Consider the following 109,645-nt stretch of genomic DNA (forward strand, 5'->3'; position numbering starts at 1 on the left):
GAAGTTTCATAAATTCTTTGTGCGCTATTGTCTTTTTCTAGGATAGTGATTGAATAGGAACGGGTCCCAGGACTGAATCCTAGGGTACCCCACATGTGACTTCTCACTGCTGATGAGAAGTTACAGTACATATTGACACAAAAAGAATCCATGTTCTTTGGGTAAGATGTACCGGCTCACAGCTCTCTAGTTGCTTCAGTTATATTCAGTTCAGTTAAGTTTATTTATATAGCACCAATTCGCAACAAATGTCATCCTAGGACACTTTACAAAAATGTATTTCAATTCAGTCACACTTGCATTCCAACTGATGCTAGTTATCAAACAGTAGTTCAGTTCACCTGTTCTCCTCTGAGATTTCGTCCTACCTGGCATGACCTTCTTTTTAATGGAAGCAATGGAATAAATTACGTGTGAAACTTTAGAATGGAAAGTATCTACCTGCTCATCTACAGAGTAGAAGAGAGGTGGAAGAGTAAATTTGCTTAAAAGTTTCAGCTGTGCTGCCTGTAAAAGGTCATTATGTAAAAGCATCTAGCTGATGGAGATTGCACTTTCAAAGATAACAGAAAAATTACCAGATAGGGCAACGTCAATTACAGACCTTGGAAATATCCACACCCTAACTGATAATCAAATCCAGAGTGTGTCCTCGATTAGGTGTTGCCTGTTTAACATTTTGAGTGAGACTAAAGTTTTCAAGTATTACTGTTTGGTACTTCTGTCTTTGGGTTTGTCAACATGGATGTTAAAGACCTAGATTTACTATTATTTTTCTGGCAATTCATGCAGCCTTTTGTAAGCCTTAACATATTCAAAAACTCAACAAGCTTCACCAAAACTTGTCCCCCACGTAAAAATGTTTTAATTGCAATGGAATCGAAAGTGGGCTTAACCAAACTGCTCGACAGCGCCCTCTAACTTAAGACAGGACAAAGCTGCATATCATAGAGATCTGAAATTTGTGACATAGGTAGTTCCCAATAATTCAAGAAAAAAAAGTCTCTTGGTGGTATGCCATAAAATGTACAGGGAGGCGGTCATTTTGGGTCAAAAGGCACATTTTGGTCATTTTTCAAGTTTACACATCTCAAATTTTAACACACTTCTCCTAAGGATTTTTAGCTTTCAGCTTTATTTTTGGCCAGTATGAAGTTAAGGGATTGGGATTAAAAGTTATCAAAATCGTGGGTTTTCGAGCATGTTTAGGGGGCATTGCCAAGTGACGGACTTGGCGGACTCATAAAAGCAAACAAAGCTCTATAACTTTCACACACGAAGGCCAAGTAGCACCAAACGCATGAATGATCCAAGTTAGATGCCTGACAAGCCTATGTTGTCATATTCTGTCGTCATGTAAGCCCTGCCCCCTACGAACAGGAAGTGACTGTTTTTGCTTGGAAAGCTCCATCTATGACCCATCTATACATCCATCCATTTTCTTACACCCTTGTCCCTAGTGGGGTCGGGAGGTGCTGGTGCCTATCTCCAGCTAACGTTCCATCTATGACCCCCTTAAGATAATCAAGGTGATTTGTGTCCAAAGACACATAACAGTTTGTTCTCATTTTAAAGCCCAAAGAGTTTTTTCTGGAGGGCATGGGCGTGGCGGCATGGTGAATTCAGAGGTCACATAGTTGACATCCGTTTGGCCCTAAGTTCCATATATTTCAGCCCAGCTGCACCAAACTCACTATGATTGATTCTTGTCTACCCCTCAACATGGATTCCAGTCCAATATTTGGTGGGTGGGACCTAATTCCTCCAACGCACTCTCAGGATTTGAAAACAAAAATCAGCCCCAAGCCAAGCTTTGGCCTACAATCATGTATCTTAACAGGACTAACAAAAAAGTCTCTTGGAGCCATAGTCCAAATCCTACAGGAAATCGTCCATTTTGGATCAAAGCCACTATTCTGTTTCACATGTTGAATCTGAACAAACTCCTATAGCTTTTAAGATGCAGGCTTCATAATCAGTCAGCACACTCCTTAGACATTGCAGATCAAACGTTATCAAATTCCTTTGGCTAGATCAAAGTACATGGGCATGGCAAAGTCTCAAATCTTACCATTTGCCATAAAACATCTAGGGGGAATAACTTTCACACATGGGCTCCCAACTGCCTCAGACTTTGTCTGTCATAACCAACCAGCACTGATCAAATTCACATGGTCAGTTGGTGACATCACCATTGCCCTGTCCCCTTTGAAGAGGAAGTCACCTGTTTTCTTGCTGGTTCACGTCTGTTGACTCTATGATTCATACAGATTTGAACCTGTGTTCAAATGACATAGAACAACATGATGTTGAATCATGTCAACACTAGCTGGTGGCTGGACCATGTGTGCATGGGAGAATATGGCCAATTCTAATCCCTTGCCGTTTGCATATGGTTGGCTCTAAATCACACATGTATCATCCGATTTGCACCAAACTGGATGTAAATGACTGTAGTTAACCTCTGAAGATGCCAATAGCATAATATGGGAATTTGACTCCAGTGCTCAGGTTATTGGAACAGTTGGATGATACATCATCCAATCTACACCAGAGTTTTGGTGCGTCATTGGGGAGCACTGCTAAACATATTGGTGTGCACCGCCTAGCGGACAGGTGCAGGAACTGCATGAGAGCGTTGACAATGATGAGTGGGTGATGTTGCTGAAGCTCCCACAGTCGTCACGAGGCCGGAGCGGCGCTGAGCTGCGAGGGCCTCCAACGCTGCTTGTAGCCTTTATTTCATGTTGTCTTTCTATAGATACATTGTAACCTGTCTGTGTTAAACCCGGTCTCTCTTCTAGAAAAGGCAAGTGAATGAGCTGCTGCTTTTAGAGATTTCTGCAAAGTCAACAACACAGAGCAACTGTCCACTGTCAATTGTATATGTAATATGTAATTACAGCCATTACACCATAAGTTCCAAACAGACTTACAGGAAGACCACAAGAAATAACGTGTGTATTTGTGTTATTTAAAGTCTCCCAAGTTTGCTGTCCTTTTCTTCTTTCATGTTATGCATAGAACCTGATCAAGAGTCATTTTGGGTCAGAAGGTTTGTTTTGCTTTTTGATTGCATTGGGGGGGGGGGGGGGGGGGTGTACAGCTATGGGAACAGATAGAGAGAACAAACAGATAGAGAGAATAATGTTCCAATAGGAATAGTAACTGTGTTGTCATAGTCTCTTTTTTGTGACTATGACAACACAGAAGCAGTGTTGACAAGTGGATTATCACTACGAAAATTAGGTTTCAATGAAACTCAGTGATAGTGGTTTTTCTTTTATTTTTTTATTATTATTAGATTTTTTCTTTTTGGTTTTGGATGCATTAGAGAACACAGGAAAGACAACAGTTGAAAATATCTTTAGTGTGACATTACTTTTATTTCCCTCCCAATTAAAAAAAACTAAAATAGTTTTTTTTTTTTAACTACTAGATATTGTGCAACCAAAATGTCATATACATTTCTCTTTCCTATCACGTTCTTAGCAAGTGCTCGCAAATCAAATCAAATATTGGAAAAATAAAACAACTACTCTGTAATATTCATGGTAACCTACGAAAATGTCAGTCAACCTAAAATTTAATTTTGATATACAACTCAAGTAAACACAGTTGATCTATATTTACTTTGAACAATACAAACATTAAGCATCCACACATAAATATTCTAAAGACAAAATATGGCGTTTTAAATTATAATTATTATTGATTATTGAATTCAAAGGTTTCATGTTTAAACAAGTCGGTTGAAATGTTTTTTGACATAATTGCATATTATACATCTTTAAAACTAATTTCTAGGCAAACATTTGCTGTTCCAGGTTCACAGTTTAAACATGTTGGCCTTGAATGGGCAGCAGAACAGCCAGTGTTTCAGCGCAAGTAGAAACGCTTCATCTCTCAGGCCGTAGATAAGAGGACTCAGGCATCGAGGAGCAAGAATAAACAGAATATAGTTAATGTATCTGATGTATGTAAATAAACTGAAATCAATCTGGAGAACAGCAGCTTCAATGAAGGGGGTCCACAGCTGGATGAGACAGAGCAACAGCTGGAAAGCATGGAGGATCACAGTTCTGAGTCCTTTTCGTGTCGACTCTTTCTTGTTTCCAGATGCAGCTTTGGCCACTTTTATTATTTGAACATAGGAGAAAGCGATGAGGATACACATAATCAGGAAGTAAAACTGACTGATCGCAGACCTTACATGACCCTGCCACCTGTGCAAAATTAAAGCATCCATAGAGCAGATGATGTGTTGTGTGAAGAAGCTAAAGGTGACTGAAGAAAGCAGCATTAAAAAAATCACAATGTAGGGTATGATGCTGAGGCTGTGAATGATGAGGACGACCTGCAGGGCTCTGCCTGCAGTGCACAGCTCTGCATGACGCAGTGGCATGCAGACAGCCACATAGCGCTCCAGGCTCATCGCTGTCAGAGTCAGAGGAGTGACATAATTACACAAAGACGACAGGAGGCAAAAGAAAATACATGACCATGATTGTACAGGAACGGCAAAATAGCTCAAATTCAGCAGCAAATTTGAGATGATTAAATATACAGAATCAGAAAATAGTGTGGTGACGAATAAAATGTAGCGCATGTTTGTGTAGAAGATTTCCTTAGTGAAAAAGGTTGCAATCAGCATGGAGTTGATGCAAAGAAAAATACCCACCAGAATCTGTACAATTATCACCTGATCATTCATCTTTCGCATTGAAATTTTACCACCAACAACAGAGGTGTTGTTACTCATTTCAGTGTTAAGTACAGAAAACCTCTCAGAACCTCACTTTGTCTGCATTATAAATCAAGTATTTCTTTAACTCACTCTGATTAGAACAAAGTACATTTGCATGCAGTTCTAAGACACCAAATCATTTCTATTATTAGTTCCTTTCCAACTCTAATGTGGCATCTTGGCTCATGGTGAGCACAAATGCTCTCTGAACATTCTTTTTAAACCCTGACATGCACATAGGAACCACGTGGAAACAATGTCGTCATTGCGACACGCCTCTGGCGATCATCCTCATCACACAATGTCAATCATCATGACGATGTTGAAAACAATTTTCACCTACAATGCAATGAAAACTTAATGCATATAAGGAGATATAGAGAGAGACGAAACACAATGATTATATATGATTATTAAGAAACTCATGTCTACTGAATGATGCTCTTTAATTATCTTAAGGACTGAACCTAATTAACATGCCTGGTGCACCAATTTATTTAGAAACTGTCAGATCCTGGGTTTTAGTTGTTGGTTCTAAACAACTAACAACCTGTTAGTTGTTTTACCATTTTGATTACTTCAAATTTGATTACTTTTGGTTCCTCCCTTTCTATGATTAGATAAGCCTTATTTTTGGTTTTGGGACAATGGTGCTGACGGTGGTAGAAATTCGTCCCACAACAGGTGGGTTGCTGGTTCGATTCCCACTGCATCGGCCTCTGCGCAAGAGATTTCACCGCCCTTGTCTGCTGGTGGTGGTCAGAGGGTCATGTGCTCCTGTGGGGTTTTTTATACGTTTTTTTAAAATCTTTTTAATTTTAATCTAAAATAATAATAATCTGGATATCACAATGTATGACTGGCTAGGCCAGACCTCAAGAACCTCAACATGCTTTTTACGGGATGGTACTCGTCATTCTTCGTGCTCCAAACACGGCCAGTGGAATTAAGACCAAGAAGTTCTATTTTGGTCTCATCTGACCACATCACTTCCTCCCATGACTCCTCTGGATCATCCAAATGGTCATGGGCAAACTTAAGACGGGTCTGGGCGTAGGCTGATTTAAGCAGGGGAACCTTCAGTGCATTGCATGATTTTAAACCACGACATCTTAGTGTGTTACCCACAGTAACCTTGGAAACAGTGGTGCCAGCTCTCTTCAGGTCATTGACCAGCTCCTCCCGTGTAGTTCTGGACTGACTCCTCACCTTTCCTAGGATCATTGAAACGCCACGAGGTGAGATCTTGCATGTCCAAGGGAGATTGACAGTCATGTTTCTTCCATTTTCGAATAATTGCTCCAACAGTTTATCTTTTTTCACCAAGCTGCTTGGCAATTGTCCCTTAGCCCTTACCAACTTTGTGGAGGTCTACAATTTTGTCTCTGGTGTCTTTGGACAGATCTTTAGTCTTAGCCATGTTTGGAGTCTTATTGATTGTGTGGGGTGGACAAGAGTCTTTATAAAGCTAACGCCCTCAAACAGATGTTTTTACTTTAGAATAATAAGTGGAATGGAGCCGGACTTTTTAGAGGCGGACTAACTGGTCTATGAGGGCCAGAATCTTTGCTGATAGGCAGGTGTTCAAATACTTATTTGCAGCAGTAACACACAAATAAATTATTTTAAAAATCATACATTGTGATTTCCGGATGTCATTATTATTTTTTTTTAGATTATGTCTCTCACAGTGGACATGCACCTAAGATCTAAGATGCACCTAAGATGAAAATTTCAGACCTCTCCATGATTTCTAAGTGTAAGAACTTGCAAAGTCGCAGGGTGTTCACATACTTATTTTCCTCACTGTATCTCAAGAACGTAAATATGGACGATGGATAAAGTATATAAACTAAGGTAAAAAAATTAAAACAAACTGAGAAAATTTAATTGTGCAATATGTAGGAATTAATATTCAATACAAAACTTTGCACAATAAATACTGTGAAGCCTAAAATTATTCATAAGGGAAAATATTTTTGTTGTTGTTTCATTTGACAAAAATAAAATGCATGTTTTGGCCTGACTGAGACGGAGTCCTGACATTAATCTGATGGAGAATCTTTTAATGGAGCTCCAGATTAGGGTGATGGTAAAGAGACCTTCCAGCCTCAAAGATGAGGCTGGAAGGCTGGATTTTATGAGGCTGTCACATAAAATCCCATTGAAGTTGGCAAAATGCAGAAAAGTTTAATGGTATGAATACTTTTGCAAGTCATTGTTAAGACAACCGGGAGGTAAACAAAAAGTATGTGTCTGCATTTAACTTTGACTGTGGATTTAGAGTCTTGTATAGTTATAAAGACTTTAAGGTGTCATGGGGCAGAGTTACACTCTGAAGATCTTGCTTTGTTTTTCATCTGAAGTTGTTTTTGTCCATGCAATAACGATGATAATAATTAGCCTGTTGACTGTGCTCCTGTGTGTGTTAATAGGCTCCTCTGAAACTCATTAGAGTGATGTTTAAAGACTGTCATTAATTATTCAAAGAACAATCTGTTTACCATCTCCAAACATGAGAAAAACAACCTCGACATGAATGCAAACAAGAACAACTTTGTATGTTTGTAGTGTTTTCATTAAACATATTTTAAACAAAACCTTTGCATTATTGGTCATTTGTATTGACTGAACTTAAAAATAAAAATTAAACGTGTTCAAAATGAGAATTTCATTCATTGGTGGACTCTCACGGACGAATAACAACCATTCTTTTTTCCCCCAGGTCAGATAAATTTATACAGTATGTATACTGTATATACTTCATAATTTGATGCACAAGTTTAATTTTAATGTGGATTTTCTCTTATCAACAAAAAGTGGATAAGAGATCAAACATACGCTTTTCAGGTGATATTTGGTTGCATCATGCATTGCCCACACTCCATGTGTTGACATTAGCCAGTTTATGGAATTATTCTGGTAGAAATATTGATTTATTGGGGCCTACCCATAGCAATGCATAGGGAGAGCATTGCTATGGGTAATGCTATAGGCAAGAGCCCATAGCATCACTCTGACATCAGATGCTGATGTCATTGTTACCAGTGGAACTGCACATAACAGATCTACAGACATTGTGGAACAACTTCTATAAGCTCATTGTATCTCTGAATAGTGCTGTTTATGTTATATCTTATATGCATATAATCTAGTGGTGGCAAAAGCAACAAAAAACTAGTATGCTCTGGACTTAAAATAGAGTACATGTACACATATTCATGACATGCTTTGATTAAATTAATAAATGTAATTCCAGTACCGAAAAATTAACTTTATACCAGGTGAGTCTATCTCACCTGAGAATGTGAATCTGTACTGGGCTGATTCTGTGCCTTCAAATCATTTTAACAATGCTCCTGTAGAAGATTCATAACTTATAACTTATAAGTCTGAAACAGGAACAGGTCTGAAAAAACAGTCTGAGTTCAAATCGCAGCGCGATTTGAACCGTTGAAGACGCTGGAAGCGAGTCACAATAGCCCTCGACGCGCCTCCACATAGACTTTGAATATAAACCAGACGTGCCTGACGCTCAAAACACATTTGGTGTGAACGCACCATTATATGTCCAGTGTCACTTTAGGTCAGTGCTTCTCAATTCCAGTCTTTAAACCTCCTGCTCTGCACGTTTTAGATGTGTCTCTATTTCAGAACAGCTGATCCAAATGATTGCATGATCTCTTCTGCAGTCATCAAGTACTGCAGAAGCCTGTTAATCAACCTCTGATTCAATCCAGGTGTGTGGCAGAAGGGGAACAACTAAAACATGCAGAGCAGGGGGCCTGAGGACCGGAATGGAGAAACACTGCATTAGTTCCATCATATTAGGACCAAAGTCCAGTCCTAATATGATGGACTCATTGTTTTGGGTCAGGGGTAACATTTAGAGGTAAGATGCTAATTAAGTTTTAGTTAAGGTTAGGGTTAGGAATAGACTAGTATTGGATAGGGTTAGGGAAAATGTGTGGGTTAGGCAAAATCGCAGCTACTAAAATGAAGGGAAATCAATGCAAAGTTCTAATATGGGTTGAAATAGTTTTGACAAACCTGTACAGCATTTTGTTTTCTAAATTATTATAAACAATGATTGTATAATGTTAGGTTGTATTTCTGCCAATTGTATAGCTGCAGTACATTAGTGGTCTAATGTGTTGAATGTGCTGAGACACATTCAACACATTAGAAACCAATCAGAACCAAAAGTTTGTCTTTTGGTTCTGATTGGTTGTTTCTGGACAGCAGCAGAGCCAGAGGACTTTTCACAGATTCTCTGTTTCATATTCTACTGTCAGACACTTTTAACAAATATTCATCCATCCATCATTTAACACACTTATCCTTGCACACACACATTCACACTTTAGGGCAATTTAGAGAGATCAATTAATCAATTAATTTTTGAGAAATTCTACCTGATCAGCTTTTATATAGGAAAGTTTTAATAATATTTCTTATGCTGTTTTGAACTCTGAAACTGATCTTGTGTTTCCTCCATTGAATTTGGAGTCAGGAATTTTATTTGTGTTGAGACCTGTGTTTGTTTTTGTTTCCTAAATTTGTGGAAAGCCTCAAATTTCAGAATAATGCCCAGTTTTAGCAAAACATGGGTTTGGGTAGTGACCTTGTTTAGTACCACCTGGGTGTGGGTCGGCGTAAAGGTCGAGCCGGGCATAGATTGGCCTTCATACCAATGCCAACATGAAGGCCCTCCATGCAACCAGTGGAGGTTGGTCGCATGGACGTCTGTCTTTCGTCGGACCTCCATGTTTGTGTGGAGGTTTGGTTTTGCCTGGACTCCTCTGGTTGCAACCTGGGAGTGGGTCGGTGCAAAGGCCGAGCCAGGCTATGGGAGACCCCTTGTTGATTGAAGGTCTGTCTTTCCTCAGACCTCCCCGATTGATTGAAGGTCTGTCTTTCCTCAGACCTCCCTGATTGATTGAAGGTCTGTCTTTCCTCAGACCTCCCTGATTGATTGAAGGTCTGTCTTTCCTCAGACCTCCCTGATTGATTGAAGGTCTGTCTTTCCTCAGACCTCCCTGGTTGATTGAAGGTCTGTCTTTCCTCAGACCTCCCTGGTTGATTGAAGGTCTGTCTTTCCTCAGACCTCCCTGGTTGATTGAAGGTCTGTCTTTCCTCAGACCTCCCTGGTTGATTGAAGGTCTGTCTTTCCTCAGACCTCCCTGATTGATTGGAGGTCTGTCTTTGCTTGGACTCATCTGTTTGTAGGGAGCCTTCTGTCTGCAGGGGGGCCTCTGGTTCCAGTGCAAGTTTCAACTTCACCTTCAGGTCTGCAACCTGACCCTGCAGAGATTGCATCATTTCTTCCTGGGCTTTGAATTTGGAAGCTTGCTCAGTGTGACTTTTGAGCTGCTCTTCATATTTAAGCCTCACTCTGTACTCTTCTACCATGACTTCTATCAGACCTTTGTTGCGGGAGGCGTATTTTTCAGCCTCCCTCTTGAAATACTCCAGCTGTTGAAGAATGGTCTTGTCGGCTGTAACTTTAGAAGAGCAAGAAACCTTTGCTACATCTTTCATCTCTGGCACGTTTCTTCCACGTTCACGTTGGACTCGCAGGTGATGTTCTTTTACTACCATTTTTTGCAGTTTCTCAATCTCCTCCTGCTGTGATTTGACTTCAGCCTGACACGCAATCCTTCAGTCTCTTTCCTCATGGAGATCCAAAATCTTACTCTGCAATTCTTTTTTAAGATGGTCTACCTGCTTTGTCAGATCAATGACGTGTTGGCTAGTTTCCTCCACGACTTCCACTGAGGGGGTAATCTCGAAGCCAGCAGAGGGAGTTGTTTCCTGCTTGACTATCAATGATGTTGGACTCTCAGAGTCGCCGGAAGGACCTGATTCCCCCTGGATCTCTGCTGATTCATCTTCCGGTTTAATGGGGCTGTCTATGTCTTCTTCAAAAGAAATGACAGCGTCGTAGTCGACTTGGATGTTGAGGTCCATAATGTCGACCCATGAAAGCTCAGCTGGAAAAGCTTCATGTTCACAAGCAATCTGTTGTTGCTTCATGTCGATGTTCTGGTAAATTCTTGCTTCTGTGAAAGGCGTGTAATATCTGGAATCGATATCCCGCTTCTTTCAATTAATTTCGAACGTGCTCTGAAGAGTGATCTGTCGTGATAGAACTGAGGAACAGGTCTGAGAAAACTCTGTCTGTGAGCTACATTCAAGAGAGAGATTCCTTTGTGGTATCATAGAGTGACGTCATAACTGCTGATGTCATTGATACCATTGGAACTGAACATTCTATCCACCTTATTCCTGGGAGGATTTCATTGTAATTTGCAGGGTTTTCGGCTAATCTATATTCATGATAGAAGTTACATTTCTCTTTTCAGTTATTGTGCAATATTTAGTAAAACTTGTTTATGGACACACCATCTGCTATCAGAGAGCTGTTCAGTACAGAGGATTGAAATTATGAGTTTAATCACGGGGATGACAGGAAGACAGCGTTAAGTTTTGTAACGGAATTTCAAAATAAAAGCCTAAATATTCCTCTCAGGGTAGGTCTAACTAATATTAGCATTTACTATCTAATTTCTAATTCTCTCAGGTTATTACACTTCCTTGCTGCGCAAGACAGTGAATTAACATTAGCACAAACATTAGCATTTCACTGCCCCCCCATTAGCATTAGCCTTTTCCCTAAAAAAAGCTTTTAGCTATTTTTCTTATTTATTAGCCATGCTTAGTACACTAAATGGAGTAAGTCAATGTAAGACAACATGCTACTGATGCCCCACATGCTACTGACAGCATTTTGGCTAATGCTAGCAATTTGGCTCATTTTAACTTGTACACTAATTTCAACATACTGAATGGCATAAGTCCATGTTACTCAACATGTTTGTGACTCTCCACATGCTGTCGAGTACATTGTAGCTTACTTTAGCATTGATGCTAATTTGTAGCATCAGAGCGCTGGGTTCCAACCGACAGGCACACTTTGGCAGGCCCCGTTTAAATTTCCTCAGAAATTTTCTAGTTTTAACTAAACATTTGACTGTTGGGCATAGTCCACAATTTACAGCAGGGTTAATTAAGAGTTGTAGGTTTCTGAAAGCTCAATAACAAGTAGATATGGGTTTTTGGATCACTGTTATGCTTAAAGGGGTAGTATAGTCAAAAAATCAGCTCTAAATCATGTTATAAAGTTATTCCCTTATCAAAAACATACCTGGAGCGTTGCTTTGATTCTTTCATGCCTATTTGAGAAATCTGTTAATCTCCCATGGCAACCATTCATTTTGCAAAATGCCTGGGTGGACCCATTTCTGCCTTTGAGGACAAAACTTCAACTTAGAGCTACAACTTCTAAGCTTCCGAGCTTCCACTTCACAGAGCAGCTTTTCCCCGTGAACTCCCACTCAACTCCTTCAGACTAGCCAGCAGCAATTAGCAACTGCACATCTGCTGAGCTCATCATAGGAGCTACTTGCCAGTGCAACATTGTTAAAAAAAAAGAATGTTACCAAAGGGTTGATAGAGGAGCCATGTTGTGATGACTTACTGAAGCTGGAGTTTTTAAAGAGACAGAGGCCCAAGTTCAAGGCGTTAAATTACAAAGTCAAATTTCTTTGGTTCTATTAAACCAACCAGTTTAACAGAACTCGACAACCAACCAGTTATTCCAGGAGATTGTTGATGCCTATGAAACATTTGCTTTTGGTGAAACTTATTATGGGAGATTTAACCAAATATGAGTGAGGATGTACAGTATGTGTATATTTGAGCCTGTATCAATGGGTGTTCATTCCAGCCTGGAAATGGAAATCAAGAAGAGGTCAAACTGAATATTGCATTCACGCCCCTGGTGTAAACAACTCACTGCATCCAGAAACGTTTGTCTTGATAAGACAAGCATCTGAAATAAACTCAGTTATTCAACACATCCAGTACTTTGTTTGCAAAACAATATAAAGTCCAGGTCACAAGTCTAGATTAATAGCTTGGTATTGCTTTCTGTATAAATATTTATTTGGTACATATATGCAATAAACAACAAAAATCAGCAACCTTATTGAGATCATAAAACAGTAAAAACAATACAGAGACAAGGGCATCTTTGTCATGATATGCGGTGAAGAGGTGGTGAGGAGTAGACAGGACAACGCGGAGACTCAATAGACACAAAAACCTAAAATAAACACAAAAAAACTCAAATCCTCACAATCTTCTGATAAAACTGACATCAATTTTTTTTTTTTTAGCCAAAGCATGTGCAGGTTTCAGACAGCAACTTCTTTAAAATACCTTTAAAAGTTTCTGTTGATTCAAAGGTGCTCAGCTTCAGTACTTTTTTTGGAGTTTGTTCTGGTCTTTTGCTGCTGTGTAATGGAAAGATAATCCTCCATATTTGGATTTTAATTAGAGAACAGTGAGCATAATGTTTATGTTCTGATTATTGTACGAATTTCACATTTCAAAGTGTTTGTTTTGCTTTCCTAGTTCTTTTAAAACATTTTGATGAGGGGATAGAGATGTGTTAACAATTATAAAGTTTTATGTATTGTCCTTAAACTGTTTATATTAATCGTAGCCTTTGAACACTTTGTAAACATTTTACACTGAGAATAGTTAGCTGGTCCATTGTGGAACAAAATAAGCATATTTGCATATATTAGCATATTTTTATACAAAAAAAACCCATTAGGTTGAATGAACCTAATGAACAAAATGAACAAGATATGTATATTTTGTTCATTTTCATCTTTATTTTCTCTGATGTTTATTATTCCTTCTTAATGTCTCTACTATACTGTGTGGGTGCCAAAATAAAGCCAAATTTCTTGTTTCTTTGTCAATAAAGTTGATTCTGATATATGTTTTTTTGTTTGTTTGTTTGTTTGAAGCAGCAAAAAAAGAACAAAAAACAGTGAAATGAAAAATCAATGGTTTGTTGAGTTTATGCACAGAGCTGAAAATGATTTAATCTGCATCTGAAGCGGTTTTAGGCCCAGTTATGAAGAAATTGATCATATTTGTTTATATATATATATATATATATATATATATATATATATATATACATGTATATATATATTATGAGTTTATCTCATCTAATGTTAACTGTGTGTGTTTCATTTGAACCTTTTAGAACTGTGACCCGATGACTTTATCAATAATATTTGAAACATCAATGAAAGAAGAGACATGATTTTATTGTGGCATGATGCCAGTTTACCACACACAGAATTAATGACCTCAGAGAGACAGAATAAATGATTTGAAAGTTTTATCAATCTGCTCCGGTTAGCAAGAAGAGTTGGGTGTTTTTTTTTGTTTTTTATATATTCCTTTATTTAACCAGTTGAGATCTAGATCTCATTGTCAAGAGGGACCTGGGGTTTGACAGAAGGCATTTACTGAAATAATGTCTGCTCACCATCAGGTTGGATGTTAATCAGTCACCACAAGGGGGCAGAAGTGTTGAATCTGTCTGATAAGAGAGGCGAGGAGTGGAACTTGCAGGCCAGGTCCACACATGTATAAAGCAAAGGATGAAGGAAAAATGCTTATAAATTTCAGTTTTTATGATCTTTGAGTAACTGAACGTTAACTAGAAGGATAGATCGAGAATGGTTTTCTTGTCCTATTCTGTCTTTTGAGAGAAAATAATAAAAATGTTAAAAGCTTAAATTTTTGTTCCATTTATTTATTTAATGAGAGGGTTCTGTTACAATTAAGAACCACGGGATGGCGACAATGCACCACCCAACGCTGTAAAAATGATCAGGAAGAAGACGGGGCGGAACCTTTCTTCTGCGGTACAGCAGAACAGTTTATTGTGGCGGACCAGCATGGCCGCGCTCTGGAGGAGATCCCTGTATCTCAGTTTCCTCAGGTCGGTCGCGTTTAACCTTTAGATATAGTGACACAATCATTAGCTTGTTATTTAATATATGGCACTTGCTTTGATTTAATTATTTTTTGACTTCTTTATGGAAATATGAGCGAGTAAACAGCTGTTGTTTGATTGCCCCAATTCTCAGATTTGTTTTGAGATTGTCAGTAGAGCAGCGCCAGCCAAAAAGGAAGTTAAATCAGTGTTTTCCCCTCGCTGTTTACTGGTTTATTTATCTGTATATGACCCCATTTTTGTTCTGTTCAGAATTTCCTTTCGGTACCTGTCCAGGATAAAACCTGCTGTCCGGAAATCCCCCAGATGGACAAGTGTCCTGGCTTCTCTCGCCGTCGGCGGAAGTCTGTGTGCTGTACCTTTTAAACAGGCGAGTCCGACAGCCGAAAATGTGCATATTTGGAGGTTTCAGCTGCTGTAAACTCATTGAACCCCCTGCTGCAGGTTGAAAACCTCTCTCACGACTCCCTGGTGAGACGAGCAGCCTCTCTGGTGACAGACAGTTCAAGCACTTTTCTCTCTCAGGCCACTCTGGCTCTGACTGATGCCCTCACAGAGTACGCAAAGGTATGGCTTCGTGTTGTGACTCCCATTTCTCCTAACTGTTGGCACTGATTGATACTTTACATGTGCTGCTGAAGCTCTTAATGGGCCATAACCAAAAGTTAAACTGCAGGTATGTGGTCTTTCCCCCCCCTCTCTACAATACACACTTCTGCTTTATTGCAACACAAAAAGAATAACTGGAATGGGAATTTTCTTTCAAATCTTATGACATCTTTCAATGTCATACAATGTCTTTTCACAAGTACATCTGCTGATAATAATAAGTTGTTTGAGATTTTTAAAACATTATCTTAGGAGCACGATGTAAAGGTGGCACCAAATATGGTTGTGGCTTCCGTTTTATCTTTGTGGCAAGTCAAAGTCCCTGTAATTCTGTAAGAACAAAAATATGTATTGTGTTCAGTGAATTATTTTAGGTTATTCAACCAACAGATTGGTGTAAAGCACTATTCTACCAATTCAGCTTTCCAGTGCTTTAAGAACTTCTGATCATTCACAGAACTTCTTTAGAAATATGGACTGTGGACACTGGCACTGGCGTTGGGGACGTCGGCGCTGCGGCTACATGTTTAGCATTGAGATGCTATTTTAGTCTTCAATCTCTTCGCTGACAGGCTAACTCAAGCTTAGCACAATTTGCAAACAATAGACTTTTCCAGCGTCCCATCAGATCTTTCTTTATTTTCTGTTTAGAAGCAAAAATGAAAACTCAGTCGGCCAAGAGGATCGGCTCGTCGGCCGTTGCCGCTGTTTGCAGAGTTCACTTGTGCGCCATTTGTACGGGTGTACCAGAAACACAATACAAAGTTTCCGACTCAGGACTTTAGTATATATAAAAAATGAAAATGCGATAAATTGCGCTGACGTTTTTGATACGTTCAAATCCATGTAATTAGATTATTGAAATTAACGTGTTGAATTTTTGGCCCGACAAAAAAAAAAACCCCAAACAGGTCAAATGACAGATAAAATTACCAAAAAAAATTGCATATGTACATAAATAAATAAAATCACAAAAGCTTTGATTTATTATATTTTCTAATGAAACCAAATAGCTAATCTATGTTATCTACACCAATAATGCTTCTCTTGCTTGTAATAACGCATTAAGAGCGCAGTCTACACCAACTAACAACTTACAAGGTGTCCAAAGAAATCCCTTCATGTTTCAGAAAATCCTCCAGGTTTTAAGTGTGTCTCTATGTGTCTTTGCTTTTGAGTGTAAACAGTGAAAACCTTCCCCCTTGCCTCCACACAGGCTGTGCACACGCTCATCGCCCTGCAAAGGCAATATTTAGCTTCCCTGGGGAAACTGAGTCCAGCAGAAGAAGATACGATCTGGCAGGTGATCATTAGTCAGCGTGCAGAGGTCAGTCTCTGTGTTTCTTTTTATTGTTTTTGGTCCATCCCAACTAAAAACCTTATATCAAAGCAGGCGGTTGCAAATTTCTTCTTGCATCTTTTCGTGGCAGGTTGCCCATAGACAAGACGAACAGGAGCGCTTCGAACTGACCTGGGTCACCGCCGTCAGGCTGTGCGAGGCGGCGGCCGAGGCTGCGTACATATCAGGTGTGTGACTCGAAGTGTTTTCGCCCGTTCCGTTTCATCCTCCGTCGCTCCGGACTGCGGACGGATCGTTTTGCCGTCACTCTGTGGGTCCTTAGGGCTAAAACATGAAAGGACACGACGGACGAGACAGGGCCCGGCTAACGACCCGCTTTTCAAGTCTGAACTCAATGCGTTTGATGTCTGTTTGAGCATTTTGTACTTGTGTGTGTGTGTGTTCTCAGGAGCCGAGAACGCGTCCATCACGGTCAGGACAAACCTTCAGCTGGCCCAGTCCCATGTAGAGGAGGCCCAGAAAGTCTCACGGGACGCAGAAAAGAAGCTGGCAGAGACAAAAGTCATGGAGGTCGAGAGGATGACGCAACACCAGGGGAGTAACGAGGAAGAGGAGACACCTGAGGCCTACCTGAGAGAGGACTGAAACACACAATCATCAGATCATTTTACCGAATCTGTACCGACTGCTGCTTCTTCTTTTTTTCTGTCGCGTGAGATGACGAAAGTTAATTGTTTGTACCGAAATTAAAAGAAAGCATGAAAATATTGCTTCCTTTTCTTTTTAAACTACATAAGAATTGTTTCATGCAGAGTCTTACCAATCATTTCGGTTTAACTTCTTGTGAAAATATCTGGGTACACTTGACATGAGACAAAACCGATTTGCAAGTTTTGTCTTGCAAATTACCAACTCCTTTAAGACAAGGAGTTTGTATTAAATCAATATTTCCTTAATATCAATGGAACAAAAACAGTCTCATTTGCAGAGTACACCACTTACAATAAGATGATGTTTTTGCAGCGTAATCCAAAGTGTTGTGTTAATTTTTTTTTTTATGTGATTGATTTGATAACTGATCAGATTGCAAACTGCATTAATGAACTCTGGTCTCTTTTAGGTTGATACTTTCTTCTGTGTTAATATATGGTGCGGGTTATTTTAATACACTTAAGATGCAACTAAAGTTATGTTTTGCCTTTTCTTTAAACGGATTATTCAAAGATAAATTCCGTTTATTTCTTAGACTTATGGCCTTTCTATATTTCTAGCAGCTATTTAATTACTTTTCTAACAAACTTCTATCAGATTTAGACTAGTGGTGTAACTAGAAAGGACATCTTTCCTCTTAAAGCACATAGTGCTGTTCTATAACTCATTCTAGTAACTATGTTACCTTCAGTTGTTAAAATGTTATATGCAGCTCTGGAAAAACCCAAGAGCCCACTGCACTGAACCCCGTTGAAAACCTCCTGATTATTCCACCGCATATTGATTTCTGAACTCTGAGTCCAAACATTAGTTTTGTTGTTTCTAAGTGAATATGAACTTTCCCATTTTCTATAAATAAATACCACATTTTTGCTCAGATCTTTGGAGACACGTTGTCAGTAGTTGGTGGAATAAAACAACAATGTTCATTTTACTCAAAAATACACCTATAAAAAGTCAAACCAGAGAAACTGATCATTTTAAGTGTCCTCTTCATTTTTTTCCCCAGCGCTCTTTATCGACCACGTCTTACAAAGAAGTTTCACTCGGCATTTTGACGCCTCGAAATTGAGTCTCTGTCTCTTTAAGAAGCGCCTGCTCTTTCCTACACTCCAGCTTCAGCACCCCGTTACAACAACGCTTCTCCTTTTTGCCGTTTACAGCCGATCTGAGGAACCTTCCCATGGTTTTATGACGCACGTAAGAAGGCTCCAGTCCAGATGATGCAGCGTATCCAAGCGAACCCAAATCTACAAAGAATGTTTCTGAGATCTGGTTGGATCGATGCCATAAAGAGTTAAAGTAACATCAGTGTGTTCTCTCTAGACTGGCCAGTGTTTGTAATTAGTTTGCATTAAATGTTAGGATGATTTTTTTTTTTTATTATTCATCCGTGTCGCTCGGTTCCTAATGGATGGGCGCTGGGACGCTTCTCACATTTGGAATAACTTAAAAAAAAAAATTTTTTTTAATTGAAAACAAATGAGATCTATGAGATCTGTGATTGGCAAAGACCCCCCGCCCCCTCTGGTCATTCTGGGTGAATACCCAGTTCAGTCATGTTTGGATCACTCCGCTGGTTGTGCAACAGCCTCCATGTCAGGCTTCATTTTTCTACATTCACTTCTGTGAATAAGAAACCGCGACCAGTACATTTGGATCCAAACGTTTGGTCACTGTTTATGGATAATGTCCTAAACACGGAATCAAACAGAACAGTTTTATCTAATCGACCATTAAAAAAAAAAAAATTCTATATTATTATTATTATCTTAATCGCTTAGTTTTTAAAAAAAATCAGAAACCATTTACAACTTTTTTGGCACTCAGCAGGCTGAGCGCTGGACGCCACACCCTTTGGCAAGAACCGCAGCTTGTAAAGTGTTTTTGTTGGAGCAGAGGGTTTTTCAGCTCTTGCTTCGGAAGGTTTTTGAAAATTGTTCTGCCACAAACGTCGTCGGGTTCTGTGGGACAAGCTGCTGCGTATCCAGGTGCTTCTTTTTGTCTGTAATGACGCTTAGGCCGATAAGAGCTCCGCTGCAGTTTACGGTTCCATGTTGAGCCATTTGTTGGAGTTCAGATTTTAGGTCTCAGGGTTTCACTAAGTTTCAGATTATTATGAGTTGAATAAGGTTGAAATCTCTTTCAGTCAAATGTGTTTTTCTGTCTCATCAACCTAACCTGGGTTCCTTCTGAACTTTGCTTTGGTTCTTTCAAAAACAAATAAAATAAACGCGAACCTACTTTTCTAAACTCTGCTGATATGTTCTGTTTATTGGCGTTAAGTACTAAAAGCAATGAAGTGACAATTGTGAAGAAACCAAAATATGCGTCAGCTGACGGCTCCAAATAATGTCACAGAACTTTGATCTGCTCTAAAAAGATTGTGAAAGTCTTAAACTCGTTCCTATTCATTGGTGCAAATACGCAAGCAGGTTTATTTGCTCTTCGGCGTTGGCATGGTGAAATATTTTTGACCAATCCTGCAGAAATGCGCGAATGTCGCTGTTTTCCTCTGAAGACATTTTTTTTTTTTCAAAACACGGCTCACCTGCGTGTCATCCCCGCATCTCTGTTTCACTCAGCAACGTCGCCTTCGCCGCAAATTGTCCGTGTCCTGACCGTCTGCGTGGCTTTTACGTCCTTTCTCTCTGTCGTCACTTCATCTGCAGCAGCCAGTCTTTCCACACGACGACACGCAGCAGGAAACATGCGGCCCTTCATCTGGGCAGCGTGGACGACTGGACGTGTTTTTTTGTTTTCTTTGGCCTTTGTTTTAATAGAAGTCGCTTGACCACCGGAGGAGAACGTTCCCGTTGCAGAAACCGGCATTTTCTGCAAATGACGGCGGCTGGTCGGCCTGGAAAATCACTTACATACAATATGCACGATGTTTCCTCCAGAGGTCAAAGAGTGGAAAAGATGTGATTGAAATGAAAGCTTGATTTGATATGTTTTTTTTTTTAATGATGCCATTTCCGGTTCCAGGAGAAGGGAAATGATAGATGGTAGTGGCAGTATCATGCTGTGGGGATGATGGGTACATGCGCTGTGAATCCAACCTGAAAAGATTCACGGCGGCTCTTCTGCAAAATCGACCTTTTTTTTTTTTTGACATTCATGTCATGTTGTAATATTATTCCGTCATCAAAAGCATAACTGGACTGTTGCTTTGCATTCAAATATGTTGGAAAACTAATTTGATTTAATGCGAAACGCTCAAAGTCAAGGCTAACTGCTAATAGCAAAACAAATATACAGACCCATTTTGTAGATTAGAATATTTTTGAAAAGCTCATTTATTTTAGGGACTTTATTGCTAAGTAAAACTCATTATTTAGATTAATGATGATTGATGCATGAAAGCCTTTGTTTCTGTTGATTATGGTTATTTCCCACGTATTACATCAGGTGGATTACATCAGATCAGGTTTCATTTGGTTTCTCTGACCATTTCTCTAACTTTAAACTCCTAAGTTTTAAAGTTTAGTTTAAATTTAAACTAAGCGTTTACCACCCCCCAAAAATGTAAAATTACACAGAGATAAACCACAGCCCTCTGTAACGTTTGGCATAACCCGACAACCTAAATAAAGGCCAAGTCCTATGTGTACTTCTTTTTTATTTATTTATTTTTCATTTTAGAAATCCATATAAAGACGGTTGTGTTTGTAAAACCAGGATCAGGTGGTTCTTGTAACAAAAACCATAAAAACCAGCCGTTTAGTTCAAAGCCCTTAGAACGGCCCAGCCCAAATCCAAATGAGGATCTGAGAGAAAATCTCCTCAGACATTTTGAAAAACATGAATTAGAAATAATCTCTTACTTTAGACATACAAAATTCTTACATTGCATTCATCTATATGAAAAAAGTTAAAGGACTATGAATGTTAGTAAGACACCACTGTCCCTGTTGCTCCTTCTCTTTAATTTAGTATTTGCTCCAGCAGATGGCGCTCTAAATTCATTCTTACTGCGCATTCTCCAGCAGAGTTAACTGCAGCGTCACATTCTGTAACTTTTATATCTTTATTATTTGTTTTTCTAACTAGCCCTAACTCATCTGAGTGGTGTTTGTGGGTACAGAGTGAGCTGCTGATCAGTGAAAGTCAAACGCTGAACTGAGACCAGTGTTTGTTGTGTCGCCTGGTGCAAACGCCTTCAGTGTGACATGTTTGGCTCTGACCGTACGGCTTCATGCTAAGAGCTTCCTGTCACCAAACACTTGTGTCACCTTCAGTCCATCCTGAAAAAAAAAAAAAAAGTAAATAATAAACCGATAACATTTTAAAAATGTTATTTTAAAACGTCTGCCCCACTTATTATAAGCAACAGTTTTTTGTTTTTTTCCCCGTCAACACTGTGGATGTGCTCTGTAACAGGTATGCAGTTTTAATTTACTTCACACACCCTCTAAAGGTCAGTGTGTGCTGCGTTGGGTCATCTCAGTGCGAGCTCATTATGGGGAAGAGGCTTCTGAGCTGCAAAACAGGAGTGTGTGGCGTCAGCAGTTAGGTGACCTCTCTGTGCCGTAGACGGCCGTGCTTTGGCAGGGGACGGGACCGTGAGTGTGGCTACACGAGGGGTGTGTGTGGGTGTGTGTGTGTGTATGTGGGGTAGGAGTGGGGTGGAGGGTGGAGGTGTGCGATGACTGGCTCACCAGTGCGAGTCGTGAGGAATGCTGTTGTTTAACAAAGGCTGTTTTCACAGGCCGTGAAAACCAAACGCCCCAGACGGACCCGCGTTGTGTGTGGATGTGCAACCGCCGGTCACAGGGGAGTCGGTGCCTCGCCATGAAGGAGCGAGTTCTTCTTTTATTTCTTATTTGCAGCACAAAACCCTCCAGTGAGGCAACCACAATTACAAAGGTTATGCATCATAAATGCTCCAAGTCTATTTCCTGCCACAGAGGAGGTTGAAGCATTTACCAATCATTATGCAGTTATGCGAGCGGCGCAAGAATAGGGCTTTTAGGTCATTAAGTGTTTGGTGACAGCAAAAAAAAAAGGGGGGGGTGTGTAAATGCTCGGCTCGTGCCAGTGGCGCCACCAGAAGGTAGCGGTGGCCACACCAGGCCAGTGAAACATTTTAGGCAGTATAATGTAAAATCAGCTTATTTCAGCTTTATATCATGTTAGGACGTTATTCACTCATCAAAAACATACCTGGAGCGTTGGCTTGACTCTTTCATGTTTGTTTTGAGAAATCCTTTGGTCTCCTTGGCAACCATTCACCTGGTCTGGACCTAGCACCGCCTTGGAGACAAAGCGCATTCTCTTAGCTGTAGCTTCCAAGCTTTTAAGCTTCCACCTCAGAGAGGAGCTCTCCCCTGCAAACCCTGACTCTGCTCCTTCAGACTAGCCAGCAGAAATGAGCAGTTCCTGGCGAAACTGCAGATCTCCATCCATCCATCCATCCATCTTCTTCCGCTTATCCGAGGTCGGGTCGCGGGGGTAGCAGCTTCAGAAGGGAGGCCCAGACTTCCCTCTCCCCAGCCACTTCTTCCAGCTCCTCCGGGGGAATCCCGAGGCGTTCCCAGGCCAGCCGAGAGACATAGTCCCTCCAGCGTGTCCTGGGTCTTCCCCGGGGCCTCCTCCCGGTGGGACGTGCCCGGAACACCTCACCAGGGAGGCGTCCAGGAGGCATCCTGACCAGATGCCCAAGCCACCTCAACTGGCTCCTCTCGATGTGAAGGAGCAGCGGCTCTACTCTGAGTCCCTCCCGGATGACTGAGCTTCTCACCCTATCTCTAAGGGAGAGCCCAGCCACCCTACGGAGAAAACCCATTTCGGCCGCTTGTATCCGCGATCTCGTTCTTTCGGTCATGACCCAAAGCTCATGACCATAGATGAGGGTGGGAACGTAGATCGACCGGTAAATCGAGAGCCTCGCTTTTTGGCTCAGCTCTCTCTTCACCACGACGGACCGGTACAGCGCCCGCTTGACAGCAGACGCTGCGCCAATCCGCCTGTCGATCTCCCGCTCCCTTCTTCCCCCATTCGTGAGCAAGATCCCGAGATACTTAAACTCCTCCACTTGGGGCAGGACACCCCCCCTGACCCGGAGAAGGCACTCTACCCTTTTCCGGCTCAAGACCATGGCCTCGGATTTGGAGGCACTGATCCCCATCCCGGCCGCTTCACACTCGGCTGCGAACCGATCCAGCGAGAGCTGCAGATCACGATCTGATGAAGCCAAAAGGACCACATCGTCTGCGAAAAGCAGAGATGAGATCCTGAGGCCACCAAATCGGATCCCCTCAACACCTTGGCTGCGCCTAGAAATTCTGTCCATGAAAGTGATGAACAGAATCGGTGACAAAGGGCAGCCCTGGCGGAGTCCAACTCTCACCGGAAACGAGCCCGACTTACTGCCGGCAATGCGGACCAGACTCTGACACCGGTCATACAGGGACCTGACAGCCCGTATCAAAGGGCCCGGTACCCCATACTCCCGGAGAACCCCCCACAGGGCTCCCCGAGGGACACGGTCGAACGCCTTCTCCAAGTCCACAAAACACATCTAGACTGGTTGGGCGAACTCCCATGCACCCTCCAGGACCCTGCTGAGGGTGTAGAGCTGGTCCAGTGTTCCACGACCAGGACGAAAACCACACTGCTCTTCCTGAATCCGAGGTTCGACTATCCGACGGACCCTCCTCTCCAGGACCCCTGAATAGACCTTGCCAGGGAGGCTTAAGAGTGTGACCCCTCTATAATTGGAGCACACCCTCCGGTCCCCCTTTTTGAACAGGGGGACCACCACCCCAGTCTGCCAATCCAGGGGAACTGCCCCCGATGTCCATGCGATATTGCAGAGTCGCGTCAACCAACACAACCCTACAACATCCAGAGCCTTAAGGAACTCCGGGCGGATCTCATCCACCCCCGGGGCCTTGCCACCGAGGAGCTTTTTAACCACCTCGGCGACCTCGCCCCCAGAGATTGGAGAGCCCAACCCAGAGTCCCCAGGCTCCGCTTCCTCAGTGGAAGGCATGTTGGTGGGATTGAGGAGGTCTTCGAAGTACTCTGCCCACCGGCCCACAACGTCCCGAGTAGAGGTCAGCAGCACACCATCCCCACTATAAACAGTGTTGGTGCTGCACCGCTTCCCCCCCCTGAGACGCCAGATGGTGGACCAGAATCGCCTCGAAGCCGTGCGGAAGTCTTTCTCCATGGCCTCTCCAAACTCCTCCCACACCCGAGTTTTTGCCTCAGCAACCGCCCGAGCCGCATGCCGCTTCGCCCGCCGGTACCCATCAGCTGCTTCCGGAGTCCCACAGGCCAAAAAGGCTCGATAGGACTCCTTCTTCAGCCTGACGGCATCCCTCACCGAAGGTGTCCACCAACGGGTTCGAGGGTTGCCGCCGCGACAGGCACCGACAACCTTGCGGCCACAGCTCCGATCGGCCGCCTCGACAATGGAGGCACGGAACACGGTCCACTCAGACTCCATGTCCCCCACCTCCCCCGGGACGTGTTCGAAGTTTTGCCGGAGATGGGAGTTAAAGCTCCGTCTCACAGGGGATTCCGCCAGACGTTCCCAGCAGACCCTCACAACACGTTTGGGCCTGCCAGGTCTGACCGGCTTTCGCCCCCGCCACCGGAGCCAACTCACCACCAGGTAGTGGTCAGTGGACAGCTCCGCACCTCTCTTCACCCGAGTGTCCAAGACATACGGCCGCAGATCCGATGAAACGATGACAAAGTCGATCATCGAACTGCGGCCTAGGGTGTCCTGGTGCCAAGTGCACATATGGACACCCTTATGCTTGAACATGGTGTTCGTTATGGACAATCCATGGCGAGCACAGAAGTCCAGCAACAGAACACCGCTCGAGTTCAGGTCGGGTGGGCCGTTCCTCCCAACCACGCCCCTCCAGGTCTCACTGTCGTTGCCCACGTGAGCGTTGAAGTCCCCCAGCAGAACAAGGGAGTCCCCAGGAGGAGCACTCTCCAGTACCCCCTCTAAGGACTCCAAAAAGGGTGGGTAATCTGAACTGTCGTTCGGCCCGTAAGCACAAACGACAGTCAGAACCCGTCCCCCCACCCGTAGGCGGAGGGATCCTACCCTCTCGTTCACCGGGGTAAACCCCAACGTACAGGCGCCGAGATGGGGAGCAACAAGTATGCTCACTCCTGCCCGACGTCTCTCTCCCTGGGCAACTCCAGAGTGGAAGTATGTCCAGCCCCTCTCAAGGAGACTGGTTCCAGAACCAGAGCCATGCGTCGAGGTGAGACCGACTATTTCTAGCCGGAACCTCTCGACCTCACGCACTAGCTCCGGCTCCTTCCCCACCAGAGAGGTGACATTCCACGTCCCAAGAGCCAGTTTCTGCAACCGAGGATCGGACCGCCAGGGTCCCCTCCCTTGGCCGCCACCCATCACACAGTGCACCCGACCCCTTTGGCCCCTCCCACGGGTGGTGGGCCCATGGGAGGGGGGGCCCATGTTTCCTCTTCGGGCTGAGCCCGGCCGGGCTCCATGGGTAAAAGCCCGGCCACCAGACGCTCGCCATCGTGCCCCCCCTCCAGGCCTGGCTCCAGAGTGGGGCCCCGGTGACCCGCGTCCGGGCGAGGGAACACCAAGTCCAAGGTTTTCCTTCATCATTGGGGTCTTCGGGCTGCACTTTGTCTGGTCCCTCACCTAGGACCTGTCTGCCTTGGGTGACCCTACCAGGGGCATGAAGCCCCAGACAGCATAGCTCCTAGGATCATTGGGGCACTCAAACCCCTCCACCACAATAAGGTGGCAGCCCATGGAGGAGAAACTGCAGATCTGCTGAGCTCATTATATACGAGCTACTTCTCGGTGCAATGCTGTACAAGCTTTGATAAAGTGCTAATAGAGGAACCATGTTGTGATGACTTCCTGAAGGCGGCGTTTCATAAAGAGCAGGAGTTTTTAAAGCGACAGACGGAGGCATTAGATTACAAAGTCAAATTTAAATCGTATTACATTTAGAGCATTTTTTTTAACAACTGAAGGTAACATGTTTACTCGATGTGCAATAAAATGGCAATATGTGCCTGTAAAACACATAATACTGCCCCTTTAATTGTATTAATCAATTTATTTATTGTGTATTTTTGTTTCCCAGGAAGGCCTATATAAATGCAATTGAATTCTATTTTATTCAATTCAATACAGTTCAGAAAACTGAATTTATCCCCAGAGGAGTAATTAAAGGAGGCAGGTAAAGCTCACATAAAAATAAATTCAAGACAAAATACATAAATAGAAAGAAATGCAATATTCATTAGCAAGATTCAAATGGGACATGAGGTAAGTAAGGCCTTTGGGCAACTAATATATGCGTGCCTATGTATGTGTAAGTGTGATGTATTATTAATATTATTATTATTAGGTTTTACATTTATGTCTTGATGAAAGAGGATGACTCTGTATGCCTTTCTATGATCTGAACATGGTTCTCTGGTCATTTTTGAAGAGAGGGGCCCTGGCCCCCCTGTGTCCTCCCATTGGAAGCGCCACTGGCTCATGCACACACCAACTCTCCCTGCTGCACAATCCAATGTGAAGTGGCTCAGAGGGGAAAAGATTGATTATCAAAAGGGCAGCATTCTCACCTGGGGAGGCTTGTAGCTCTTTGAGGATATAAATAAGTCACCGGAGGGAATAAAAGCAGGGCAACATATCATAGGTCAACTTTTATTACACTAAAAAGAGGTTCCAGTGTCTCCTGACGGGGAGTCACGGTGTAAGACGAAGTTACGAAACTAAAAGCACGGTGACTGGATGCGAGGGAGCCACGCTGAGACGAGCATTTCTGCTTATCTTCACTGAATAAATATGATGTCCGCCTCCAACTGCTGAGGTTAGCAAGTTTAACACTTCAGGCCTCAGCGCGCGATAATAACACTGCTGCAGACAGCCCGGGATTCCTGAATGAGTAAAAGCTGTAATTATCTCAGGGGGGGAAAAGGAACAATGCGAGAATGCTTTATTGCCTCTTTGTTTTCGGGACAAACGAGACGAAGCGGTCGGGAGAAAACGTTTTAGCGACGCGACTGCTTTGTCCTTCGCGAGATCCTCTCCTGGGCTTTACGGGAACGTTCTCCTGCTCGCGCTTCCTTATTTTCCCAAAGTTCTATAATAAAACGCCGGTTTTATTATAGTTTTTATTATAATGGCCTATTCCATGCAACACGACGGTATGAAAGTGAACTCGTGTACATTTTCGTAACCATGTCTCTTTGAACAGAAGCGCCTCATGCCTACCTTCTCTACAGGAACCGTTTCTGACCTCCGGGTGGCTTCGCGGAAGTGTGAAACTTTTCGCATTCTTTCCTAGTTACAAGCAGAAACGAGCTTTATTTGGGGTTTTATGTGACAGACCAACACAAAGGAGTGCAGAGCTGTTGAGTGGAAGGAGCGGGGTACCTGCTTTTAACATTTTTGGAGTGTGGCGTGTATTTGTATTCGCCCGCCTTTGGTCCGAAGGCCTCCTGAAGAGGCCTTGCTGTAACCAACCATCATTTGACTCAGATGTGTTGGGACTCTTGACTGAGGGAACTAAAATATGCCCACCGGCGTATTATAGATGGTTCTGCACACCAAATTAGTGAGGCTGAACACAAGTGCACCACACTTTCTAGATTTGTATATGTAAAACTTTTAAGAACACGCATCAACCCCCGCCCACATGCTTCACATTTATGCACTTTTTTTTGGTGTTGATTTGCAGTAAAATACGTCAAAGTTTAGGGGTTTAAGTTGACAAAGGGGTGTGTCTGCTTTTGGAAGGCACTGTCTTAATATGTAATCTGTAAACATGCCTTGACACTGTGGACGGAGACACTGCAGAGGAATCAGTAGCATAGGGTTGATACAACTCCCCTGGGATCTGCCAAAACCAGATGAAGATTCAGTGTCTTCTTGAGCAACTCAATGCAGCACTTCCTTCCCCCCCACCCCCCCCTTTTTTGCCAGTTGTTGCTGCAAGAGCAATAATCATCAGTAAAAAGTAAATGGTAGTTTGAACAATGAGAGGTTTTACAACAGTTTTTACTTAATTTTAACTTGCGGCTTGCATCTGAGAATCCATGTGAAAAACTGGATTTCCTGCCTCTGGTACTAGAAATCTTACCGCCTCTTATTTATGTCACTGGATATTGATTTATTGATGAAGACCGTACATATAGTCAGTAAATTAGAACTTTTATTTACATGCTTACCAAGCAAAAAACCTTTTTTGTTTTTTAGTAGGCTATAAAGTCAGCGCACATCTTTGAGAGAGTTTCAATTCTTATTGTATCACTGGGAGGACGTTTGATTTGTCTGATATTTGATGTTTGATTTGAGATGGTGCAGTTCTCAAGAGTTGTGATATTTCTTATTTGTAATTTTAGATATAAATTAGGCATACATTCACAAAAGACTGACATGATCTAACAACAGAGCGCCCATTAGAGTTGACAAAGCTACGTTTCGCCATGTTTCTCTTTGCTAATCGATACAAATGTTATATTTTGCATGTCATATTGACCAGATGGTGAAAGTAAATGGATTTATAACACCAGTTAAATTTCATTTAAAGGAGGCGTATTGTGCTCTGTTTGTTGTCCTGTTAAAAGTGGTACAGCCCATGCGGCTCCGTTGCTATGGAGAGCAGTTCCACAGGAGCGCGAGCCGAACCATCCTGAAAGAGAGAGAAGGCACGAGCGAGGAGAAAGGAGGACATACTGAAAGTGCCGAAACGCACAGACACACGGAGAAACCATGGAGACTAGACCCACGAACCGGAGGACAGTACCGAATGACGGAATGCGACTTTTAACGTCCTTTTTCATCCTGTGCGGAGCCGCCGGTGAGTTAACGGTTTTTCTGCTTGTTTTCGCTCGAGCTACTTTTCTTGGTAGCGGAGAGAAGTTGCGGTGGCGCCGCTCTCGGTCCATTCTTTACTTTGAATCCGCACAGCCGAACTGACCAGCACTGCACTGATTAACATTTCATACCGTGTTCTACTCTTCCAGGCTCCCGGTAGTTGTATGTGTTAGTTAACTATAAAACGGGACCAGTCCTTGTCTCCCGACGGCCACTGTTTGAGAGCGACAGAAAGTCACCGCAGGCATCCGTTGACCGTTAGCTAAACCGTGATTCTTGATCCATTTGAATGCCACTCCGGTACCATATCTGTGAAACGGTGTTAAACTCGGAGCGGCTGCAGACCAAAAACGAGCCACCTCAAAAACAAGATCTAAATGAGTTCGAGTGACAACTTCTGTGCGCTAACTCTGATTTAACAGGGCTGATTATGCACACAGTTTGCAGCAACGGGTACTTGTAGCTAACATCATGCGGGGAATGTGAGGGAAATACCGGCTGGGATTTCTCCACTCAGATGGCTTCGGAGCCCATTGAGCAGCAGCAGCACAGTTTTTTTTTTCTTCTTCTTTTTGCGGTTGGACAAAAATAGAAACGACACGAAATAATCTGGGCGTCACTTATGGTAGGCAAAGAGGGTTTGCGCCTGATGTGAAAAGTTTGCCAAGATGTTGGATGCAGATGGGATGAGGGGGGGCAGGAGGGTGGATAAAGAGACGTTATGTGATACAGAAAAGGAGGGGATGCAGCGCCGACTCTGTGTGGAGGGGTGGAGGGGGTGGTGGGGATGGTGGGGAGACTTATTTTAAGGCAGAGCCACTGCTGCAGCCGCAAAGTCTCTGGAAGTATTGACCTGAAGTTGGGCTGCCTGCCAGCCAGAGCACCTTCCCGTCCCGAGCTGTCCCGGGCAGAGCAGCTGGAGAACTTTGCTGTGTCCCACCCTTGAGCTGGGATTACAGGACACGGCGGAACAGGGGACAAACACAGGCGGCTGCTGAGTAAATAGCACCTTACAGTGCACCGCCGGATTCATCAATGAAGCCAAGGGCAGGAAAAAAAGAAAAGAAAATAGAATAGAGATAAATGCCAGCAAACCCGTGAAATAGGGAGTAGAGTTTTCCTGTATGCCATGCTTAATTGTTTACTCACTAACTGAATTAATGCAGAGTATGTAGCACTATGCACATCAGATATTTCAAATCCCTTTTACAAACAGGCATAAGTTGTCGGACAGAAAGCCCAAAAAGTTGCTATTATTTACAGTCCCAGAATTTTTAGCGCAAATTTCCATATCAGCATAAATACCGATATTCTGTTTTAGCGCAAAAACAACAAGACAAATTGTACAGTTTATACATAATCTTAATACACATTTCTCTTTTGTATAAGTTGTACCACTGTACCTATTTTTGATAATTGCTGATCTTTGACATGTTCCTGCGTGTTTACATTTGCGGTGGACATATATTGTGATTCTGTTCTATTTAAGAGGACCTTATTACTCATGGACCTGGTAGATACGTTTTAAATGTTACAATTTTAAAACTGTTAAAAATAAATTGTCAATCCTATGGTTAAAAATTATTTGTTGAGACGCCAGAGAAAGCCCTTGAGCGTCCAGCGTTGTCTCCGGCTGTCTGAGCCATACAGCAGGGCATTGCTCATCCCTCACCTGATGCTGTGCACTGCTTATCAGCTGGCTTAAAGTACCGTCCTATAAAGCCTCTCCTCGCTTTCCAGAATCAGAAATTTGTCTGTTTGAAAATATTTCTGGTCCCCAAAAGTCATGCAGAAGTCAGGGCTAGGAAAGAAACAGAACCACATTTAAACAGAGAAACTGAGAAACAAACTAATGGCAGCGATAGCTTCTCCATAGAGATGCTATAGCTGCCTCTTTTCAGGAAAGAAACGCTGTTAAACACGCACTCACCAGACTAAAGCGTTCAACAAAGAGAAGAAGCATCAAGAGAAAGCAAACGGTGGAAAAGAAACCATCAGCTCACTAAATAACTCCGCTTGGTGAATCGCCGCATTCGTTTTCTCATGTTATCTTGCCAGAAAATCTGCAAAATTTAGCTTGTAATTAGAGCTGGGTTGAAATCATGAAGCCCCCCCCCCCGAGGAAATCTTCTGACATTAGTCAAAACTGTTCATATAATGACTACTTTTTTCTAACCAACTCCATTTCTGTAGCTCTCTCTCTCTTTATCTCACACACACATAGACAGACTCCAGACACATGTTCTTTTGCAGAATCCTCTTCATACCGTTCTTTTTCTGTCTGTACCCACAAAACACGGCGTCGTAAATCAACGTGGAGAGCTGATAAACAACACACTGTTGCAATCTTAGCCGATTAGCATCTGAACACGCTGCTCCCTCGGTGCCTCGTGGATGCAGGCATGGTCACCTTCACGGTCAAGTTTGTTATAAACCGGGCCGAAAAGAACCAGCTTTAGTGGAAAACAAAAACTGTAACATGTTTTGCTTGCTGGAAATGCAAGTTTGAAAGAGAATTTTGGTGGCAAAGGCGCTGCTTGACTTTCTGGTTCGGAGGAGACGGAGCTGTGAGGAGGGGATTCGTCTGAGGCGTGGCTACAGACTGTGAGGTCTGTAATTGAAGAGCAACGTCGTGTGGTTTCTTCTTCAGGGGCCGCGTGATTCACAATATAAATAAATAATGGAGTAATGGAGCCATCGAAATTACAGAGTCCGAAATAGATTTGGAAAAAAAAAGAGGAATTACTGACAGAGCAGATATGATCCCTGGAGAGACTAATAGCACCATTACCACATGGCGCAGGGCACCTGAGGTCAGGACCTCAGGACCTTTTGTTTGACACGATAGTCCTATAACTTAATACAGATAATCACCTTCTGGCTTGCCCGGCTATTGTAGTGTTAATGCAGAGATGCCATTTATACCTTAAATCTACTTTGAGTGATAGTCTGTTTTAAGTATTAGTATAGGTTGGGAAAAATGATCTGCTTCTGCACGCTGGTTGTTTGTTGTTAAAATTATTCAAAGAAACTGATTTTTAAGTACACTGTAAAATATTTGAATTTGGTTTAACTTGAAAGTGAAAGTTAACTTGTTGCCTTGAAAAGGCAAGTAAAAACTGCTCAGAAACATTTAGTTTGAACAGAACTTAAGCATTTTGAGAAGACATTATCCTCAACCACTGCAAATTGATAGTTGCTTTAAAATGAATGGGGCAGTATTATGTAAAATAAACGTTTTTTCTTTTAGCTTTACATCATATTATAATGTTATTCCCTCATCAAAAACATAGCTGGAGTGTTGCCTTGATTCTTTCAAACATGCTTGAGAAATTCTCTAATCTCCAGTGGCAACCATTCAGCTGTGCAAAATGCCTGGGTGGACCTAGCTCCGCCTACGAGGCGCATCTCCTCCTTGGAATGTTAACCTCACAGATCAGCCCTCCCAGGTGACTCCCCTTCTCAGCTCCCTCAGACTAGCCAATTAGCAAAACATCGGGTGGAACTGCACATCTGCAGAGCTCGTTATACGAGCTGCTTCTCAGAGCTACGCTGGTAGAAACGTTAAAGGGTTAATAGAGTTGTGATGACAACTGTTGTGATGACTTCAGATATAACAGGAATTTTTAAAGAGACAGAGGCCCAATTTCAAGGCTTTCAATTACAAAGTCAAATTTCTTTTAAGTCATATTTGATATATGTAGCTTTTTTTATTTAAGGTTTTATTGGCTCCAGTGGCCTTTATTTGATAGTTTATTGACAGGAAAGTCAGTAATGAGAGAAGGGGGAAGACATGCGGCAAAAGTCGTCAGGCCGGGAATCGAACCTGCGACAGCCGCGTCAAGGACTAAGGCCTCCTTATGTGGGTTGTGCTTAACCTGCCACCACAGCACATCCCGTATGTAGCATTTTTATAACAACTGAAGGTAACATAGTGCTATAAATGGTTTTATGGGCCTTGAAACCACATAATGCTGGCCCTCTAAAAACTCATAAGATATAGGTCAAAGTTGCACGCTTCCATCTCCTTCACGGTGCAACACAAAAACAAAAAGCTACCGCTAAGCACCCTGGGAAATAGTCTACACTCCCGCCTTTTTCTTATTTCAGTTTTTGAAGTGCTAACTTCAAACCCCACACGTTTAAGGTCAAAATCAATTGAATGTTTTAGTTTGAGCGGACAGCTGTCTCACCCATTTTGATCCTTTTAATTTGATCCTAAAACTCGGTTTGTGCCGCGGCTGATTGAATGATCTTAATCACTTTAAACGCAGGCAGGGTTTTATCTGCCAGGAGCAGATGAGTGCAGGGCTTTGTTGTGGGGACATTGAGTTTTTTTGTGTGGGGTTCAGGGAGCAGGCTGTGGTCACCAGCTTCTGTTGACTCCACCCTTTGCTTCCTTTTTCCACGACAGATGTGACTGACTGTCAGACGTTGGAAACTCCCTGGTGGTCCATTAATGAGATTGGAGCTAAAACTCCAGAGTTTAGCTCACTCTATCAGTTCTTGATCAAGATTGTGTCCCTTAACATATTTTAATCTGTGATTTCTGTAGATATTTTGACCCTCTAATGTATACATTAATGTAGCCTGGGCTCTGATGATGCTACACATTCATATTTATTCTTGTATGAACATTTAAGTATGGTTAGGGGTCAGTTTTGGGATGCTAAATATGGTGGATATCCATCAGTCACGGAGTGAATGTAAATTGTTTGCATGAACATTTCAGCATGAGCACATGCCGCATTGATAGGCGTATCAATGCGGCCTATCCTTGTCCTAGTTTTGTTTATCTATAAGAAAGTAAAATAAAAAAAACATTCATCATTCCTGAAACAGATTTTGCGAGCCTGGCTTAATATTAGGGTCAGGACTTTAACATCTTAGTTTTGATTAATTAACAACATATTTTAACGCGCTAAAGATTTTAATGCAGTTAATCGCGTTTTTGTTCTGGACAAAACTGAGTACACAAGCGACATACTTCAAACTTTTATTGCAATAATCACTTTTTCTGTTTTTTTTTTTTTACATACAAAAGTCCTAAGTTGGAACCTTTGCATTGTGTTTCTGGAAAGCCCATAAATCTCTCATGCACACGCGACATCAGCAGACAACAGTGATGGACCACAAAGTCACTTTCCTTGGCCCACTGGAGATTCATTTTTGCTTCAAAAAACAATCTGATGAAACCCTGGAAAAGACTGTTGTGTTGAAGTCGTGCTAAAAGGACCTAGCCTATCAACAAAGCTATTCAGGCCTAAAATAGCATCTCAATTTTAAACACGTACCAGCAGCACTGACGTCCCTATAGCTGGATTTTCTTTATGGGTATAAAGACTTAAGGAGACTGAAAACAAACTCATGGCTCACCTTTCAAATTTTCACTTGTAAAAATTGTTGAGCATCATGTGGGTTCCTTTGACTTCACAATTACGCCCTTCTTTGCTTTTGTCTATCGAATAAAATCCCACAAACAAAATGGTTGCAAAGTTGCAAATGTAAGAAACAAAACAAAAAAAAAAAGTAAGGGGTTTGAATACTTTTACAAGGCATCTAAAGCATATTCAAAGAACCCAAGCAAATGTCAGGGGGAGTGGTTTCTTATTTTTATTTGATTTTGTCTACTTTTATCTACAAAAGAGGTCACACCCTGCCACAAAGCTCGTGCAGACACACCCAGTCGAACACATGAAGTCTAAAACTGTATCAGCAGTCACCCAAACAGTCATTCACACTTCTCCTTTCCTAAATAACTGGTGCCGTGTTTCCCTATGCCTACAGATGAAGTTCAGATATTATGATTGTGGAAACTTCCTTTTACTGACTTTCGTTTGTATTTTTTTTTCACTTGACTTCTAAGGGTTGTCGAGGAAATTCAGGTTGCCTAGGAGAAACAACATTTACAAGCTTATTGACAAATCAATATTGAATTGTGTTTATTTGCAAAACGATCTGGTCATCAAAAAGTCTCCTACTGTACCTCCAGTAAATTGAGTTGGTTGGATTCATTTTGTAGCTCCCAAAGTTGCATTTTAGTTTGCACATAAAAGTATTTTCACTGCATGGTGTTCTGCTTGAACAGGGCATTTCTTTGTTGGTGTACTTTGCTGAAACAGCATTTATGATATTCATAAAATACTGCATGACGCCGGGCTAGCTTTTGCAGAATTTTAGACATCTTAGTCTAATAACTATTTTTTCTTCAACAATTTTGGAAACTAATGCAAAGGTTTGTTACCATGACAACTATGGCTCTTCTGGTGACGCAGATAATTTTAGGGTCAGACATTTCTACCCAAACTTTTGATTTTCTATCCAAGCCTTTAATTTTGTCTATTCTTCCACTGAAAATCCTGCCACTACAAATGGGCATTTAAATGTGATTAAGGTAAAATATCTTTTTTTTCTCCATTTTTTTCTCCAAAGAGTTTTTGTGGCACTAGTGGCTCTTTTTTGTTTTGTTTTTTTGCGAGAGTAGGCAGACAGGAAAGAGGGCGAGGAGACGGGGGAGGACAAAAAGCCCATTAACATTAGGCAGTCTCTTAATAGGAAAAGACTAACATAGTGAAGGGAAAACTTGACACAAGAAGACAGAAAAAGCATCACTTTCTGGATATTAATTAGAACTTTTAATCCAATGCTTCATTTTGTATGCACTTCATTCTTCAGCTGGCAATTTTGCAGCCTGCTGAAAACGAGAAGAACAATTTGCGAGTTCAACTTGGACTGGAAAAAAAGGTTACAGTTTGGCAGTTTTTATCAATAGACAAAAAACAGGAACAGCAATAACAAAGGTTGACACAGTGGAAGAAAAAGCAGAGCAGACTAGAAATAATGGAGATACTGTGGTTCACGAAGATGGGCGAATCAATATCCTGATAGAACGATTCCTACAACCGAAAAAAAAAAAACATGACTTGGGACCTTTTGAATCTATAAAAGAGATACACTGATCAGAATTTATTTGACTGATTCTGTTTTTTTTGTTAGGCTTTGAGCTGCCAACACCAATTTTAGCCATTTCTGATTTCTTTTAGTTGCTAATAGCAGAAAAATATTGTAGCTACACTCAAAATGTTTTGTCAAGCCTTTCTTTTGCAGTTACGTTAGGGTAGCTAACATTACAAGAACAGTCTCCAAAGAATTTAATAGATCCTTAATCATGAGGTTTCCAACATTTCTAAATCCAGCACATTCCATAGCTGATAGAGATTGACAAGTCAAAACAATACAACACAAGACTTTGCTGTCCTTCCACTTACCTACAGAAACCTTTGCTCTCTCTCTCTTACAACCTGAACTGCAGAAATGTCTTGCCATATTATAAAAAACACTGCTCCCTCTTAGGTCGTTTCTTACATCTCTGCATTTTCTGACTTAATTGTAAGCACCTCAATACTTAGCAATGGGCAATATGGCTGAAAAACATATCATGATATAAGCGCTTCATATCTATGGTAGTTATTGATTAGTTTTTTTGTTTTAAATATACAAAATTGTAAATTTGGATATCCAAAGTACTGCCAAACTGGTGACATAACCTTTCCTCTTTTGTCCACAGCTTCCTCTTGAACTCGCTAGCTAAGCAAAGAGTGAGTGAGTTAGTTGATCCCACCTGCCTTACTTAGCTGAAACTTAAAGTTTGAGCTGTGAAAACCTTTCATCTGCCTAAATTCCCCAGAATGCTGTGCGGTCAGGCCTGTCACAATAACCAATAATCAATAATCAGCTGAACACATCATAAATTAAAACAAGCTCAGTAATTTTCATTTGCATGATTTATTGTTTTTCTCTTTCTTTCCACCAAAATTGAATGATAAAGTCTCAACTAGACTTTTTTTAAAGGACCATTTTGTTTAGAGACTTTCTAATTCATTTTATTTGTTGTTTCTGTTGCTTTGTTTATTTATGTGGGATATTTAAAATGTTCCAGTGTTAAATGTACATTAGAATCTAAATTTTATTGCGCTTTGAGAATGTGTTCTTGCATTATCTGGATATTACTTGAATATGATCTCAAAACAACAATATTATCATTTATCGCAATCGCTTCTGGGACAATTTATCGTCTAACAAAATTTGTTATGGTGACAGGCCCACATGTGGTTCTGGATCGAAGTTCAGGCATATTTTCCGTTGATATTGATAACGGGTTTATCGCAATACATACTGTTACTGTTTTATCGGCCAGCCCTATAAGTGATACTGAATAAAACTTATGTGTCTTTTTCACTTTAGTAACAGCATCCACACAGATGACTGTTAGCTTCAGCTCTTAGCAACTTTGATCCATTCCGTAATTAAATACAAACAACTGAACCATGGCCTTCACCTAAACATATAAGGTGAAAAATGAATGAGAATGCAAATGAAATACAACATAATACAGCGTCATGTGCTTGTTGAGGCTGACAGTAATGCTCTTATATTTTTAAGGGAAGCTTTAACTCTATATGGCCAAGGTCTTTGTAGATTTGATCTTGTGTGAGATGGTTGCTACGTACTGGAAACTTCAACGTTTTTTTTAAAAAAACGAAAAAGCTTTCCTAATGGGTCTTAATGTCTTTGAGTTTGCCCTTAGAGATATACATCTTCTGTTTGAATAAATGAGCTCAGGGCAACAGACAGATTAGGAAAATAAATACTTAAAATTTAAATATAGAATCACGCCAGCCATTGCTTCTAACCTCATCTTTGGTCTCGATTCCATGCATTAATATGTAATTAACTAGGCATTTTAAATGGAAAGGAACATGATAGAATGCTATGAAAACACATTGAAATGCTAATATTAACAGCAATATTTTCTCACTGTGATTTATGCTATGTCCTGTCAAACAAAAAAAAATCTTGGACAGACAGGAACTTACTGTTTTAGTCACTGAGTCATAGGAAACGTGGCTATATAAATGGCTTCCAGATATTTCCTTGGTTAATTATCTGCTGTGAATGAACAGAGGGAGACATTTTTTAACTCCTTTTTGCCTGCTGTTTTCAGGAATCAGGGTTTTTCCCTAAAATGAAAAGATCACGCTTTGTGACTTACATGAGGGTCACTGGGACACGCTGTGGTTTATAGTCCGTATTAAAGAGTTATACTTGCAGGATGTGCATAGTCAGCAGTCAAACCCCCCAGGAGAGGAGCACAAAGGTTATGGGAAACAGGTGTGGCTGAGTTTCACCTCTCAATCTTATTTGTTTCAGTCCTTTGAGCTGTGGGATGGGCACACAGTGAGTTGTGTGCGCTGACCCACCCCCTACCACCCAAGTGGGAGATTATTAACACCCACCAGTCAAAAACCGGGCTCTGCTATCTGCTGGGCTATCTCTCTTGGAAGTACACAAAGATTGTTGGCATACATCTTACTGTAGGGGGTAAAACAATAGCTACCCCTGCCTACTTTTCTCACCTCCGTCTAGCTTGAATTAAACAATCATCTTCAGTAACAACACAGTTTCATTTAGTTGAAATGAGAACAGCCTTCACTGCAAACATTTTTACTGAAGGAAGACACAAAGTTGGCTAGTTTCAGTATCAGTACGTTGGATAAAAATAAAGCCAAAAGATGCGCAGAGATGTAAGAAGTTTATAAAGAGAGTATTTTCAAAAAAAATAGAGCGATAATTTTATGGAGAAACAGCAGTATATTCCTATTTTACTTTAATGTTATCGGAGTCAGAAGGTCAGAACTTTCCAACATTGTAAAAACTAAAAATCTTACTGAGTATTTTTGGTTTAGTTTCTAATGCAAGTATCTTGGTACAATTTAAATAAGACAAAACAATTTGATAGGCAGCTTTTGAGCAAGATATAGGAGGTTGTTTTAAGTCAATAATTCTTTAATATTAATGAAAAAGTACTGGCAGATTATTTCACTTAAAACAAGACATTTCCCCATGTTGTAAGTGAAATAATCTTCCAGTAGAAATAGTACTTTTTCATCAATATTGAGGAATTATTGACTTAAAACAACCTGGATTTCTGCTCAAAAGTTACTTAGAAATTAGTGTCTCTTTATAAACTTTTTATTTCTCTGCGTGTCTTTTGGTTTTATTTTTATCCAACATGCTGATACTGAAACCAGCCAACTTTGTGTGTTTCTTCAGTAAGAATTTAAAGTCTCAGGATTGTTGTGGTAATGCAACTGAGTAGGGCTTGTTATTCTTCAGTGGCTTAATTTCTCACCGCCACTTTTCTAGAAAAAAAACTTAGTTTATGGTAATGTTGGATCAAATGTATTATGCGCATAACAAACAAGTGTTATTGTTTGACACACAACTGAACCTAGCAGCAAAAAACACAAAGTGTGCTGATATTATGGCACAACTGAAACTATAAATCAGAAAACTATAAAGAAGACTGCAAGTGCAATTATGAGAAGGTTGTAAAATGTGAATGTGACGTGGAATTATCCATATCTCACATATTGTCCAAAAAGACCTTCGCCAATGTGAGTTGTTTAACAGATCTAAGCTCAGATGCATATGTTGCATTAAAAGTTGCAGCTCGACCTTGCACACCTGGATTGCAGAACTTTTTTAAATTTTTTTTACCAACTGTACTCTGAGTTCATTTTGCAAGTTTCCCAGTAATCTTGTTTTCAGACAGACTGAATCTGAATACATTTTCTCCTCCTGATCAAAGTGTTTTACAGGGAGAACAAATAAACTGCAGTTTTCATTTCTGTTAAATATTTATAAAGGAAAGTGGAAGACATTTCTCTGCTGTCCTCTTTTTCAACTTGCCTGGCTGCTATAACATAGAGTCCTGCTCACTTCTGGCAAAATTTGGAGTTCTATTTTTTTTGCCTCTACTTGGATTGCAGCAAAACAACTGTCCAGTTCGTTTTGTGGCTCTAAAAGAGTGTTGGAATATCAGATATTGCACTGATTGCAGTACATGTCACACAACAGGGTAGTTTATTGAAAGGCAATTCCACCTCCCCCCATGTCCCAGACCTGGTAGACGATTAACAATTAAATTGTATTTATGCATTTCAATGTATTCTTTTTTTAAATTAAAATGATTCACAGGGTTTCCCACAGAAATCTAGCTGAGCCTTTTGGTAGGGTACCAGGGGGCAAGTAAAGCCAGGCTTATAGGGAAGCCCTGATTCAAGTTGAGTTTCAAGGCAGAAATCCAACTACACACTTGACTACTGGTCAAGTTTTATATTAGCATTAAACATCTGTGGTCAGATATAGGAGGAGACATGGCAAAAAAGCTGGATATCCACTCTGAAGTCTAGACATAATAGATGGAAAATTATCAAAAATAATGTCAGACTGCAGTGAATTAACATTAAAGAATAGCTGAAGAAATTTTGTTCCTGTGAAATCACAATGGTTGTGTTTCAGTTTAAACACATCTGGATGACCTGGGTACTGTACTCTGTTCAAAGTAGGTGGTAGACGTGAATCGAGGTTAGCTCTTTGATATCTGACTTAAAAAGACTGAGAGTTCTGCATGCGTCTGGAAAGGTGGGTGGCTGAGAAAATTAACTTCCTTTGACCATGATAATGTTGGCGATGCCACACTGACCAACCTGCATCCTGTTTCTATCGACTGCTGAAAGCAGCTAGGTTTCTCATAGTTTGCTTCATTTCCGTCCTCTGTTGAGAAGTGGTTACTGCTAATGTGCTGATGATTCAACACTCCCAAAAAATAACAAAACCCTGATGCTGTTTGCATAAAAAATAGATCGTTTCTTGGCTGATTCGGGTTTAATTGAATTTCTATCATATATTTTTTGTTGTTATGCCAAAGTGGCTACTTTCCTGTTTCAAGCTCTGTGTCTTATTTATAAATGCTTCTTATAAATCAGATTCCAGTTAAGTTTCCTATGAAGTGGTTTGCTCTGTGGTTATTATTGTAAAAAAGCTTTGCATTAAGCAACATCACTACTATAAATCTTTCGAACCACATTATCAAATATTAGTTTATTGACACTATATTAAGTCCTTGACAAGACTGTCTGAAAATTTGGGCAATCTTTCAAATCTTGCTAATCATTTAAAAAAAACAAAAATACTTCAATTTCCCATTTCTGTCCCTGCATAATGTGGGAAGCTGTGTTTTCACTATTTTACAGCAGTCTAATAAAATTACAGTAGTCTAGTTAGTTCCCGAGGAGGACAGTGGGCTCTGTGTTTAGTCCACTGTTCACTGTATCACTGAATGATGACTATGCTTGGCCTTACATATCTTTTTAGTGAGAATATTTAGAGGGACAAAGCATGGATAGGATGAAAAATGGGATTTTGGTTGGTTTTAAGGCTTGGTTTTCTTTTGAGAATTAAGAAGCCTGTGTTTTCTTCTTGCTGCTTATATGCAGTAAAGACAGGAAGGTGCGTGATCGACTCGAGATTAAAAGCTTAGATAAAACGAAAAGACATTTACATAATCTTTTAATGTACGCAATACTAATTTGAAAGACTATACTCATAATAGTAAGCATTCTGTGTTTGACCTCATGGATGAATTTAACAAATGAGTAGCCACATGTTAGCTAATTACATTACAAGCTGTTTTGAAGTTGTAATTTTAAGGTGAACCTTTAAAACAGTTCTAGTATCTTGATGCTGGCTGAAACTCTAAACTCAAACAGGTAACTCAGTAAATACCATAATTTCACCCATCCATGCCTACATTCTGTTAATGCGTCCATCCATCTTCTTACAGTCTATGGGTTTTGCAGAATTTAAGCCACTATTAAATGTTGTATTTACTGTTTGAAATGGTAAAACATGATTCAGAACTGAGTCTGGAAGTTATGGAATTCCAAAATTAAATATTTATAGGTCTATTCCTATATTGTAGTCCGTTCCTGATTAGCTTTAGGGATTCACCGATCCACTTTTTTCACTTCACTTTTCAGGTTTAATATTATCCCAAACTAATCCGATACAGAAAAACAGAGCTTGACTTAAGATATTTCTTAAGTCAATTAATTCACTGACATAAATGTGCTGAATTACTAATGTGTTTGTAACTCTGCACCAGTACAGCAGACTTAAGATACACCAACAGCTTCACAACCTTGGTCTAACATGTAAAAACAACACATTGGCTTACCTCGGGTAGCTCTAGCATAATTCAAAATATGAATACTACACTTGGACGATGTTAGCCTATGTTAGTCTTCTAAATTTTAGTTTTTTGCACTTTACTGATTCCACAATACATTTAGACATTTGATATATTGTTCAGGGCTAATATAAACCTATCAAAGACATTTTTAGTATATGTTTAAAAAAAGATATTCCTTATGGCCAAACTTATGGTTATGTCCCCAGACAAGAAGAAAATAATTATGCTCAAGCTTTGCAATGTTTTCAGTTCCTGTTTGCCCAGTGTGGTTTTATGATAACAACCTAGACAAAGTTTGTTTCGTGTGCCGTGTTTGTGTAATCTGGTTTTATGGGGAAGTGTTTGCAAACGTTGCCTCATCCACCTCTATGCTATATATGGTTGTAATGTTTTGTTACTAGATGTTAGCGCTGTCCTGCAAATCTATTAATAGGAGACTATAAAATACTGTCAAAGAAAAACACCTGTATTCAGTTTTTCAAGGTGAAAAATTACAAAGAAGTACCGTTACTCTACTTACATTTACTCAACACTGTTTCAAGGTACATTGTTTAATTATGATGGACCACTCATAATATTTTCTACTCTAGATTTGCTACAATTTAGATAATTAAAAAAAACATGGTTCTAAGTGCTCTGATTTAAGTTAAAAAGGTCACACATTTGTGTAGCTTCGTGGCAAAAGGTCTTTTAAGATCAACAGAATTTAGCAAAAACGCCTAAACAGCTGCCATATCTATGTGATTTCATATAAAGCGCAATTATATTTTAGAAAAAAGGCAAAGACTTTTCACAGCACATAGACATTCTGTGATTTTTGTTGCCATCTCTGACGTTTCCAAATTGTTCCTTTGTTTCACACATGCATGGAAAAATAACATTGTCGCCCACCTCCTGAGCCGCAGAGCTGTGTGGACATACTAAAAACCCCAGGCCCCCACACACAACAAACAATAACAAATCCCACTCTAAGACAGGATGCTAAAGGCCTGTTTGTGTTCCTTTGGTACACAGTGGCAGACATTGTCCTTCCTACGTCCTACAGCAGAGTTATAGTTTGACTCTGAGAGGTTTCTGTCTATACCAACATTATTGATCTTTTTTTTTGCTTTTAAGCTCCGATTTTTTAATCAAATGTGACTTAGATGAGAAGGGCACCTAAGTCCAAATCGCGACGGGGGGTCAAAGAGAGAAAGGTTTTTGAAGAGGACAGTGACATGTGAAAGAGGCCCGTCTGCCACTTATTTAAAGGCCTGTCAGCCTGTGTTTGTCTCCACCATCAATTAGCTCTCTAAAGAACCTCACACCCTCGCAAAATACAATGCAAGGAAGGAAGGGGGTAGACGAGAGCTGGTGTGGAGACTAATGTTTTCTTCACCCTGCACAAATATTTCTTACAATAAAGGCATGCTATAAAACATCCAATTCACCACTTGGCCTGTCCTGTTTTTGACTGATCGTTGGAGTTAACGGCCTTACAAAAGTGGAGGTCTGTGAGGCTTGTGTTAGTCGTTATGTCATGTTGGCCTGGCTGATGCATTCAAAGAAGCCAGTCATAGTGGTGGGAAAAGAAAGTATAATTCTCATGCCTTCTAAAGTTTTAACATTTAAATGATCTAGCCTTTACCAAATTGTGAAGTTATTCAGATCTACTGATAAAGCAAAAATGGATATGTGTGTGTGAAAATAATGTTCTTAAAAATACCACTCCATGTACAATTTGTAAAAGCTTTTTTCTTTGCTTTCTTTTTTTACAATGACTGTATGCTGAACTATTGACTTTAGTCTACCTTACCGAACTTGGTGCCTTTGCTAACTTTGGAGCAACAAGTCGGTTACATTAGCATAGTTTTGGGAATCAGTAGCGCGGGAACCATTAGAACTGTCTTATTTCATAAGTCCAGTATGGCCTGGTTTAGGACAGTCATCCAATAGCCTTTTGAGTTAGAAAATGTTTAAAGTTGACAGGAAATTTGAAAATGTAGTTATGTGTTATTGGAAGACCAGTTTCACTTCAGTTGTTTAATTCTAATCAAAGTGTCAATAGACTGGTAAAGATAGGCAGTGGTTATGGAGTTTCGGTGAATAAAAAACGACACAGACCTCAGTCTCACTATGTGTTCACATACTGGCCATACTATGTTGCCATTGCTCTTCCAATCCTGTCACCAAAGAGATTTTTTAACCCATCTTTTCTATCACTGGTACTGGCGTACAAAAGAGCCTATAATAAACAAACTATCCATGCTTACCCTGGTGGGGGCGCAAGTGAAGTCTGGTGGCCTGGACTTTTTTGGTTGCCATGGAAGTTATTTTGTCTGCTGTGTCTTCCTTTTTCACTTTCTGATTGGCTACAAGTCACATTCAACAAGCTGTGTTCTCATTTGTCCTCAAGGAACACCACACACTGCAATATCTGGCCAAAATAATCCAACTTGTTAAATATCCCCAATTTTAGAGCGGAGCGATCCCGACATCTTTCTGAGCGGATTCGATCACTCTTATCACATCATACACAGCTTTAATATCTCATAAGATTATCTTTAGAGCCAACCCAATAATCAGGGCGTCCTTAAGACTGTCGGAAGGACTAACTCGGGGAAAAAAGTTAGCCCTTCACAATAAGTAGGCATTATTGTGAAGCTACGGAATCTGCCCATACGAAACCGATTCCAGTTTTTGTTTCATTGTTTGTTGATTCCATAGTTTATAGTTGATTAAGGTTTAGCAGCAGATCTGTACTTAACCACGGTAACCTTCAAGCATTAATTGTAAAGTAAACTATACTACACAGTTGACATGCTGGAAGTTCACTGATTAAGCTGAGTCAGAGCATCATTAAAGCATTCATTCATACTTTAGAGGTACTGAGGAGATGATGCAGCGAAAACTCGATGTATTTCCAACGTTAAGACTTAAGAAGTGTTATCCTATACAACACAGAACTTTCAGTTTGAATAGAAATGCCCAGTATTTTATAAAAATTTTATTCTTTTTTTGTTGTTCAAAAATATGCAAAATATTCATACCAAATGTCAGCTTTCTCTTTAAAAGTTTTTATAGCAAATTTAGGATTTGTTTGCTAACAGCATTGATGTAAAGGAGGCTAACCAATGCCACAGACATTTTTATGTTAAGGTCTATAAAGGAACAATTTTATTGAACGACTATTGTAACCCTCCCTGAGTAATGTTTTTAAGAAGCACACAACATGTAGTGTATGTTTTACTTAATTCCAAAACCAAGAAAACATACAAATGTGTTGGAAAAAGGAGAGTTAAGTAAGTCTTTTTTTTGTTTTTACAAAGCTTGTCTCAGGTAGGGATGTTTTTTCTTTTCTTGTTTCTTGCTGTGCTGTGTAAAGACAGTGTAACAAGGACTATAGATACACCAATCACAATTTCCTGGCTGAAAGTGATTTCTGGCTTTCTTTGAAGTTTGACCTGCCAATTCAGTATGTAATTTCTTAGGACTGTAGACCCTAAAATGAAGGAATTACAAGATAAATCCCATTTATCCAACAGAGCTTGTATTTGTCGTTTCTGTCGATCTCTACATTCATTAATCTCAAAAAGTTAGCCAAAGTATATGCAAAGTTTATTCAGCTTCAGACTGAAAATGATGGCACTTCACTTCTGATTCATTTAATGAATAGTGATTCAATAATGTATATTTCAGTTTTTCACCAATAGATCACTTATCAAACCAATCCAGGAACATTTGTATCTCTCTTTGGTGCTTCTCTGTTTTAGGCTAACAGAGGATGTAGTCCTTTGTTAGCCTAACATCTTGCTGGTTCAAGATGTTCAAGCTGAGTAACAATAGATCTCTACAGGAGACTAGGTGGAACAAAGAGTCACAATGTCACGATTTAGACTTAATTGAGGCTCTGTGTGCATGGAGATGAGTACAGTAAACTTTTGTAAACAATAAAAAATATGTGCATTCACGCAGCAGGTTAAGGCGCCACAGCGAATGATGTAGGTATGCTGGGGAAATCGGTGGCGCTGCAATACTGTCAGAACGACACAAACAACAAATAGCGCCATGTTTGGTATTCGTCAGTGAGACACAAGAAGGACAGAGAGACATGGAGCTACAACATCATCAAAAGAAAATAAGAACAGAAAATATTTCTGTTTCTTACAGTTTTTAATCCCTATGCCTTGTTGAAATGTTTTCCCTTCCTCATCCATGCCTCCATTGTGTCCTTCCTTCTTTCTTTCCTTGGTCATGTCCTTTCTTCCTTTGGCCTTTACTTCTTCCCCCTTGTTTTTCTGTCTTTCACTTTACCCTTCACCATGTCCTTTCTTTTACCTTTTTTGGGTTTTTTTTTATGTCTTCCTTCTGTTCTTCCTTTCTTGCCATACATCCCTTCTTTCTTTTTTTTCTTTCCTTTCTTTCATTATGGAAATTCAACATGAAAACGGCGTTCTGAAATGAATCCACTCTGGAACCCAGTTTCAAAAACTGGGTTTGCTTCTGGTTTCCCAAAAAGTCAAATCTGTGTGGGTAAACAACAAAAAGCTTTTGCGGATACTCCTGAAATCGTCTCCTTGGGGACAGAGCCTGAATTGTTCTCCTAAGCATCAGTGTGTGAAACAGAAATTTGAAATCTGCCATTAAAGCAAATGGGTTGCAGAGGCACAGATTTTAGTTTGTAAAAAATACTGAGAAATGGCTTCACTCCCTGGAAAGACACCATTAATAGTCTTCATGTGCACCCAAGTCTGGGGCTTCTTCCCCAGACTTGGGTGCATTAAAAAACCATTTGTTTCAAACCTAACTTTTGGAAAAGCTACTTCATCATTCAAAGCCTTCAGACTACGACTTACGGTAACGTCCCAAAAACTCTTTCCAGATAAACCAATTTAAATCATCTCGTAAACAACTTGTGTCATTTAACAACACAATAAGTTGTAGAAACAGAAGATTCCGATCTCAGTTCTCAAATCGGCGAGGCCCTCCAACATATTGTATTTATTTCTGTACATATGTAGAAATGATCGGCCAGGCCAGGCACATTTTTTGGCCCTTTCGTAGCTCTGCGTGTTGCGGCGTTATCTTCCTGTCAATTTGTTTCCGTACTTTGTCCATACCTGACCTAGTTCTTGCTTTTTTTTGTCCTTATCCATTCTTTACTCAACTCAGTTTCCTTTTGCTTTTGGTCCTAAAACCACACTCTCTCTTGCACCGATCTCATGTCTGCATTCTTCTCCTGTGAGGTCTTTAGATTAGTCCCTCGTGAGTGCTGTTTGACATGATAATCTATGCATGGAGTTTGTCTATATGAACATGACATATTGTGTGTTTTGTTAACTGCTTGTGAGTGAATCCCTGTGAATCCCCACTCTCGTCCCCCGGCGTCTCTCGCGGTCCTGACATGCTCCGCGGGTCTTCGCATCGGCCAGAAGACGGCCCCTCTCCTGGGGAGGTCAGGGCTGAAGCCGGGTCAGGTCTCGGCCTTGGCTCATCAAGTGGGCCAAAGGGGGGAATGTTTGAACCGGTTGCCAGGCAAAAAGGAAGGTTTCGATTTTACCTCTCGTGTCTGTCGAGCAGCTTGTCGCAATTAGTGATGTCAGACGGGAAAGAAACAAATATGAAGCATTTTCTTCAAAGAGCAAGCATTTCCTGCCCATGAGTTCATTCTTTCCTCGGGTTTCTCGCCGAAGAGAGGGTAAAAGTCCAGCCAATTTCTTATTAGTCATGATAGATTTTTCAGGTTGGGGCTCTTTTTCATCATAACCCAACATCAAACGTGTCAACTGTCAAGATCCTTTTTTTTTTGTCTTGTTTATTTTTTATAAAGATCTGAACTTTTGTGTTTACTTGACAAGATGGATCACTAGTAATAAATCCTGTGACACTTGTGAACTGTACCTCAGTGGTATGCCTATTCCTCTGATGAAACTAAATGACAGCTTTGTTTAGCATGCTGCTTAGATTTCATTTGCCTGCAGTATTTTAGATAATATGTCACAGTGCTCTAGTTTATGAGGCCCGACTGTGTTCTTGCGGCAGAGCAATGCCAAGTTTTCCCCCCTCCAACTCTCCTCCTGGCTGAAGGTATCCCATGCAGCAGCCATCTGTCTACCGCCTCAACTAATGGTAAAGGGTGGAGTCCCTTTTCCTTGGTCTCGTTACTTCCCAATGCTTTACTGTAAAACAAACAGCGCATAGCACGCACAGAGTCTAGTTTCTCCTTGCACTTCGAAAGGCCTCGAAAGCCGACACACCGAAACCAACGCCGCTTGTCGTACGGTGAACAGTTGGAGCGGCGTGTCAGGTAGCTCCACTATGTAGGGCACGCTACAGAAAAGCCTGGTCTCGGCACACGTGTCCACAGGCATCAATGCGATGTCGCGCATGCCAAACATGACGCTTTACTACAGGAGCAAACATTTTTATCCATCTGTCCTGTTATAGACACATTGTAAATCTATATGGCTGTACGGCTGTTGACATTGTTTCAAAGCTTTGCCGGGTTTTTTTCAACTAAAATAACAAAGTTGAACAAATAGTGTGACAGCAAACAGTTGTTGTGTCAGCTCAGATGACCATGAGGTAGAAAATGCTCTGACCTCGACGGCCCCTGACTCCCCCCCCACTGCAATGCACCCTGGTGACTATGACAGAAGCAATGCAAACAGAGGGCAACACATGCACTGGAAAACAGATTATAGCACCAATAGGTCTTTTTTTTTTTAGACCAGGTCATGAATCAAATGCAGGGAATAGACGCTTATTCGTGTCTAAACTATTGTGGTGAAATGTTATAATCCAAAGTGACTTTTGCAAATGTCTGTTCAAGTGGATGACAAATAAGGCAAGACTGGTTTATTTTTCTGAGGGAAATGTGTTAACAGCCTTAGTGCAGTTTGTAGCAGAACTATACATGTCTTGCACGTTTTGTCACGTTACAACCTTAATGTATGATTTTCAGAACTTTTTGCTATTAAAAAACTTTAATGTGTGCTTTATAAAACTAACTTTTGCTGCAATTGCAGCTACAATTTTCATATTTAGAAGACTTTTGCCCATTCTCCTTTGCAAAGCAGTTCAAGCTAAGCAATTTTCAAGTTTTTCCACTGATTTTCTTAATTAGAGTTAGGCCTAGACTTTGACTGAGCCATTCTAATACACCTTAACTAATGTTTGTTTATGGGACAGAGCTGATTCTCTGTCCCACTCTGAAGTCTTGTGAAGTTTTCTTTCAGTATTACCCTCTATTTAGCTCCATCCATCTTCCCATCAGCTCTGAACAAAAGCATTTGCCCAACATGACAGCATGAGTCACCAAGGAGGCAGTGCATTGTGGTTGATGTCCAGTGAAAAGTTTCTGTCGGGTCTTCCACACATTTGCCTTGGCCCCTAATTGGCGTACAGCATTTCACGACTAATGTTTAGTCGTGAAATGCACGACTAAACATTGATTTGTCAGCAGATTCTCACACCTAAACTGTGGCTCTTTGCAGCCATTGCTTTGGTGGTCTTGGCTGTTTCTTTGATTTGCGCTGTTCTTGTTCAGCCTTATCCCTTAAGGTGGATGATCATGTCTTGGTAGAATAGCACTTAAGTCATACTCTTTAATGAGACTTCAATTATATTCACTATTCTACCTTCCTAAACTAATGGCCTAAGTCAGTTTTTTGCCAAAAGTTTTTTTTTTGTCTTTTCCTAAATCATGTTTGGCAAAAAATTACTTAAGCCATTGTTTCGGAAGGTGACAATTTGATATTGTTCTACAATCTAACCATTTCTAAACATTCCTCATCTGTTCCTGGGACATCTGACATTGATTAGAAGATTAAGGTCACTTCTATGATGTTCATCAACTTTTATTTAGCGAGTAGATAGGGCAAATGCATTTCATGCTTTTCAGACTGTTGTTCTTAAATTATAATTTTTTTGTCCACCATACAGTTATGAGCTACTTTGTGTTACTCTTCATTGTAAAATAATGAAGAGTGAACACAGCCTATGTCTATGCTTTGTGCGCTGAGTGACCTCATTATTATTTATTTGCTTTACATTATTTAATAGAATTCCTAATTGCACTTTCTAAACCATTTGAAAGAAGGTTTGTTGCAGTTTATTTTTGTACATGTTTGACCAAGGTAGTCGACCTGTTGTCAGTTCCAGTTTCAGTTTATTTATTTTACATTTGCTGTTGCACTGATTGAACAAATAAAATTTGGGTTGTTTTTACATGTTTGACTACGTTTGTACTGGCGCAGAGTTATCAAAAAATATAATTCAGTACATTTATGTCTGTTTTTATAAAAAAAAGAAAAGTCAAGTCAATTCAGCACTGTTTTTCTGTATCGAATCGGATATGTATCGGCCGATACTGAACCTCAGATATCTTTTCACTTCTGTAGTCAGAAGTGAAAAGAGTGTATCAGTGCATCTATGTTGTTAGCATGTGGATAGTACTCAGGACAGAAGAATAAAACTCCCCCTCACAGTCTTCCCCATGCTGAAGCTTGAGCAGCTATTCAAACACAGGGTCCTACTTTTGCACAGATGGTCACACACTTATTTCTTATTTTGGGAGAGAGAGAAATACTCCATTTATATGTGTGTGTGTGAGTGTGAGCGTAATCACTAAAATTACAGGGGACGTAATGGAGCTCAGGGAGCGTCAGCCTCCTTGGCTATATTGCTCACAAACCATGATAGCATTGCTGTGGTTTACCACTCATATCCATGCCAAAGACTTGAAATACCCGCTAGTGGACCACTTTTATAAGTTTTACCCCAATCACATCTTTGACGGCGTACAAAGTAGAAATTTACGGCTCCCAAGTTTAGTTTATTTTGACTGCAGCCATGTCGGGGAAGCTTAACGTTGGAATATTTCAAATAAAATCAGCTCAGGGTAATATTTTACTGTTTTGGGGGTTTTTTTCTAATAAAAGAAAACATTTATTATGAAGGTTTAAGACTGGTCTACTCTGCTGCTCAGTAGGGTACAGTGTTGTAAATTATTGCCTCTTAAAAAATAAGCATATGTGATTCTATCAATGAGTCATTCTCAGAAAAAGTGGAAAGAAAACAGACTGAGATGGCTTTTTTTGTCCCAGCAGCTGCCTCGACCTGTAATTTAGGATTTATTTCAGGTTAGTTTTCCAAGATACGACCTATACCACCACCGAGCTGGAAGTGTTTGTTTGTCCTGCTACAACCACGTAGCACATCTGTCAACATGTGGATTATCAAATCAGAAACAGTTTTGATTTAATTCATAAAGCAGAAGAGAGTTCAAGTAGATCTTACTCCAAAACAGATTTTCAAAAGCTGTGATCTCTTTTATTGACCAATTAGACACAACAGACTTCCAAGTGGTCATTATGAGAACCATTAAAGACGTTTTCAAATCCTGCAGGGTTTTATTTTGTGACATTAATCCTTCTTCTTTTTCTTTTTTTTTACTACAAACTTCAGTCTGATTTCACCTCCTACGCATCCGGCTGCTATTCAAGCTGACGCTGGCCAAATGGCAGCGTGCACTCCGGTTTACTGTCCATCACACGATTGACGTAAAACTGATAGACAACACCTTAGAATCACAGTAATTGACCTGACTGTGTGTGATGGGGTGTGTGTGTGGGGGTGGGTGCGGGTGTGTGTGTGTGTCTTCTGACCGTGGGAGGAAAACCTACACATCCACAAGGAGAAAATGCTGCTCACAGAAAAGAACCAGCAATTAGGCCAAAAAACAAAATGCATTTTCAGTGCAGTCCTTGGACATAAGCCTGTCGCAGTGATTCAGTTAATTGCATGATGAATTAAAATGAGCTCGTCAATGTCCATTCTGATGAGTAGGTTTTTTTTAAGGGCAATTTTGTACAGTGATTTCATAATCCGTTTTATTTATGGCTTCTCTTATGCTTCTCTACATGTTGATTGCAACAGCTATCGTTCTTAAACTTTTCATAATACCACATTTTCAGGTTGCTGTTTTATATCATAGAAAATAAACCAAAAAAAAGCATTCTGATGAATTTGATGGATACAGTTTGGTTATTCGGGGATGCAGGGTGGTTCAATTAATACCACTGTTTCCACAGTAAGGAGGAAATTGGAGATTTAACATCGGTGATTGGCCAAAAAACCGCAATCGGTGCACTGCTACTTGGTACACTTTGGGATAGTAACAGTCCTTTACCTCTCTGGAACCACATTCATTGTCACATTTTCCATTTCTTTCTGTACAGCACTGACATGGTCTTTAATGTTCAAAGCCTGTTTTATGTGTCTCAAAACAAGACAACAAAAGCTACGGGGTGGGCTCAGAGTCAAATTTGTGGGCTCATAAAAAAGCAGGAATAAAGTTAATCTATTGCTTCCCTTGTTTCATCTCTGTCCAGAAAATCGTACCTGCTAGTTAATAAGATTCTCTGACAATTAGCAAGAGGAGCAGTCTGAGTGCCCCGTGGTGAAAGTGTGCAGCTTCAGAGGCAGAGCAGAACCCACAGAAACGCACAAGAAATCTGCTTCGTCTTACATTAGGAAACAAAGACATTTATTAAACACAGAAGTTATTTCTACCAAGGGAAGGCAAATCAAACTAAAAATCCTTGGCATGCATTATTTATATGAGGGTAAGCTAATGTGTCTTTCTTTGTAGTTTTAGCATAGATGATCTCTCCAGAAATGCTGAAAGTTAACTTGTTTTTGTAGAAAGCAGCTGCTGCTGTGAATTTGAACCTGATGTGAAAGTCACATAGTATTAGGACCCCTGGATTTCAGTGATGAGGTAAACACAATAAAACACGGAATTTTACAGATGTACAGTAGTATTTTGGCCGCTGCAGCTCCCGTACCAGCCGTTACCTGGTTACGCAGGCTCGGCTTGTGCGTCTGTTCGGCTCTCCCTTCAACACAGACAGAATGAACCAGTCACCCATGGCGGAAACACTCTCTCAAACTCTGACGTCTTCTCCAAAAAGTAAATTCATACCTTGTAGCTTAACTCAAGCTTCCGGGCCACCAAGTTTGATAAATGAGAGAATATGTTTTTAAACGTTTTGTCAGCATGATTGGAGGCACAAAGATACAATGACTACTCAAAGACACACAGGGGAAGCTAGCTAGCTGCAACATCTCAGTCCAGTTGACGGTGATAATATACAACTCTATAGAAGAAGTAGCTAGCTTCAGGCAGTTATGTTTGCTAACTCTTGAACATGCAAATAAATCAGAGTTGACGGTACTTATTGCTCTGTGCCTCAAATCAGATATTCCTTTGAGGGGAAAAAAGCAAACAAACTTCGATCAGTTTTGGTAAAGCAGTGCAAACGGGGAATAAGTGGGAGCTACATAAGTATTTTGGTGTTGTGTTCAACTCTAAGGCATTTTTAAAAGGCATATTTTCTTCCCTATTAAAAAGCGAAATTCACGCCAGCCCTGTTTAGTCCGCTTTAATTGAACTCTGGTTCGTTTGCCTAGAAAGTTGGGTCAGTTTAGGAAGGTGTGACTCAAACCAATCAGTTTACCAAATATGCGAACTGTGGTCCGCCTACACACCGAGGTCTCGGTTCGGTTGCAGTGAACTCTGGAGCAGTTTGAATGCATATGTGAATGCAAGAGGACCAAAGACCGCACCGAAAGCAGGAAGCGAACTACAGCGCAGGGCATTCTGGGTCAACAGAGCCACAATAAATGCCCGAGTCTAGCAATACAGGCAGAAACGGTGTATAGTCTTTTTATCCAAGTAAAAAGGCAAAATCCTACAAATGCTAAAAAAAATGATGGGGAAACAGTTTAATGTCTTTAAACCTAATGTTCTGTTGAACCACAGCAGTCTGTCTATTGATTTGTTCATTTCTTTTTTCATTCACACCATAACTACATACTTTTTGGGATAATAAATATGAATAAAATGGGAAAAAATTCAATCAGAAAAATTTTAATGAAAAAAGTAGAATTTGGGAACAAAATAAAACTGAAGTAGGAAAATAATAAAACGTAATTCTTAGGGCCCTATACATTCATCTCATTATGTGATGTTGAGTTCATCAGTAAATAGGGAAGCGTTCTTCTTGGCAAAGTAACTTTTGTTGGCTGTTGTTCCTCTCCTCGACATGTGTTTTCCCACTTCATTAACAGACCGTGACAGATAATTTTCCTGTTTAGTTTCTGCTGTGACAATAACATCGGAACATTCTTTTTTATGTCTTTTTAATTCAGCAGGTGTAAGCAGTAACCAGGTGGTCGTCCCTGACAAAGTGAACGCGGTGCTGGGGAAGAACATCACGCTTGGCTGCAGGATCCTGGTGGAGCCCAACCTGAGTCTGACTCAGGTCTCCTGGGAACGCCGTCTTCCATCGGGTCCCATCACCTTGGCAGTGTTCAACCCCGAGTACGGAACCTCGTACGCCCCGGAATACGGCAAGCGCATCTCGTTTGTTTCCCCGTCCATACGGGATGCCACTATCATCATCGAAGGAGTTGGTTTTGCTGATATCGGGTCATACACCTGCAAAGTGGCGACTTTTCCTCTGGGCAACACACAAGCGTCGACCTTTGTTAACGTTTCAGGTAACGTACAGTATTACTGTCGGCTAATACATCTGGAGTATTTTGTTTTTAAGATTAAAAATTTACAGAACTGTTCACAGCACAGCAGTTTGTTGTGGTAGAACAAAGCTTGACAGAGCGCTAAGCGTTTTCTCTGGAGAAATTAACCCTTCCCTAACCGCTGCCTAACATTCAAACTACTCCTTAGAAAGATGCCAGTTGTTCTTAAGAATCTGCAGCTGAGAGAAGCACCTCTTGTTTGACCTCAAATGTCTCAAATTTGAATCATTCAAAAACTTATGTCACTGCTGCCTGAACACACCATTTTAAATGTTTTGGTGTGTCTGACCCGTTGCCCTAAGAGCAGAATGCAGGAACTTCAGACTGAATCTGAATCAGACGCAGCAACAAGTAAATTGCAGGGTGTAATACAAAATGAGTCTCATAACGTTCAGTTACATGTTACCAACTTGGATGAAAATCGAGATTTGGGAAGGGGAAAAAAAAACATTTGCTCTTTTCTGACTTTTATTTTTCTTTAAACATTTTTAACATCAAACTCAAATTACCATATGTGGTTCATTGAGAGATAATCTCGCTAGAGAGACAAAATAATCCACTTGTGATCTGAATCGTTGATTTTCAACTGAAACAATGATGAGAAGCTATTTTAAAAAGAAACCGTGCACCTCCTAAAGATAGTTTTCATCTTGAAATCATTTTGTCACTTTTAAAATGAGCAAAACCATGTTTTGCAGTGGCTAAAAAGAGTAGTTTCAGGCTGTTTAGTTTTTGTGCTTGAAGATAAATTGGCTTTAATATATATTACAAGGTAACAAAGCTCTGATCAGTGCGCTTTGTGCTTTTAACTTTACTTAATACTTGCTCCCCTTTGTTGGAAATAACTTCATAACCATATAAACATACAGTCATTTGAAATATGAATGCATTTGAACTGAATGACCACATTTCCCAAGAATCTTATTGTTGAACTCCTGCTAATTAAAGGTTAAACTGCAGTGTCCTCATATTTCTGTGTGGAATACTCATTTTTTAATCTTCTTTTCTTTCTCTACACTCAGCATATGCTTTAAGCTCTAAATGTGACTCGGTGTTGAGAGTAGGAGATTGCGTATTGGCTGCAGCTTCTTGTCCTCCTCCAGAGACAGGAGGAGACTCTGATGTCTAATGAGCGGCACATTAAGTATTGCTGCAACAGCCGCAGTGTCTGGAACCTCGTGGAGCTCAATTACACTTTGCTGTCTTCTCTGAGCAGATTCTCAGGCTGTTTTATTTTATTTTTTTGTGCTCATAGGGAAAACATGTACACACATACTCAAACACACACCTTCTTTACAATTCAGATGTAATTAGGGTGTGATTACAGAGGAAGTATGTGTCCTTTTCAGTCTGATATGCAGCGTGTGGGAATTAGGTTACCCCACTGGGTAATTTTCTCAGACGTGGAACATCACAGTTTGAAGAGTTAAACACAGTAAGTTTATATTCCCAAGCGCCCTTTTTATGTCCTTCGTGTTTGTTTTGACGTGTATATGTTTAAAATTCCTCTTTTCATTATAATGAGGCTCATAATTCCTCTGCAGCTGTATAATACAGCAGCAGCAGTGCATTGCAAGATTATTTGTACCTCGCTTTTCAGAATTTCTGGCAAATTAAAATCTGAATTGTATGATGTGCATATGTCTTCACTCTTTGATAACTTAAATAAAACCCAGTCCAATCAGTTCAGAAGTCACTTAAAGTGAAACGGTTTGGGGCTGTGTGATGTAAACCCAAACCATTTTAAACAGCTGCTCAGTTCACCTCAGGAGGCCAGCACTGAGACGGGGTCAGGCAAAAAATTATGCAGAACTAAACCAATTTAGACGAAAACGTCAAAATTCACACAGAAACATAAAGATAGAACCCCAAATAACCTATGTAGACAGTTTATCAACAAAACATAGATAGATTCGGGGTTAATTACACTTTAAATAGTAAGCAGAGAGCAGCACCTCTGTGTTTTTAGCCATGGTGTAAATCAAGCTGGAAGATGGATGGAGCTAAACACAGAGAAGAAAACTTGTTAGATGCTGCAAAAGACTCACAACTGGGATATAGTTTCACATTCCAGTGTGACAACAACTCAAAACATACGGCCGGAGCTCCAGTGGAATGTTTTAGCTCAAGGCATATTCATATGTTAGAATGGGCTAGAAAGTCCAGACCTAAATCCAATGTTGGATCTCTGACAAGAAACAAAGGTTGCTATAAAAATATCAATTCATCAATGTATTGCAATCCATTTTTTTCCAATTCAGAATGGATTCGGGTAAATTGATTGCATCCCACCAGTCAGAGGGTTCACAACAACACGGTGAGCAACGAGATCCGTGTCCTGTTTTATAGTAAATCATTCCCCTTCCTCCATTTCCCACACTTTCTGTTTGTTGGACAAAGATGGGAAGTGGACGGTACGGTAGCAATGTTGATTAGCTCGCTGAGCAGCTAGCGCCTTTTCTTAGACACCAGGAACCCATTGGATACCTGTCAGTGTGGCCACCAAACACTCAAATGTGATGTTGCCTTCTTTTTGAGTTTACTGGTGGTTGGCAGACAAGCTACTTGGTGTGCAGTCCCACCACCTACTGGTGAGGTTTGTGGGTTCAGAACAGCAGTATCGTTCAAATATGCTTAAAAATTCATAAATGATGTGAACTATCTCACTTTCTACAATTTGTCACGTGTACATACACTCTATGTCCACTTTAATACAGTACTGTCATGTTTTAATATGACAGAAGCGTTACTGTGCTACTGTTTTACTTTCAGATATTTTACTTCTCCAAAATGCTGATGTATGCACCGTTAAAGTAATGAATACAACCACGACGGTTTATACAGGCAGGAAAAACAAAAAAATACAGTTATTCATTTGTCATCCGATGAACTGGTTGTATTCTACTTCCTACTAATTCAACATTGATGTATTTAAAGCAATATTGAAGGGATATCTAATTGAACTATGACCCAAACACAAATGCATTCCAGAAATTTCTGACTTTAATGAGTAAAAACATTGAAAATCATGTATTAATTTCGTAAAAGTGTAATAAAATCTTCCCACGTCTTATTTTCATTAGCTGCATCTCCGTGCCCCCTACCACTAATTCAGATAAGTCAAACGAATTGCAACTTTTTAAATCGACTTTAAAATGGAATAAAGAATGAAGGAAACCTCCTAAATACGACCATGAACATAGAAGAGGATTGTTGTTAAAGCCCTTAAGCTCTAACGCACCTTTCAATACTTGATTTATGCCATGTGTGTTGTATTTACTTCCTTTTCTATCCATTGCTTTTATATTTTCCCCTACTGAGATTCCGTGTTTGATTCCTGTTTATATTTTGAGGATCGTGAAAAGCACACGGCTGCAGTTTCATTCCTTTCAAATTAACTACAGTAACAACATGGAACAGCCAAGCCCCTGAGTAATGGACGAAAGTCACGGCACGCTTTGTAATGTTTAACAGGTGCAGTGGATATTGGCTTCATTTCAGAAGTCACACTCTCTATGCAAAAACATCTCCAATATGAGCAATGTCATGAGAGAGAGACACAAATATTTACCCATACATTAGCTCTTCTGGCTTGGCTTTTCTTTTCTCCTCTAGTCGACAACAAGAAAGGACAAAAATATTTAGGCAACGGTTTAGTCGGTAAAACCCGTCTTGTGTAAGCAGAAGGAAGGAAAGTATTACCCTAAGTGAATAAGCCACAATGACCCCTTTGTTTTTAACTACTGGCAGGTCAATGGAAATCTACTGAGCAGTTCAGTTACTTGAAAACAAAACAAGGATGCAATTAGATTTAGAAAGTGGATTTTACAGATAAGGAAACTACCGCTGCGTTTTCGCAAGGCGTGTAAGCGCCGAGAACCTATTTTCGTCTCAAAGCGCTCTCTCCTTCGCCGTCTTCATGATTGGACTCTTTGCTCAGTCTTTAAATGGCGATTTTAAGTCGGCTCAAAATGAGCTAAGTGTCGTATAATTTGCTTGCAATAAAAGCACTTTCAGATCTCCCTTAACAGAATTCTGAATTTGCCCCCCCGAGACAAAATGTCGCATGCAAAACGTTGCTGCTTTGTTATAGCATATCAAGTTGTTTTTTGTTTGTTTGTTTTTTCTTACATGCCATAAAAACTTTTCTATTGTTTTGCTTCTTTTTCACGCATCCATTTTTTTAAAAAGCGCAGTTTCCCAACGGGATCAGATGTTGTGTGTGAATCGAAAAGAGTCATTGTAGGCATATTGCTGAGGGGAAATTATTGGCCTTTTCCCACCCAACACTTTTCCACTCATCCAGAGGTTTCCCTTCGCCACCCCCCAAAATGAACACGTCTGTCTGATTTGGTTATTCTGATGTTTCAGCTGGCTGGCCTGCCAACATAGAGCAGCTACTGTTTTAAAGGTCAGAGGGCTGCAAGGAGGGGCAGAGAGAAGTGAGTGAAGAATGTGAGGGCGGAGCCAGGAGGTCAGCGTCCCCGCCTCTTCTAAAGGGGTACATGAGGTGGATGGTTATTTTTGGAAAAGAAGAAAAGCGGGGTAATGCTAGTTGTTTTGCTTTTTTTTGTTCTGAATTTGCTGCTGCACCTCCTCCTTGGCTGATGATAAGGAGCAAGATGAGAGATTTTTAATCCAACAGCTTGTAGGATTTAGCAGGAAGCGAAAGAGGAGGTGGTGTACTGCAACACGATGCAGACAAAATAAACCAGAGCACACTGTAACCTGCTTTTAACCGGGCCTGTTGTTTACTTCGGTTCCCCTCCAGTAAACATTTTTTTCTCTTGTCTCCTTTTTGTCCTTAACTCTCCCGACTGTCACTGCTGACAGTGTGTGGTATGTTGTTTTATTTTTCTTTTCATTCTTTCTGTCCAGAGCATTGTTGAGACTGTTGTTGAGTTCGCTCTTTGCACAAAAAGAAGCGCGGTTGCATAATTCTGGTCACGTTCCTCCTACATAGACCTGCTTGTCGGGTCATTCTCAGAGAAATGGTGTAACATCGTCACAGCGCAGAAACAGTCAGATGGAGGGCGACTGTTGTGTTAAATGTAGTCGAAAATAAACAGCACAAAGCAGAGTCCCTGTGCAGTCTGGAAAAATATGAAGTCGTAATTTAATAATTACTTAAACAGTCCCATTCTAAAAGTTAGAATATTATTGGAAAGACTATTGATTTCCGGAGCTTTATCACTGAGTGTAGGTTGTTCCTTTAACGCCAAATGTATCATTTTTAATACGAATTTTTCTCTAACAAATTACTTTCCTTAAAAAATTTTTGCTGCAATCAAGTAAACATTTTGTGTTTTTAGTTATGACGACTACATCAACACAAAAGCCTGATGAATTAATTATGGTACAAACAAATTTAGAAAACAAGCCCAGGAGTCCAAAATGGTTTCTTTTCTATAATGAAACACTTTCAATGTTTAATTTTAAAAAGAATCAGAATTTTTTTTAACTAATTGTTTAAGTTACCAGGTTTAAGACGGTTAATTACACACAGATGGAGTATGGACAGTAAATCAATAGCAGTATAATTCACAAAAGACACATGATCAATACCAATAGATGATCCGCCTGATAGAATATTCAATATGTGGAGTATTAATGTAGGTAAAGGAAAGGCTTTGGCTGCTCTACCTTGAACTGACTCGATCTTTGGTCACCTAGCAACAACTTGTTGAGTAGCTTGCGCAGCAGCTGTTTCAGGTTTCTCTGCCAAGTCTCAACCACTTAAAATAAAAAAAACAACAGGAAAGGTCATGCCACCAGTTTTTAAATAGCTTGAGTATTTCTGATATTTAAAACAAAAAACCATAATCCATTTTATTTGTTTTTGGTTTGTTTATTTAGTTTGGATATTTAAAATGTCTTCCCGATCCAGAATTAAATGCTCTTTAGAAATTAGTTTATTGATCTTTGAGAGTGTGTACTTGCATTATTATGCCGTTTTTATGCTATTTATTAACAGTGCTCTCAAAACGACAATATTATTGTTTATTGCAGTCATTTCTGGGATAATTTATGTCCCAGCAAAATTATTGTGACAGGTCTACTTCTTGCTGCGAGTGCTCCCAACTGCATCACTGGTCAGTCTACAGTGAGAAACTCTCCACCTTAATGTAGATGACTGTGTAGACTGTTTGTCAATTTTTAATGTGCGCACTCTGGGTGAAAGATGGAAATCAATGTTTTCTCTTTTAGCAGTTAAGTACACTAAGGTGACTGGACATTACTAATTCATGCATGAACACAAAAAGATCACTAATAATTGGTTCATCATCTATTGAGTTTTTTTTTTGTTGTTGTTTTTTTTCTCCTCCTGTAAACAGTGGAGCCCAAGGTGTACGTGTCTGCAGGCCCCGCGGCTCTCCTTGACGGCGGGGACGAGGCGCTGGTGGCCACCTGCATCGCGGAGCGCGGGCGGCCCGCCGCTGAGGTGTTCTGGGAGGCCGAGCTGTACGGGCGATCTGAGAAGCAAACTCAGGAGGAAGTCAACGGCACCACCACGGTGCGCATCAACTACATGTGGAAGCCCCAGAGCTACGCCCAGGGAAAGATGCTCACCTGTGTGGTGCGCCACCCAACTCTGCAGACAGAGTTCCGCATACGCTACAAGCTGAATGTGCAGTGTAAGTGCTGAATTAAGACAACTCGCATAGTTTTACCTGAGAAAAATCGTGATAATTTTCTTTTGATACAGTTGAAATCAGAAATTTAGATATGTTGAATAAATACTTTTTTTTCTCAGTCTTTTATTGTATTAACTTAGTGAGAATTACCTAAATGATTTCTATTTGCTACATGCCACAAAACTTGGCAAGAAGATTTTTTTGATATCTTTTTGTAACTTTTTAAAATTCAAAAGTAGAGTTACGTACAATTAACACACACAGTAGATGCTCCATTTGATATATCAAACTTTATTGGAAATAGCCTTGGGATTATTTGAAATGAATGTGACACAGAGACGAAGGAAAGAGAGACAGGTGGGGAAAAGGTTTAAAGGAGGTGGAAGTACAGGAGAGGAAGAAACATAGAGAAAACACAAATCAACAACGGTGAAGTCTGCTTCCAACCCTGCAGAAAGAGAGAAAACCAGAACCACAAACAAAAGAAATGTAACAACAGTTTTAACATTACTGAAAATCACACGGTACAAGTCAGTACAAGGCGTATTTTGGCAACTGCGTCCCAACATTCGGTGTATCTGAAAAACATCAGAATCTAAATGTTTAGAAGCATTTGTCAGTCGAGCGCCCTGACTCTCTGTGTTTTTTGAAATCGGAAATATTTCCAGTACAGTTGAATTTCTCTATTTGTTTTGTCTTGAGGAAAAAGACAAAACATTCAGCTGACTGGTAGTGGAGAGCAACGTGGGTTTCGCTAAGCTGCATTCACCCCAAGAAAGCTTCAGTTGCTCAGGGACGTTCTCTGCCGTCTCATCGGAAGAACTTCAAACTATAAGATTATGATGGAAACTGTACATGTTAACTTTTAAAACTGTTTAAAATCTTAATATCAGGAACGGTTTCATGCCTCCCTGCAACAATAGTTACAACAATCCCCTTTAATTTAGTAAGAAAGCAATAGTGTCAACTAAAAGTAAACTGAAAGTATGGATTTGAAATTATTTCGATGAAATTAAAGTCAGAATTGCGAAGGTGCCCCATGCTTCCTTAACAAGCAGACTGTTAGTCTGTTTGTTCTGTGTGAGTGGAGACTAATGAAGGTGTTTTATGAAATATTGATCAAGCCTTTAGAGCAACACAAGTAGCAAGAGACTGCCGGACACAGCGGATGGAGACACACGGAAACCAAGGTTAATGCAGGAAGAAGGAGGCTCTCTAGTTCAATAAATCATGTCAAGTGCAGAGGCAAGGGGTTTTAAGTGCAAAAGAAGCCCAATTTTGAACTGTGCGGAATAGGTTCAGTGGACGCGGCAAGTAGTGACATCTTCGCCTGCAATGCAAACACTTCCTTCATTTGCCCTCTAGAGAAATCAAAAGGAAAAATTAGATATCTGTGTCACTGTTTGCCATGTTTTATTACAGTGGCGTGCGTTGCGCTTCAGTTATTTCTTCCCGGTGACGGTGCCGGTTATGGGTTATTATGTGGCAGGCTGGATCTGCTGACTGACTCTGCTGTTTTCTAACTTTCCATCAACGAACGCTCATTTGTTTGCTCTCCCAGCTTGATTTAACCAGCAGATGCTGTGGCCTGTTACCATCCTGTGATTACAATACATGCTTTGTTCCTTCTGGAAAAGCTCGTTTGTCACCTGGCTGCTTGAATTACAGAGACTAACTGTGAAGCTTTAGTCTTCTACCGCTGGAAAACTAATTTGATTAAGTACAAGACATGATTCAATTCTGTTCAATTCAAATGTACTTTATTTATACCAAACGGAAATTTAAATGTTGTAAACTCATATCTTCCAAGTATCTCTAAAGGGTTCTTGCAGATGAAGATTCTATGGGCAGGTATCTGATGATACCTCTGACTGAAGACTGTTGCTCCTGACTTTTATGACCTGCTAGGAGCTCAATTTCTGAACAGCAGATATTCCACGGCAACATGTGCTTAATGACACCATTAGTTCCCACCTCCTTTGCTTATGACACCCCTATTTATATCTGTAGGTGTTGTCACATCAGCCCTTATTGGTCCGTTTTAATCAAACTCCAGTTCAATTGTTAAGAAAGTCTGGTTCATTTGAGAAGGTGTGAATGTGTCATAAAGTCTGATGTGGACCAAATACAAACCTTGGTCTCTGTTCTGTTAAAGAGAACTGTGGTGCGTTTTGAATATTTATGTGAACACCAAGCGCACCAAAGACTGCTTCAAAAGCAGCAAGTGTAGTAAAGCTCAAGACAATTCAACCAAAACAAACGGGTGAGTCTAGCACTAGTAGGAGAAATGATTTGTGGTCTCTTGCCAAAACCAAAAAAGAAATCCTACAACTGCTAAAATCTGCCACTCCATTTGTTCACATTTTGCAAAGAAGCAAGTTATGCTCAGCGTGTTCTTCAGAAGTTTTTGTGTCGTTTCCCTCAGTGGTTCTTGGTGGAGCGCCACTACAGACGAGGGGATTTCTCAAAGATTTTGGTTCATTTGACTCAGTGCAGCTTGAAAGCTAACTGCATCAGATGAAAAAGTTGTGATTTTGATCCTCAATGGAACCAAGTCTGCCAGGCTGTCAGGAGTAAAAACACCCTCTGTCTGTCCGTCTGGTTAGAAAGCTGGGCAGAGAGACATTGGAGTCCATATGGTCCTCACCCATTGTGATCGAGGGAAGACATGGTTTGAACTTCCTCTTCCCTTTCTGTTCTTTGGTCTGCATCCGTGAAGCTTTTGAAATTCTAGCAAGCTCCCTTCAGTTGTAAAAGCAATGCCTTGTTGCCACGGTGAAGAAGAAATATCCATTAATGAAACGTTGTTTTTTATATGTATGTGTCATGAAGCACATCTAACTTTTAAAACATTTTTGTTTGTTTACAGTTGCACCAAATATATCCATACAAGGAATTGATAAAATCTGGTATGTGGGTCAAACAAACGTGAGAATCACCTGCACAGCCAAAGCCAACCCTCCTGCCCATGACTACAAATGGATCAGGTCAGTGTCTCCAACACATTCCTGCTTTTACAAAAAAAAAAAACCTACCACTTCTGTCTCTATAGACTCTAATATTGCAAAGCTTTCTGCATGAGAACATTCAGCCCATTTGCTCATCCATTTTAGGTTCAGCATCTGAAGCAGTTATTCTATTAAAGATTTGTAAAATGATTCACTGTGGCAATCCACCAAAAGAAGAAGACTTAAAATATGTTGATCTTTTATTCCAGGTGCACAATCTCACATGTAATTAATTTGTGTACATTTCTTCATTCAAAGAGAAATCATTTTTACAGTTTCTATGAAACGAATAAAGCATTTTTGGTCATTTATTATCCTCTCTAAGCTAATCAGTGTGTGGAGGAACCTTTTCCTGGAGGTTAAGTACGACATGATTCAGAGAACAATTTCTCCTCTTTTTTTCTTCATGGCATAGGGAAGATGATGTAATGATTATTTTAGTAATCGATTATTCTGACGATTAATTGATTAATCAGATGAAAAACTGGCACATTCTGCAATTTTTCATTTAACCACTTGCACTTTTTTAAAATAAAATATTAGAAATACATTAAAAGATTAAAGTAAGCATAATTCAATTCATTTTCTAAAAGAGAAAATAAACATTTTATTGCCTAAAATTCAATGACATTTCATTCTTTTAGTAAACACTGATCATTTGTAGCAAAGGATGCATCTACAGCTAAAGAAATACTTCTGACAGTGAAGTCAGAAGTATTTCTGACTCAGTCTTTTCTGCTTGACTACATCAATAGTGTAGGGCTAATCTGTTGCCTAATTTTCAACTAACCAATTAATAACTGGAAAGCAACCGGTGCCTAACAGGATGTTTTTTTATTTACAGAATTTGAACAGTGTCAAACTTCTGGGTAGAACATATTTACAGACAAAGAAGGTTTTCTTTTAACTTAAATGCAAAATATATAGATTTCTTGTGCAGTTTTGGGTTAATTACTGCTTTCAGTACGTTGGCTTTTTTTAGTCCGTGTAGTCTAGTTAACAATTTTTCATTTACTAAATTAGTCTATGATTATTTCAATAATTGATTCTTCATGATTAATCAAATGAATCGTTTCAGCCTTTCAATCGTTTCAACCTTAGCTGTGAGCCTGTTTCTCTTGTAGATGCCTTTTGTACCGGGACATTTTATGTTAAAACTGGGAGGACTTATGTCTTTTAATTTGGAAATGGTTCACTAAAGAGAAGACCAGACACAGGAGAAGGAGGAATGGGCAAAGAGTCTTATATTTGGATGCTGAAATCTCATGAATTATTGTAGAAAATAAACCAAGTGCTTCCCTGTTGACAGAATGTGGGTTTGTACTGGGTATTCACATCAACTGTATCGTTAACTGTGGCAAACATGATTTATTGTAATTTTAATTTTTTTTGTCGAATTGATAAAAATTCTGATTCTAAATCCTTTATTATGCATTGCTAAAAGGTTATTCCAAAGATTTTACAGAGGGGTGCATAGAAAAGCATGCTGTATTTTGAAATACTTCGGCACTTTAAATCAAAGCTTGCTAAAGGGATTCTTGACATATTACTATGTCGCTAAAATAAAGTGCTGCACACATCCAGAGTTGGTTTGAGTTATCCAGGATCTCACTAATACTTTCTATTAGAGCTACATTCTCGAAAAGGCCCCAGATACTCATCATGTGAAACTGTCTCAGCAGGTATGGAGTCTGGAAAAATGTCCTAATATATAAATTCACAATCCCCTAAAAACTTTTGAGATGTTGTTAAATATGTCCCTGTTGTATAACATGACAGTAAACACTTTAAGAATCATATTCAGGTTAAATCTTCCACTGGAGTACAGTAAAAACTTCATTGAATATATTGGTAGTTTGAGCTTGTTGGCAGCTAGCAAATAAGAAAATGCCAAAATCTGCAAGTATTTCTGATATATGTCAAAACAAACATGACGTGGGAGACAGGCTGCAGTCATTCCAGATTGGCTTATTAAACCTGCCTGGCTGTAAAAGAAGAAGTTTGTATCTATAAATTACCGATAGTCTCACCCTGGAGCCTGGACACTGGAGCTGTTGCATGTAGTGCTGAACCCTTTGGGAAGACTCCCTGCTATAAATAAAAGACTCTAAACGGTAGTTCCCGCTTAAAGCAATCGGCCTGTTGGCAGCTTTCCGTCATCATTAAAAGCTTCATGCTTACTGTTTGCTCTGGCGGGTCTGACCTTTTCTGCTTGCTGTTCTGTCAGATTTTAGCTGAAGCTGCTTTATATCCACAATATTACGTCTATTAAAATCTTTTTTTTGTTAATTTGTGCACAGATTGACAATAATGTAAATAGGGATGATTGTATCATTGTTGTTGTGTTTAAGTTAATTGTGGTTGTCTATTAGGATTTTGTAAAACATGTTGATACTGTAGTATAGGTGAATACTGAATTTGCGTGAGGTGATTATTAGTATATTTTTCACTTTACTAAATTCATTGTCCAGACAAATCTTTTTCACCGATGTTCTCCTGATGTCTTCTACATTATTGTAAAGCTCTTATTGTGAAAGTTTGACACATACTGTGTGTTAAGAAATATGCAGAGGTGGTTAGTGTTGTTTTTTATTATTACTTACTCCGCTTGGTAAGAATTTGTTTTTCTTTTTCTGCAAATTAGGTAAAGAAAAACACAAAACTGTGCTTCAGTCAGAGAAGCACTACTTTAACTTATTTTTGCTGAGGTGAAAGTAAAGTATTTTTTTAAAAAGCGAGTCTGAATAACTGATCATAACATCTGATTTAATATTTAAAAATTAAATCAGACCGGCACAAGTTTTGTGTACCAAATTCTGGTATTTTAAAGACTAAAATGAAAAAAAATAAATTCCTAATTGTTTTTTTGTTTTTAAAAAAAATAAAACACAAGAAGTTAAGACTTACTGTAATGTTTAGATACATTACGGTACATCCAGTGACAATAAATAATGTTTACTTTATCTTTTTGATCTAAACATGCCACGACAACAGCTCCAGCAGATAAAACATAGCATGAGAACAACAAGGTTTGTATAGAAACAAAGTCTCTCTTGTCTGTCTGGTTCTTCTTTAAATGAAATAAGCTTGTTCTTCATTTAGTTACTCTCAGTGGGTAGAGTACCCAGCGATTTTACTCAAGTAAAAGTAGCCATACTTCATAACAATATTAAGAAAAAGTGAAAGGTGCAGTGTAGTAAAACTAGTGCTGAACTTTTCTTTTTATCCCAAAATGTTACTCACTCCCAAAAGTGTTCATATATTGTGAACACTTATTTTGTTTAATAAATGTTCACAATATATAAACACTTATTTCTGTTTCTGTGCTGTGTTGACGGTGGTTAGCAGGATACAAAATAAAGTTAGAATGCTTAAAAAAACCAACTTATTATTACGATATTGTTAATATTTTAGCGGGCTAATCCTAAAAATCTTATCAGCTGGTTACATGTTAAACAGACCAACCAGGGTCTGATTCTGGAAAACTGTTTCCTGCTGTTTGCTAACCTTCTTAGCATTAGATCCAGGTCAGCTAAGTGGAGGTGACTGCTAGCTGGAAAATGTTTTTTTAAATTTAGATGCATCATTTTGAGCAGGATAAAACCTGGTGTCATGTTTGAATTCTATCATTGTGCTTTAAAAGTTAGAAATCTGATGTTCCTTCGTTTGCCATTTACCTGTTTAGGATTGTATTTGAAACGTAATCAATTTCAAATTTATTGATGGAACTTAACTTAATGTCGTTTTGATTGTTGATTCTATGTTGCATTGTGTTTCTGTGTTTCATATGATGTAAAGCACTTTGAAATGCCTTGCTGCTGAAATGTGCTATACAAATAAAATTTGATTGATTGATTGATTGATTTACTCAGCCTACAAGTTAACTAATTTAGTGTTGTTGTTTTTTTGCCTAAACCCTGACGTTATTTCAGGGTTTAGGCAAATGTAAGGAATTGTAAAAACAATTTCCTTACATCTGAAGGAAGAATTCATGTAATTTATCTGAATAGTTACCAAAATACAACTCAATACAAGATCGATTCGGTTGGATTTTTCTTTTCAGTTTTTGTCTGTTAAATGGCACAGACTAAAATATGTCGCCTCTGGTTTCTGTGCAGGTTGGATGGAGCCATGCCGGAGGGTGTTAAGATTTCAAATAACAGCCTTTCTTTCACACGCCCGCTAGAGCGCAATGATTCTGCAATCTATCGCTGCGAGGTGACTAATGACATTGATCGCAGCACTCACAATGTCAACTTCTGGGTTCAAGGTACTTTTAACTTTTTTCTCACAGTTTGGTTACATATTACCTGATCTTCTCAACTTTTTTTTTTTTTGTTTTGCTTCAAGTTTTTCTCATGTAGGATAAAGTTCAGTAGTTAATGTCCCTAGAACAACTAAGCTTCAGTGTAAATGTCCCTGCCAGGATCCACTTTCACACGTCCCCGGCAACAGAGGAGGAGCACGGGCCGCAGATAAAGAGTATCAGGACTGAACGTTTCCAGTGTTGTGGTTTTGGCAACATTAGATGACTCAGATAAGAAAGAAGCTGTTTATCCCTGCTGGTTCAGCAAAGTATTCACCCATGTAGCCTTTTTACTGAGCTTTGTTAAGGTCAGGTTACACAGCAGGACATAATGAATTGGGTTGAGAGATTTGCAGCACACAGAAGTCTGTGTTTATACTCCATAAAACATCTTTGTTCAGCAGTAGATTGTGCCCCTACAGCACTGGTGCACCAGCAGCTCTGATTATTTAGCTCAGCTCAACACCTATAGATTAAACTGTGAAGTAATGGGAGAGTGGAGTTCACTGACTCTCCAAACAGGATTTACTTTCATTTGAATTTGATCCTGTCGATGCAATTAGAAGGCTTTGTTCACACATCTTATTTTTTTTATATATTTGGCAATGTTGCAACCGCAAACCTCTCTTAAATTTGTAAGGGTTTTTTGTTTAGAATTTCTGTGTTCCTTAGTTTCTATTCGTGGATTAGATTAGCTCTGTTTTACTGTAATTCAGTCCCATAGTTGCTTTAGTTTTATTATCTTCCTAATGTCTAGTTATTGGTTAATGTTAGATTTGTTTTCCTAGTTACTCAGTTCTCCTTTGCCTCTGTGCCATTTTCCCTCTCTCTCCTCAGTTTCCCTTCCGCTCTCTCCCCTCACACTGCAACCCTTTTTTAATCACCTGTTCCTTGTTCAGGTAATCAAGCTCACCAGTAAATATACAACTCATTCTCAGTCACTTCTTGCTGGTTCCTCTCATTATATCCCATTACTTCTCCTTAGATTCCAGGCTGTAATTTTTCCCTGCATTCCTGTTTTTGTACGTTTTGTTCTTCATTTTTTTATTAAACATTTTTCATCTACTTGCTGCCCCTGCCTTTCTGCGTTTGAGTCCAACGCTCCTGCAGCTCCACTCCTCCCACACGACTCCAACACTCAGCTCCTTCAGACTAGCCAGCAGCAATTAGCATCTGGTGGAACTGAGCATCTGCTGAGCTCATTATAGCAGCTACTTCTCAGTGAAAAGCTGGTCAAAGCATTGTTAGTAGAGGAGGGTTAATGCAGGAGCCATGTTGTTATGACTCCATGAAAGCAGAGTTTCAGAAAGAGCGGGAGTTTTTAAACAAGACAAATTTCCTTTAAGTCATATTAGATATATATGTCAAATAAAACAAATGTTTTATAACAAATGAAGGCAACATAGTAACTTCATAGGGTTATATACCATGTGCCTGGAAAATACATAATATTTAAATAAAGTTCATATGTGGAAATTGTTGTGCATCTCTTGACTGCATTACCTAAATCCAAAAGGTTGCACATATTTAAAATTATTTCAATAAAGTGCCACAACATACTGTAGATTTGTCTGTATGTGTCCATATAACTAACAGGCTAATCTGAACTGTTTTCTAATCTGAACTGAATTTCTATTAGACAAAATGAAATATCTTCTTTAAAAACCACAACCTCCATGTTCTCCATTGCTCAGTATCGCTGCTAACGACATCAGATCATCGACCACAGCTTCTGCGTCCTCAAGCCCCACCCATGTTTCCACTTTCCTGCCCGTATTCACACCCACCGTAGCAAGGAACGTACTCTAATGGAGACACTCCCAACCTGACCAGAACCAAACCAGACATTAACTGGTTAGAGTGAGACTCGACAACGGAGAAGCAGCAAAACGGTTTATGAAGTGCAACGTAAAAGATACATCAGCCGACATGTGTCAGAATGTTCAGGGGGGCACGAATACTTTTTGTGATTTACGTCACGATGAAACAAAACCTCTAGAAAACTGAGCTGCTCCCATCTGCTTCCTGTGTTTTTATTAGGTTGGGTTCATCATTATAAAGTTAGGGCGTGGATCCTAAGAACTCTCCATTGCTTGTGTTGCTTTATTTTTACTTTTCCTCACTCCTTAATTTTCTGCTTCTCTTCAACAGTAAACCCCAGTTTTGAACTTTGCTTTCCTCTAACTATCACAGTCTTTCTGGCTTTGAGAGACCTTGAGGAGTCCCGAAAGGCGCCGCCGGGCTCCGTCTGCGAACTGCCTGCTTTGGGAAGTTCCTGCTCCGAATGAAAGCACAGCTGACATCCTGATCAGAACGGACTTGCACTGAGCAATTATCTTGTTTTTCTTGTCAAATCTGGAGTGTTGGGCATGCATTCTCTTGCCTCCATCCCCTGCCTCCATCCCCTGTGGAGATGACCCGTTTGAGCTCAATAATACTCCCTGCCCCCTTCAAGCATTTCACATTCCCATTTCGTCTTTGCAGCTTTGTGGTTTCGACCCACGTCGCTCACAGTCAGCTACATGGATTCCTAGTCCCTACATGAAATTATGCTAATTGAAAAAGCAAAGTGAACTGAAAGCGTTTCAGTTCACCAACCTTATTCTGGGTCTACCTTTGCTTTCCCTCTGATCCCTGTGTGCAATTTCAGGTAATTAGATTCTTACTCAACCAATTGTGGCAATAATTATGGCTCCACAAGGGCCCAGACTGTGTTTTAAATGCACTCAGGCTTATGATCTGCCTGTCAACCCATCAAGTAGCGTTAGACCTGCAGGCTCCAGGTCAGCATAGAGACACTTAGCGTGACCTTGAGCTCCAGGCAGCACTGATTGTGTTCAGAAGAGCTGAAGGACAAAACCAGATTCAGGAACGTTGCATCGATCTCCCCAGGTTTTGTCTTCTCACATATCTTTCCTACGGCTGGTTTTAGGAAAGGAAGCAGGTAGACCATCTCTGTCTGTCTCTCATCCCGACACAGTCTGACATTGAACACTTACAGCATCTCCCAAAACTATTCATTCTGCTCCTTCACATTTTTATTGCATTATTATGACAACATTCAGTGTGTTGTGTTGATACTGTATTCGTAAGGAACATGATAACATGGGATCAGCTTTTTTTAAAGAAACAAATAATATCTTGATGGTATAAGTTTGTTTTCAGGACCTCATCGCATACTTAGAACTACCTTATGTTGCAGTTGGAAGTCTCTTAGTAGAAAGTTTCTACTAGATTAACTCTGCTAGAGATTTTAGGATGTTACCTGTTCTTCTTTGCAGTTAGCCTAAGATCGGTAGGATTGGATCAAGAGCATGTATGTACACTGATTTGTCACAGATTATCAATTGGCTTTAGCTCTGTACTTTGACTGGGTCCTTGTAACACATGAACATGCTTTGATCTAAAGAACTCCCTTGTCTTTTTGTCTTTCTGGAAGCTGAACCAGTCTGAGCCAACCAACCTTAAATCTGTATATTCAGGCAAGGGCTGGGCAATAAAACAGTATCAATATCTATCGTGATTAGCACGTGATCAATATCAATAGAAAATGGGTCACAAAGAATGTTAATAATTGCACTGAACTCCTACATTCTGGGGGATGTAAGCAGAGGACAGTTTTTAGCCGCTCGACCTCTCACGGCCAGCGAAGCTAGCTACTTGGCTGCATCAACTCACTCACTCACTCTTTGGTTACCTAGCAACAACCTGCTGAATAACATGAGCAGTAGCATTTTCATGTTGCCCCCAAAATACCCTGGTATACTTCACTCCTCTGAGGTCCGCATTTACTCACTGCGGACGTCCACCCGACACGTCCACACAAAGTAAATGTTTACGCCCACGTACTCGGTGACGCACCTATAGGCACAGGAAGCTGCTCAGCAGGAAACAGCACTCACATTGAGCTATTTCGTAGGCGACACCAAGTTGATACCACAGTCAGCACAACCAGTCGCAAGGACACGTATGATGACTGCCACGCTCTGCTGCCCTGCTGGAGAAGAAACATGGATAGGCGTCTGACCAGCTCATCAAACTTGCTAGCATCCATTTGGATTGTGGGAAATGAAGGAATTTGTCACAAGAAATGTATGCAGTGGGTACACTCGACTATGAAAGCTCAACCATCTGTGATTCACAGAATACACACAGTGTGCCTGAGTATGTTGGAGCGGTTTCAGGTTTGACCACCGTGCCTCATTGCTGCTTAAAAATAAAAAAGATTGGGCTGGAGCGAAAGGAGAAAATGAGGACAACCGCTTAAGAGAAAATTGTGAATAAAAGAGGAAAGGTCACATCACCAGTTTGGCAGTATTTTGAATACTTAGAACAAAAACCAAAGCAGTAATCATTGATATAGAGAATGCTTACATTGACACGTTTCTCAGCCATATCGCTCTGCTCTAATTCAGGCTGAGGTTCAGTGTTAGTTTTCCTCCACAAATAACATTTTGCAAGTGGGTCAAAATGTTTGCTTAAGTCTGACCAGAATATCTTCTTTCACATTGACTGTGTCTCCTACATGGCTTCTAAAAAGCTATAAACAGGACTTCTAAAGGCTTTCATTTCACTTTTCCGTCATAGCCAGATTTATAGGGTGAATTGAGTATCAGTTGTCCAGTCATCAGTCTCCCACATGAGCTGTAGATCTCTACACCCTGTCAGTCTGTCAGTGTGGATGGACATAATACTGTTCAGTTGATCATTTTTATGCCACTTCACAACTTCACATTACTATGAGTTGACACACTACGTCCCTGTAGCGTGTCAGTGTAACGTGACAAAATCTGGTAAACATAAAGGTTGTGTGTGTGTGTACATTTGCTGTACAGCGCTGCCTTAAATTCTTGATCTTCAGAGGAAGCTCCGACTCTCCACTGTGTTATAAATTCATATAGCAACCATATTTGCTTTGTCAGTTGCTACAAGAGACAAAGCGCAGCCTTCCTCTGCTCCAGTTTTTATGACTCTCCTCTCACTCCATTCGCTGTCTTTTCTTTCTGTTTCACCTGCAGATCCCCCCCCCACCACTGCGGCCCCCAGTACCACCGCCTCCCCCATCCGCTACGCGTCCGGAACCGGAACAGACATGGACCGCCGCCGAGCCCTGTTCACCTCCCCCACCCTGGCCTCGGTCCACGACAGCAGCCTGGGCACCATAATCGGCGGGGCAGTGGGCGGCGTTCTCTTCCTGGTCCTCCTGCTCATCCTCGGGGGCGCTTGTTTTATGCGCCAGCGCAGGACCTTCAGAGGGGACTACTACACCAAGCAGTACCTGGGACCCTCCGACATGCAGAAGGAGTCTCAGATAGACGTCCTACAGCCGCACGAGCTGCAGGAGGTTTACGGGGACAAGACGAGCAAGGGCAGCCAGGAGCTGAAACCCAAACTGGGCGGGGACATCATTTACCCCGACTACACTCCGGAGCGGAAGGACAGGGACGACTGGAACGACAGGGGGGATGGCCCCAGGGTCACGAAGGAGGGGAACTATTACCCAGATCACTACAACAACCAAAACATGCACCCCTGCGGGCCTCCCGTGCACAGCCCCATTGTTAACAATGGCTCCCCCTACCTTCCGGAGGACTGCTACGAAAACGGTACAGACAGCGACTACGTGTCGCACATGGACGGATCTGTGATTTCACGCAGAGAGTGGTATGTGTGAGGACAACTAGGGACAAAACGGCGAACATCCAAATGGGATTAAGTCAACAAGTGACAGACTTCAAAGGATGCATCGATTTATTTAAGAAGCAGAAATTAAATTTATAAGCTTTTCATATTGAGCTTCTTGAATGGTTTTGCTCCGCCTTGATTGTAACCACTTAACCTTACGGATGTTTTCTGGGGATTGTACTTCCGAGTTTGTAGCGATGAGCTGCAACGAAGCTGGAACGCCTCAAAAGATATGACCTGTTTCTGCTTTGGCCTACGGTGACGTGTCAAATCAATGTGAACGAGGTTTTGTTGCCCTCTGGTTTGTGTTTGCACCTGTTTCGTACACGGTCGGCTGTTCCACGCCCTCGTTGGCCAAGTATTTATTCCGCAGACCGAACGGGCTTTGCTCTCCTGAAGCCTCACAACTTCTGCCGCGTCTAGAAAAACTATCTCATGAGAGTTCGTTGTGCATTTTCACACACAAGTGAAGAGTTTATTATGGCTGAAACCAGTATTTAAAGCAAATTATATTGCATGCTTTCTAAAAAACAAAGGTATCATTAAGTGAAAGGGAAGTTTACAAGATGAAAAGGGAGACTTGCTGGCGCGTCGTACAAAGGGTGAAGCAAAGCAATGGATCTCAGTATGTAGCGGTGTAGGCATGGGCCGGTATGAGAGTCTCAGGGTTTCCTAACTGGAAGAAAAAAAAAATACTAACAAAATGCTATTTATTCAGAAAAGTAAATTATATGATTGCTTTCATTTAAAAACAAAAAGCAAACATTTTTGTAATTTAGTGGTAAAAATTTAACCTCCGTTTTCTGTAAAAAATTATTTGTTTATTTATTTATTTTTTTACATATTTATTCAAAGTGTTGCTATGTCGTGACAGTATAACATGAGACAGATAATCTTTAAAAAATGTTGGCCCCTCCCAGTCGTCCTACTGCCATCTGCAGAAGAGCAAGGGGGAGAATGTGAGCAGCGTATACAAAGGCTTGATTCACTGCGCTAAGACCCTCCTCCTGGCTCCGATTGGCTGAGTGGGAGCGGTGTGTTTCTGCAGATGGCTGTAGGACCACAAGGAGGTTGTGGAGGAGCTTGATGTTTTCATAGATTATCTGTGTTAGGACACAGTAGCAGTTTGAACAAATGTAAAAAAAACATTTTTTTTTTTATGAAAGTGACATTCTGCAGCTTTAATACAAGAGGTGGCACTCAGTTTCCTTTAAATGAGGGAAAAGCGTTGGAGTTTTTTTTTCAGCCAGCTGACTGGTAGGGCTTAGCAACAAGTGCACTAGGCTGCCCCTCCTGCACTTGTTGCTAAGCCCTACCAGTGCTGTGCTCTCTTTCTTTCTCTGGCATCGTTTTGAAAAGGCTTTAAACAGATTTTTTTTTTGTCATTTTAAAGTTATTTTTAGAACCCTGTTCCGCCCTGATCGCGGTACCAGCCCATGCCTAGCACACACCCTGACTAACATGAACAATGTTTGGTATCATAACTCAGTCATAAGCCGTTCACCATGTCACCTACACACTTAAGAGATCAGACACTGTGGAAAACACCTTTATTGTGTCAGCTGCTCCCAAAACTTTAACACCCACAATTGTCATAGCAACAGCATTTTTTATTTTTTTCTGGTAGTGCTTTTTTTATTTCTTTAGTTCAAAAGAAGTGTGAAAATCTCAGGTTGCTCTTTGAAGCAGTTTATTAAAAATAAGTTCTGCCACCAGAATCTGACTTTAAGTGTGTCAGACGGTCAAACCCTCTCAGTCTGTGGAGACGTCACTGGCAGCTCCTCCTGGTCCTCCAGCTCCTCCTGGTCCTCCAGCTCCTCCTGGTCCTCCAGCTCCTCCTGGTCCTCCAGCTTCCTCTCGTTGTCGCTTCTTCGAAAAACTCAAACGGATAAGCTGATGAAAAAGTGATGATAGCAAGCGTCGACTGTGCCTGACTTTACGCAGAATAATCAATTTTGTTTCAATCTTCGCTCTGCCTGAACACTTATCAGCTTCGGCTTTGTTTTTTTGTTGTTGTTTTTCTACCTTAGAAATCACAAGCACATATCTGCCAGAAGCTCTTGTTATTTTGACTAAGTACAGGAGACAGAAGAGTTTTGACCTGGTTCTAAAAGATTTGACTTAGGGAAAGTCAAATCTGTTAATTATTGTCTATTTTGTTTTCTTCAGTAGCCATACTTTGGAAGTGCTTTATTCACTGAAAGTGTCAGTGAACTCATTCAGACTATTGTCTGGTTTCGATCATTTGCTCTCAGTATTTTCAGCCGCCCCAATATTTACAACAGACTCTCCTATCAGATGAACACCGACATGGTTTAAACTGCAGATTGTGATTCCCACATGCTGTTTTCGAAAACTTCCACAAGCCAGTGCAGATTGAGAACTAAGAAGATTTAGTTCACATAATAGTTTTCAAAATACTTCCTTGTTCCTCAGCCATTAGTTATTTATGTTTGGGATCAGTAGTGATGTAACATGTGAGAGAGCTACAATAATATTACACTAGGGATGCACCATAAATCGGCACTAGCATCAGTTACCAGCCATAACAATATTAATATTGAATGTAGGCCCAAATTGTTGTACCTGTGCATCCCTTTAAAGACAGTTTACTAAAAAAATTTGAAAATAAAAATAAAATAGTCGTAGATTTCTCTTTGGCATCTTAGTGCCTTTAGTACTAATAGGATCAGTCTGGGATCCTATTCAAAAGAATTTAAATCCTTACATTTTGTCCGAGACTTCCAGAAAACATTTCCAAATTCAACATTTTCGATAACATTAAAAACTCCAAAGAACCAATCAGAGCGCCTGTGGTGTGTTCTCTTCAGCCGTCTTCCTGTCACTTTAAAATGATTCCCTGGTTCCTATAACTCCGTTCTGCCGCTGTCTTCACTTTCAAACACCTAGTTGATGCTGAAAATAGCTTCCCAGCTCTGCCTTACTCACTAAGAACGTCCACACCAAAGAGTGTTGTCAGCACATCTAAGCTCACCCATCGGAAAAACACAGTTTTTCTTTTGAAAGTCGGCTGATCACAGGGTTATTCAAGCAGAAAATGATCTCATTCTGGGAACCAGCAAATCTTTCTGTGCAAACTGATGAAATGATGTTTGATCATATGTGGGGATCTGGTAATAAGACATCAGATCTGAATCCACAACACTAAATCCAAATCCAAACTGTTACACAGCGGTGGCTGTTATAGAAACGCCACCAATCTCAAGTTGTGTAAAACTGAGGTTTGATAGTAACTGAAACCAAATCTACTGATATGGTTATTGACATAAGATCATGCAGTCATAAAAAAAAGCGCAGCTCTGTTATTAAACTTCTCAGTAAGTTTCAGAACCGCCCCTGTTTCCCTGCTGAGGCCTGATACCTCTTTTCCGTTTTCCCTCCTGAATATTTTCTGATTTCTGTCTCTCAGACCAACTGGCCATTAAAGTTTTGTTTTTTGGGGTTTCTTTTTTACAACTGCAGATCAAAGGAATCTGTTATAAATACCAGATGCGAGTGATACGGCTGTCATCATCTGACATTATGTGGGCTGCGTAAACCACCAGCAGTTCTGCTGCTGCTGCTCGTCGCGGCTCAGGATCTCCAACTCGCAGCAAAAAGAGAGGCAGAAGCGGCAAACGGATCCCTGGGAGTTCTTAGTTTTGTTTGAAAACAGGATTATTGAGATGTGAGCAGCTGACGTCACTGCAGAGCATGCCGTAATGTTGGGGTTTGGCTCCTCTCGAGGATGTGGAGCGGCCATGGAAACAAGAAACTTAATCTGCGAGTTAAAAAAAAAAAGAGAGAGAAATTTGAAGCGTGGAGGTCAGGGATGTATGTGTAATGGCTCCCTGTGGAAGAGATACATGTTTCTTTCCCCACAAGCAGCATTTCTTGTGAAACTAAGTTGAAACAAAAGAGCTGACATCATCAGCGATCTCATCCTTTCCTGCTTGGTTCGTCCCGACACTGTTCCACTCAAAGCTTTAGCTTTGTTTCCTCAGGATTGATACAGAGATCAGTGGCCTTTGCCAAGTCTCACCGCAACCAAGCAGAAAGGAAAGTCTTTCTTTTGCCAAACAAGTGTTGGTATCAGACAAGAGCAAAACACAGCTATCCAAAACAATCTGGTTCTTTCTGACAATGAACTTTCACCCTTTAAGTCACAAATTACCTGCCAGAGCTGCAGAGTCATGAAATCACTTTAATAGAACCTGTTTGACACCATGAACTGGTCTAAGATTGAATGAGAAACAATTTCACTGAGATCTATCAGCCTTGAAAAAGTGACAGTCATGTCTAAGGCTTTGGGACTCCAGCTAACTATGCTATCACATATGGAGGTGACATGGAACAATGGTGAACCTTCCCGAATAACTTTTAAAGTTATCCAGGCCTCAGTAAACTCACTTAATGTGAGCGTTCATGATTTCATCATAACAATCAAACGGAGTAAAAATGACTTTCACGAGAGCTGAAAAGAACCCTAAACCCTCTCTCACATTAGAATAATACAGTCACCTTCCTAAAATAAAGGTCTGTGTCATTTTTTGACATAAGTGTTTTTTTGGGCTTGCCTAAATAATTTTTTGACAAAACCAGGCAGTGATTTGACTTGGGCCGTTATTTTAGGAAGGTGACAAAATGATAAAACCAAAGACTTTTAGAAGGATATTCTGTGAGCTGGCTAAATAAAAGTGGAGCTTCATGGAGGATGTGGATCCTGTTACTTCTGTTGTTAAACGAATAAAAAGCTTCATAAAACAACAAGCAGCCCTCAGATGTTTGTAGTGGGACGTTCAGGTACAGCCCTTGCTGCTTCAGGACCTGACCGTCTTACTGAGTTTGATTGAACCATGAACCGAGCACAACAGCTCAAGGCAAATGTTAGCGACAGTTAGCGACCCTAATAATCAATGGAACTTTATGCAGAAGAAAAATAATTAGCAAAATTAATACAAAAACCACAAAAGCAAGTCCACCTCTAAATGGCACAAAGCAACAAATCAAGTGAAGTTTTTTTGGAACTTCATGCCCTGATCACATTCTGGTCTTTAATTCAATTGAGATGTTGTGATATTAACTTAACTCTCCCGCGGTCGTACGAGACAAGGTCCATCAAAACCCTGCAAGTTTTTTACCCTTTGCGCGGCTTAGCGGGGTAGCGCTGACCCTGGGTTTTATTCATGTGTGGTTTCGGGAACTGACTATCTGACCGGACAACCCTCCCCAACTCACCCCGCTGTACGACCGTGGCGTGCTCCTCCTGGGCATGGCGGTAAGACATGAGACCGCAGGTGGAGGGTTAAGTAGCCCATTTGTGCTCTAACGCCATATGGGGCGGCCAAGTTAAAAACAAACCTGCAAAGAAGAGTGGACCAAAATGACTCTAGAGGCGACGTGAAAGACTTACCGCTGGTTGCTGCCAAACGTTCTTGAAGCCAAAAGCAGCTCTTAAGTTTAATAGGCAATTCCAATTTCTGATTATATAAATAAAATTACTTGTACAGAAAATGGATGGATGGCTGGATTATTATTATTGATCTTATCTTAGTCGGATATAAAAATTTGTTTGATTGAGACACTTTTAATTTGACCAAACGAAGCTAAAACCAGAAGGCGTACAGTACATCGTAACGGATTCAGGTTGAGGCCTTCGTTTTTGTCGGGGGGTGTTGGGGGATTTGAAAGATTTCCGGCGCACGTCTCCACCCCTGGTTTTCTCGTGGAACGGCTCCGGGTCGAAGGGTTTAGATGTCTCAGAATAAACTGCTTTAATCAAGGCTCTCACTCGCGCCGTCGCCACACATCTGCCACTGCGGCCCCACATGGAAGGAGCCGTCCTCACCTCAAAACCTTCAGCTTTTTAATCAGCTTTTATGCCCTTCTGCCTCGGTTTGGGTTTTAAAGCAACACTGATTTAATGGATGATTTTTCTTTTTAATTTTTTTTGTTTGTTTTCCCTTTTTGTGTGTTTTTCGGTTTCTTGCTCACCAACTGGTTGCATGTGCAGCTACTTGCTGCCAGTTCCATCACTAATGTTTATATTACATGTACATATTAGGTCTAGTATTGGCGTGGGATTAGTTGTTCTCTGTCGTTCTGGGTTTGTTCTGGACTCCCTTACTGAATAGCTGGTGCCTTAAGTGGGCTGAGCAATGCACAGAAACTTTAAAAGCTGACAGATACTGAAAGCATTAATGTAAAGATTATTATTATTATTCAAAAGACGGCAGATGTGCCTTTTTTTTTAATACGTATGCCAACTTTCATATTTAAGATTTGCTGTTGCCAAGGCAGCAGAGTTGACAAAAGGTTTGTTATCATGCCTTACAGAGTTTAAAAAGGACACATGTAACAAGTTGGTTACTGGGAAAATTGTAATAAAGCAATGTTTCACTGGGAATTTTGGCGAGCCAGGTTCATAGAAAATATTATTTTCCTGTAAATATGCTGGCTTTTTTATTATTATTATTATTTTTATTATTATTGAAGAAAAATCTTATTTTTTTTGTATGAGGTCGGTAATTTTCACAGACTATTAGTTATCTTACGAGCTTTCAGCGGGCTCCTGCCAAGAGACCCGGTTTTCACTGCATTTTGTATGGAGAGTCGCTGATCAACTGTTTTGTACGGCGTTCTGCGAATGATTGAGGTCTCACAGGAATCAAGAGACGAGCGGGTGGCAGATTTTCTCTTCTGTTCTTTCGTTTGCAATAAAAACGTCATCGTTTTCACCTCCACGTCTCCTGGAGTCCTGCTTTCAGAGAGCGCGTTTTGAATCTCTTTTATAATTTGCTCTTTTTTCAGTGTCCAAGGAGTGGCTCGGCTCGGAGCTCAAGAGTGTAGAGTTTAGATTTAGGTGCCACAGTCCTGCAGGTGAGTGTTTGACTTTGAGGTTTATGAGGTGAATCTTTTTCCTTTGTTATGCAGTCGCTCAAAATGAAGCAATAAATTTGAATTGCTCGTCTGTAGATGTGCTTTCCGGTCCTCTTTTAAGGAACTCATTTTTTAATCACTCATTCACCTATTACTCTACGCATGTTAAGTACTTTTTTTAATGTGCTACAGTAATGATTATTTACGTTACAAACTATTTGAGGCCTGACTCATCTGAGCTGGAGTGTTTGTGTTTTCCAGTTTTTCTCATCATTGCCGTTTGACCTTGGAGTGTGTTTGCTGGGATGTCGACTCCTGGGAAGATTGGCAGCTGTCCTACGTTTTTTTTTTTCCCCCCGGCATAATTCGCTCTCCTTCACTGTAAAACGGTGACCTTCAGTCATCATGGGTTTGAAAATGGCCTTGCATCCCATCCCAGGTTGATGGGCTGCATCACTGAACTCCTTCTTGGCCTCTTTTCTACTTCACACCCTGACAACACACACCTGTGTGTTCCAGGTCAAAACCCCTGCTTCCATAGAGATCGCAGTTAACACACGTCACGTTTAGTGGTGCGGCACATTTCACCAACAAGGCCTTTCAAAGCGCTTTGTGACCAATTCTGAAACAGGCAATAAACATACTCTGTCAAATTCCATCATTAAGATTAATCATCGCCAAACACATTGATCAACGTTCCAGCTATTAATCAAAGGCAGGTGAGTCTCCAGCCTCGATTTGAAGGCTTAATATCTGGTTCTGGGGATGCAGAGCAGAACCAGAACCAGAAGACCTGAGAGGTTCTGGACAGCAGCAGCAGATCTTAAATGTATTTTTTGTGCTAAACTGTTCAGTAATTTATAAACTAACAGTATTTTAAAGTCTATTCTCTGAGCTACAGGAAGCCAGTGGAAGGACTTTAAAACTGGGGAGATGTGCTCTGTCTCCGTATCTGTTGTTAACATCGGGTCAGTTTTACTTGTCGGTCCGATGCCAACGTGTTAAAAAAAAGACTAATACCTCTGTGAATGCTGACATATCGCTAAACAGACTGTTTTTTTAGATTAAGATGAATTTTTAGTCATTTTAGGAAGACTAAAAAAAGACTACCACATCATTTTTAGGTAGTCTCTGATGGGTGAGATGCTGGAATCAAACAAAGGAGGAAATTTTTATTGCTGTTTAATGTCTGCATCCCAACAAACTGTCACCATTAATCATTTTGCCTCTTTTAATGCTCCTCCTTCTCGTGGAGTTCTGCAAGGCTCCGTTTTCAGTCCTCTTCTATTTTCACTTCATTGGCTGAGCAGTCAGAGCCAATCTGATCAACAGTAAACCTACAGACCTACTTCCCTCTGATGCCCTCATGACTTTATTTTTAGGTGCTTTTGGTCTCCGTATTTAAAGTATTTTCATGATTATTTAATCAATAAATGAAATGAAAATAAAAAAAACAACCTTTTCAGAATGGACCTTAAATCACAATAGCAGCCCACGCTCTTCATTAGCGCTGAAGGCAATTTTTTCAGGTCACTACAGGAAGAAACATGCTGAGTTTTAGTAGATTAAAGCTTCGCTGAAACATTAATCCGGTCTGGTGACTATTGATTTCAGTTGTGTGTGACACACTAATGATTAGCAAAGTTAAATCTCTGTTTTATGGCTGAGTGAGCCGAACAGTTAATGTGCATAAAGTCAAACGTTCCTTTCATATCACAAAGTGCAGCTCCCAGAGTTCAGTCTTGTGTCTGACATGCTTTTTGTTTATGCTGCTGGTCTGGCTGAGCTAGTTGAGTCCAGTTACTCGTTTCTCCATAAACAGTCCTCCATCCTGGAGTTTATTCAGTCGTTCACACAATAATCTGATCATTATTTTAAACGTCCATAATCTTTCCTCCCACATTAGTTTTTCTGTTTCTTGTCCAATAGTTATTACCTCCTGCTTTCCTCTCATCAAATAAACCAATATTTCCATGTTGCCATGATTCACACGTTTTAGTGATTTTTAGTCTCAAAACACACAAGAAAAGCAAGATTAGAGATCCAAAACTTGTTCATGATGTTTTCATGTTTTCACAATGTAAAGCACTTCGAACAGCCTTGTTGCTGAAATGTGCTGCTATACAAATGAACTTGAATGATTGACCATCATGGCTTTTAGTCAGCTGTGTGATTTTGCGGATCCTGTAGAAAACACCTGATCCTGGCCGCACGTCCATCAGAGGAAATGCTGGCGTTGATCTCAATCGACCAGAAAGCAACTGGCATTGATTTGAGGTGTGATTTTTGTCAACAGTCCAAAAGAGTAAATCAACTTGTTTTGATGCTACCTCCCAACAACAAAAACAAAAAACACCAGGACTGTCCCTGGACTGCTAACCGCTGGTGGATCAGAACAAAAGGTGACAGACTGGTGATTAAAAACAGAAAGTTGGCGCCTTTCTCTTTGTTTGAAGTAGAAGTCACCGAATCCGGAGAGCATCGGTCTCTGTCACCTCCAGCCTCTTCCACGGTTCACACCCTGCGTAGAGGCTAAGTGACCCGTCGAACGCCGGCTCTCCATCCCATCCACATCAGCACCCTCTTCATCACCGGCTCACCCAACTCACGGCGGCCACCCACATCCACCCTCCGCCCCCTCCAACACCCCTTCGTCACCTGTCACTCCTCGGAGATCTGTGGTTTTCGAAACAAAACTGTGAACTTCTCACACTGAAATTGCGCCCTGAGAACACTCACATAGGAATTCTCAATGGCATCCCTAATCCAGGCCCTCCTGCTCTAAGTGCACGGCACTAATCCCCCAGAGTTAACCTGGCTTTGGAGGCGCGGCGCCCACAGTGTCAGAAAGGGTCGCTCAGGAAAGGTGACAATCGTTCCCTCCGGTCCAGATTAGGAGGCAGGAGAAGAAACCAGATACATAATCGCTTGTGGCATGCTAGGGGGAGAAATCTGCCCTCTTTTCTGGCTTGAGCGTGCGGCTCTGCCCCCGGTACACTCGCTCTGTTATCACCGCAACTGGGATAACCCCGGCCTAATCCATCACGGTTAGCATCTGCGTGTTTGTGCAGGCAGGGTGGGTAAATAAGGCCGTGTTGGTGGGCTTGGGTTACGGCTTGTTGTCCCTTCTCTTTCTTAAGTCTTGAGCAGATGGCTGCAAAGGAGTGGAAGGGACAGGGGTGGGGGAGGACATTTCTTCTTTTTCTTTCACAGGTAATGAATCAGTCAGCAAATGTGTTTGGTTTTGTTGCCTCGTAAAACAGCAGCAGGTCCTTTCAGCGGCCTTTAAAGACCCCACCCTAAGATCTCCACGGCTTTTTTTCCCCCACCTAGTCTTTCACTCAGCAGCGTTGATCACATATGTCGCTTCACACCACATACTGAGAGGGAGGAAGAGGGAGAAACGTCCACCTCTCCAAAATCTGAAGCCACCAAACAGGACCCGGAGCATCAGAGGGGAGTTCACATCAAAGGCGGTTGCTGACTGAGCTGCAGCGACAAGTTGTTTGAGCTCACGGGTTCGGAAGTAATGCAAATGTCGCAGAGGGCGGGAGAGCGCGGAGCAGCTAAAACAAACCTGTTGTCACATGGCCCCCACGGCCCCCGCTGGTCTTTGTCTCCATGCGACGCGTTGGAGGCTGAGGGACGGCAGCGGCCTGTGGGAAGGGAGTCCCAGTCACAGGTTTGAAGTCTGTTCATGTGGACGAGCGTCTCATTTATGTAGAGGCTTCAGTGGATCTGTTTCAACGCATAACCCAATGAAATAAAACAACAGCAAAATCCCGCAGATGGATTTTAGTGATTGAATTCAGAAACGTCTTGGTTCGATTGAAGTGAACTCTGGTGCGGTTTGAATGAGCGTGTGAATGCCAAGCAAATGGAAGACGGCTCTAAAAGCAGGGAAGTGGACTATAGAGAACCCCACCAGCTAAAAATGCAACAACTGTTGCAATTTTGGTCCCCAATCAAACAGAGGTGAGAAAACCCTCTGTGACTCATTATTCAGCCTCGTTACATGCAGTGATTTATTTCAAGACTTCATTTCTGCTCATATTGATGATCATGGCTGACAACACAGGTGTACAAAGTCAGTTGGTGTCTTGTATGTTTCAGTTTGCTTCCTGGTTCATCAGCACAACTTTGACGTGCTGAGGAGATAGTTGGACCATTTGGATCAGCAGCAGAGACACGTCTAAGACTGGCACGACACACAGGACCGGACCTGCACACCCACGGCTTACAGCTAAGAAAACCCAGAATTCATTTTCTCTGAAAATTCGACGAATAAAAAGTTATTTAATGGCCGATGTTGTCATGGGAAAGACTGCTGCCTGGACAGGAGGCCAGAACACACTGATGGACAGCAGGGTAATCCACAAACAGACGTTGTAAGAGTGCTGTCTCTTACTGGGGTGGCGCAGGGGCAAAGCATGACCCACGTTAAGGCCTCAGCCCTTGTAGCGGTGATCGTGGGTTCGATTCCCGGCCTGGCGACATTTGCCGCATGTCTTCCCCCTCTCTGATTACCCTGTTTCCTGTCAAACTACTTTCAAATAAAGGCCACTAGAGCCAACAAAACCTTTAAAAAAATAGTAGTGTCTCTTACTGTGATAATGGAAGCTGGATTGGAAAGACAATGTGTAATAAGAAAAACAGAGACAATGTAGCTGGAGTTTATGTTTTAAGAGCCTCCATGCAAGAAAAAAAAAATCAAGATATAACATCAAACATTCAGTTCTTTGTTGGGTTGGGTTTACTTCTTGATGTGCAGTATTATGTTTTATCTCTGGAAAACAAAGTAGTTCAAATCTGTATTGGCTGGCTGAGGAGGTGATGTCTCTGACCCAGATGTTTACCATACAACATATATGACTTCTGCTTGGTTTTTATTACAGTTGTACAGGTTTTTGTTTTTTTTTTGTTTTGTTTTAATCAAAACTCACCTCTGAGCAACAGCTTTAAAATGAACCCTACACTTGCTGAACCTTAAAGTCATCCATAAAACACTCTAACTAACTTGAGCATCAGGTTTTGTTCCAGCACCTACAGTAGTTCTTACCTCGGCAACAAAAGATGGAGGGAAAAAACCCCCCCAAAAAACTTCAGGTCTCTATTGAAGTTTTTCTTCAAGTGTGTGGTCGCACAAAGAGGTTTGCATTGTAATGTTAAACAGTGGAGTCAGTGTGTGTAACCAGCATGGCAGACACAATGGAAGCTGTTTGTTTACTTTCTGCTAAAGCTAAGAGGGCAAAAAAAAAAAAAAAACCCAACCCTCTGAAGAACCTTGTGGTGAAGCCAGAATTAGCAGCGGTGCTGCATCACCTTCACGCCACACATCTGACGCGTCTGCAGCAGAAACGGACAAGAGATCGCAGTGCTGTGACAAAAAAAAAACAACCTTTGTGTGGCAGGCAGGCAGGGTCTCCTGTGAGACCCCACAGCAAAGACAATGAAGGTTTTCATGGATGAGCCACATTGTTGCTCCAGACTCAACCGGAGGCCATTCACTCAGCGGATCCTGTGGGCTGCTTCCCGGCCCACTCTGCAGCCACGGAAAAGAAGGAGAAGAAAAAAAAAATGTAGGGTGCATTTCTCTCTGCTGACTCAAAAGGTTTTCCACAGACAAAAGTCCTGAGAGCAGCAAGTTCCCATATAATATAACATTTAAAAAGGATGATTTTTTCATTCATTCTTTCTTTCTTTTTTTTTTTTTTTTTACAAACCAAAGGAAAATATCCATGTCCGACCATCAGCTGTAGCATTCATCTTTATTAAAGTGAAAAGTGGAACCAGGTAGGCCCGGACCTCCCCCCCCTGCACCCCCCTCCCTCCAATGGATCAGCTGCTAATTGGGCTGGCGGCGCGCGACCTGCTCTGATCGGGATGGGTGGGCGAGAGGTGACGACTCGGACCCCCACATCCTTCTGCATTGTTCTGCAGAGCTGGAGCAGATATAATCTTCAGTGAATTTTAATCCCGGCCAAAAAAAAAAAAAAGAGAATAAAAAAAACAATGCTGCGTTCCCTGGGAAATTTGTCTGCGAGGGACCCGTAGGAAAAGGCAACAAGAAGACGCTCGTGACCAGAACCGCAGATCGACCGGCGTGATTCTGTTGTGGAAAATGTTGAAAGATTTGTGGCGCGAAGGAAGTTAAGCCACGCCGTGTTCTTCTGGGTTTGGTGAACATTATTCAAGCAAAAGAAAAACATAACGGAAGCTGCTGGTAATATACCACTGCTCCAAAAAATAAAGGGAACACTTAAACAGGTGTTTCACACTTAAAGTGTTCCCTTCATTTTTTTGAGCAGTATATCTAAAAAAAAATGGCACCAACTTATAAATTTCACTGACCGCAGCTGCGTTTCTAGTGATCACGTGACATTTTAAATATAAATTCTCCAAACAAACTTTTCTTTATCGATAAAAAAAGGGTTTTGTTTTTTTTTGCCCTTATAAAAATTGGTTTATCTCTGCAACCGGATGTTACTACTGGCGCATACCACGAAGAAGAAGATGACAGGAAGTAGTTGGAAGATCATGGCGTCATGTTTTTTTAAATGACTAATTGCTTGAACACACTTATTAGTTTATGATTTGAATTGTGTTTCTTGTTAAATGGAAATGGCAATTGCGAATTTTTTTTTTTTTCTTTGTCCCGAAGTTACAGATCTGACTCGCCGACTTCCCATGACTCCCTTCATCCGACGTGCCAGAAGCTGCTCACCTTGGAGACCTGCTGGGTACGGCCTGGCGTGAGATTTACACCTTCTCCCCCGGAGTTTCATGAATACCAACAAAGGTTTTGCAAACATTTGTAATGAAATGCAGCTACAGACAAATCCATTAGACGTATAGTTTGTATTAGCTGAGGGAAAATGTGGACAGAGAAATCTTATTTTGGTTTCAGTTTGGACTTTCATGGATCTCCTGCTGCTGAAATCTATAAATCCCTCATTTAAAAAATGATTTTTTGCAGAGGGAGTCAAACATTTGTAGTTTTTGTCAGTCGTTAGATGACCATCCGGTGGACTTCTCTAGTTTCTTGAATTCATTTCACTTCTCATCCAATCAGCTGAAATTAGAGGTTAGATCGGAGAGATTTACTTCGGACACACATTTAAGAGTGACTAATACAGAGAAATCAGTAACGGTTCAAATATTGTTTTTAGACTTTATTATTAACTCTGCTGCTCAGGCACTACAGACGGAAACTAGCTTCAAATAAATCTGGTGCAAAGCGTCTTTTATTAATGTTTTTTGCACATTGTCCCTGTTTTAGATAAACTATAAAACTACAAGTTGTGAATTATAAACCTCTGACATATCGCTTCGAATACACTCCTCTGAGAAAAGGAATACTCTTAACAGACGCCATGGTAACGGTACATGAGAGAGGAAAATATTTACATAGATTTTAGATTAAAATGATGAAACACAATTTAAAATCTCCACGTTTCTACAACAGACACTACAAAAGTCTTTCACTGGCATTAGGGAGGCTAAACTTTCTACAGTAACTTCTCATATTCACAAGTCGACTCTGTTGCCTCCTGCAGATGAAGACATTGTTCTCTGGTGACAGTGACCGCCAAAGGTGCCATCGCATGAATTCATTTGGTGCATTTGAGTCCAAATGATGATTGAAACATGAACAATTTTAATTGTTCATCTTTGTGGCTATTTTATAAGACCCTTCCATAAACGTCAAATTTGAATGAAATTTTTACGCAGAGCATAAACGTGACGTTGAAGGAAGCGTCCGCAAATCTCTAAGCTGTACGTCAGAAGCTCTCCAGGAATTTTTAAGCTTCTCACACCATCATCCAGTTTGAATAAACTTGATGGCAACTGTATAAGTACGTCAGCATTAAAGTTAGCTGCTATATCGCTAAGTGTAACATAGTGACACTCATTTAAAAAAAAAAAAATCACACCGTCCTACTTTCTCATTTCTTTTAAGTCTTCTCTTTCCGACTGCTTGACTTTCTAATCATCTGCCTCCCTGTTTAAAATTGAGACGCTTTTGACTTAATTAAACACAGCCGCCATCAGCCACAGAGGCTCAGAGGACAAACCCATGAACAGACAAAAGGAGGAGAGGAACTCCATTGTTCCACCTCATAACCCGCTTGTGTTGCCAGAGTGGAGAATGAAGTGGGGCTCAACTCGGTTCACATCAAATAAATTACTTTGAACAGGAAGGCTGGGGGGAGGGGGGGACAGGCCCATTTAGGAGCTTCTAAAGTTGAACAGCGTGAAGTCTTAATTACTGAGACCCAACACTGGCCTTCTCGGCCCGACCCAGCTTGGCGCTCACGCTGCGATGGTCAGGAGTCGGAGGCTGTCACCCCCCCAAGCCCCCGCACAGAGGGCTTCAAAGGAAACAGAGAAGAATATTTTCATATCCGCCAGCGTGAGGGAAGAAAATGAATGTTGGTTAAACTCCACTTCACTCCATGATCGCTGAATGAAAGTGATTAGGTCTCGCCGTGTTCTTGGTTTGGTATCAGGGGTGCAGGATTCTCTTATCGTTTTCTCCATCCTGTCAGATTAAGCTTCCAGGTACACGGCTTACTGGCACTAATGATCCGGGCCGAAGCTCCTGCTGTTCAGTCACGTGTTGCCGCTTGCTGTTCAGGTAAACAGTAATTATTAGTCCTCAGTAATCATTTCTGAGAAGTGATTATTATGAGATTAAAAGCAGAGACCTAAGGCTTCGCTGAGGAGCTGATGAGTTCGCCAAAAGACTTTAATTAGTCGCAGATTTGTAGTTAAAGTTCAGTTTTTATTTAAGATGAATGTAGGCAGATGATACAACGGCTTATATTTATAGCTAAGTGGTTTCAGTTGCAATAAGTATAGGAGCTTTTCACTGTTTCCAGGTCTACGGAGAGCATCAAGGCTCCGTTTGAAGCCCCTTTACTGTCCTCATTGTTCACTGCCATGTTCCCATCTCAGCTTTCTTGGCTGATTAAAAAGAAACATTTAATCCTGGACAAAAGCAGAAATTCTGATGTTCTTCTGAAGTATTGTTTCTCACACTTACTGTATGAGCCACTTCATCACTTTGCCTAAAAATCAGTCAGTTTTGGATTATCATTCATTTTTTTCTTTGCGGTTGATCTGCTCTTGCCCGTGATTTTACTGGGATTAAAAGAAGTTTCTGCTGCCTTGAACTCTACATCGCTCTGCCCACCCGGAGCTCCTTTCCTTCCTGATTAGTCAAATATCCGGGCGTCTCCCGCCGTGATGTTAGAACAAATGTCACGGGGCATCATTCCTTCGGCCGATGTCCGTGTTTGTTCTGGCGTAAAAAAAAACACACAAAAAAAACCCAGCAGAGCAATCTCCCCAGGCTGCTGCCTCCAGAGGCCTGTCAGCGGCCCTGAGGATCAGCAGCCCGGTAGCCGTGAAGATACACTTTCATTTCAGCCAGCTCGTAATCCCACAGTGCAATAAAACCGTCTGGCCTCTTTGAGTCTGGCTCCAGTCAGACCAAGAAGTTTACTCACAAAAATGTTCCAAACCCCCCCTGCAGCATTAGTGAGTGGAATGTAAATCTTAAACGCTTTTCCTCCACTATTTTTCCCTCTATAATTGTCACCGAAGCGCTCCTGGAAAGAAAGAAAAAAAAAAGAGTTGGTCATTTTACACGCAGAGAGAATCGCCAGTAAGGAAGAGCGTCTCCCGTAAAGCGGGACACCAGCAGGGTCAGAGGTCACGGCGGTGCGGTCGGCAGTGTTTTGGTTGGCGAAGCAGCTGCGGCTTCATGCAGGAAGGCTCTATCTCACAGCTGCCTCCGGTTACGGTTTCAAAACAAACAAGCGGCTTCTGCAATTCCCCCCCAATTAGGTTTGTCGTTTTATGAACTCGCATTTTGTGTGTGTGTGTGTGTGTGTGTGCAGGTGTGTGTGTGTGTGTGTGTGTGCAGGTGTGTGTGTGTGTGTGACTGAAAAAGAAACCTGAATCTTTGTTTTCTTGGATTTGTTAACGTGTCGCTATTTGCAGATAAGCAGGAAGCGAAGGCAGGCGCAGCGCGGTGGATCGATAGTCGACGGGGATCTGCGGTCGACTCTGTTCTTTTCTTTTTTTCCCCAAGTACTGAGTGATAAAGTAGCCTGGGAACCGAGCGATTTTGAGGCCGCTTCTTCCGTTTGAGTTGGCAGAATGCGCGGGCCCTCTTCCTACTTAAACAGATTTCCCCTCTGCTCGTTCCCACAGCGGGCCAAACTCAACCGATTCGACTCAGCGAGGCTCTGGACCAGAGGGCGGCTCGAGGTCCGTTCTTCATCTGCGTGTCGCTAATGACATTTGCCTGTTGAAGTTTTGTCGATCTGCTGATCCAATCTACAGTAAAAGTAATCTCAGGGCACAACACGGCCAAGAGAAACAAATTCAATAAATTTCAAATTTATACAAACGTCTTCGTCCAGATTGAGAGGCACTTAAAACCTGGTGGAAGATTGGTTCACGCAGATAAAAGATTAAAAAAAGAAAAGGGTTTCTTCATCCAACATTTGATGTGCATTTATGGAATAAGTGGTCCAAAATGTGTGCAAGCAGAAACATTAGAAGTTTTCCAAAGAAAATTACAATTTTAATACGATCTCCTAAACCAAAGGCACAGTGACTCAGACTGCAGCCAATTGGAAATATTTAGGAGGCTTTAAGTATTTTAGTCAAGTATTTAAGAGGTTGCTGTGCAACTTTGTGACCCTGAATTAGCTCAAAGGAGTCAGACAGACATAAAACAAAGAAACGTCACGTCCCTGAAGCAGAAATAAGCTGAAAATGGCTGGAAGGACAAAAAATGAATCACTAAAAAAAAAAAACAACAAAACTGCACAAAGTTAGGAACATAAAAGAAATCTGCAACTGGAAACTCGCATATTAAAATGAAAATAAAGTCAAGGAAACGAGACAACAAATATAACCAACCAATCTGCTGGTGATAAATACAGATGGGGCAGCAGCTCTTCCAGATTAGATTATGAACATGAAACTGCTGGATCTTAACAAGTTAAAATCTTAAGATTTAGAAGAGAGACCAGCATCCAGGTGCTTCCAATCAAGTGATTGGCTAATGGATCATCAAGAAGTCTGTAAGAGTCAGAGCTTTGTTGATTGTTTGCTGGTGTGGAGCAAACATGTTAAGATAATCAATCTGGGAAGGGTTTTTGAGTCAAGCTGATGTCGCTCAATCTGGGTGAGAAACATTCATATTTAGGACAGAAGCTAATCTTCCCGAGAGACGCCCTGGAAAATTCACTCCAAGATCAGACTGCGTAATGCTGACAAAGGCTGCCAAAAAAATGCATGAATACGAAAAAACCAAAAGAGTTCAATTCCAGCCTCTGCAGCCCCGGGCAGATTGAAGTCATTGAGTCGACCTCAATGACTGTTTGACAAAGTACTTTGAAGTTAAATGTGAGAATGCAGTCTGACGGCCAAAGCTAGGCCAAAACTGAAAACTGTTCCCAAACAGGAACAAATCTAAAACCCATCAGTTTAAGAGAAAAGAGTCAGAGAAATTCACCCCAACTTCAGAAATGTTTAAAACAGAAAAATTAGCCAATTAGTAAAACTATTATCGCCATAGAAATTTGCCCACGTTTTCATGACCCAAACTCTAGAAAGTTAATGTTTTTCAGTTTTGGCTAAATGTATTGGTAAGAAATCTGGTCACTTCCTGGATTAGTTGCTCCAAGATCTGGGTTCCAACCTGTTGGATCTGCTGTGGCACAGAGACACATAGAGTACCAAGCTTACACATCACTTGTTTTTGATCTGGGGCTTAGGATCCAAAGAACCCAAGAAGTGAGCTGACTCCACCTTATCTGATTTGCTAAATGGTGCTGGTATCAAAGCAGGTATTGTGAATCGATTCGCCTTCTCATAAGGTAGTAGTGGTCCAACCCACCCCATGATGTTTAAAACCAAACACGCATCGATTCAGAAACGCCATAGGAACTTTATCAGTAACATTTTAAAAAAGAAGCACCTACTTCATGAGGGGCTGAAAGTTAATTTAAACCTGAGTAATGGCTATAAGAACTCAAAATGGCTGAGAAAGAAAGAAGTCAAGGTGCTAAAATGCCTAAAGGACCTTGACTTGATTAAAAATGATGAGGTTAGACCTTGGGGTGCATTTATACCAACCTTGTTTAGTTCATTTAATCAAACTCTAGAAAGTCAGGATCATTTGTGGAAGTGTGAATGTCTCATCAAACTCTGATACTCTGGTCCGCCTACAAACCCAGCTCTGGGTTCGGTTGGAGTGAACTCTGGCGAGGTTCAAGCGCATGTTTAAACATCAAGTGGTCCAGACAATCCTACAAAAGCAGGAAGTAAACGATAGTGCAAGACATTCTGGGTAAATACAACCAAAACAAACACGCTAGTCTATTGCTAGCTGGAGAAACGACCGTTTACCAAAGAGAAATCCAACAACTGCTAAAATCTACCACAATTTTTAATAACATTTTGTGAAGAAGGAAGTTGTGCTCAAGTCTTCTTGAGAGGTTTTTGCGTCGCTTCCTTCACTGGTTCTTGCCACAGCGCCACAGGCGAGGAGGGCGAACAGGTTTTTCAAAAAAGGTGCAGATTGAAAGAGAACCACACCAGCTAAAAACGGAACCAGATGTGAAAACAAAACTCACACCTCGATAACCTGAAGCAATTCTGGAAAGAAGTGTTAATCAAAAACGTGAGGAACTGGAAAAATATTTAAGTTTTTTTTTTACCCCTCCAGGGGGCTTTTTGTGGGCTTTAGTGCCCCTTATATGAAATTAGGCTGACAGGAAAGGGGGAGGAAGAGGGAGGAAGACATGAGGCAAATATTGTCGAACCCGCAACAGCCGCGTCGAGGACTCAAGGCCTCCAAACATGGGTCGTGCTAACCACTACACCACCACGGCACACCCTTTATATATATATATATATATATATATATATATATATATATATATATATATATAAATAAGCTCATCTGCTTAAATCTGGCTGCAAATATGAATGACAAACTTGAAGTCATATTTAAAGCTGCGCAGCGGTGACATATTGTTGTCGACATTTAATACAGAAAATATGAAAGCTACAGTTGACCTCTGTTTCCTTATCTCAGATCAGTTTCATGCAGCGCTGCCTGAAACTTGACCATCAGATATTAAACTTACATCCTGGATCACATTTTCTCTGAGCTCCCAATAACCTCCTCGGGGTTCATAACAATCAGATGTCATAATAATAATAATAAATAAAAGGAAAGGATTGTGTGACAGATACACTGAACATTTAATGTATTAAATCACACTCCTATCAATCAACACCCCCTGCCCCACCCTCTCCCAGCAGCTCATCTGCTTCAATCTAACTAATTTCATGATCATAAACTTCCTGGCAGCCTCCGACTCTGGAGCAGAACTCAGCCAAGACCAGATTCTAAATCCAGGCTTTGCCACTGCAGTAAACAGATATGGCGACTCTGATTTCTCATCGTAAACATTTACCTGTTAGATCATTAACATCAGATGGTTTGGGCCACGAGCTTCAGATTTAGGAGCTCGAGCAGCAAGACGACACGTTGGTTTAAAAAAAGAAAAATAGAATAAAAGAATGCCGTTTCCACCCACTGGCAGCCGCTCACAGCAGAATAATCACTCAGCATCAAGGAGCAAATGCTGAGTCAGTGAAGGTATGATGAAGGTCAGCCTGTGTGTGTGTGTGTGTGTGTTGATGCCAGATTCAGAGAGAGAGTGCTGGTCACCGAGGGACAATTAAGCCTCTTCCTTCCTTGTTCTGGTCTGGAACAAGGTGTGCTGATGAGGCTGCGCCGACACTTTCTGTCCATCATCATTTCCTGGTGCAGGAAAAGTCATTTAGCGTTCAGTCAGGGCTGCAGGAGCCGCAGGACGGCGTGCTGCAGGAATGCGCTGGCTGAACGGTCACTGCGTTCACAACGGCCGCCGTAGAGGATTCCTGTGGCTCGTTTGTCCTCCTTAGTTCTCAAGACAAACTTCGCTGCTGCTTGCTGCATCCATTCAGATGGAACGCTCTGCAAAGATTCTCCTCCCAACACAATTGCACATCATCTCTATCTCGGTCGTGTGTGATGGATGGTGGCACAGAAAGTTGTGGGTTCAAATCGCGCTTGGACTTTTCCTGCATGGAGTTTGTTTGTTCTCCCTGTGCGTCCATGGGCTTTCTCCGGGTACCCCGACTTCCTAACGCTGGAACTGGAAGACACTTTAAATGTTCAAAAGTAAACGAAACGACAAATAGAAATTAATTCTAAAGCCTCTGCAAACAAAATTGTTTGCTTGTTTTTAAAAATGGAGAGCTGAGACCAACGGACCAGACTGAAGACTTTTTGTCATTCATTTATCGGTAGAGAGAAACTAAAGAGAAAAACAATAAATTATGCAAATGGAAAATATTGAGCTTCTTTTTAAATTTCTCAGGCGATTAATTGATCTATTGCTTGTTGTGACAGGGCTACACCAAAGGACTGCTGGACTGTGCACAAAACCACAAAATGTGACTAGGCCTGTCACAGCAACAAATTTTGCCGAGCGATTAATTGTCTCAACAATTATTGCGATAAACGATAATATTGTTTGAAGACCATTTTAAACCGATTTAATGGAAATGACATAACAATGCAAGCGATATCCTGCCAGAAATAAATTATTTTCAAAAGAACACTTAACGCCAGAACTGGTGAACAAAATAAACAAAACAAGCAAAAACAAAAAAAATATGATGGACTCTTAACAGAAAATGTACTTGAATAAAAAGTAAACAACATAAAACCAAAGTGGAAATAAAAACTACATTCAGCCAAAAGAGAGCAGATTATGAAGTCTGTATACTATATTTCCCTTCAATAATCAATAGATTCAGGCAGAGACTTGGCATAACTATTGCATCAGTTTAAAACCTGATGCAATTATGCCCAGCAAATGAGGAGTTGAGCCTTTCTTCATCCAGTGTCATCAGTAGAACGAGAAAAAGGCAGGAAGAAACGATAAATTAAAACGAGGTCGATAATTTTCACTTGCCATGCGATCAATTGATTTATTGTTTATTGCGAAAAGCCTAAATGTGACCACAATCAGACCTCTGGTCGCATCGACCCGCTCGCGCCGAAGAACGTCGACGTCACGCACCAGCACACCGTTTACAGATGTGATGATGTGTGGAGCCACTGCTTTTAAAGTTTCCTCAGCAGTGGGAGTCGACGGTGTCGTCACAACGAGACGAAGGAAGTTAATAAAAATAACTGATAGCAAGGGCCTCTTGTGGAGCGTTGACGGCAACTTTTGTAGAGCAATCTGGTGTTTAGTCTGAGTCAGTTTGGTGGGACTGTGATGTGACGCGCTTCATTGACACCGACTTATTTCATAAGTTCATAATCATTTTCAGGCAGTTTACATCTAGATTTACTTCCTGCTGGAGCAAAATTATGATGCGTGTATCACATCAATTTCATAACGGTCGAATTAAACACATTATTGGTGCATCATTGAAAAAAAATGGCAACAAATGATACCCGATTTACAATTCTAACGGATAAAAATCCGAGGAATCTGCCATCGTTTTGCATGTAACCTGACTCTGACACCAGTAACAAAAACCAGAGCAAATGATCTACTTTGGAAGTCACATAATTAGAGTAAATAAGACTCAACTGTGTGTAATTGAACCTCAGAATAAATCCAGCTGTTCTGCAAAGATCTGAGACGTTTGGTAGAGAACAAACTGCAACATAAAAGCCAGAAGCAGGTCAGAAAAGCTCAGTGGTAAAGTTGGAGAGAGGTTTAAAGCAAAGTTAGGTTTTAATGTTGAACCTAATCATTTCTGGAGCTCTGATCAATCAGGTAAAGATGGAAGTACGGCACAGCTGCCAACCAAGTGAGCCGTAGCCGTCCACCTATAAACTGCCGGACCGGGCAGTGGAGAAGCAGCCGAGACATTTTAACTGAGGAGCCGCAGAGATCCACGGAGAAGCATCACTTCAAAACCCATGAAGGAGTCCTCAGCAAAGACCAAACTGGAACCAGTATGAGGGGAAAAAAAACTTCATCTGTGGTGGGATATTATCACTGAACATCACAATTATTGATGCACAGTAAAGTGGAAGCTGGTAGTGGCAGCATGGGGATGGTTTTCTTTACGAAGCTGATATAGATGGAGCTGAAAACCTGAAAACATAAAGACAAATTTCCTCAAGTACATTTATCTAAAATTATAGGTTGTTGTTTTTTTTGTAGTTTTTTTTTTTTTTTTTAACATTTGCAACTTAAAAAAAAAAAAAATCTTATTTAGGACTGTAAAGCCAAGGTTGCAAACTGCTGGTCTGACCAAAGTCCAGACCCAAACCTACGGTGATAAAACTTGAATGTTGATATTTACAAAACATTTTCTGTCCAATCCAAGTGAGCTCGAGTTATTTCTTAAAGAATAAGGGGGGAAATAGTTTCTAAATCTGAAACCTAATAGAAAATATTCTGGAGAATGTTAACTTGAGGAGGTTGAATTGAAACGCAAAACCTGTCAGATTTTCATCTGCAATGAAACCTTTTCGTTCTTCAACTTCTCTTGCTTTTTGTTGGTCGTCACATAAAACGACTTTAGAAAAGTCTCACTTTATTTTGCTGAATTAACACAGAGACAACAAAAACAAAATATCACTTTACAAACCCATACATTACCAAAATGTTAATGGGCTCAGGCTTATGCTTATGCTTGTTGAACTCAGCAGCGTACGTTAATAAAATATCTTCTGTCCAAACATACAAACACATAAAACCCAAACTAAACCCACTGACACGTCCGCTCATCTCTTTTTGTTCCCACCAGTTATCAGGTCTCCCTTTAGGTAGCAGCCATGACCTTTTTTATATGATCATTTCTCTTATAATACAGAAGTTCTTGAATCAGGTTCATTGCACAGACTTTCCCACCTGGTGCAACTGTTTGCCTTCTGCGTCTGCAACCTGAAACTCGCAGGAGGAATGTGGGACCGGTCGGGTCTGGTATGGAGTAGAAAAACAGGTGCTGCTGTCAGAGCGGCTTCATCACTTCATCTAAAGATCGTCGTCTCAAAGCCAGGCGGTGTGAACGTCGGCTGAGCTGAACGGCAACATTCAAGGCGTGATTCGGGCCCATCGATTTGTCTCCTGTCCTTCCTCCTCCGTCGTCCCCTGACGGGCCGGTTGGTGCCGGTGTCCACCCCCCCCCCCCTCTCTCTCTCTCTCCCCTCCGGTCTAAGGTTGCATGTGAATTTTCTGTGGTGTCAGCTGGGTTTTAAGTGCAGCGTGTGCTGGAGTGGAGGTGAACTCTCGTTTATCCCCACGCGGCTTTAATTAAGAGCTCGGTGTCAACAAACGCGACATCTTTAACTGGTTTGCGGCCTACATGCAGGAGAAGGCGTCCTCCACCCGCAACAGGCAGTTTGTCATTTTCCACGGTAGAAAGCGAGGGCTTGTCATGGACACATCTGAAGCAAATAAATACAGAAATGAATAAATCAGCAGGAGACGGGAGGCGTGATTGAAACTGATGCGTGGCTCTCAAGTCGTAAGCCGCCGCTTATTACTCAATATTTTGCTTCCAGGGAGACGGAGTTTGTGATTTGCTAAAGGGTTCGTGGGGAACAGATCTCCAGGAGTTGCAGGAAAGTTTTTTTTTCCTTTTTTCCCAGTTTTTTTTTTCTTTCTATTGCTGTTGATGAAGGAATCTTGTCCTAAAGGAGTTTCCGTCCATTTAAAAAATGGTGCACATGCCAAACAGAACTTAAAAGAAATTTGACTTCTAAATTTGATGGCTTGAAATTGGGCCTCTGTGTCTTTAAGAAGCTCCTGCACTTTCCGACTCTTTCAACACAACAATGTTTCTCATTATGCCGTTTACAACTGTTCTTAGGAACATTGGGCTGAGAACTGGTTCGTATTATGAGCTCAGCAGACCTGCAGTTCCAGCATGTGTTTTGTGGAGATTTGTGGAAGTAGGCAGAGCTTTGTGAGAGCAAGCGTTTAGGAGGTCCTGGCCCCGAATTGTTGCCACGGGAGATTCAAAGCTTCCTCAAACATTCATGAGAGATTCAAGGCAAACACTCCAGGTGTTTATTTGATGAATGAATAACATTATAACATCTTAAAAACTCTAATAATGCCTAATCAGCAACCTCAAATGCCAGAGAGGGTAAAAATTCAAGTTTATGAATAACCAAAGAGCAGAAAGGGAAGGATCATCAACATTTCTTCCATCAATCATAAAGCGCAAAACTCATATCCCAGTCTCCAACACCTCTGCCTGGTTTTCTAACCAGACAAACAAGATTTAAAGAGTGGCAGCAAAAGCAAATGAAATGGATTAGCAGTCCATGCCAACAACTCATGATGTCAGTCAACTTTATTTACAGCAACAGATAGATTTGGTTAGTGAGGTGAGTCAGCTTTCTTGCCAAACAGAAAACTGAGCAAACACACAAATAGAAATATGATTAAAAGTGACTTTTAAGGGGCAGTATTACGCAAAGTTGACTTTTTGAGCTTTACATCATGTTATAATGTTTTTCCCTCATCAAAAACATAGCTGGAGTTTTGCCTTGATTATTTCATGCATGTTTGAAAAATGCTTTAGTCTCCTGTGGCAACCATTCAGCTGGGTGGACCAAGCTCAGCTCAGCACTGCAGTTTCCAAGCTTCCTCCTCACAGAGCAGCCCTGTCCCACGATTTCTACACTCGGCTCCTTCAGACTAGCCAGCAGCAATTAGCAAACACCTGGTGGAACTGAGCATCTGCTGAGCTCGTTATAGGAGCTGCTGCTCAGAGCAACATTGACAAATAGCTCAACAGTGCATTTCTCAGCTGAGCTCCTTTATTAACCGTCTGTTAAAGGGTTAATGGAGGAGCCATGTTGTGATGACTTCCTGAAGGCGGAGTTTCTGGAAGAGCAGGAGTTCTTAAAGAGGCGGAGGCCCAAATTACAAAGCCAAATTTATTTGATGTATACAGCATTTTTATAACAACTGAAGGCAACATAGTTACTTGATTGTGCTGTAGAATTGCACAGATATTGAGCAGCAAGAGTCTTCAGTCAGAGGCCTCAACACATTCTTTGCAAAACTGACTGCTACTGGAGCTCCTTCCTGCCCACATCATTACTATTCACAACAACTCTGTTAAAATGAAGATATGAGTTATGTCAACATTTAATTTCCCTTTGGGAGAAATGAAGTACTTTTGAATTGAATTCAATTTGGACAACATTATAGGGTTGGGCCGCACCTGGCCACCTCTTGGTGGCGCCACTGACTGATCGATTCATTATTCTGCCTCTTGTGATGTCAGTGAACCTAAATAATAAACAAAAAGCAGAAGCAGCTGCTGTGTTTTTCTTCAGTGTGCTTTGATTTTTATTGAAGCTGCTCTCCACTAGGACAAGACAGAAACGCCGTGAGGTGGGATGGTTTCAGTGGTTTACTACGGCCGTGGTGGAGCCCCTGTGAGCTGGGTGGAGCAGGTCATCATGAGACAAAGGCACTTAAAGATAAAAACCAAACCATATTTACTTTTGTTTTGTTTTTTCTTTTTCACACATCTGGTTTTGAAGCGCAGATGAAAACAGCCAAACCTCAGCACAGCCCTGTAGGACGACTGTGGAGCTCTAAATTTAGTATAACTGAAGCTCCAGAACGTGGCTTCACAGCTCCACCCTTAAAGGTGGGACTTTAAACTGCAGTAAATACTCACAACACCTTCCTCTTTTCTGCTTTTTTTTGGGGGGGGGCGGAAGAGAATTTCAAGCTGTTTTTGTGCTCCAAACACCTCGAAACGTCAGGTCAAAACGTAGGGAGATTGGAGCTCCGATTTGAAATGTGTCGCTCTGGGGACGTCTGGCCCTCGGTAATTCAAATGTTCCCTCCACAGCTAATCATCACCTTTCAAAGCCGTAAACAGTTGCTTACTTACACATCCACCGGAGCAACATTTGCATCCATCTGCGGACACGTTTCCAGTAGTCTCCTCTCCTGCTGCTCCGCTCTGGCCTCGCTCAACTCCTGGGGGAGCCTTCTGACTCCTTAGCTGCTAAATCCTGCAGTGCTCTCGCTAATTGTGTCTGTCTGCTGTTTCTGTGCTGAGCCACTAATTTGTGCAGGATTCATTATTCGAAAAAGAGGGAGAAAACCTCCCACTCCCCCAGCTCTCTTGTTGCTAAAAAACAAAAAACATGTGGGAACGTGGAAAATTCTTTAAGAAAAATACAGTGAGGTATCTTTTTAATATAACAGTTTAATATTTTGTGATCCACCTACCAGGTCAGACCTGATAATGCAAAAAAAAAGAAGAGATAATCAGATAGAAACTATGAGTAACAAAAGAGATGAGGTAGAACAGACAATTTCCAGGCAGAATAAAACTCAGATTGTTGCGGTTAGGTGGTATTTTTGTTACTGCACCAACTTGGTACTCTAGATGTCTTTTCCACTCTAATTTCCACCTCCTTCCACATCTGATAAACTTGTTTTTTGTTGCACCAAAGCCCATTTCTTCTCAATTTAGTTACTGAATGAATTACATGAACACTTTTGCATTTTGTGAAAAACTACAAGATTATTTTTAACAATCAAAAAAAAGCCTCGGCAGCCCAGCCTGCACAACCCTGTCACATGGTCATGTTCGGATGTGGTTAATGAGGTGTGTCCCTCTGGTTCTGCAGCAACGGCAGCCTCGTGGTTTGGGTTTATCAGAACAGGGTTGGTGTGCAGAATTCAAACGCAGCTCCTTTAACAAGTTTCATTGTGAACACAAACGCTACAAACATCGTTCCTTCCATTTGCGGGAACTTTCTAAAGGATTCCTTTGAATTTTTCACATAACCTGACAATATTCAATGTGTTTATAGCACAATTAAGTGACTATGTTACCTTCAGCTGTTATAGAAGTGCAGCATATGTCAAATATGAATTGAGAGACATCTTGACTTTCCACGCCTGGAAATTGGTCATCTGTCTCTTTAAGAAGCTCCTACTCTTTCCAACACTTCATCATCACAACAAAGCAATATTAGGAGCATTGGACTGAGTAGTAGCTCGTCTGATGAGCTCACCAGGCGCTCAGTTCCAACAGCTGTTTGCTAATTGCTGCTGCCGCTAGTCTGGGGGAGCTGAGTGGAGAAGTTGAGGGGGAGGACTGCATGGTGAGCTGGAAGCTTGGCTGTAGGCTGCAGCTCCAAGGGGGAGCTTTGTGGGAATGGGCGGAGCTTTGTGGAAATAGGCGGAGCTTTGTGAAAGCAGGTGTTTAGGTGCCCCCTAATGGTTTTGCATTCATGAATGAATCTTAAGTACCACTCCACATATGTTTTTGATATACACAGTGGACCATAAGTTTCCATACACAGAAAAAATAAACATTTTATATTGGACAACCGTTTTTATTTTTGTGGGACTCTGTTTAATCGCTGCATGTCTTGGACCACTTCGTGGCTGATCTACAACATTTCCAGTTTTCTGAAATTTGCAAATAGGTTTTGCCACAGTGTCGCGTGTGTGTGATGCTCTTTCCGTGTTTTCTGTTAAAGTTTCGTGCAACCATGCGACTGCTTCCCGATCCAGCCATCAGTATAATTTCAATTCTTTGCTCTTTTGTCAAACGCATCTTCTTGGGTATCTGAAATATAAAAGAAATATACATTTCACATTCTCCTATGTATGGAAACTTATGGCCCACCCTGTATTAACCTCAAAAAAAGTCAATTTCACATAATACCCCTCCTTTAAGATCAGCACAAAGCTGTGGGTAAATGTGACCTGTGTGGAAAAGGGTTTTTTTCCCCCCCATCTACCTGAACTGTGAAGAGAGCATTCATCAGAGAAGAAGTGAAGATGCCAAGAGGCCCACAGTAACTATGAAGGTGCTGTTAAGTTCTTCAGCTCACTTGGGAATATCTGTCATCAAGACTCAACAAATCTAATCTTTACAGAAAAGTAGTGATAAGAAAACCATAAATCACCCTGTTTGCGGTTCGCCACACAGAGCATGTAGCAAACATGTGGAAGAAGGTGTTCTAGTAAGATTAGACTAAAACAGCACGCAAAATACTAGGGTTGATGGAAAATTAACACCTTGAACACATGAGAGTTGATGAAATTATGGTTGGAACGGGCTCAGAAGTTTCACTTCACTATATTGCTTTGTCTTGTTATAAAACTAAGAGGTGCTCTTTGCAAGGCACCGAGTATTGATTTCCCTCAACCATAAAACCCATTGATTCTTCCAGAGCGAGTCAGTAAGTCAGTCTGACCTCTGCCTGGCGTTGTGGAGGTTTCCTCAGAACAGGCTCTCAGCCTGCTGGCTGCTCCGGAGGACGACTGGTGCCAGGCCCAGGCGTGACCAGCGGGTTACCAAACAACCCGCAGCAGATGAACCAGAACCATCTGGTGCCTATTTCACTACCAATCTCATTTGATGCTGCGCCAGTCGCCTCCCTCTTTCGTCCCTGGAATAAAATCTCGCACAAAAAAAGAGAAACAAGCCGCCGAAGGATGACCGTACCAGGCACGATTTGGGTTTTGTTTTCTTTTTTCTCTCTGGACTTTTGCACCAAAACGCAGAGATACGTTTCCCTGAAATGCATCTGAAGAAGAAGAAGAATCATCATTTATCATGAGCGCTCTTTCTCCCTCTCACTCCATCAAATGCTTACCGTATTTGATGGAGTGAGACCAGAAATGCGTCTTCGCTCCACTTGAGTGTGTTTAAGTAATTTCCATCAACTAAATAACCATTAAGCACTCAGCGGTCTGGCCTCAACTGTTGAAACACATAAATGGCCCATGAACTGAACATTAGACTCCTCTTCCTCGGAACTTCCGGATCACTGTTTGAGTAATTTCCACCACCTTAATAACCATTAGGCACTCAGTGATCAGTCCATTTTATAACCTCCTCCGCCCGAGGAATCCCTTGGGAGCATTAAAAACAAAAAAAGAAGAGGAAATTGGTGGAAGAAGTTACAATGTTTCTGTCTTTGCAAACCGTTTCATTGTGCGAAAGTTTCCATATCATGTCTGCATCAGTGCCAGTTTGCATAATAAGCTGCGGGTACTTCCTGTCAGTTGTAAGAAAGTATACCAGCATTTCAAAATGAGTCACCTTACGCTGCAGATGGATAAAAACTTCCTCATAGAGCACAGTGATTCATAAAGAATCACAGCGCATTTCTCTGAATACTTTAGTCTCCAGTAGCAACATGGCTTTAAAAGGTAAGACTACAAGTCATAAATATTTATACGAACATCCAGGCATCTATATCATTTTATAGGAGATGGTAAATGCACCGCTGACCATTATGTGGCCCTAAAAACGAGACGAGGACATTGACTGAGTCCTGAGTGCTCTTTGTTCATGATGGGACTAATGTCTGAACTGCTGCAGGAGGATGCACCGTGCACTGAAAGGTGTCGGTTGTTTTCTTTTTTTTGTGCTGGCTGGTTCTGTGGTCTCTGCACAAGGTTGTACCTGCCTCCGCAGAAAGCGCAATCAGCCGAGCGATCTGGCAAACTGTGAAAAGCGTCCGTCACAAACAAGAGGTTAGCAACTAGCGGATAGGAGCAGTGCTGCAGGAGTCCAAATCATAACTTTGATGCTCTTACTGTAGCTGTTTAGTTTTTGGACCTGAAGACGTGTTGTGTTCTTTGCACAGGTATCACTCAGGGACAAAGATACTTTTTAAAAGTGGACAATTTGCTGCGAGAGGCACACCAACGTGAGAAGAACTCCCAGTTCTTCTTGAAATGTAAGAACTGGGAGCTGGGCCTTTGTGCTCAGTAGATCTTTTTTTTTTTTTTAACTCGAAGTTCTTGATTGGATGTTATTTTTGCCCAATCTATTTTATTGAATGAATCAGGAATATTAACCGTAACTAAGGCAAATTAGACCTGCAGTGCTTTAGAAGTTATTCTGGGTTGCCTTAATTGTTGCATTAATTTTAGGTTGGCCACGCCGGGGAAGATTCACTATATTCTAGGTTTCTTTAACTTGTGGTTCACTGAAGTCCCACAGCCTAAAAATAGAGTTTTGTCACACTTTCAAGGTTTATTGATACAAATGACTTAGATTCTCACCCTTCTTGAATTTACTTAAATCATTTCCTAATGTGAATTATTTTAATCTTTTAGTCTCCTTCATGTTGTCAGACAGGTTTTGTCTTTGTTCTTGATTCTTCAGTAGTGAAATTTAATTCAACTTTTCAAAATATGTTCTAATCATGTAAGATGTAGGGCCTGGACTTCAATGTATTATTACTGATTAATTGGATTTAAATGCATTTTTTTGAACCTTTGGATTTGCGTTTCCAGTAGGCCCTTTTATCTGAGGCACAACCAACATTCACAAACGGCGATGGATGACAAAGCCGCTTCTCTTGGCCCAATGAGCAGGGGTTCATTTCTGCTTCAAAAAAATGATCCGATGGAACAGTGGAAAAGGCTACTGCTGTGCAAAAAGCAGTTAGCCAATCGGTGAAGCTGTTCAAACTTAAACTAGCATCTCAATGCTACACATGTTGCAGCAGCACAGACGTCCCCGCAGCTAATGTCAGCGTCCACAGTTCATATTTTTAGAGAAGTTCCATGAATGAACAGGGTTTCTGGAAACACTTGGGTATAACAGCACTTTGCACCAATCTGATGGTTTAATAGCCTAAATCACAGATTAAAAACAATAAAATGTCTCTGTTGTTGAGTTTAAATGTCTATTTTTTCACTAATTTAGCTACCAAATGGATTTTAAATAAGAAATATTGCTTATTTAGTTGATGGTTTTCAATTAAAATGTGATTAGTTACAATTATTTAAATACAGACTCTGCACCTAATTTTATTTGAGTTCCACCACAATTACAATGTTGCAAAAACTACATGCCCAAATAAAACGTGTTAGCAGAGAGAGAACGGGTTTTCCATTGTCTTACATTGCCTGCAACTATCTCAAACATTTGAGTCTGTCGCGATCACGTTGTCGACTAATATACTTGTGTTCCCAACAACTTATCTCACATCAAAATTTGCATACAGTGTCCATTGAAAGTTGCCTATTTTTACTCACCTGCAGCTGGAAACCAGAATGAATCTGCTGGAAAAGGTTGGGCTGTGTTTTGTTCACGCTCTCTGCAGAAGAAGGCACCCAGTTTAGCCTTATTTTGGGATTTCTGCTCCTTTTGTTTGGTGCACGGATGCCAGCAGAGTCACAGGCCAGCCCTGGTATGTGACTCGGATTGAGGGTGTCAAATCAATCAGGCTGAGAGTCAGAGTGGTATCGCTTCAGCATTTGGAGTGTGTGTTTGTGGGGGTGTGCGGGCGTGTGTATGTGTGTGTGTAGGAGAATTAGACTTTTTAAGAGATAGCTCTGCTCTAAATGAGCAACAGCTGGCAGAGACGATGCCGACTATCACAGATTTTACTCCTCCGTTAGAAAGAGATAAGGTTACAAATGCTAACAAGGTTAAAGAGCAGGGCCCTTTACAGGAATGAGTACAGAGTTATTACTGGCTGATCGCCAACCTGTTTTTTTTTTTTCTTTTTTCTTCCAGATATTTCCAGATGTGCATCTACAGAGAAAAATGATAAAAGGGAGAGAAAGCATTGCAAAAGCAGAGCCTGTTACACATCTGTGAAAACAGTAAATACCTTGTCAGGGAAATGTTAACATTTCATTGTCATGTAAAACGAATCAGCTCAAAGTCTGCAAGTGATACACCCAGAGAAGATTGAAAATTTCCAGACGCTCCAAAATTTCCAGCCTCCACCCACCCACTGGGACTAGCCACATCAGGTAATTTGATTAGCAGGAAGTATTAAGTCCGGGTCCGCGGGATGCGAAGAGTTGGACGTACGTGTCAAGAACTTGCCCTCAGAGTTCAGCGATGTGTGTGATTTTTGTTTTGTTTTCTCTTTGAGTTTTACCTTCATGAAGTTCAATCCCGAACAGTCAGTGAATAATTTGGAGCAAAAGGAACACAAAGTAATAAGAAAGTTAATGTTGCATGCAAAATCACTTAATGCCTGTTAAATTCAGAATGCCTTCAAAATGTATTTATACTCCTTCAACTTTTCCCAGTTGTGTCAAATCCTAACCACGGACTTCAAAGTATTTATGTGCCACATAATTACAAAGTGAACAAGGATGATTCTTTTTTTATTTTTAGTGTTTATTACCAATAAAGATGTAATAAGGTTGTTTGTCTTCATCTTGCCTGAGTAGGTCTGTTTCACCGCAGTTGTGTTTGCAACTCCCTTGAGGTCTGGCACATCTGGAGACTGAAATCTGCTGACTTGTTTTTGCTAAATAACCTGATACTCTGTCACAATGGATGGACTCTGGACTTTGACTGGTCCATTCTGACATATGAAAATGCTTTGATTGGTTTGATCCTTTCGAGTTTAGTTCTGTGTGTTCTTCTTAGCTCCACCCATCTCGCTATCAGCTTTGAACAGCTTCTGTCTCCCTCTTAAAAAACATGCCCACAGTATGATGCAGCAGCCACCATGTTTCCAACCAGGAGAATGGTCAGTGAACAAAACTCTGGCTTTGGGTACGTTTAACCAGAGCCTTTCACCGCATCTGCTGTTGTGTCTTGTACATGCTTTTTTAAAAACAAACAAACAAAAAAAACCCATTTTCTTCTTGAGATAGATCTCTGCATCTTCTCTAGAGTTATCTGGGGTCTCTTCACCGCTTCTCTGATTAATGCTTTATTGACTGTGTCTTCGCACTTTTGTCAGTCTTTTGATTTGCAGATGACTGAAAAACCAGCTAAATTGTTTTCTACACTAACCGTGCCTAAAATGTCTCCGCAACGTTATAACTGATCTTGGCTGGTGTACCTTTGGGTCTTCATGTTGTTGTTTGTTCAATAAGGTTCTCTGAAAACAAATGGATAAAATCCGGACAAAACATCTGTCTAACCAAACAAACAAACAAAATAAGTTGTATTCAGGAGGCTTTAAGTTTCAGGTACAATAAAAAGGCTCATGTGAAGGCTTGCATGTTGGTGTTGTCTCTTTTTGAAAGACAAAACAAAGTTACAATCACATTGAGGTTACAAGTTGAATTTGATGTTAGTTGGAAGCTGAGTTTAAAATGTTGTGATGTCCTGAATATCCAGAGACACATAAAGACAGTTACAAAGTCAGCCTTCTATCACCTGAAGAACTTTTCTAGAATTAAAAGACCCGCAGTAAGATCTAAAGACACTCAGCCACATGTTTATCATGCATTGATTGGCTGCTGCTCTCTTTTTGACTAAAACCAGGAAGATAGAGAACATCACACCAGTTCTAAAGTCCTTCCAGTGGCTCAGTAGCTCAGTGAATAGACTTTAAAACACTGTTGTTAGTTCATAAATCACTAAGTAGCTTAGCACCAAACTACATTAACGACCCGTTGTCATTGTATCAACCTTCCAGACCTCTCAGGTCTTCTGGTTCTGCTCTGCATCCCCAGAACCAAACATGGAGAAGCAGGATTCAGCTTCTGTGCACCACAAATCTGGAACAAACTTCCAGAAAACTGCAAAACTGCTGAAACACTGAGTTCCTTTAAATCAAGGCTAAAACCCCACTTGTTTGAAGTTGGCTTTGATTCTTACTAACTGGAACATTGATCAATCTATTTGTGTATTTGCTTGATGATGGCATTTGGCAAAATGTAATGTTTATTGCTCGTCTCATAATTGGTTACTGTATTGTGTTTTTATGATGTAAAGCACTTTGAACTGCCTTGTTGCAGAAATGCACTACACTAAAAGACTCGACTTAATGCGATGCTCTCTGAAGTCATGGAAACTCATCTCGTTGCGAACGTGTGTGCGCTGCAAGTGTGTAAGTTGTAGTATTTCCTTTTTTGTAAAACCCAGTTGCACATGCTGCAAGTTCTCTCGCTGTGCCTGCTGGTTTCAGAAGAGATCATTCAAAAAACCGTTACAAACCGCACAATAAAAAATGTGATGGCAGCATTTTTTTTTTTTATATATACATATTGGGTCATCACATTCACCGTAGCGGTTTGAATGACTCAACACTAAAGCTGAAAAGATGGCACACAGTCTAAAAACTTTGCACTGCACAACGCGTGGCTGCCTCACTCATCCATATTGCATGCTCTCCATAAAACGGCGACAACTCAAGCAAATAATCTGTCTGAAAGAGAAGCGGCATCCAGAGTGAATTAAGGAAACATTATGTCATAAAACAATGACCCGGAGTGAGTGATTTCCCCCCAGTGCTCGGGCATAAGCAGAAGCAGTCAGACTGGCCGTCTCTGAGGTTACCCCACAGGGACG

General features: G+C 40.9%; 3 protein-coding genes and 1 long non-coding RNA gene across 7 annotated transcripts; 2 read left to right on the top strand and 2 right to left on the bottom strand.

Annotated features, from left to right (window-relative positions):
* Positions 1–3,829: 3,829 nt before the first annotated feature.
* Positions 3,830–4,762, bottom strand: LOC114133434 (odorant receptor 131-2-like). Its single transcript, XM_027999336.1, has one exon. The coding sequence runs from the start codon at positions 4,760–4,762 to the stop codon at positions 3,830–3,832; it is 933 nt and encodes a 310-aa protein (XP_027855137.1).
* Positions 4,763–14,501: 9,739 nt separating this feature from the next.
* Positions 14,502–17,314, top strand: LOC114133653 (diablo homolog, mitochondrial-like). Of its 2 annotated transcripts, none has more exons than XM_027999712.1 (6): positions 14,502–14,621; positions 14,889–15,006; positions 15,081–15,203; positions 16,462–16,572; positions 16,676–16,772; positions 16,994–17,314. In XM_027999712.1, exons 1-6 carry the CDS (start codon positions 14,506–14,508, stop codon positions 17,188–17,190), a joined length of 762 nt encoding a protein of 253 aa, XP_027855513.1. In that variant the 5' UTR covers positions 14,502–14,505; the 3' UTR covers positions 17,191–17,314. The 2 variants fall into 2 exon arrangements, with proteins under 2 accessions (XP_027855513.1, XP_027855514.1); XM_027999713.1 differs by having other exon boundaries at positions 14,549–14,621; positions 14,913–15,006.
* An 11,553-nt stretch (positions 17,315–28,867) lies between these two features.
* nectin3a (nectin cell adhesion molecule 3a) lies at positions 28,868–81,156 on the top strand. Of its 3 annotated transcripts, none has more exons than XM_028045597.1 (6): positions 28,868–29,087; positions 54,396–54,746; positions 61,121–61,420; positions 64,290–64,407; positions 68,547–68,698; positions 69,572–70,064. In XM_028045597.1, the coding sequence occupies exons 1-6, from the start codon at positions 29,000–29,002 to the stop codon at positions 69,940–69,942; spliced, it is 1,380 nt and encodes a 459-aa protein (XP_027901398.1). In that variant the 5' UTR covers positions 28,868–28,999; the 3' UTR covers positions 69,943–70,064. The 3 variants fall into 3 exon arrangements, with proteins under 3 accessions (XP_027901398.1, XP_027901396.1, XP_027901397.1); XM_028045595.1 differs by lacking the exon at positions 69,572–70,064 and adding an exon at positions 73,753–81,156 and having other exon boundaries at positions 28,871–29,087; XM_028045596.1 differs by lacking the exon at positions 69,572–70,064 and adding an exon at positions 73,753–81,156 and having other exon boundaries at positions 28,871–29,087; positions 54,399–54,746.
* On the bottom strand, positions 72,954–88,097 carry LOC114161927 (uncharacterized). Its single transcript, XR_003599105.1, has 3 exons — positions 88,032–88,097; positions 86,306–86,310; positions 72,954–72,965 (listed from the first exon to the last, which is right to left on the bottom strand). It is a non-coding gene; the product is annotated as an uncharacterized LOC114161927 (long non-coding RNA).
* Positions 88,098–109,645: the final 21,548 nt, after the last annotated feature.

Source organism: Xiphophorus couchianus, chromosome 18 (genome assembly GCF_001444195.1).
Source record: "Xiphophorus couchianus chromosome 18, X_couchianus-1.0, whole genome shotgun sequence".
NCBI classification, from domain to species: domain Eukaryota; kingdom Metazoa; phylum Chordata; class Actinopteri; order Cyprinodontiformes; family Poeciliidae; genus Xiphophorus; species Xiphophorus couchianus.

Coding starts and splice junctions, on each gene's coding strand:
- LOC114133653 (XM_027999712.1), top strand. CDS start 14,506: ATGATCAGGAAGAAGACGGGGCGGAACCTTTCTTCTGCGGTACAGCAG. Junction 15,007..15,080: donor GTGCTGTACCTTTTAAACAG/GCGAGTCCGACA, acceptor CCCCTGCTGCAG/GTTGAAAACCTCTCTCACGA. Junction 15,204..16,461: donor CCCTCACAGAGTACGCAAAG/GTATGGCTTCGT, acceptor GCCTCCACACAG/GCTGTGCACACGCTCATCGC.
- LOC114133434 (XM_027999336.1), bottom strand. CDS start 4,762: ATGAGTAACAACACCTCTGTTGTTGGTGGTAAAATTTCAATGCGAAAG.
- nectin3a (XM_028045595.1), top strand. CDS start 29,000: ATGGAGACTAGACCCACGAACCGGAGGACAGTACCGAATGACGGAATG. Junction 64,408..68,546: donor CATGACTACAAATGGATCAG/GTCAGTGTCTCC, acceptor GTTTCTGTGCAG/GTTGGATGGAGCCATGCCGG. Junction 68,699..73,752: donor TGTCAACTTCTGGGTTCAAG/GTACTTTTAACT, acceptor TTTCACCTGCAG/ATCCCCCCCCCACCACTGCG.